Below are 144,179 nucleotides of genomic sequence, written 5' to 3'. Positions count from 1 at the left end.
CTGTGATTAGCCTGAAGTTAATATTACAGCTTATCTTCTTTCTCCTTGCCCCACACTGTGACTCCTTCCTCTTGGAGTTTCTCTACCTGCGCACCGCTGACATCTGGGGCCAGATAATTCTCTGCTGTGGGGACGTGTCCTGTACGATGTGGGATGTTCGGAACATCCCTGGCCTCTGCCCACAAGATGCCGGCGCTGCTCCACCGCTTATCTCCAGACACTGCTAAGTGTCCCCTGGGGCCAAATGGCCCGGGGGAGAGACACCGCTTTTGAAGAACAGGAACCACAAGTCCAGAGGAGGACCAGCAGTGAAGAAGACAGCTCACATTTATTTACCGAATGCTCACCGTGTGGTGGCATGTTTTAAACATTCTCCATCTAGGAAATCATTTATGCCCTAGCGTAACCCTCTGAACCGGGTGCCTCTTACAAAGGAGGGAAGAGACGCAGTGAGGCGAAGGAGCTTGCTCCAGGTCACAGAGCCACCGAGTGGCAGCGAGGGACTCAACCTCACCCACAGGTGGCTGCTCAGGCACCTGCACCCCAATGTGCCACCCCACGCTGCCTTCCAGGCGCGGCAGCCTTTCCTTTCCTGTTTGTGCCAACCCGCATGAGTCGTCTGTGAAAATCAATCCTCCAGCAGGCTCCAGACCTTTCTGGAGAGCACCTAACACAATGCTAGTGCTCCTGGTCCCTCAGAATCACACTCCTCTCCCCTGGGAATCACAAAGTCTGAGTGAGGTGCTGCCCATGCTGGTTCTGAGTAGAAAGGCAGGACTCTCACTGATGACTTGCTTCAATCCTAAAGGAGCGGACCAATCAGTGCAGGAAATCTGCTTACAGCTGTGCCTGGGACACAGCAAGTTAAGCAGAATATCAGTGCTGGCTCTTCTATCCTCACTTGGACATAAGCTGCTTTAAGGGCAGGGATCTTTGAACTACATCTCAAATAGCCCCAGTGCTTGGCATATACTAAGTTCTCAATAAATATTTTGAGTCAATGAGTAAACAAACCAAAGAGTGGCTTCCTTCAAAAACTGAGATCCAACACTTGGCCAATACTACTTAGTTGAGCCACTACTTTTAATTAAGAGTAAGAGATACCTTTGATGGTACATACTTCATTTTTAACAAGAAAAAAAGTTCATATATGAAATTTTAAAAGGTCATATAGGTAAATAGGCATTCTCATATAACGTTGATGATTATTCAAATTGACATAAACTGCTAAACTGTCCTCCAGAAAGAAATTATCTGCCTCAAAAATGTGCAGAAATTTGAACCAACAATTCATCCTAAAATAACCAGTTATGTACACAAAACAGAGTGTAAGGATGTTCACTACAGTCTTTTTTATAACACTGAGAAACTGGAAAATTTTTTCCAGTCTGTTTTAGTTTTGCTTTTCTGTAAAATGCTTTTAAACAGAGGTACCCATAGGTGAAACAAAGGAGCTCCTTTGACAGTCACAGAATTAACATGCAAAGTTTAACTACATGTACTCAACTCCAAAGATACACAGCACCTTATAAAATGTGTGACTTTGCTGTTGCATAAATGTGAACAGCAACCCACACGCCTGGTGGTAGCAAGATGTTTCCTGGTTAGCCAGCAGGGCTGGTCAATCATCCAGCTTCCACATCTTAATTCAGCGTTCATGTCGCCGGGGGAACTTGTCAACTAGAGCTCATCTAAAGTGACCGCCAGAGATGACCGGGAAACTGACCCTTACACTGTGGTTCCAGAGCATGCTGTTCAGAAATGTACTCAGACAAGACTGCAATAGCCTGGAAAGGCTGAGGCTGATGGATGAGCAATGTGTTCATGTCCAGCTATGTAATACACCGTGTAATACAACCACATTTGGGCTTAACTCCAGGGCTGATGAGGGCACCTGGCAGCTGAGGTGGTCCCTACCTAAGAGTTATTTTTTCAAACAACTTCCACTACTTGGAGAAGTTTTATTTATCTTGGAAATGTGACCAATCTCTTTGCCATTATCATGTCTGCACTTCCCTCCACCCCCCTATTCTTTAGATAGGCAAACTATTTGATTTACTCAAATGGTACCTGTGCCTGGTCTTTCTATCAACCACACCTATTACTATCCTTTGTCACTAGAGCACTCATGCAGTTCTCTACTCCACTAAATAAACCATGGTAACATGCAACGCTTTTCAAAGTGTGGTTTGGAACCTTTGGGGCATGATGCGGCTCTCTGGAGGGAGGAATGCAGAGTGCTACAGCTTAGTACATCCCCGCTGGTAGCCTGATCCACCTCTGGAGAGCTGTCCTGGCAGGAGAATATGCAGTGTCTGCCTCTGGAAGCACACCCTCAGGCCGACAGTGGCCTGCACTGGGACCACAGCCTGTACCTCTGGTAAGATGAACTGCTCCACAGGCTTGTACCACAGCTTGTTCACCTGCACACCACAGCTCGGAGGACTGAAGCGAGCAATGAAGAGGGCCTCCTACAGATCAGGGGGAAAAAGACAAGAAGAAATACCCTATGTCAGACACGGCACATGCATCAAGTTTTCAAGTTACATGTTGGTCAGCTAAATTCTCAGTGGCCCCAACCACTGTCACTAACATTGTTCTACTGTGGTTTAGGCACCATTTGGTTTTTCTAGTGCAATCATGGTTATTAAATAAAGCTACTGAAGATAACCAAAGTTGTCATGAAGTTCTAAAACACTAAATATAATCCAGATAACCTTAAAAAAAAAAAAGACACCTTGAAATGAGGAGCATTAGGGGAAGTGTAAGGTGTTAAATTAAGCCGACTTATTAGGCTTAGCCCCAAAGGGTTAAGAATAAACTGAAAGATCACAGATTTCTACACAGAACAAAGGTACTCGGGAATCCCCCTTCAAAAAGAACCTTTAGAAGAACAAACAAAAACAAAAAAGGGAACATAAAAGAGAACTGATTCTCATTATGTCTATTGTTTGCTTTGGGCCCTTCCTTCTTGTTTTGGGCAAGAATACTTCCTTGTTCTCACACCTATTCTAGACACCGATTTGCCACAGGGCGCTTGTGTTAAAGCCACCAAGACCATGCAGAAGTTCAGAATGAAGGGGGTTAATGAATTAGCGTAGTTCTTTCATTAACATCAGCTCTTGGCAATGCTGTGGTAATATTTTTTTACATCTGACACCCTGTGAACCCATTATGATCCACCTGAGATTAGGCCTTCCTTGAGGACAAAGATTAACCTCTCCTTGGGTAAAAATATGGCAACTAAAAGTTAAATCAACATGATCAAAATATTGTACATCTGAATCAAACTACTTGAGTGACAAGTCAAACATTATGAATAGTTCAAAAAAAGACTATATATACTAAGAAAATTAATTAAGTATCAAAAAAATTCAAGATTGATCCTAATTTCTAGATAAGGTTGACAGTGGAATTCAGAGTACTGCTATTCCAGTTACCTATCTGAGCTTCGATATCAATGAAACCTTTAACCACAATAATATATGAACTCCTATACTTGAGTAACATGACAAAGCTTTTCTCACTGGAATCATAATGGCTGGAATCATCACTAAGATTTGTTCCCTCTCTTATATTTATATTTATGTCATTAAGCACATTTACAAACTACATAAATTCTTTAGAGGACAAAGGACTAGGATAAACTTCAAACAAGAAATTTAATCTTCATTTGTGTGTTTATTGGTGACTGTAACATTGTACCCTGTTAGTAACAACCAACATTAACAATAATACAGGGGGACTTCCCTGTGGTCCAGTGGGTAAGAATCCAACTTGCAATGCAGGGGACGCCGGTTCAATCTCTGGTCAGGGAACTAAGATCCCATATGCCATGGGGCAACTAAGCCCGCATGCCGCAACTACTGAGCCCGTGTGCCACAAGTAGAGAGCCTGTGCACCACAACTACAGAGCCCATGTGCTCTGGAGCCTGTTCACAACTACAGAGCCCACACACCCTGGAGCCTGCACACTGCAACTACTGAGCCCACAGGCTCTGGAACCAGCATGCCACAACAAAGAGCCCACATGCTGCAACTAAGACCCCGTGTGCCACAACTAAGACCCGATGCAGACAAGAAATAAATAAATACAATAACATTTTAAAAGATGCCTAAAATAAATGAACAGAGTTCTGCTTCCAGTGATATCAAGACCAATTCTCCTATAGATAACAATTATGAACAGTAAACAAAACATTAAAAAAAAAGAAAGAGGGCTTCCCTGGTGGCGCAGTGGTTGAGAGTCAGCCTGCCGATGCAGGGGACACGGGTTCGTGCCCCTGTCTGGGAAGATCCCACATGCCGCGGAGCGGCTGGGCCCGTGAGCCATGGCTGCTGAGCCTGCGCGTCCGGAGCCTGTGCTTCGCAACGGGAGAGGCCACAACAATGAGAGGCCCACATACCGCAAAAAAAAAAAAAAAAAAAAAAAGAAAGACCTGAAGGCACTGGAATGCACACAAAGCAGGCAGAAACTGGAGGAAAAGCAATACCAAGGAGATGAGAAAGACACTGAGTATGCTTCCCCCACTTTTTTTTTTTTTAATGGCTCTTTGTCTGAGGCATACCTCAGGGGGCAACTAAAATTCTGAAATAAAAACTGCAGTCTTTCTGTTTGCAAATCAGAAGGCAGGGTGGAGACAAACACATCAGCTAACAAGTGAGGAAGAAAACCCCAGAAAGGAAAGGGTCACAGACAGAATCCTCAGTTCTTCACATAAATTCTGTCCTAATCTATGGCTGACTCACGAAGTACATATTCAAAGCAGAATCCAAGCAGCCCGTCTAAGCCCAAAAGAATAGACTAGAGATTTCAGCTGCTGCTCACTACAAGGAAGACAGCGTTTAGAGTCTGTGCCCAGCTAATTTAACTGACTGCTAAAAGAAACAAAAAATCAATACTCCTCAAAGAATGTAATAGGATCCAGAGATCCTATAATGAATTATTCACAATATCTAGGATATAATCCAAAGTTACTCGATGTAAGATAAAACAGGAAAATGTTACCATGTGAAAGAGAAACAATGATAATCAATGAAGACAGGCCAAGATGACTCCAATTTAGAATAGCAAACACAGGATTTTAAAACTCTTTTTACAAGTAAGGTCAAGCCCACAGAGAAAATATGCTCAAAATGAATTTAGAAAAATAGTAAATTTTAGAGAAACATAAATTACAAAAGAGAATTAAATGGAAATTCTAGAACTAGAGAGTACAATATCTAAAAAAAAAATTCACTGGCTAGGCTTAACAGATTTGATATGACAGAGGAGTCAATAAATTTGAATACTGATTAACAGAAATCATCAAATTTGAAAAAGAGAGAAAAAACTGAAAAAAAGAAAAAACAGTTTTGTGATCTGCGGGACAGTACCAAAAGGTCTAACATACATGTAACTGGAATCCCAGAATGAGTAGAGAGAAACGGGGCTGGGAAAAAATTTTTGAAGAAATAAGAGCTGAAAGTTTCCCAAATTTGGTAAAAGACATAAATTTATGGATTGAAAAACTTGGCAAACCTTGAGCAGAACAAAGAAAAACCACACCAAGGTACAACACAGCCAAACTGCTTAAAACCAAATACATATAAAGAGAAAAATCTTAAAATTAGCCAGGAAAAAAACAAAACAAAACCCATATTACATACATCATACATGGGAACAACATGAAGGAAGGTTGACTTCTCATCAGAAAAAATGGAGGCCAGAAAACACTGGAATGACATCTTCAAAATATTGAAAAGAAAAAAAAGTCAACCCAGAATTTCAATATCCAGAAAATATCCCACAAAAATAAAGGAGGGGAAGAATAAAGGCAAATTAAAAACATTTTCAGAAAAATGAAAACTAAGCAAATTCATCACCAGTCAACCTGCACTACAAAAATTGGTAAAGGATTTGATTTGGGCCAAAGGAGACATTCAGGAGGAATGAAGAGCACCAGGAATGGTAAGTAAGTGGGCAAATATAAAAGGCTTTTTCCTCTAAATTACTTTAATACAGTTAGCTGTTTAAAGCAAAAATTGTAACACTGTGTTGTGGGATTTATAGCACATATAGATATAAGGCATATGACAACTAGAGCAAAGAAGACAGGGGATGGTAAATGGAATTACAGTGGCAAGGTTCTTATATTTTACATGAAGGGGTACAATGTTAACTTAAAGAAGACTGTAAAGTTCAGGATATATATTGTAATTCTTATGTCAACCAAGCTCCCACAAAATAATAGTACAAAGAGCTGTAGCTAAAAGAACAACAGAAAAATTAAAATGGAATTGTAAAAAATACTCTATTAACCCAAAAGCAGGCAGGAAATGGAGGAAAAGAGAAACAAATAAAAAAAAGTAGAACAGAAAATAGCAAAATGAAAAACTGAAATCCAACCACTTTAATAAATGCATTAAATATAAATGGAATAACCCTCCATGTAAAAAGCAGAGACTCCCAGACTGGATAAAAAGGAAGACCCAACTACATGCCATGCACAAGAAATACAATTTCCAGCAATATATAAAGAATAATATGTTGTGATCAAGAGGAACAGGAAATTGATTTAACACTGCAAAGTTAATAAATGTAATTCATCACAGTAACAGAATAAAGGAGGAAAAACCCTGGAAACATTCCAGATGCCCATCAACAGAACACATAAACATCATATATTGTTGGAATACAACTTCGCAATTAAAAGAAGGAAAAGGAAAAATTCACTGATACACACAATGACATGGATGAGTTTCAAAACCATTATGTTGGGTGAAAGAAGCCTTACACAGGAGAGTGCTTAGTATATGATTCTATTTATACATGAAATCCTACAACAGGCAAAACTAGTCCATGTTAAAAAAAAAAATAGAACAGTGGTTGCCTCTAGGTAATGGGGTAGGGTAATAGGAGTTTGTATTATACAGGTTTACACAGTTTAAAAAACTGAATGCACCTTATACTCTGTAAATTTTTTTAAACCATAAACAAATATTAAAGTCTAGTTAATTACATGCACACTAAAATGTTTAGGGTTGAAGGGTACTGATGCCTGTAAGTTAATCTAAAATACACTTTTTAAAAAAGATTAAAAAAAAAAAGATAGATCAGTGAATGACTGTAGATGTCATAAAGCAAATATAGCAAAATACTGTAGAATTTAGGTGGTGGATATACGGGTGCTCATTGTATAATTCTTTCAAGATTTCTGCAGTTTAAAACCCAGGGACAGATCTTTTCAAATACAATTCCTTGCTACACTCCTTCAGATACACTCTGTGAACAAATTAGGTTCTCTCAAATATCAGAAACAGTAACTCTAGCTGTTTTAAACTTTTATTCTCTCTACACCCTTATTACAAAAAAGATTTAAAGCAGCTGTTAGCCTGTATTATGGTGATAGACTTTTAGGGTTGGAAGAAAGAGGCAATAAGACTTGCTTATACCTATAAGTACCAAACTTTAAATATTCGTTATCAACTTTTGAAAGTCCTTAGGATTTAGGGGATTTTAGGTTGGAAATTTCTTATCTGGTCCAACTCCTCCTTTCCTAGGTATAACACATTTATTCATTGGAATTCTCTCTTCAAACTAGCACTGTAATACATTACACTATAATGTGTCTAATCAGTCAGGGAAGAAAGGTGGAAGTCTCCCAACCTACTTACTCATTGCCATGAGGAAAAGCTGATGATTTTGAAAGAGAAAAGTGGGGAAAAGCATGTACGAAGCAGTGCATACCTCCTGTTCTGCTTGATAAAGCTTGACAGTGATGTTCCTCTGGAAACCCACATCACTGGCGTCATAAAACACCCCGAGGCTGGTAATAACGATTGGATAGAGAACTCGGAAGCTCACGCTCACAACACGGTCCTCAGAGAGCCCTGATGAAGTGTCTTCCAAAAGACTGAACGCCTCAATTTCCTGATTCAAAACTAAGGAAGTAATGAGAAAAGGAGTTTTACATAATCAAACGAAAACAACCTTTTATTTTACTAATATGAAGTGGGCTTGATAGCAAAATCTAGATAATTATATGTTATATAATTCTTTCACAAATGGCACTAAATTTTTAAAGTGCTTCAGAAATATGGCTGCTTCCAGAAGAAAAAAAGACTCATTTTGAAATTTAAGAATGAAGTTTTCAACCACATCTAAGTAAAATATTTAATTATAAGAACTACTTTAATAAACTTTTTTTATACATGTGTGCGTCTGTATGTATAAATGCTACAGGGGAATATTAAATTTAAAGGCATCTATTAGGAAAGGTTGGATAAATGGGGATAATAAAAACTACTAATTGCAGCCATAAATAATGAGTAAATTTAGTCTTGCTCTGCAAATTCCAAAAGTCCTACGTCTTGTTGAGCAATTTTTGTGATGTCGGGCAATTATCACAATACGAAAGTAACTGAAATCACTTCAAATAACACTGAAAAACTCTTTATAGCGCTATACAGTACTGAAAAAAGATGATAAGCATATCACTTTCTCCTGACTTAAAAAAAAAAAAAAGACAAGCACATCAAACACAGTAAGCATTTCTGACCACCTACTATGTGCCACCTCCCATCATATTTAATCTTTACAACTATTCTATGTGGTTGTGACATTATCTCCAGTTTACAGATTAAGAAAATGAGGCCCAGAGATGCATCTGATTAAGGTCACAGAAAGTGGCAGAGCCAGGAATCAAACCCAGATTTATTGACTTAGAATTCCATGGTTTTTCTATCCCCCCAGAGCTGTCTAATCAAAGCCAAAAAGTCTTTTTTTTTTTAACAGTCCTTTTTTGAAAATTTTCTCAGTTACCATAAATGAATCAGGATAGATTACATGAAGCAGCTAATATGGCTGAGAATATCAGTGTCACCTTGAGAAATAACATAAAAACTTATTTTAAAAGATTATTTTATCAAAGTTCTTTGTATTTTTTAGAGCTGTGGCTTTCCAACTTTACAGATCACACAACCCAATCAGTTAAAAACATTTGTACACATATTAATGTCATATTTATGTACAAAATATACACATATTAATGTCAGTTAATATATTCAATATTAATAAAGATTACATTTTATTTTCAGATAAAAAGAAATCCTGTTTTCTTCCCATACTCCAGCAGATCATTTGGATCCCTACTTTAGAGTTCCTAGAATGCTATTTTACACTTAGTAGATGCTCAATAAAATGTGACTAAATGGAATTGATGGCTCCTTCCCAATTACACACATGAGCAGGAGGGAAAAAAGGAGGATACAGATTTTGTCATGGGCTGGGGCAAGTACTGGCCGGAGAGTCTAGATTCCAAATATAGTGGATAATAACAAAAGTTTTTCGCTTTAATATACTCAGTAAATAGGATATCCAAAGTGAAGCACGTCCATTAAAGGCAGTAGGTTAAGCACATTATAACACAACTATTTTCTATCTAAAACAAATGTACCTTCAACTTCAAGCTACTTGGACACAAGATAGCCTGCTGCTTTGATAATGCTATTAGTCAAACTTCTATACATCCAAGAGTATCATGATGATTCATGTTCACGGCGACCTCAAGGTATTTAAATAGATCTAAATGCCATTTAAATTATCAAAGAGATAAAATTAGGTTCAATGGTAATTTAGTTATGTCTATTTTTAAAAATTGGTAACCTAGGTATTATATATATGAAAATTTTCTATTAGTGAAAAACTTCACTCCTTTACTATTAATGAATAATAGCACTTAAAATAGTAAAAGTCTGGTTAATCTAAAGGTCAGGTTTCTTAAAATTTGGTTTGGCTTGGTTTTGAATTTCAAACATAATTTGTTCTAGGCTACTCTTACATCATCAGTGATACAATATTTTATTAGGTTCATGGTCCCTTTGGGACCCCAGTGAAAGCTAAAGCACCCTCTCCCCCACAAAAAACAATCATACACAAAATTTTGCTTACACTGTTAACTAAATTCATAGACATCCTAAGTAAGAAACCTCTGCTTTACAATGCAGACCTGAAAATATGGTCCAATTTATTTAAAAAGCTGATTGCAACCCAATTTTATAAAAAGGCAGGTCCTTTAAAAATAACAATATTAAATACTGAACATGTCCCAGGAACTATTCTAAATATTTCATATGTATCAATGTATTTCATCCTCAAGTCAGTCCCTATGAGGTAAGTACTGTTTACCCCCAGTTTACGGATGACGAAACTGAGGCACAGAGTAGTAAATAGCTGTTCGAAGGTCATACAGCTAGAAAATGATGCAGCCTAGATTTAAAGCCAGGAGGCCTGACTCCAGAACCCATGCTCTTCACCATTACACTACTGCTGCCTACAAAGGCAAGGTGCACATAATTATAGAGGTGTGACAGATCTTCAAACACCTGAAGTCATAATCAGTGCGTTCAAGATTTGGGAGAGTTTCATCTCCCTTAGAACCACAGCTGACATAATGGGAAGTGCTAATAAAGAAAGATATATAGGTATAGAGTTATCAACTTTCTAAAATTGGTGCCCTGGTAACACGGAGAACCTAATTAGGATCACCTTTCTTCATCCTCATCAGAACTACCACAAATTTTTAACTGTAAGGAATAAAAAAATATTACTTGTATTTTCAATTTTTTTTTACTATTTGTTTCTTTTGCAGAAGCTTAGGCAATAATTCTTAGAGAAAGCTGAGTCACAATATTTGTATCAAGGCTATTATAAATCAGCAGGCTGGTGAAATCAGCAGTTTTCCGTAAGTTTAAACTTCAGTAACTCAGGATTTGTCTATGCTTAAGGAATTTCCAGATGTGTTTGAATCATACTGAAAAATAAACTCTCCTGGATCCTAAAATTACGTATCTATCTATGAAGAGTCTTCACAGATGCCTAGAGTGGTTAGTCTGTCAGGAAGGATGAAAGCTAAATTTTGAGGCAGGTTTGATTTTAGTCCGCTAAAAGCAGACCACGGTACTATTCAGCTCAACAACTCTTCCTCAACATCAAACCTGTGCAGTAATCCCCCCCTCCCTGACCTGCCATCTGTGGTTTTGCTTTTCAGTTACCCACAGTTAACTGTGGTCCAAAAATATTAAATGGAAAATTCCAGAAATAATTCATAAGTTTTAAACTGCATGCTGTCCTGAGCAGCATGATGAAATTTCATGCCATCCATCTCCGCCCTGCCTGGGATGTGACCTATCCCTTTGTCCAGCATATCCCACCCGTGAGTCACTTAGTAGCCACCCCAGTTGTCAGACTGACCCTCAAGGCATCACAGTGCTTGTGTTCACGTAACCCTTATTTTACTCAACTAAGGCCCCAAAGCGCAAGAGTGGTGATGCTGGCAATTCGGATATGCTAAAGAGAAGCCATGAAGTGCTTCCTTCAAGTGAACAGGTAAAAGTTCTCCACTTAATAAGGAAAAAAAAAAATCATATGCTGAGATTGCTAAGATCTACCGCAAGGATATTCTATCTGTGAAGTTGTAAACAAGGAAAAAGAAATGTGTGCTAATTTTGCTGTCACACTTCAAATGGCCAAAGTTATGACTACGTGCGGGAAAAGTGCTTAGTTAAATGGAAAAGGCATTAAGTTTGTACAATAAGGTATTTTGAGAGAGAGAGACCACATTCACATAAATTTTATTATAGTATGTTGTTGTAATTGTCCTATCTTACTATTACTTACTGTTATTAATCTCTTACTGTGCCTAATTTATAAATTAAACTTTATCATCGGTATATATGAACAGGAAAAAACACGGTATACTTGGTTCTAGCAGGATTTCAGACATCCACGGGGGGTCTTGGAATGTATCCCTCGTGGGTAAGGGAAGACCAGTGTATACAGCAGTCATAAGGCTGAGGAAAAAGAAGACTTACCTGGATTCGTGATGTTGAGTAGTTTGCAGGAATAAGGATCTTCCCTGTCTTCCACAGGCACCTCACAGCCATGAGCACCTATTATGAACTTCACAAGCACACTGAGAGATGTGTTGGCATTAACATCAGTTACTGATCTTCACCTTGCACATGCACGTTTCCTCATGCCCATTTCAGAGCTTTTACTTTGAGACACAAGTATTTATTAGGATTAATACTAACTTAATTTTTTTTTTTTTGCGGTACGCGGGCCTCTCACCGTTGTGGCCTCTCCCGTTGCAGAGCACAGGCTCCAGATGCGCAGGCTCAGCGGCCATGGCTCACGGGCCCAGCCGCTCCGCGGCATGTGGGATCTTCCCAGACTGGGGCACGAACCCGTGTCCCCTGCATCGGCAGGCGGACTCTCAACCACTGTGCCACCAGGGAAGCCCCTAACTTAATTCTTCTAGTCTAGCAAAAAGGGGAAACAGGCAAACTAGGAGTTGCTAACTACCAAGTGACTTATGTGTAAGCCCTCTACTGCAGGACTACATTAAAGCAAGCATGAGTACGTTCGGCCTGGCCACCAGCAAATGCTCATGCCATTTAACGGCAAACTACGGTAAAGTCAACTTCTCATGCCCACACGTAAAAACACATCTATACCTGCAATCTCCTTCACTCACTTTCTTCTATTTCACAAAGTGTTCCTTTTGCTTGAGTAGTCTTTCTATCCCAGAAGAGGACCTCTCCTCTCCTAGACCTTGCTTTACTAGCCACCTGTAACCCATGGCTCCTTCCCTACACATTATAAATACGATGAAGTCTGACATTAATTTCTATCCACCTACCACCTGTCCTCATCCCCATCATTTCCTTTACAGTGAAGTCCTACAAAGGAACATCTAAAATTGCAGCCTCTGGTTTCTCATTTCCCACTCATTTTATAAAACAGAAATTTTAGCTTCAGTACCCACCACTTCCACCGAGATGTCTACCACCAATACAACTAGCAATCTGCTGTTCAGTCAACAGACACTCTTCAACCCTTCCCTACTTGGCTTCTCTGGGGCTCAACAATGCAGGTCTCCTTAGAAAGCTCTCTTTCTCCACGTGGCCCTGCTCAGTGGGCTCCCTGGCTCTTCCTGCCCAGCTCATCCATTAGAGTGGATATGCCCCCCCAGGGCTTTGCCCTGGGGTCGCTTCTCATTCGACTCACTCTTTCCACTTGCTCTCCCTGGACAATTTCTATCCCCAAGGCTTCAACCAGCCTGGGAATGATTCCTGAATTAGCATCTCTAGTTCAGACCCAACTTCTAAGGAAAAGATCCATGAATTCATCGTATGTCTTCACCTAGACAGCCCACAGACAGCTGTGTACTACAGCCTGCTCCTACTGGGTCATGAGGGCCAACTGCAAAATTTTCAAGAATTTTGTGAGCTGGTTATTAAGCACAGCTTTTATTAAAAATTAAATTTATAAACTTACAATTAAATACATTATATTAAAAACAAAGGAAATAAATGCTCAAATTCATCATTTCTTATTTATTTCTCTATCATCTCTGACATTATATGTATCCATTATATCTGTATGGTGGGGATATTATAATGGTGTGCCACTGCCTAACTTCCCCAACTCTGTGTTCAGAGACATCACATTAGTTGCTTGAAACTGGCCATGGTGGGAACACTTACCGCATGGAAACTGGCAAGCCCTACAAATAAGGGTTTGATTTATTGTTCTGTTGATTGTCTAGACTTAAAGTGATGGAGAAAATGTTAGTATTGCAGATCAAACTTAAAAATGTGACATGTTTGTGGCCATTCCATTGTGAATAGTACAAAAATTTAAGAAATACTCTTCCATTGTTCAAAACCTATCATCTGATTCAGCAAAGAAGTCACTTCATTGACTAAGAGTAGAGTTCTGTCACATACCTTAGTTGTCACTTTAGTCTTAATCTTTCTTTTTTTTTTTTTGCGGTACGCGGGCCTCTCACTGTTGTGGCCTCTCCCGTTGCGGAGCACAGGCTCCGGACGCACAGGCTCAGCGGCCATGGCTCACAGGCCTAGCCGCTCTGTGGCATGTGGGATCTTCCCAGACCAGGGCACGAACCCGTGTCCCCTGAATCGGCAGGCAGACTCTCAACCACTGCGCCACCAGGGAAGCCCTCAAGCCCCGTTCTTTGAGAAAGATGTGCAACAGATACTCCCAAAGACCCATAACCTCAGCAGTTCTGCAAGCTATTTTGTATCTATTTAATTCACAGCACATATAACATTTTATTACACTATTACATCTACTTCTTTCTACTAAACTCCAAGCCCCCATAAAGACTCAGGCTATAAGGTATTTATCTATGTATTCTACTATACATAGTATACTACCTGTATACTGAGGATACTTAATAAATACTTGTGAAATTCACAAGTTACAGCTTCACTACAAAGGCTTTTAATTAAATAGCGTCCTTGAAATATATGTGGAGTCTGGCTCCTTCAGTGAAATGCAAGACCTGAAAGTAAGCCATAACCACAGAAATGAAAACGGTTTCTTTTACGAACGGCCAATTAAGGCAGAATACCTTTTATAAACAACTAGCATTTAGAAAAAAAGTATAAACAGAAATGAATAAATGTGTTAAATTATTGCAGATATTTACCAAATTTGTTTTTTGAAGCTATCTTCAATAGTTTTACTAGATCCACAAAATTACTCTGCCCCAGGATGAAGTTTCTGGCTAATATCTGCTTTTATATAGGTATCCCATCATTTTTATAAAACAAATCAACAAGCTTACTAAATTTAAAGTAAGAATGCTATGATAACAAATAAATTACTGGTGAATGCCTGACTGTTAATTCTACTCATTATATTTAGCTCTGAGTCATTCCCTCAATAGTTTTTGAATGTCTTACTCTGTGCCAAGTTAGGTTCAAGGTGCTGGAAATACATCAATGAAAAAAGCTGAAGCCCCTATGATCATAAAACATAGTCCAGTGAGGAAAGACAATTTATAAATATACAACTAAATATAATAAACATGCTAGTTGGTGATATGTATTATAAAGAAAAATAAAGTCAAGTAAGGGAAGACAGAGTTGGAATAGTGCTATGATATCTAAACAGAGACCTGAAGAAAGTGAGGAAGTGAGCCATGAGGACATGCAGTGGAGGAATGGTACAGGCAGGGGGAACAGCAAGTGCAAAGGCCCTGAGGCAGAAGCACATTTAGGGTACTGAAGCACAGTGAGGTGGCCAGGGCAGGGAAGTAGATGTAGATAAGGTCAAAGACCACAGTAAAGACCTGGGATTTCACTCTGAGCAAGAAGAGAAGTCAGTGGAGGAGTATGAACAGAAAACTGACATAATTTGACTAATTTCAAAAGGATCACTCTGCCTACTGTATGGAAAATAAAACACAGGGGATCAAAGGTGGAAGCAGGAAATTCAGATACAGAGGCTTCTGCAATAATCTAGGTGAAGGGTAATGGTGGCCTAGACCAGGACGGTGGTTCTGATAGCTGTGGTAAAGGTGTTGAGAAGTTGGATTCTGGATACAATGTAAGGTAGCGCCAAGAAGATATGCTAATGGATCCGATGTGGCATATGAGACAAGGATCAAGATAACACTGTTCTGTAAATTGTAAAAACCTCATATTTTCCTGACGCCTCAATATCCCCACAAACAGGCTGAAGCAACCCGCCCAGATGACCAGGTCCACTTGGGTGACAAGGCTGGTCCCTGCCACAAGTTCCCCTTCTTGCCCTCCCCTGACAGTGACCTTGTGACATTCAAACCCAACAATGAAATCCCTCATGCCTTTTGCATGTACACTCCACCCTGACCCCAAGTAAAGACACCTGCCCACGGGTCCTCACTCTCTCTCCGCTCCCCGCCTGCTTCGGTGAGCCTGCTCCTCGGACCCTCTTCCCATGTGGCCCCCTATGTGGTGTGCTGGGCCTCCCTCTCTAGGACCTGTGAGCATGACAGATCCTTTCACTTCCGATGCCTCTCCCAGTGTAATTCCCGTTGCCGTGCTGGAGCGACCCTTACAGACCCCACAAGGGGGACTCACTCCTCCACTCACAGCTCAGACACCAAAGTTTTCATCTGAGCAACTGCAAGAGATGGGTCATTACTTTCTGAGATGGGAAAGGTTAAAGGAAGTGCAGGTTTTCAAGGTGGTTCTGATGGTAGTGATGACTCCGAAGCCTTTTTTTCACTTGCTGGGTAATAGGTTCTATTATCATTGGGATCCTGAACTAGAGAAACCTGTCTTGAAAAGGAATGAAAGCTGCTATGAGTGGCTCAAGGGGAAGATGGCGGAAGAGTAAGATGCAAAGATCACCTTCCTCCCCATAGATACACCAGAAATACACCTACACGTGGAACAACTCCTACAGAACACCTACTGAACGCTGGCAGAAGACCTCAGACCTCCCGAAAGGCAAGAAACTCCCCACGTACCTGGGTAGGGCAAAAGAAAAAAGAAAAAACAGAGACAAAGAATAGGGACGGGACCTGCACCAGTGGGAGGGAGCCATGAAGGAGGAAAGGTTTCCACACACTAGAAGCCCCTTCGCGGGCGGAGACTGTGGGTGGCGGAGGGGGGAAGCTTCGGAGCCGCGGAGGAGAGCGCAGCGACGGGTGCAGAGGGCAAAGCAGAGAGATGCCCACACAGAGGATCGGTGCCGACCGGCACTCATCAGCCTGAGAGGCTTGTCTGCTTGGCCGCCGGGGCGGGCGGGGCTGGGAGCTGAGGCTCAGGCTTCGGTCAGATCCCAGGGAGAGGACTGGGGTTGGCGGCGAACACAGCCTGCAGGGGGCTAGTGCACCACAGCTAGCCAGGAGGGAGTCCGGGAAAACGTCTGGAGCTGCCGAAGAGACAAGAGACTTTTTCTAAGAGCGCCGCTTAAAGGAGCTCCAGAGATGGCGCGAGATGCGGCTATCAGCGCGGACCCCAGAGACGGGCATGGGACGCTAAGGCTGCTGCTGCCGCCACCAAGAAGCCTGTGTGCAAGCACAGGTCACTCTCCACACCTCCCTTCCGGGGAGCCTGTGCAGCCCACCACTGCCAGCATCCTGGGATCCAGGGACAACTTCCCCGGGAGAATGCACGGCGCGACTCAGGCGGGTGCAACGTCACGCCGGCCTCTGCCACTGTAGGCTAGCCCCGCATCCGTGCCCCTTCCCCACCACCCCGGGCCTGAGTGAGCCAGAGCCCCCGAAGCAGCTGCTCTTTTAACCCCGTCCTGTCTGAGCGAAGAACAGACGCCCTCAGGCGACCTACACAGAGAGGCGGGGCCAAATCCAAAGCTGAGCCCCGGGAGCTGTGCGAACAAAGAAGAGAAAGGAAAATTCTCCCAGCAGCCTCAGAAGCAGCGGATTAAATCTCCACAGTCAACTTGATGTACCCTGCATCTGTGGAATATATGAATAGACAACGAATCATCCCAAATTGAGGAGGTGGACTTAGAGAGCAAGATTTATTATTTTTTCTCCTTTTCCTCTTTTTGTGAGTGTGTATATGTATGCTTCTGTGTGAGATTTTGTCTGTATAGCTTTGCTTCCACCATTTGTCCTAGGGTTCTATACGTCCGTTTTTTTTCCTTAAAAAATTTTTTTTTCTTAATAATTTTTTTAATAACTTTATGTTACTTTATTTTCTTTTATCCTCCCTTCCTTCCTCCCTCCCTCCCTTCTTCCCTTTCTTTCTTTCTTTCTTTCCTTCTAATTTTTCTCCCTTTCATTCTGAACCGTGTGGATGAAAGGCTCCTGGTGCTGCAGCCGGGAGTCAGTGCTGTGCCTCTCAGGTGGGAGAGTCAACTTCAGGACACTGGTCCACAAGAGACCTCCCAGCTCCACATAATACCAATGGCGAAAATCTCCCAGAGATCTCCAGCTCAATGCCAGCACCCAGCTTCACTCAACAACCAGCAAGCTACAGTGCTGGACACCCTATGCCAAACAACTAGCAAGACAGGAAAACAACCCCACCCATTAGCAGAGAGGCTGCCTAAAATCACAATAAGGCCACAGACACCCCAAAACACACCACCAGATGTGGACCTACCCACCATAAAGACAAGATCCAGCCTCATCCACCAGAACACAGGCACTAGTCCCCTCCACCAGGAAGCCTACACAACCCACTGAACCAGCTTTAGCCACTGCGGACAGACACCAAAAACAACGGGAACTACGAACCTGCAGCCTGCGAAAAGGAGACCCCAAACACAGTAAGATAAGCAAAATGAGAAGAAAGAAAAACACACAGCAGATGAAGGAGCAAGATAAAAACCCACCAGACCTAACAAATGAAGAGGAAATAGGCAGTCTACGTGAAAAACAGTTCAGAGTAATGATAGTAAAGATGATCCAAAATCTTGGAAATAGAATAGAGAAAATGCAAGAAACAGTTAACAAGGACCTAGAAGAACTAAAGATGAAACAAGCAATGATGAACAACACAATAAATGAAATTAAAAATACTCTAGAAGGGATCAATAGCAGAGTAACTGAGGCAGAAGAACGGATAAGTGAGGTGGAAGATAAAATAGTGGATATAACTACTGTAGAGCAGAATAAAGAAAAAAGAATGAAAAGAATTGAGGACAGTCTCAGAGACCTCTGGGACAACATTAAACGCACCAACATTCGAATTATAGGGGTTCCAGAAGAAGAAGAGAAAAAGGGGCTGAGAAAATATTTGAAGAGATTATAGTTGAAAACTTCCCTAATATGGGAAAGGAAATAGTTAATCAAGTCCAGGAGGCACAGAGAGTCCCAAACAGGATAAATCCAAGGAGGAATACGCCAAGAAACATGTTAATCAAACTGTCAAAAATTAAATACAAAGAAAACATATTAGAAGCAGCAAGGGAAAAACAACAAATAACGCACAAGGGAATCCCCATAAGGTTAACAGCTGATCTTTCAGCAGAAACTCTGCAAGCCAGAAGGGACTGGCAGGACATATTTAAAGTGATGAAGGAGAAAAACATACAACCAAGATTACTCTACCCAGCAAGGATCTCATTCAAATTCGACAGAGAAATTAAAACCTTTACAGAGAAGCAAAAGCTGAGAGCATTCAGCACCACCAAACCAGTTTTACAACAAATGCTAAAGGAACTTCTCTAGGCAAGAAACACAAGGGAAGGGAAAGACCTACAATAACAAACCCAAAACAATTAAGAAAATGGGAATAGGAACATACATATCAATAATTACCTTAAATGTAAATGGATTACATGCTCCCACCAAAAGACAGACTGGCTGAATGGATACAAAAATAAGACCCATATATATGCTGTCGACTAGAGACCCACTTCAGACCTAGAGACACATACAGACTGAAAGTGAGGGGATGGAAAAAGATATTCCATGCAAATGGAAGCCAAAAGAAAGCTGGAGTAGCAATTCTCATATCAGACAAAATAGACTTTAAAATAAAGACTATTAGAAGAGACAAAGAAGGACACTACATAATGATCAAGGGATCAATCCAAGAAGAAGATATAACAATTGTAAATATTTATGCACCCAACATAGGAGCACCTCAATACATAAGGCAAATATTAACAGCCATAAAAGGGGAAATCGACAGTAACACAATCATAGTAGGGGACTTTAACACCCCACTTTCACCAATGGACAGATCATCCAAAATGAAAATAAATAAGGAAACACAAGCTTTAAATGATACATTAAACAAGATGGACTTAATTGATATTTATAGGACATTCCATCCAAAAACAACAGAATACACATTTTTCTCAAGTGCTCATGGAACATTCTCCAGGATAGATCATATCTTGGGTCACAAATCAAGCCTTGGTAAATTTAAGAAAATTGAAATTGTATCAAGTATCTTTTCCGACCACAATGCTATGAGACTAGATAGCAATTACAGGAAAAGATCTGTAAAAAATACAAACACACAAAGGCTAAACAATACACTACTTAATAACGAAGTGATCACTGAAGAAATCAAAGAGGAAATCAAAAAATACCTAGAAACAAATGACAATGGAGACACGACAACCCAAAACCTATGGGATGCAGCAAAAGCAGTTCTAAGAGGGAAGTTTATAGCAATACAACCCTACCTTAAGAAACAGGAAACATCTCGAATAAACAACCTAACCTTGCACCTAAAGCAATTAGAGAAAGAAGAACAAAAAAAACCCCAAAATTAGCAGAAGGAAAGAAATCATAAAGATCAGATCAGAAATAAATGAAAAAGAAATGAAGAAAACGATAGCAAAGATCAATAAAACTAAAAGCTGGTTCTTTGAGAAGATAAACAAAATTGATAAATCATTAGCAAGACTCATCAGGAAAAAAAGGGAGAAGACTCAAATCAATAGAATTAGAAATGAAAAAGAAGTAACAACTGACACTGCAGAAGTACAAAGGATCATGAGATTACTACAAGCAACTCTATGCCAATAAAATGGACAGTAGGATACAACCAGGAAGAAATGGACAAATTCTTAGAAATGCACAATCTGCCAAGACTGAATCAGGAAGAAACAGAAAATATGAACAGACCAATCACAAGCACTGAAATTGAAACTGTGATTAAAAATCTTCCAACAAACAAAAGCCCAGGACCAGATGGCTTCACAGGTGAATTCTATCAAATATTTAGAGACGAGCTCACACCTATCCTTCTCAAACTCTTCCAAAATATAGCAGAGGGAGGAACACTCCCAAACTCATTCAAGGCCACCATCACCCTGATACCAAAACCAGACAAGGATGTCACAAAGAAAGAAAACTACAGGCCAATATCACTTATGAACACAGATGCAAAAATCCTCAACAAAATACTAGCAAACAGAATCCAACAGCACATTAAAAGGATCATACACCATGATCAAGTGGGGTTTATTCCAGGAATGCAAGGATTCTTCAATATATGCAAATCAATCAATGTGATACACCATATTAACAAATTGAAGGAAAAAAACCATATGGTCATCTCAATACATGCAGAGAAAGCTTTCAACAAAATTCAACACCCATTTATGATAAAAACCCTGCAGAAAGTAGGCATAGAGGGAACTTTCCTCAACATAATAAAGGCCATATATGACAAACCCACAGCCAACATCGTCCTCAATGGTGAAAAACTGAAACCATTTCCACTAAGATCAGGAACAACACAAGGTTGCCCACTCTCACCACTATTATTCAACATAGTTTTGGAAGTTTTAGCCACAGCAATCAGAGAAGAAAAGGAAATAAAAGGAATCAAAATCGGAAAAGAAGAAGTAAAGCTGTCACTGTTTGAAGATGACATGATACTATACAGAGAAACCTAAAGATGCTACCAGAAAACTACTAGAGCTAATCAATGAATTTGGTAAATAGCAGAATACAAAATTAATGCACAGAAATCTCTGACATTCCTATACACTAATGATGAAAAAATCTGAAAGTGAAATCAAAAAAACACTCCCATTTACCATGGCAACAAAAAGAATAAAATATCTAGGAATAAACCTACCTAAGGAGACAAAAGACCTATACCCAGAAAATTATAAGACACTGATGAAAGAAATTAAAGATGATACAAATAGATGGAGAGATATACCATGTTCCTGGATTGGAAGAATCAACATTGTGAAAATGACTCTACTACCCAAAGCAATCTACAGATTCAATGTAATCCCTATCAAACTACCACTGGCATTTTTCACAGAACTAGAACAAAAAATTTCACAATTTGTATGGAAACAGAAAAGACCCCGAATAGCCAAAGCAATCTTGAGAACGAAAAACAGAGCCGGAGGAATCAGACTCCTGGACTTCAGACTATACTACAAAGCTACAGTAATCAAGACAGTATGGTACTGGCACAAAAACAGAAATATAGATCAATGGAACAGGATAGAAAGCCCAGAGATAAACCCACGCACATATGGTCACCTTATCTTTGATAAAGGAGGCAGGAATGTACAGCAGAGAAAGGACAGCCTCTTCAATAAGTGGTGCTGGGAAAACTGGACAGGTACATGTAAAAGTATGAGATTAGCACACTCCCTAACACCATACACAAAAATAAACTCAAAATGGATTAAAGACCTAGATGTAAGGCCAGAAACTATCAAACTCTTAGAGGAAAACATAGGCAGAACACTCTGACATAAATCACAGCAAGATCCTTGTTGACCCACCTCCTAGAGAAATGGAAATAAAAACAAAAATAAACACATGGGACCTAATGAAACTTCAAAGCTTTTGCACAGCAAAGGAAACCATAAACAAGACCAAAAGACAACCCTCAGAATGGGAGAAAATATTTGCAAATGAAGCAACTGACAAAGGATTAATCTCCAAAATTTACAAGCAGCTCATGCAGCTCAGTAACAAAAAAAACAAACAACCCAATCCAAAAATGGGCAGAAGACCTAAATAGACATTTCTCCAAAGAAGATATACAGATTGCCAACAAACACATGAAAGAATGCTCAACATCATTAATCATTAGAGAAATGCAAACCAAAACTACAATGAAATATCATCTCACACTGGAGAATGGCAATCATCAAAAAATCTAGGAACAATAAATGCTGGAGAGGGCGTGGAGAAAAGGGAACACTCTTGCACTGCTGGTGGGAATGTGAATTGGTACAGCCACTATGGAGAACAGTATGGAGGTTCCTTAAAAAACTACAAATAGAACTACCATATGACCCAGCAATCCCACTACTGGGCATATACCCTGAGAAAACCATAAGTCAAAAAGAGTCATGTACCAAAATGTTCATTGCAGCCCTATTTACAATAGCCAGGAGATGGAAACAACCTAAGTGTCCATCATTGGATGAGTGGATGAAGAAGATGTGGCACATATATACAATGGAATATTACTCAGCCATAAAAAGAAACGAAATTGAGTTATTTGTAGTGAGGTGGATGGACCTAGAGTCTGTCATACAGAGTGAAGTAAGTCAGAAAGAGAAAGACAAATACCGTATGGTAACACATATATATGGAATCTAAGAAAAAAAAATGTCATGAAGAACCTAGGGGTAAGACAGGAATAAAGACACAGACTTACTAGAGAATGGACTTGAGGATATGGGGAGGGGGAAGGGTAAGCTGTGACAAAGTGAGAGGGTGGCATGGACAAATATACACTACCAAATGTAAAACAGATAGCTAGTGGGAAGCAGCCACATAGCACAGGGAGATCAGCTCCGTGCTTTGTGACCACCTAGAGGGGTGGGATAGGGAGGGTGGGAGGGAGGGAGACGCAAGAGGGAGGGGATATGGGGATATATGTATGCATGTAGCTGATTCGCTTTGTTATACAGCAGAAACTAACACACCATTGTAAAACAATTATACTCCAATAAAGATCTTTAAAAAAAGGGGCTATGAGTAAGATAGGAAATCTATAAATGTTCACTACTGGTGGCAAGAAAATTCACAATTGTGATTCCCTCGTATAGCTACTCAGTCACAAGCGTGCCAGCTGAATGCAATCCTGAGGGCCTTCTCTGCTTATCAGTGACTTCGCATAAGCAGAGAAGAATCGTCACATAACTAGAAGTCGAAACTTCCATGCTTCGCTTCCACTAGTCCCTCACTATATAATCTTCAGAGGCTGCTTTCCCTGAGAAGACTAAGGCCTTGGGTTCCTAACCAACAACCGAGCCATCTAATGCCAACATGTGACGTGCTACCCAAGCTCAGGCCTGGAAGGGTGGTCGTAAAAAAGAGTATGGCAAACTATACAAACTGCAGATCACACACAACCAAATGATACAGGACTGAAAAAAATTAAGTGTATCTCTTTTGGCTTAAAATCTTGGTTAAATTTACTTTTTGGGCTCAACTACGTGGAGGAAAAGCAAAATGAAATAGTCATTTCTCTGAGGAAAAGAGGTCATACATCTGAATTAACATCTCTGACTCTCCAAGAAGAGATTTTTCAGAACACTTACTCAATACATCACGCAAGGTGTGAACTCAAGAAACCTACCGTTGGGGCTTCCCTGGTGGCGCAGTGGTTAAGAATCTGCCTGCCAATGCAGGGGACACGGGTTCGAGCCCTGGTCCGGGAAGATCCCACACACCACAGAGCAACTGTGCCCGTGCGCCACAACTACTGAGCCTGCGTGCCACAACTACTGAGCCCATGTGCTGCAACTACTGAAGTGTGCACACCTGGAGCCCGTGCTCCTCAACAAGAGAAGCCACTGCAATGAGAAGCCTGTGCACTGCAACGAAGAGTAGCCCCCGCTCGCCGCAACTGGAGAAAGCCCACGTGCAGCAATGAAGACCCAATGCAGCCAAAAAAAAAAAAAAAAAACAACGTACCGTTGACTTAATGCTGGGTGTTGTACTAAATGCTTCAGCCAGGTGCTTCTTATCACATTGCGAAGTTCATGGTTATTGCGGGCTGACAGCACACCAACTACCACATCATAATGACTAGATTTCCACTGGGGAAGTAAGGCCAACTGATCTAGAAGTAAGCAATAGTAAATTAGAAATGTCATTTCTCAATTACTGTTAAGTTCAGTATGTAACATAAAAATGTTTATTACAAGATAATATAAATATATGTTCATATTTGCAGAAAATACAAATAAATACAAAGAATAAAAAACCTAAAGCACTCATAAAACTCACCATCCAGAGATAAGCACTACTAACATTTTGGTGCAGAGGCTTTTTGCTTCCACACCTATGTATGTATTCGTGCTCACCCAAGTATATATGTAAATTCTTCAAAACAAGTAAGATGTTTCTGATAAGAATCAATTTGGAAGGTCAATGTGGCATAAACCATACAATAGTAGGCAGGAAGAGCCAATTATAAAATGCTGGCTTTTTATTTTAGCTGTAAAAGTTATTTAACTCCTTGAGCCTCAGTTTCCTTAAGCAGAAATGGGTGGAATAATACTTCTCATAGAGTTGTTGTAAAAATTAAATGATATAATGTGTATAAAGGTTCTGGTTTGGTAGCAGGCAAAGCGTGGGCATTCAACAGCAACTAACAACAACAAATGTGCTGTCAAAGGTGAAGTCCTACATGAACATTAGTTATTAACTTTGGGAGACGAAGTTGAAGGACTACCATGCTGGAAAGAATCAGAACTCTTATTCATGCCAATAAATACTACAGCCAGCAAATATTTATCACTTCAAGGGACAAGTCATTTTTTACTATCATATTTAATGGACAGGATTACATTTTTAAAATATGTCCTTAGAGGGACTTCCCTGGTGGCCCAGTGGTTAGAATTCCAGGCTTTCACTGCTGTGGCCCCGGTTCAATCCCTGGTCAGGGAACCGAGATCCCACAAGATGCACACCACCCCCACCTCAAAAAACTGTCCTTAGAGAAAGATAGAGGGAAAGATACTTTGTCCCTGTTTTTCATCACCAGTTTCAAAGCTTGAGAGCTTCAAGCTAATATATAGCTCTCATTAGGGATCCCATTTCATCTCTTTCTTCAGCGGCAGAAACTGATCCCACAATGTTTCCAAAAATAAATTACTGCAGGCCAGAGAGCTTTACTGTATTAAATGAAATGTTTTTATATATTATAGAATCTAGGTATTCAAAAGACAACAAAGACATGTTGATATTTCTTCAAGGGAGAATAATTTAAATGCTTATGTAAAATTGGCAATGACAACCTAGTCCCTCCCCCTATTTTTTCACAGAGAAATATTAGCAGTAAGTACACTTTATAGACAGGAGTGAGGAAAATGCAGTGACCAGACATATCTGACATTGATTCTATAGCCAACGTGCTGCACAGCATCAGTAAGAAGTTACTTAAATCCTTGTGCCTCACTTTCCTAATCAGAGAAAGCTGATACCGATAACAGTCTTTAGATACTCTATTTCATCTGTTTCAAAATGTCTTCTCAAAGGATTAAAAAGCTTTAAAAGATTAGAAGAGCAAAAATTATATGCATCCCAAATGCCTCATTTATCTGACTTCATGAGAAAACAAGGTTGCTGCACAAAAGTAAAATTTCAAAATAACTGAAACATCCCTTTAAATGCCAAACATCACTACCTTATTTTTGACGGGTAATCAAAATAAATCTTTTCGAGATGGATTACATGAAACATCATTTAACCTTTTCTTAATGACAAAATCTTCTTAAAATTTTTCTCAAATTTCTCTCTTTATCATTAATTCTAGTCATTAGCTTCAGTTCAAATTCTTACCTTTCACCTGGACCTACAAGGCTATCCTAATAGTTCCTCCCAGACTTCTCCATGAGATTTTTCTAAAAATAAATAGACACGAAGATAACCATGTGGTATGTGAAAACCTCATGGATTATCGCTGAAAAGTACTTCTTGATCTTATTCCACCTCTCTCTGCCACTGCCAATCCTCTCTGCTTCTCATCCACATCTTAGCTGCCTCTACTGAACTGTGTTACTTTTTACATGCACTTCTCTTTTTATTGCAGAAGAGAAGTACATGGCAGATTCTGGCCTTTTAGAGAACTTCTACTTCCAGAAATACTGAAAAATAGGTTTTTAAAGCCTCAACCAAAAAACTGTTAGAACTAATAAACAAATTCAGTAAAGTTACAGGATACATAATCAATATACAAAAATCAGCTGTATTTCTACACAGTAATAAACTATCAGAAAGAGAAATTTCAATCACATCAAAAAGAATAAATACCTAGGAATAAATTTAACGAAGGAGGTAAAAGACCTGTACACTGAAAAGTAAAAGACATTGATGAAATAAATTGAAGAATACAGAAACAAAAGATATTCCATGCTTGCTAATCAGAAGAATTAATATTGTTAAAATGTCCATACTAGCTAAAGCAATCTACAGATACAGTGCAATCTCTACCAAAATTCCAATGGCATTTTTCAGGAATAGAAAAAAAAAAATCCTAAAATTTGTATGGAACCACAAAGACCTCGAAAAGCCAAAGCAATCTAGAGAAAGAAGAACAAAGCTGGAAACACCATGCTTCCTGGTTTCAAACCATATTATGAAGCTACAGTACTGGCATTAAAACAGACACACAGATCAACAGAACAGATTTGAGAGCCCAGAAATAAACCCACGTGTATATGGTCAATCCATTTACAACAAAGGAGTCAAGAATATACAGCAGGGAAAGGACAATCTCTTAAATAAATGACGTTGGGAAAACTGGACAGCCACGTGCAAAAGCATGAAACTGAACCACTAACTTATGCCATACACAAAAATCAACTGAAAATGGATTAAAAACTTGAATGTAAGACCTGACACCATAAAGCTCCTATAAGAAACCACAGGTAGTAAGTTCCTTGACATTGGTCTTGGGAATATTTTTTTTAGATTTGACACTGAAAGCAAAGGCAACAAAAGCAAAAATAAGTAAGTGAGACTACATCAAACTAAAAAGCTTCTGCACAGCAAAGGAAACCATCAACAAAATGAAAAGGCAACCTACCAAATAGGAGAAGATATTTACAAATCATATATCTGATTAATATCCAAGATATACAAAGAACTCATACAACCCAATACCAAAAAACAAAGAATCCCATTTAAAATTGGGCAGAGGATCTGAATAGACATTTTTCCAAAGAAGACATGCAGACTGCCATCAGGCACATGAAAAGGTGCTCAAAATCACTAATCATCAGGGAAATGCAAATCAAAACCACTATGAAACATCACCACACCTCTTAGAATGCCTATTATGAAAAAGATAAGAAATAACAAGTGTTGGCGAGAAGGTGGAGAAAAGGCAACCCTCATGCAATGTTGGTGTGAAAGTAAATTGATGCAGCCAATAAAAAATGAAAAACAGTATGGAGGTTCCTCAAAAAATTAAAAATAGAACTACCATATGATCCAGCAAAACCACTTCTGGGTATTTACCTGAAGGAAATGAAAACATTCACTAGAAAAGACATATGAATGGGGATGATATGCATGATAGTGAACATGGGGATGTTCGTTGCAGCACTATTTACAACAGCCAAGACATGGCAGTAACCTAAGTGTCCACTGATGGATGAATGAACACAGAAAATGTGTTCTTTATACACGGTGGAATATTATTCAGCCATAAAAAAGAAGGAAATCTTGCCATTTGCAACCACGTGGACAGACCCTGAGGGCATTACGCTAAGCGAAATAAGTCCGACAAAGACAGGCTGATACCATATGAACTCATTCATATGTAGAATCTAAAACAAACAAAACACCAAACTCATACAGAGAACAGAGTGGTGTTTGCCAGAGGTGTAGGCATAATGGGTAAAAGGGGTCAAAAGGTACAAACTTCCAGTTATAAAATAAGTCATGGGGATGTAATGTACAGCATGGTGACAATAGTTAACAATACGGTATTGCAGGGAATTCCCTGGCGGTCCAGTGGTTAGGATTCTGGGCTTTCCCTGCCGTGGCCCAAGTTCAATCCCTGTTTGGGGAACTGAGATCCCGCAAGCCGCACAGCATGACTCCCCACCAAAAAAAACAAAACAAAACAAAACAAAAAACTGTACTGTATTTAAATGTTGCTAAAGAGAGTGGGTCTTAAAAGTTCTCATCACAGGAAAAAAAATTTGTAACTGTGTGTGGTGACAGATGTTAACTATACATACTGTGGTGATCATTACAGAATATATACATGTATCAAATCATTATGCTGCACACCTGAAACTAGTGTAATTTGTCGATTATGTCTCAATTTTTAAAAATACTGGTTTTGGGCCTCCCTGGTGGCGCAGTGGTTGAGAGTCCGCCTGCCGATGCAGGGGATACGGGTTCGTGCCCCGGTCTGGGAGGATCCCATATGCCGCGGAGCGGCTGGCCCCGTGAGCCATGGCCGCTGGGCCTGCGCGTCCGGAGCCTGTGCTCCGCAACGGGGGAGGCCACAACAGTGAGAGGCCCGCATACCGCAAAAAAAAAAAAAAAAAAATACTGGTTTCTTCTGCCACATACCATCAATGTAAATCAGTCCAACAGACCTGTGAGTAGTGTGTCACACAGTATAAAACTCAAAGTGAGGAGTTCCCTGGTGGTCTAGTGGTTAGGATTCGCCACTTTCACTGCTGTGGTCCAGGTCCCATCCCTGGTTGGGGAACTGTGATCCCGCAAGCCACGTGGCACAGCCAAGATTAAACAAACCAACAAAAACTCCTCAAAGTGGATGCTGTGTAAGAATGCTGCCCAGCTTTCCAGTCCCCCCCCTACACTTTCATCATCCTCTGCTCAATGTTGCAAGTACAGGGTACCTAGTTTGATTCTGGTGTCTGAAAACAGGAAACAAAAACAACAACAAAAAAACTAAGAAGTGAACATGAGACAAAGAATAAAGATAATTTACAGAAAAAGAAATGCAAATAGCCAACAAACCTATAAAAAACGGTTCAACTTCACTAGAAGTTTGAATTACAGCAATAATAAGACACCAGTTTTCTCCTACATTCAAACTGACAAATATTTTCTTAAATGATAATACCCAAATGACTGACGTTTTGATAGAGGTAGTTATTTCAAGGAAATGGCTACTCTCCTATGTTGCTAATAGGAATGTAAGTTGATATAGTATTCTGCAGGAAATTTTGCCAATATACATCAAATACCTCAGAATTGTATAACTTTTGTCCTTGGCTAAGAATATAGGCTAAGGAAATAATCAGTGATGCACTAAAAGATCTCTTCATCACAGTGTCATTTCTTAATAGTGAAAAACTGCAAAATACATGAATGCACAAATAAGGCATCAGTTACATAAAGTATGGTGTATCTATATGCTAGAATACTATCAGACATTAAAATTGTTTTAAACATTTCATTAAATGCTGTTCTACATCTTATTAAGTAAGATAAGCAGGCTGTAAGAACTATGTACATACTATTTGGTTCCACTTATATAAAGTACAAAGCAGGCAAATCTCTGCCACTAAAGATCAGGATCATGGGTACCACTCCTGACAGTGATAAGAAGGGAGCATAAAGGAAGCTTCTAAGGTGTTGGTAGTTTTCCTGTTTTTAATTTGGGTGCTGATTAGCTGGGTGATTCAGTTTGTGAAACTACATCAAGCTCACATTTACGTGCACTTTTCTGAATGTACATGATATATCAAAAAAAAAATTTTAATACTAAATAATTCTCCCAACCATGTTTTATATGTATGATACAAAAATTGCCTAGCATAGATCATTTTTGTTTCCTTTTTTAAAAATAATTTCAAAATTTTTCTATAAAAAACTTGTTTTACTTTTATAAGAAAAAAATGTAAATCATGGAATGTGAACGATCTATAGGTGACAAACTCATTCATACTTTCCCAGTTTTCTCCTCTTGATTCATTCCTTCAAGTAACTGAGCACCTCCTATGTTCACGGCCTTAGATGGCAAATATATAGCAATAAACAAACCTTCATACTGTCAAGAATAATTAAAACCCCACACAAGCTCCCTGAAGGCAATGACCATTCCTCTTCTTTAATATGTAGTAAATCCTGAGAGTCTGGCAACCTGCTAGACTCTGCACTGAAAGTGGACATCCAAAAGTTTATTAAAGACTCCAAAACTGACTCTTCAAAATAAGCCCAAAGATTCTTAAAAATTAGACTAAAATTTCCACTCTCATGTGCATGTCTCACATGACACCAACCACAAACAGGCAGGAATCTTGAAAATGAAGAAAACATGCAAGTTCACCACATATCTACTGATAAGGACAATCATTATACATGCTACCAGCGTGCTCTCACCAATTTCAGATACCTCCCCAAACACCTCACTAGCAAGGACATCGGCCGCCTCCACACTACCATTCCTCTCTAAAATTCAGAGTGCTCACGAGGAATCAGGCACTGTTCTGGGTGTTTTATTAACTGAATCTTCACAATAACCCTGTGAGGTCATCATTTTATAAATAAGGAAACTGAAGCACAGAGACCAGATTAGCATATAGCGATCATTTTGGACGAGGCAGCCCTAGGCGAAACTGCAAAGCAAGCTCAATTTGTCTTTGACCTTCTGCTTGCCCCATGTCGGTTTCCAGTTAACAAACTGCGAGCACCTTGAGAGCAGGGACTAAATACCTACTGTAAGCATTTGTTGAATGGATCCGTTTCTTTCCTTTCTCTTTGGTTTCCTTCTTTCAAAATATCCTAGAAAGAGAAGCCTCTTTTGGTACATCATTTTTCTAAATTAACTGTTAAATAATTCCTGCTAAGGCATAACCTCAAACCAATACGTTATCACTGAGATATCCTGTATCTTTATTCCCTAGCCCAAATGGCTGTCTCCACCTCCATTTTCCTCTCCTCACCCCCTAGCTGTGCTGGATTTCACAACAGGAGATCTGCTGGCTCTTCACCAGCTGTTCTCCCTGACTGGGTTTCACCTGTTCAAGGTGAGCTACTACATTAGAATAGTACCACGTACTAACACAACTGACACACTTCATTAATGCATTCAGGTTCCTGCCCAACTGTGACCTCTTTAGAGCGGCCTCCCTTGACCTCTCTATTGATTTATTTATAAACTTATTTATTTCTGGCTCCTTTGGGTCTTCGTTGCTGCACGCGGGCTTTCACCAGCTGCAGCGAGGGGGGCTACTCTTTCGTTGCGGTGCACAGGCTTCTCATTGAGGTGGCTTTTCTTGTTGCGGAGCTCGGGCTCTAGGTGTATGGGCTCAGTAGCTGTGGCTCGCGGGCTCTAGACCACAGGCTCAGTAGTCGTGGTGCACGGGCTTAGTTGCTCCGCGGCATGTGGGATCTTCCTGGACCAGGGCTCAAACCTGTGTCCCCTGGATTGGCAGGTGGATTCTTAACCACTGCGTCACCAGGGAAACCCCTGATCTCTCTATTTAAAACAGCAGCACATCATTCTCTATCCTCTTACACTGCTTTATTTTTGTCACCACACTTATCACTCTCCCCTATGATATTTAATAATTATTTTCTTATGTTCTGCCTTCCCTTCTAAACTGTAAACTGCATGAAGGCAGGGACTTTATCTTGATTACTGCTGTAATCCCACACCTACAACAGGAGTTGGCACAGAAGAGGCTCTCAAATATTTGTAGAATCAACTGCAAGTCAGAGGGCCTTTTTTAACATTCAGGGGAGGTAAATCTCCCTGCCACGACTTAATGAGACTGAAGACAGACAAAGAGGCAGGAGGGAAAAGAGAACAAAAACAAAATTTTAAATGTATATTCAAGGGAAGAATACTTAACAAAGTCTTGGGTTTTCTCTCTCACTCTAGGCTTAAGGGATAAGGGCTAAAATGTAAAAATGCTCCAACGTTTTGGTTTGAACTGGTGACAACACAATGAGAAAAGAATTTGTAGGAAATTTCAGCAATCTAGATGCTTCTACTGTTTTTAGTTTTGAAAGTACCAAAGGTGCAAAATGAAATTAGGACTCTGCAAGGCACTTAAGATTAAATACTCTATTTAATTTATTATTTGACTAGATGCACAATATCCATCTAAAGTCAAAGTTAATTTACACAACTAGTACTGATCTCCTCACCGATAGCCCTGCCCTTTCCAAGGTCTACTTCCTAGTTTCCTTAATCTAGCCTGGTCTCACAGGACAGCAGATAAGGTATCACTGAAACACTAACAGAGGGGGAAAAACTTATCTCAAAAAGAAAAAACATTTTTTTACAAAGTTACTTTTAATACTTTTAGGTGAGCCCCACAGGAATAAAAAACACTGGAAAGAGGTAACCCCCTCACCTCCAGGAGTGGCCCAGGGGAAGACTGGCTACCTGAGGGGAAGGAAGCACAAAAGAGACCCAGTGCAGACTCAGGGAAAGGGAATGTCACTGGGGCTGGGAGCTGTGAGCACTACAGGAGAAAATGTGAGCACAGTGGGACTGGCTCAAGGCACACAGACAAAGGGCAAAAGGGCTGGACATGAAGCCACAAAGCTTCCAGAACTAGAACAAATAATTTTAAAATGCGTATGGAAACACAAAAGACCCCAAATAGACAAAACAACCTTGAGAAAGAAGAACAGAGCTGGAGGAATCAGGCCCCCTGACTTTCGACTATATTACAAAGCTACAGTAATCGAAATGGTATGGTACTGGCACAAAAATAGACACATACATCAATGGAACAGAACAGAGAGCCCAGAAATAAACCCACACACTATGGTCCACTAATCTATGACAAAGGAAGCAAGAAGAGACAATGGGGAAGAGACAGTCTCTTCAGTAAGTGCTGCTGGGAAAACTGCACTGCTACACGTAAAAGAATAAAATTAGAACATTCTCTAACACCATATACAAAAATTAACTCAAAATGGATTAAAGACGTAAATGTAAGACTGGATACTATAAAACTCCTTGAGGAAAAAATTAGCAGAACACTCTTTGACATAAATCGCAGCAATATGTTTTTGGATCCATCTCCTAAGATAAAGGAAATAAAAGCAGAAGTAAACAAATGGGACCTAATTAAACTTAAAAGCTTTTCACAGCAAAGGAAACCATTGATAGAAACAGGAAGACAACCTGCCAAATGGGAGATAATATTTGCAAATGATATGACTGATCAGTGATTAACATCCAACATATATAAACTGCTCATACAACTCAACGTCAGAAAAACAAACAACCCAATTTAAAAATGGGCAGAAGAAATGAACTCTTTTCCAAAGAGGAAATGCAGATGGCCAACAGGCACATGAAAAGATGCTCAACATCCCTAGTCATCAGTGAAATGCAAATCAAAACCACAATGAGACGTCACCTCACACCTCAGAATGGCTATCATCAAAAAGAACACAAATACCGGGGAGGATGTGCAGAAAAGGGAACCCTTGTACGCTGTTGGTAAGAATGTAAACTGGTGCAGTCACTGTGGAAAACAGTATGGAGAGTCCTCAAAAAACTACCATATGGCCCAGCAATTCCACTCCCGGGTATATAACTGAAAAAAAACCCAAAACATTAATTCAAAAGATACACGCACCCTAATGTTCACAGCAGCATTATTTACAATTACCAAGATATGGAAACAACCTAAGTGTCCATCAACAGATGAATGGATAAAGAAGATGTGATATACATACACAAGATGAAATACTACTCAGCCTTAAAAAAAGAAAGAAGTTTTGCCATCTGCAGCAACACGGATGGATTTGGAGGGCATTAGGGTAAGTGAAATAAGTCAGAGAAAGACAAATCCTGCATGATATCACTTACACGTGGAATCTAAAAGATATAACAAACCAGTGAATGTAACAAAAAAGCAGCAGGCTCACAGATGTGGAGAACAAATTAGTAGTTACCAGTGGAGGGCGGAGGGGGCAATATAGGGGTGGAGGAGTGAGAGGGACAAACTACTGGGTGTAAGATAGGCTCAAGGATGTGTTGTACAACACAGGGAACAGAGCCAATATTTTGTAATAACTGTAAATGGAAAGTAACCTTTTAAAATTGTATAAAAACATAAAAAACAAATTTAAAAAAACTTAAGAAATTGTCAGGGAGGCCTACTAAGTTTTCAGCTTGAACGTATGGTTTTCGCTTGTTTATGGACCCTAAAAGATATTTAGGTCATAAATATACTAAGTATGCTCTACAAGTAAATTCCAGTAGAGCTCACTCATCACAGAAATTTGTAAAATGCAAAACCCAACAGGTGTTACAGAGTACTATATATCTATAGCACTCTTTCCTCAGCTCCATTTACAAAACCCTAAAAAAACAAAACAGACAAAAACAATCCTAACCTGTTAAGTTAAATGCCCTGTAACACTGCACTTTCATTAAATCATTTAAATACTATCTTAATTCCATTCAGGTCACACAAACAGCCTTCTCAAAGAACTTATGGCTTCTCTAATAGAAAAGGATTTTAAGAGACGGTTACCAGAATAAAGAACTCCAATTATAACAGTGAGATTGCTTTGAGGATTGCCAAATTAGTTTCTGTACTTTCTACTTCTAAGTTAAGGCACAGAGCCATCTCAGAATTGCAGATATTCAACTCTAATTCTTTAAAATATTGCATAAGAAAACAACTGTCTTTGGGGAGAAGTGGTAAGAAAAAAACTCCCAACGTAGTTAAAAACCAAAAACGACAATTACCTCATCTTTAAAACAGCCTTCTAGGCTTCTTTACATGTCCTAGGGCAAGCCCTTAAAAAAGAAGACATGAAAAAAAGGGAAACCTGAAGACGTCTTCAGAGCTGTGGAATTCATTAACAACAGAAAACCCCCTGGGCTGTGGGCACAGCATTCAATTTCTCAGGCTGTGAAGTGAACATGAACAAAGGTTTCTTTCCCACAAGAGAATAACTTTTAGAGCAAATGGGGAAGACCATTAAAGAACTTGATATTTTCGTGTATATTTTTCATTTGCAGGCTTTTGCAAACCAAGTTCCCAGGAACAACTCCACTCGCAGCCATGCCTCGATCTGTTCAACCGACTTACATCACAGTTTTCAAAGGATTCACAAAGTACAGTATACTCTCAAAGCAAAGCTATCCCTTAAAAGCAAAACCCAGCCACCTTTAAAAACACGCACAAACGTGATCCACGGCCCGAAGACCTCAAAAGTCTTGACCGAATAAGACCAACACCTGGGGAGGAAGAAAGCAACCTGGTAGCCCGACCCCGGGCGTGAGCAGCTGCAGCTGAAGGGCTGAAGGACACGCGGGGCTTTGCTCCCCGGGCAGGCGCCGGGAGGCTCGGGCCAGGCCTGGGGACAGCCGGAAGGCTTGCAGTCGCGGGCACCGGCTTTGTGGCCATTAAGAAACGCGGGGAGGTGAGGAGCGGCCGAGACGCGAAACGAGAAAAGCGCCCTCAAGTTTGCCCGATATTAACGCCTCGAGGATGAAAAGGGCCGTTTGTTTTATCCGCGGACCGTCGTGTCGGGCCGCCCCCCGCCCGGGACTCCCGGCGGAGCTCCGCGAAGGAAGCCGCCGGGAGGCTCGGAGCCGGCTTCCCCCCCGCTCGCGGCCGCCCGGCCCGCCCCGCCCGGCCCCAGGACCTCACCTGCCCGGCCGGCCCCCGAGGCGCGGGCGGGCGGCGGGGAGCGCAGCCGCAGCCAGAGGTGCAGCGCGGCCCCGAGCACACACGGGCACAGCAGCACCAGCCAGTTTCGCATTGGCCGCCCCCGCCTGCTCCACCTCGCACCCCCGCCGCGCTCCGGGCTCTCCCGCGTTCCGGGAGGGAACCTGCAAGTAGGGAGGCAGAGTGCCGGCGGCCGACTCCCGCGCTACGACTCCGGGGACGCCAGCCCTCGCGCCCGACGCCGTCCAGGTTCCTCTCGGCTTTCTCAGACCACCAGCGGCAGCAGCTCAGCCGGGCGGAGCCCCGCCCCCTCCGCTTGGCCTCCCCCCGGCCCCGCCCGCCTTTTCTCTCGCTCGCCCCGCCCTCTTCCCTCGCGTCCCCTCCCGCTCTCGTCGGCCAGCCGGGAGCTGAAGTCCCACTCTGGGATCAAGCCGGGAGTGCCCCAGTGATCCAGTGACTGGAAAACCACACTTCCCATAACCCCACGCACTCGCCTCCGTCACTCGGCGGTTCCGGAGGCAGAGCGCAGGGCCCCACACGGTGCATGCGCAACCCTTTTCGACGTCTACCGCCTCCGAAGGGAGGTAGTGCCGGGCGACCCCGCGCTTTGGGGCCGCCCCCACCCGGGAGGGAAACACAGCTGAGGTGGAAGGTGCTGATTGCCCAAGATTGAAAGGGAGATCTAAGGGAAGGCTTTTTAAAATCACGCAGGAGCTTCCTCATGCCGAATGCTAGCCTTGTGTGGGAGATGGGATCTTGCGGACGCCGGAGATCGGGGCGAAGCAGCCCAGTTGCCTTCAGCTGTGAATCGTCGAGTATTAGTTCTGGTGCAGTGTGTACCAGGCTCTTTGCCCGGTCCTGTTCTCTAGGAACTCAGGATGAGTAAGACCGCGCCCAGGGGATCAAGCTGTGGAGTACGACAGCGACGGTCCAATCGAGGGTAAAATTTTCACGTGCCCGTGTGTCCAACTAGCGCTGGAAAGTTGCGAGTAGAATGAGGCGCACGCACACCTGCTACAGGACGTGAGCCGGGAGGGCCGAAAGGACGCGGGCTCCGAAGCACCTGTGGGCAGGACCCCTGCAGCGCTCCTTAAGGATAAAGTACTGCCCACTGGCCCGAGGACTTGACCCCTCGGACCCGCCTGCGGCCAAACTCACGAGTGCCCTGGTTGAGGCCGTGTGGGTGAAGGGGCGAGACGGTCAAGGTCCCGATGTTAAGAAGACAGACGGAGGAGAGGAGGAAAATGAGCGCCTGGCTGGTGGTGCTCCGTTTGTTTTTTAAGTTTTCCCAAATTGTGGAAACAGAAGTTAACTATATCGTTGGGGAAAGTCTTGGTTGAAAGCCACAGAAAATCCACTTCAAACAGGCTTAAGGAAAAAAGGGTAATTGATTCAAAGTCACTGAACAGTCCAGGAGGAGACATCTTAGGCACTGTCGGTACCATGGTCTCCTTGAGTGGCAATTTAATTTCAGCAGAAATTAAAATTACTTTTTATTTGATTGTTTTGTAATATGGCCTGTATTATATTTAATTTTTAAATTTCTTATAATAGTTGTATGAAAGCTATAAACCTAAAGAGTTTATACTGTATGTTTGTACTGTTCAAGTAAAATAATAAAAATAATATGGGGTCAGAAGTAATTTTTTCCCTTTAAAGGGATTTGTATATTCGTTGGTTATCTACTGCTACCTAACAAATTACTCCCAAACTCTTAAAACGACAATAATCATTATGTCTCACAATTTCTGTGGGCCAGGAATTGGAGAGCTAAATTTTTGTTCAGGGTCTCCCATAAAGTTGCAGGCAGATGTCAGCTGGGGCTGTGGTCATCTGAAGTCTTGACTAGTGCTGGAGAATCCACTTCCTAGGTGGCTCACTTCCATGGCCAGCAAGTTGGTACTGCCTTTCCGCCTCTTTAAGTTCCTCTCTAAGTAGGTCTCTCCAGTGAGCTGCTTTATTATTTTTAAAAATAATATTTCTTTATTTTGGCTGCAGCATGCAGGTCTTAGTTGCAGCATGTGGGATCTTTAGTTGTGGCATTCGGGCTTCTTAGTTGCAGCATGTGAACTCTGAGATGCAGCATGCATGCAGGATCTAGTTCCCCGACCAGGGATCGAACCCAGGCCCCCTGCATTGGGAGCTCAGAGTCCTACCCACTGGACCACTAGGGAAGTCCCTCCAATGAGCTGCTTTAGAGTCCCCACACCATGGAGACTTGCTTCCCCAAGAGTTGGAGACCCAAGAGACCGGTGGAGATGGTGCAATGCCTTTTATGATGAATGCTTGGAAGACACACACTGTCACTTCTGCAGTCAACACAGACCAGCCCTGATTCACTGTGGGAGGGACCACAGAAGGTTGTGAATACCAGGAGGCAAGGGTGATTGGGGGTCATCTCATAGGCGGCTGGTACAGTATATTATGCAAATATGAGAAACAATACTGTTTGTAAACAGTTTTGGGAGTCTTCACGGCCCCTAGTATTCTCCATGGCCCCTGAAGACAATGAAGAACAATTTGTCATTCTTGTGGGAAACATGGAATTAGTAGGCTGTGATCTTTGTGGCTCCTGAGCAAATGTCCCCAAGATCTGTGTGCCCCTTTCCCAGAATGTTTACATATTGCAATAAGGAAGGAGAATACGTAATGTCTACATATTCCCTGTTAGAAGTTCTTCTTTGTTTAGAAACTATGCTAACCTGATTTCTACATTTCAAGTAAAGAAATTGTCAAGAAAGTAATAATTGGTTGCCACTAAGGGTGTCCTGTTTTTTATCCTCAAGAAAAGTATTAAAATGCCTCTCTTGAAATCCTAAAATTTTCATTTTGTGCTTAAAGGTTTATAACAAGTTAACCCCAAAAGAGGAATAATCCCCAATTTAGGCAGATCTATTAATTCATCAGATACTTACGGAGCTCCTATTATGTGCCAGGCATTTTTGTAGGTGCTTGGGATAAACTGATGAACAAAACAAAGGTCCTTGTCCTGGGATGGTGGCAGCAGGGGCAGACTATAGACTATAGAGATAATAAATACAAAAAAAAAAAAGAAATACATTTTACTGGCACCTGGAAGATGGTAATTGCTACAGAAAATATGAAAAGTAGAGTAGGGTACGGGAATTGGGAATGTGGGACTGAAATGGGGCAGGTTACAGTATTAAATAGCAGTATTTAAACAACTGTTTAGAATTACCAAGAGCACTAAAGGGAGGAATAAACAAAACCATCCTAATATATTAACTAATCACGATGTTCCTTCCAATTACCAAGATGATTTAACCTACGAAGGAAACTTCACTGGCACCTGACAGGACTTTTTAGCATCTTCATCTCTCACCACAGTGGGAGCTGCCTGTATCAACTGTTGATAGGATCAGCAGTCATCATTCCACCTACTTGTTATCTCTTACCACCTGTAAAACTTTAGTGAGTAAAGATCATAAGAGAGACAATCCGTATCATGGAAAGAATAAAAAATTTAAAACCCAGAGATAAGGTAAACAGTCTGTGGAGTGAACAAGTTAACAGAGAATTAGAATTAGGGAGAGGCAAACCGAGGATGGTTGGTCACTCTGATTGCAATTAAGTGTGGGAAGGGCTATGAGAAAGGAATCATAGAGAATGACGGCAGCACAAAGGAGGAGTTATCTGACCCACCCCACGGAGTGGCTGCTGGATTGAAATAAAAGGGACCAGAGGGGGCTTCCCTGGTGGCGCAGTGGTTGAGAGTCCGCCTGATGATGCAGGGCACACGGGTTCGTGCCCCGGTCCGGGAGGATCTCACCTGCCGCGGAGCGGCTGGGCCCGTGAGCCATGGCCGCTGAGCCTGCGCGTCCGGAGCCTGTGCTCCGCAACGGGAGAAGCCACAACAGTGAGAGGCCCGCGGACCGCAAAAAAAAAAAAGGGGACCAGAGGGTGGGAAGGGCATTCAAGTGCATCCTAGGCAAAAATAAATAAATAATAAAACAACCCTGAGACAGTGATGACATGGCAATTAGGGAAATGCAAGCAATCTGGTAGGACCTTAAGAAAGTTAGGACGGGGGAATGGTGAGAAGGTGATCATCACATGTTATGCTAAGGAATTTAGATTTTATCCTGCAGGCTCTGAGGAGGATTTTTTTTTTCTGACTACAAAAGTAATACATAATTATAAACAGCAATTTGGAAAATTCAGAAGAATATAAAGAAGAAATTAAATCACACCAAATACCAATCATATATTGCTTTTTTCCATTAAAACATATTGGCAATCATACTGTAAATACAGATTTATATCAATTTATTTTCACCTAACATAGAACATAAGCATTTTCGCATTTAATTAGTAGTCTTAGAAAATATAACTTAACTGTACAATCATTTGTTCACACTATAATTTCTTACCCGTTCTCCTCTTATTGGATGTATAGGTTGTTTCCATTTTTCTACTATAATAAATAATACTGGCACTTCTGTGCATAATACCTTACCCCCATTTCAGATGATTTCCTTTTTAAATATTATTCTAAGGCTCTTTGTACATACTGGCATTGTATCAGTGTGTATGTCTGCCTTTAACAAGTACATTTCTATCTCATCTTACCTACCTTAGCATTTAAAAAAAAATAATTTTCTAATTCAAGGGGCGAAACGTTTTTTTATTAGTGAGATTAAATATTTTTATGTTTATTAGGTGCTTCTGTTTCTTCTGTAAATTATCTGTGTTATTTTGCCTCTTACCTATTTGTAAGAGCCCTTTATATATTAAGGATATTAATCCATTATATTTGTGGAAAATATTTTTCTCATTTTTCTTGTCTTTTAATTTTATGACTTTTTGGACATAAAACATTTAAAATTTTTATGAATTCAAATAATCAGTATTTACATTTTTCCCATATTTTAGGACATTTCTAACCATGAGATCTGATCAATACAGGCATACCTCAGAGATGTTGTGGTTTCTGTTCTAGACCACTGCAGCAAATCAAATATCGCAATAAAGCGAGTCCTAATTTTTTTGGTTTCCCAGTGCATATAAAAGTTATGTTTACACTATACTGTAGCCTGTTAAGTGTGTAATAGCATTATCTCTAAAAAAACAATATTCATTCCTTAATTAAAAAATACTTTGTTGCTAAAAAATGCTAACCATCATCTGACAACTCAGGGTTTGGATAAATACCCAGAAGTGGCATTGCTGGATCATATGATAGTTCTATTTTTAATTTTTTGAAGAACCTCTATACTGTTTTCCATAGTGGCTGCATCAATTTACATTCTCATCAATAGTGCACAAGGGTTCCCTTTTCTCCATGTCCTCGCCAACACTTGTTATTCCTTGTCTTTTTGATGAAAGCCATTCTAACAGGTATGAGGTGACATCCCATTGTGGTTTTGATTTGCATTTCCCTTATGATTAGTGATGTTGATCACCTTTCCATGTACCTGTTGGCCATCTATATGCCTTCTTTGGAAAAATGTCTATTCAGATCCTCTGCCCATTTTTTAAAACAGGATCCAATTCTTATTTGCCAACAGCGAAGGAAAAATTACCCTTGAATATCTCTTAAACAGCCAAAAAAGAACAGTATGTGTGAGTTTGTGTATGCAAAAATCTGTGGGTTTTTTCCTCCTAATTCTTTGTCATTAATGGTTCCCTGCAGCTCTTCAATCATTCACTTTCTTCCCCAAGGAAACCATCTTGCTTAGTCACTTAAACAATAAAGTTCACTTCTCTGGGCCAATAGTTAGGAAACCTTTAAAATCAATCACATCCTTTTCAAGGGTTTTAGGACTACTTGGCAGCCTTTGCCTAGGGCACACACTGTCCAAGTAATGTGTACTATTTAAATGATTACTTCTCTTTCTTTTTCAGCCAAGAGTTGAATTCTTTTAAGTTAAGAATTAATTTAAATGATGTGGCAGATAATCTTTGCAGAAGAAAGCCTTTTTTCCACCACCAGATGGAACTCTTTTAACATCTCAGTCTGAGGCATCTTGACTCTTGTATTTTGATTATCCTACTTGTTCGGGGCTTCTCCGAGAAGAAAAGGAGAATAGATACTACCAAATTGTCTTACAAAATGGAGGCTGGTGTAAGGGGAGCAGAATGAATAAGGAGGAGAAGAGGGGATGAGGTTAGAGATGTAGTCTCCAGCAAGAATATGATATAAATCATGAAAAGGATTCTCACTTTCACCCTGAAATGGAGAGTACTAACTTGATGGCTTTGAGTGGAGGAGTAGCATGATCTGCCTTATGTTTTAGCAGGATCACTCACATTGCTGTGTGGAGAATGGACTGGCTGACGGGGTGCTGTATGGAGAACGGACTGGCTGACGGGGAGGGGTATCTACCAGGAACAGGAGAGGAAGAAGAGGAGCGTCATCTACACTCTGAGACAAGCTACGGAAGCAAGGGCCAACCAGAAAGTGGAAGAATGCATCCAGACGGGAACTAAATGGACCAGGTCTAGCTGAGGGGTTCAAAGGGTAGACGGAGGGGATGCAGTGGTGTACCACCCAGATCCCCCTTTCTGGACGGAGAGCGGACTGCCGATGACTCTCAGTTGAATCTCCTTTTGGGAACTGCTCTTAGCTGAAGGGTGCTGCCTTACCCAAGGGTACAGCTCTCTCCCCTGAGGCAACCTGCGTCTGATGACGAGTTAAATAGGGGTGAAAAGATTCGGGGTAACTAAAGAACCATACCATGGCCTCTGTTGTAACTGCTTCCCAGTTCAACTTCTTCCTCTGCCCAATCCTGCTTCCCTCACTCCCTTATACGTGTCTCCAAGAGCAGTTCCCAGTAAACCTCCTGCCCACTACCTGAGTTTGAGTCTGTTTCCCAGGAAACCTGACCTAAGACCGTGATTCTGTTAAAATGTAAATAAGACCACCCCATTTCTCAACCTAAAATCTTGCAAAGGGTTATCAGTTCACTCACAGGGAAACCAAAGTTCTCAAAATAGACTACAGGTCCTCTAACATCATCCCCTATTGCCCTCCACCTCATTGCCTTTGTTCCAGAGCCATATTGGCCTCTTTGCCATCCCCTGAATATGACAGGTACGTTCCTGCCTCAAGACCTTTGCACTGTTTGCTCCTTTGGCTCTTTCTCCAGATATCTTCATGACTCACTCTTTCTCCTCCTTCAAGTCAGCTAAATTGCTACCTTCTCAAGGAACCCTTCCCCATCCTTTCCACTGAAAATTACAACCTCCCCCCCACCACTCCTAACCTCCATTATTCTATTCTACATCACTATCACCCTCTAACATACTGTCCAATCTACTTATTTTTTTTAATTGTCCCACATAGAGCAGGAGTTTTTCCCCCTCCATTTTGTTCACTGCCATATCCCAAAACATGGTACTTTGTAGGTGTTGCATAAATATTTCTGAATGAATGACTGAGTGAATGAATGTAGAAATCCTTACCAAATTAATTGTAGTAATCCATGGCATGTGGTTACCCAGGGATAGCGTAGCAGAGACACAAGCTTATAGGTGCAAGCAGAGGAAGAGGAAATTACAAAGGACACTGAGAGGAAGTCAGAATACAGGAGGAAAATGGGAAAGCGTCACAGGAGACAAGGGTGAGGTGGGGAGGGAGGACAAGCAAATGTGAACAGTGCTGTCACTGTATGAAGTGAGGTAAACACTTATAGACTGAATGTGTCCCCCACATTCATATACTGAAATCTAACCCCCAACAGTGATGGTATTTGGAGGTGGGGCTTTTGGGGGTAGTAAGGTCATGAGGGTGGAGCCCTCATGATAAGATTAGTGCCCTTATAAGAGGCCAGAGAGCTAGGTCATTCCCTTTTACCAGTTTCTACAACAAGAAGTTGGCAATCTGCAACCGGGAAGACAGTTCTCACCAGAGCCCAACCATGCTGGCACCTTGATCTCAGACTTCCAGCCTTCAGAACCATGAAAAATGAATTCCTATTGTTTATAAGCCACCCCATCTATGGTACTTTGTTATAGCAGCCCGAACTAACTAAGACAAAGACAGAAAGGTGTCTACTAATTTGATGTTGCTAGGTAACTCGCAGTTTTAAGCTAGTTAGGGTACTGTGAGCTGAGGGAAGAATAATAAGTAATGAAGTGGAAATGGTATATGGATTACTTTTTCACGAAGCTTGGTTGTGAAGACAGGAAAGAGGAAGATCAGAGCTGGGAGAAGGGCTCAGAATGAAGAAGTGTATGTGCATTTAGGTGGGAGCCTGAGACTAACTTGAGTATTTTATATGATGTATGGAAAGAGTCAGTAATAGCCATATAATTTATCATCCACATCAGAGTTTTGAGAGAAAAAGGGGACAGAACAAGTGCTAAATTGGATAGATGCCAGGACACTGGGGAATTTCTGTAAATGTGGACATAGGGTCATCCTATCCAAAGCTCAGGTTCTCCCTCCAATTCTTTCCCTCCTTGAACTTGGCAGGCGATTGTATTTTCTACCGGTAGGTGGCAGTAAAAAGCTTGCCTCTGGGCTTCCCTGGTGGCACAGTGGTTAAGAATCTGCTTGCCAATGCAGGGCACATGGGTTCGTGCCCCGGTCCGGGAGGATCCCACATGCCGCGGAGTGGCTGGGCCCGTGCGCCATGGCCACTGAGCCTGTGCTTCCGGAGCCTGTGCTCCACAACGGGAAAGGCCACAACAGTGAGAGGCCCGCGTACCGCAAAAAAAAAAAAAAAAAGCTTGCCTCTTTTTTTTTTTTTTTTTTTTGAAAAGGCAGCTAAGTATTGATAAAGGTTAGTTTAGCCCCAGGCGTATGCTGAAAACAGATTTCAATTTAGATTTTACTTTGGGAAAATTCATTTTGTACCTTTTTATGAAAAGAAACATCTCTATCAGTTTTCAAAGAGGAAGTAATATTTGAGCAATTATAAAATGTTAGTTGTGTTGTATTTTCTGAGTCATTCTACCTTTGAAAGATGAACGTCTCTCTTCCTCCTAATACAGAATAACTTCTATCAATGTCAGCAGTTCAGTTTCAGTACGTGCATTGCTCTATGAACACACTTCTTATGTGTATACATAAATTTTTAGCCAAGTCCAATTTTGATAGATCTTGGGGGACCTTGCTATGGAGAGATTATAAATATTTTTAAATGATTACATATGATACCAAAATTCTTGTTGTCAGAGATAAGACTAGAGGGGCTTCCCTGGTGGCGCAGTGGTTGAGAGTCCGCCTGCCGATGCAGGGGACACGGGTTCGTGCTCCGGTCCGGGAAGATCCCACATGCCCGGGAAGATCCCACATGCCGCGGAGCGGCTAGGCCCGTGAGCCATGGCCGCTGAGCCTGCGCGTCCGGAGCCTGTGCTCCGCAACGGGAGAGGCCACAACAGTGAGAGGCCCACGTACCGAAAAAACAAACAAAACAAAACAAAAAATGCCCCAAGGACCTTTGATAGTCTGTCTCAATAAATACTTCATTCTTTCACTTCTTCCTTTAAAAAAAAAAAATAAGACTAGAGATGTCCAAAGAGAAAAACTTTTAGAAGTTGAGAATGGTAAAGTGGAAGAGCACACATTATTCAGGCCATCCTGGCAGAACCTACTTATCAAAAGACTTAAAATTCAGAAAACTTCGTAAGAAAAAAAAAAACAATTAGAATAATTCTTTGCAGGCCCATTAGACAAAGCTGAGTTCAAAACCCAGATTTGCATTTATGAATTATGTGACCTTGAGCAAGGAAAATACTTAACCTCTTTGTCTCAAATTCCTAATCTGTGAAATGAGACTCAGAGGGCATACTTCAGTGAGTTGTTTTGAACATTAAATAAGAAGACATATGGGTAAAGTCGATAAATGTGTTTCCTGCTCTCCTCTAAACATGAATATGAAGACAGCTAGACTAAAATGAGGTTAATGCAACCTTAACCCTTGGAAAATATATCACAAAGTTAAGAAAATGAAATTAATTCTAACAGTTGCTTTAAAACAAGCAAACAAACAACAACAAAACCCCCCAAAGGACTGGCCATACATTAATTCAGTATTTTTTCAACTTTACAACTTGATCCCAATTATTCAGGTACATCTTGACCCAGGGACAAGTTTCCCTACAAGGGAATTTGGGGACAAAAAAATTGCAACGTTTGGACTAGGGCCAGAATTCAAACTTCGAGGGCTGAGTCTTCTGCCTTTTTTTAATTTAATGAGCTGCATTACTCTGTCACTTCCTCCATTTCCTCTTCAGCTTAATGGAAATGCTAAAAGCCATCCACAATATCAACCATAGCAAATTTCATGGCTAGCGGTCTCAGTCCTGGAGGATCTACCCCAGACCAATGCCCTGATACATTAGAGGTCACAGTTGTTGAGACGGATCCTTCGGCCAGCCTGGAATTGGCAAAGCTAGAGTCACTAATGGCTTTGACAACAAACAAGAAGGTCCGTTGTCTCTGTAAGACTCCCTAAAATGCCCTTATTCTAGGAAATTCTACTGGCTCACTTCATTCATCTCATGATGCAGGCATTTTATCATCTGACATCATCACAAGCAGAAGAATGGTGAAGACAGTACAGTAAGATATTGAGAGAGAGAGAGAGAGAGACCACATTCCCACAACTTTTATGACAGTATTTTGGTATAACTGTTCTATTTTATATTTTCTATCTCTCTTACTGTACCTAATTTATAAATTGAATTTTATCATAAGTATGTATGGATAGGAATAAACATAGTGTATATAGGGTTTGGTACTAGCTGAATGCTAGTACAATGCAATTTCAGGCTGCTGAAATTGGGGGTCTTGGAACATAATCCCCTGTGTATAAGGGGGGACTAGTGTACACATTTCTCAAATTACAAAATTCCATAACTTAATACTCTTAGAGTGACTTGGGTTTACGCACACAGGAAGAGATTCATTTGTACTCTTCTCTGCACTGATTTTTTCACCTTGTTTCTCCTTGTTCACTTGGTACCTTGAGATATGTTAGGAATCTTGCTTTTAGGAGATAAAAGAAAAAGAAAAACAAGTTTTTCTCCCACACTTCTGTGTTTTGTTTAGGTTAAAAATCAACATTGTTTTTAAATTTGCCCAAGATACATCATTAAAATTACTTCAAAGCTTTCTGACCAAAATTTGTACAGAGGAGCCTTGTGGTGAACTGCAGAGTGATAATTTTATAAGAAATGAATTTCAAATGCTAGCAGGGAGGATGGTACTAGGTTTCCAAAATGACACTACATTAATTCAGCAAGCATATCTTAGAGCCATTCTGAGTCAGAGGACAGGATGATATTTTGATTTTAAAAGATAAAAGGGTAATTCCAGGATTTCCCTGGTGGCACAGCGGTTAAGAATCTGCCTGCCAATGCAGGGGACATGGGTTTGAGCCCTGGTCCGGGAAGATCCCACATGCCGCGGAGCAACTAAGCCCGTGTGCCACAACTACTGAGCCTGCATTCTAGAGCCCATGAGCCACAACTACTGAGCCCACGAGCCACAACTACTGAAGCCCACGTGCCTAGAGCCCATGCTCCGCAACAAGAGAAGCCACTGCAGTGAGAAGCCTGCGCACCACAACAAAGAGTAACCCCCGCTCACCGCAACTGGAGAAAGCCTGTGCACAGCAACAAAGGCCCAATGGAGCCAAAAATAAATTAAATAAATAAATTTATTTTTAAAAATCTAAAAAAAAAAGAAAAGGTAATTCCAAATAGCTAATTATGCATGGGGATCATTATTCGTACTGACATACGTATTAGGGTGAGTTTCCTCTGTGACAGCGGTGCCAGATCCCATCTTACACAATGCTAAAACAGTTTTTCCTTCTGGTTTATACACAATGAGGTGACTATCTCTTTCCCCTGATGAATTCATGTTGGGATACAAAACCTATAATTACCTGCCATGGAGACAGCAATCAGATGCTCCAGTGACCTCGTCTGATTTCTATAAAGGATTCGGCAGTGCAAGTGGTGTTTCTCATGAAGTGTGAAAACCTGGTTTGGAATCCTAATTCTGTCACTTGCTAAAAGTATAACTTCGGATAAGTTACTTAATTTCTCTGAGCCTCAGGTGCCTTGTCTGTAGAACGTGAAAAAGAATGCCTACCTCATAGGACATTTGAAAAATTAAATATAATACTGTATGTGAAAACACTTGGCAGGTGCTTAGAAAATGTTAGTTTCCTTTCTTCTAGGAGGCTAGAGGAACACAGAGGGTAGAGAGCTGTATTAGTTAGCAATGGCTGCGTAAGAAACCACACCAAAGCTCAATGTTCCCTCTTGTTCATGTACCTGCAAGTCAGCAGGGGTGACAGCTGCAGATTGTGAGTTGGTTGGGTAGCTCTGCCTTGCTTGTCTTGCTCTGGGGCCCATGCTGAAGGGACAGCCACTACCTGTCCCTGTTATGGAAGAGTCAGAAGCACAGGAGGGTTGAGCAAAAACATGCGAGCTCTCTTAAGGTCAGAACTGGTGTGACGTCACTTCCTCCCACAGGCCACGCCCAGTCAGTGTGCGGTGAAATACATGCCACCTCCAGCAGGGGGAGCTGTGAAAGCCACAGGCTAAGGGCATGGATGCAGGGAGGGTGAGAATGGAAAAAACAAGTAACCTCTTAGAGAAGCAAGAACAGCCCCCAGACCTCATGGGAAGGGGACTGGGCCAGTCAAGGTCAGGCTAGTAAAATGCCCTTGTACCCTCTGAGTGAAGGGATCAGGAAGGAGGTCCGTGTGGTCTAAAGGGACAAGGTGGCATGAAAGTGTCAGCCACTCCACATTTGCAAAGCTGTAAACAGTGGGACAGTGAGACTGACACAGTACAGAGGCCCCTGCAATGTCAGATGAGCTCCTTGGTCTAAAAATAGACAAATGATGATGATGAAAATCACTTCTCTGCTATAACACCCATTTATCAAATGACATTCACAAAGAGGTTGATTGTGAATATCTGCTTCCTGAATTAAGGGACACACACAGATTCTCTTCTTTTTGATCTGGCCTCAGGGAGGACATAAAGGCTTCCCTCTGACCCCTCATTTTACTCTCCAGGAGGACCTCTGATATGATTCAAGGAAAAACATGAGCTTCTGGAGGACACGTGCCACAATACTTTTGGGGGTGGCAGAGTCTTGGGCGGGAGGAGGGAAAGGGCCACTGTTCTCCTCTTCAACTTGGGCTTCTCTTGAGCTGCCCATGAGTTTGGAGGGACAAGGCTGGGCTGGGTGTCTTTTTTTTTTTTTTTTTTATTTTATTTTATTTTATTTTATTTTTTTTTTGTGGTATGCGGGCCTCTCACTGTTGTGGCCTCCCCCGCCGCGGAGCACAGGCTCCGGACGCGCAGGCTCCGCGGCCATGGCTCACGGGCCCAGCCGCTCCGCGGCATATGGGATCCTCCCAGACCGGGGCACGAACCCGTATCCCCTGCATCGGCAGGCGGACTCTCAACCACTGCGCCACCAGGGAGGCCCTCTTTTTTTTTTTTAATATAAAATTTTTTTAAAGTTATTTATTTATTTAGGCTGTGCCAGGTCTTAATTGCAGCATGCGGGATCTAGTCCCCCAACCAGGGATCGAACCAGGGCCCCCTGCACCGGGAGTGCAGAGTTTTACCCACTGGACCACCAGGGAAGTCCCTGGCCTAGGGTGTCTTCAGCTCAGGAGAGCTTGGATCTCTGAAGGCAAACAGGATCATGGGGAAGCCCAAGAGAAAGGAGGATTGATGCCTAGGCCTGCCTCTGCACACTCCTCCGTAAATGCTGAGCCGAGCATCTGCCGTGTAGCAAGCACTGAGTGGAAACGCTAGCAAGGCAAAGACTAGTAGATAGATGGGCTAATAAACAATCAAAAAATGTTATCAGCACTACAGGGAAAAGGAAACCCAGGTGCTGTTGGACTACACCAAGCTTGGGGAGGTTAAGGAAGACTTCGGAGAGGAGGTACGACTCCTAGGGTCAGTATGAGAGTTGAGTACAAGTTCTAGGTCATAAGAAAGGGTGAAATGTTTTAGGAGTTTTCAAGCACAGCCCACGCACACCAGAAATGAGAAAGTGATAGAACATAAACTCTAACAGGGAACGAGAACAGGGACTTACTTGTAATACCTCCTGTGGATATGCCTGGCCACTTCTCATAGGTTTAACTCCTTTTCAATCATTTCACAATTACTATGTGCCTGAATCCAGCAAAGTGGAAGACAGACATGGTTCCTGCCCTCAAGGAGCTCGGCCAGTCCAGGAAAGGACGATCAGTGTCACCACGGAGGAAGGACGAGGTGTTTGTGAGCCTCTAGCAAGGGGGCATGACCATGTGTAAAGCATGAGGAAAGGCTGGCAGAGGAAGACGGAGCGAGCTCGGTGAAGCAAGGGCAAGGGAAGAGCATCCCAGAAATATAGATGCTTCAAGTATTATATAAGAAAATTCAATTCTGCTGTATAGCAAACAGGAAAAGCAACTGGGATAGATAACAAGCAATTAGCTTGTGAGGCAGAGGCAGAAAGTATAAAATGTTTTAAGGACTCAACTGTAAGACATGTTAAAGATAGAATAAATGAAGCACATGGGTGCTAAATATAGATAAAAAGGATGAAGCAACTGAGAGTGTCAGTGATACACTGAAGGGCTGGGAGCACCAAAACAGACCTTACATATTCATAAGGCACGAGTCCTGCCACCTCTAAGTTGACGGTGATGCCATTCCTACACTGGCCATACCTGTTGTCACCTACCCTGCCCCATGTATGCTCTGCCCCCCAAATGCAGCTAAAAGGCCTGGCGGATGATCAGGCTATTGGGAAGCTCCACGGGCTGGGTGTACTTCCCGAGTCTCTCTGACAGGGGAGGTTATATTGGTTCCAGGCACCTTTCGCCTGCTGACTCCTCCTGTCCAACCCCTACTCTGGCCCTCGTAACCACATCATCAGCGAAGAAGGATGGTGTGGCAGAGGGAGAAACAAGACAACCAAATGTGGGGGGGATGTCCCTGGAGGTCCAGTGGTTAAGGCTTCGCCTTCCGATGCAAGGGGTTCGGGTTCGATCCCTGGTCGGGGAGCTAAGATCCCACATGCCTCGAGGCCAAAAAGACCAAAACATAAAACAGAAGCAATACTGTAACAAATTCAATAAAGACTTTAAAAATGGTTAAAAAAAAAAAAAAAAAAAAAGACAACCAAGTGTGCAGAACACAGGGCTCTGGTGGTGTGCTCCTTCCGCCCTGCCTGCAACCCATGCTCAGGGTGCTAACCTACCCTCTGTCTTTCCCCTTGCTTCTTCCTGTGTCTTTTAAGTGGATCTGCTAACCCACGCAAGCTCCTTCACGTGGTATGTGAGGCTTTCTGTTCTGTGGCCCCTGGGAGGGTCTGCATGGCAGTGAGCTGGAGGCCACCACTGCATCAGAGTTATTTCCTGCATCACATCGTGCTTCGTGAGTTTCTTCCACAGGTCAGCAGCCTGAGGGTGAAGGGCACCGAAAAGATTATCGTGGGGTTTATCCAGGGTTGGGATTCTGCCTGATGGGCTCAAAGAAGGCAGGGTCAGGGAATCTAGGAAATCGGCAAGAGGGAGGTTGAAGTGATGGATCGCAGACTCTAATTTGATGAGGCAGAGAAATGAGGAAAAGAAAGGATTGTGTGACTGCGAGGAAGTAAGGGATCTGTGTGCTGGAGACCTCCCCTCCGAGGGGATGAAGAAGAGGGATGAATGTGGCTGTGAGTGAGTGTCAAGCCAGAAGGATGAGCTAGTGGAATGTGGGCCTTATGTTTATCATATAGACATAAGGTAATCTGTGCCTTCTGTTTATTGTACAACCTTGAAGTGATGACGCATTTGCGGTTTGGAATCGCCTTAATGGCACGTCCATCATCTTGGCGCTTAGTTCTCAGCACTTCATTCCATGTCTCTGCAATGGCTGGAAATCCATTGTGCTAAGACATCCTTCATTGTTTTGAATCCACCACCCCCTCCTTTGTGATTAAACCATCACACAACTAGCTCACAGCTTTTAGCATGGGTTTTCGTATCTTTCTACTTCATTATACTACACATTTATAAATGTCTTGACATTCAAATTGTTTCAACATTTTACTAAAATGTCCTGTTTTATACATATATATATACACACACACACACACACACACACACACACACACATATATATATTTATATATGGAGAGAGAGAGAAAGAGGATGGATAAACAACAAGGTCCTACTGTATAGCACAGGCAATTATACTCAATATCCTGTGATAAACCATGATGGAAAAGAATATTAAAAGAAAGTATATACATATGTAAAACTGAATCACTTTGTACAGCAGAAATTAATACAACATTGTAAATCAACTATACTTCAATAAAGAAAATTAAAAAAAACATAAAATGTCCTGCTTTGATCCCCGAGCTACGGACCACCTGGCCTGAGAATCATAAACTAGAGACACCCTGACTCCTGAAACTATGACTAAGAAACGTCACAGAAATGTCACAAGATGGGCTTCCCTGGTGGCGCAGTGGTTAAGAATCCGCCTGCCAATGCAGGGGACATGGGTTTGAGCCCTGGTTCCGGGAAGATCCCACATGCCTCAGAGCAACTAAGCCCATGTGCCACAACTACTGGGCCCGTGTGCCACAACTACTGAAGCCCACATGCCTAGAGCCTGTGCTCTGCAACAAGAGAAGCCACCGCAATGAGAAGCCCGCGCACCTCAATGAGGAGTAGCCCCCGCTCGCCGCAAATAGAGGAAGCCTGCGCACAGCAACGAAGACCCAACACAGCCAAAAATAATAAAAATAAATAAAAAATTAATTAATTAAAGGAATTATCTAGATGATGATTAATCCCAGCCTATTTGTTTTTCCCCTTTAAAAAAAAACCCTAACACAAAGACCAAATTGGAGTGGCTCTGAGATTTGTCTCCCACTCCCTTGCTTGGTGCCCTGCAAACAAATTCTTACTTTGCCGCAAAAAAATATTAAAATATCCTGTTTTAGGGGCTTCCCTGGTGGCGCAGTGGTTGAGAGTCCGCCTGCCGATGCAGGGGACACGGGTTCGTGCCCCGATCCCGGAAGATCCCACATGCCGCGGAGCGGCTGGGCCCGCGAGCCATGGCCGCGGAGCCTGTGTGTCCGGAGCCTGTGCTCCGCAACGGGACAGGCCACAGCAGTGAGAGGCCCGCGTACAGCTAAAAAAAAAAAAAAAAAAAATAAAATAAAATAAAATATCCTGTTTTAAAATTAAACTCAACAAGTAATTAAGGAGCTGCTGAGAGTCAGACACTGAAGAAGGCCCTGGGTCTAACGGTGAAAAGAGAAACACAATGCAGGGTGCTAAGGCAGCGCTCTTGGGGGTGGGGACCGTAAGTGGCATGCAAATACGTACAGCAGATAAAGGCAGAGCCACTCTGATTCAGGACCACCTCCAAAGCAGCCCATCTACCTGCACACATTTGAAACCCTCTGTCCCAGGGGATGCTAACTTTGTCGCAGGTAGAGCTGAAGCTTTATTCCCTTCTCAGAGTTATCCAACATAGTGAATTTGGGGGATAGCCTCTGGCTCATGTTTTTACACTTTATGTCTCTGTGTGTGTCCATCAAAATATGTAATATTGTTTTGCTTTTCAAATTTACCAAAACAGCATATTTTAATTATTGTTCTATAACTTGCTCGTTCTATTTTTCTTTTTCTTTTTTTTTTTTTTTGTGGTACGCGGGCCTCTCACTGTTGTGGCCTCTCCCGTTGCGGAGCACAGGCTCCGGACGTGCAGGCTCAGCAGCCATGGCTCAAGGGCCCAGCCACTCCGCAGCATGTGGGATCTTCCCGGACCGGGGCACGAACTCGTGTCCCCTGCATCGGCAGGCGGACTCTCAACCACTGCGCCACCAGGGAAGCCCTTGCTCGTTCTATTTTTAATACCTGTCTTATGTGATATGTGTGGACCTAATTTGTTCATTTTGGCTGCTGTTTACTATGAGATTGCATCATTGGATGACTATGTCACAGTTTATTTTGGCATTTTCCCAAGGGATGGACATATGTACAATATTTACAATCTGCTAGGCACAGTTCTAAGGGCTCTACAAATTCTCGTTCATGTGTCCTCATAGCAGGTACTATTATTACCATTCTTATTTTACAGATGAGGAAACTGAGACACAGAGAGGCTAAGTAACCCATTCAAGGTCACACAGCAGATAAGTGGTAGAACTAGGATTCAAACCCAGATTATCTGTCACATCAGGGTCTTCATCCTAATGGCTGAGCTGTGCTGCCTCTTTAAGGTGTTTCCCTATTAAAGTCTTATTGTACTTACTGTTATGCCTACTGTCTTATGCACATGAGCGGAGGTTCTTTCCTAGAACTGAGATTGCTGAGTCCAGATGAGATCTCTCCTCGTGATGAGTTTTTACAGCGTTAACTAGACTGAGGAATAAAGCATCAGAGGAACAATTCTGAGGCTTTGACAGAATTCAGAGCAGTTAAATAGTTCTTCAATGTTTTATCCAGCTCTTAACTACAGGCTCTGTTCTGTCACTGTAATCATCCAAGAGGAGGTTAACAGACTACGAAAATACTTTGAGAGAAGACAGAGTGGCCCACGTCATATCAGTGGCCCATGTCAAAACTTCTGAATTCCCTCCTTCTCATCACAAATGCACTGTCACACAACTGTATGTTGCTGCGCACCCTATCCAGGAATTGGACATTTCCTCTGTATAATTTCAGCTGGTAAATTTCACTTATTAGCCTGCTAAACCACTTAGGGGATTCTGTATTACTCTATATGTCACTCTATACATTGGCCTAAACCAACAACGTCCAACACATTTTTGCAATATTGTTACCATAAGAACAGAATAGCTTTTGGTTTTATAAATGTCCAGTACAACTGGTGTAAATCTTTGAGAATATTTGTGTAGGTACTATCTTTCCATTTTCTTCTTCTCATCCTGGAACAAACTATTGCACCCTTAGACATCAAATGGAAATAGAATTGGGAGCTTTTTGTTAACCCCTTTGAAGGCTTTTTGCTTTGGCTGCGTCTGAAATAGCAAACACACAGACCATAACATGCACCTCAGAAATGGTGAGGTCCATGCTTGCTCTTTCTCCCTCTTTGGTCCATTTCCAGGCCGCTTCAGGAGGACATGGGAAAGAACTGATTTGTGTGTCTGATTCAGGTACATCCTGCCTTCATGGGCTTGTGTTTGAAGGCTGGCTCTCAGCTCACCAGTACAGTGGTCCTGAGACAGGCTGGGACCTAAAACCTGGGAACTGCGACCCTTCGCTACAGTGCTTGCACCTGGACAAACGTCTCCTTGAGCAACAAAATACAAAGAAACGATAAGGGACTAAAAATAACTGCACATATGCACAGTTGGAGCAAATTTTGAAAAACAAGATACAAAAAGACCAAAAACTCACTGCCACTTCTGAGGAGTTGGGAGCAAAAGCAGGGCACTGGGTGTGATCCCTGCACACAGCACCACCAAGGGACTGGGCAAAACACCTAAGCCGCCCCTCCAGCCCGAGCCCTGGACCCGCTCCCACCCTCACCCCATATAAGGGACCAGACTGCCCCCCTCCAAGCACAAGCAAAGGCACCTGTTACTTGTTTTCACTCCCTTGTGCTGCAGCGCAAGTCCCAACAAGTCCTCGCCTGAATTCCCCTACTGGCCTCTTATCAATTTCTGTTGATTAAAGAGTCCAAGAACCCAGGTCGGTAACAATCCTAGTCTCTTAATCTCTGCAAATTGTCATTTCCTAATTTGTAAAATAGGGATAATACCACCATTTCATTGACTAACTAGTAAAGTCATGTATCAATTCAGCAATTACTGAGTTCGCAAAGTTCCTATTCTCAAGTTGCTCACCGTAAGGGAAATAAATGTGTGTACTTGTGTACATGTAATGCTAGAGAGGAAATCTTAATTTCTTAGTAGGTTACAAGAGGTACAATCCTATCGGGTGAATACTTGGATATTCCCTTTCTGAAGGGAGGACCCCAGCACTTGTAGGTGAACTGGTGCCCACAGTATAATGTTCTGATTCTAATAGTAATCTTGACAGCTCACTCCACTGACAGATGCCTAGAGTCTTTATAAGAGGAGTCTTGACACCCTTGTCATTGCAGCACTATTCACAATTGCCAGGGGACAGAAGTAACCTCATGTCCATGGAGGGATGAATGGATAAACAAACTGAGATATGTCCATATAACGGAATATTATCCACCCTTAAAACAGAAGTAAGGGGCTTCCCTGGTGGCGCAGTGGTTAAGAATCCACCTGCCAACGCAGGGGCACAGGTTCGAGCCCTGGTCCAGGAAGATCTCACATGCCGCGGACCAACTAAGCCCATGCACCACAACTACTGAGCCTGTGCTCTAGAGCCCGCGAGCCACAACTACTGAAGCCCATGCTCCACAACAAGAGAAGCCACCACAATGAGAAGCCTGCGCACCACAATGAAGAGTAGCCCCGACTCGCGCAACTAGAGAAAGCCCGCATGCAGCAACGAAGACTCAACGCAGCCAAAAATAAAATTTAAAAAAACAAAAACAAAAAACAAGTAAATCCTGTCTTATACTACAACGTGGATGAACTTTGAGGACACGATGCTAAGTGAAATAATCCAGGCACAGTAGGACAATACTCTATGATTCCACTTCTGTGATGCATCTAAACTAATCAAAGTCATGGAAACAAAGCAAAATGGTGGTTGCCAGGGGCTGGGGCCAGGGAAAAACCGGAGTATAGCATTTTAGTCTTGCAAGATGAATAAGTTTTAGAGATCTGTTGTACAACAATGTGCATATAGCATACTGCAGTGAATACTTAAAAACTGTGAAGAGGATAAATATACATTATTTTTTTAATTAATTAATTTATTTATTTTGGGCTGCGTTGGGTCTTTGTTGCTGCGCGTGGGCTTTCTCTAGTTGCAGGGAGTGGGGGCTACTCTTCGTTGCGGTGCGCGGGCTTCTCATTGCAGTGGCTTCTCTTGTTGCGGAGCACGGGCTCTAGAGCACAGGCTCAGTAGCTGTGGTGCATGGGCTTAGTTGCTCCGCGGGGCATGTGGGATCTCCCTGGTCCAGGTATTGAACCCATGTCCCCTGCAATGGCAGGCGGATTCTTAACCACTGCACCACCAGGGAAGCCCACGTTATGTGTTTTTTAACACACACACACACACACACACACACACACACACACACACAAAGGGAATCTCGGCTCTAAACTTCCCCATGTTGGGTACGACTAGTTCCTACCTTCCAATTTCTTCCGCTTGTGTGCTTTCAAGGTCCTTTGGATCTTTTTTGGCATCTCCGCTGAGCCCCTTGAGACAACCCTCATTGTCCATTTTGCTCCGGGGTTTGTCTTTGACTTGCAAGAACTCGACTCCATCCGGAAACCACCTCGGCCTCTGACGCCCGGAAGAAGGTCGCACGCCAGGCAGGTAGGAAACTGCATTACGGAGACCCTGCGCATGCGCATCCCCTACCGAGCATCCTGGCTGCAGCCCTCCTCCCGCACCCCTCCCCAAACATGGGAAACACCTGGAGAAGGTCCTGGGCACTTTGCTTCTTTCTCTCTCCACTTTCCATCCACCTGCTTCCTCCAGGTAAGAGTATTCTCAGCTCCTTGAGGACGTGTGAGCACAGGGCCACCTGGAGGGTCACATGGTCCAGCATGGGTCCCTGTGCCCGGCTCCGAGGGTACTCAGCTCCTGTGTTAACAAAGATCAACTTCGGAGGAGGATAGAGAAAATGGAGGTCAGGTCAGGGGGGGAATAATCACATGATTTTCAATCCTCTCCCCTTACTGTGGTGGCCGTGAGGGTCCAAAATGCAAATCAGACCTTGTCACACCCCTTCCCCAAACTCTCTGTGGCTCTCTGTTGCTCTCCGCGAAAAGTTCACACTCCCTGCCTCGGTTTACCTGACCCCTCATCACCACCCTCTCTCATGTCCCCGTTGGCCACTTCTAACTCCTCGTCCAGGGCTCCAAAACTGCCTGGAGCTCCCAGACCGCCCTCCCACCCCGGACTTTTGTTTCTGCGTTTGTCGGGTCCTCGGCCAGCTCTCTGTTCCTACAGCTCTTTCTCCTGGCTAATTCCTACTTATTTTTCAAGTCTTAGCAGAAATGGAGCATTGACCATGAAGCTAATGAAGCTGAAGCTTCAAGGTCTGTGCCAAGCCCTTGTACCTAATTTGTAAGCTGGTATAACTTTTCTTAAAGTGGGTCTGCCGAGGTGTATAAGCCTTAGTTAGGCGTCACAAAACCTGAGTCTCTTTCTGGATCTCAGAGTATATAATCCCACCTTCCTAACTCCTTAAAATGGGGATCTTGATCTTGATCTCCTACATGAGTCCACTGATCCCACCCCACCCCTCCCCTCCCCCATCAACAGCCCTGCCCATGACAGCCTATAAACCATTTTGGCCTGAAACTCGTAAAGAAAAAGGAATCTCACCTGTCTTTGCCGTTTGCGTGCCAAGCTACAAAGTGCATAGTAGATAGAAAATAAAAATGTGGCGAATATAGGCATACCTCAGTTATTGTGTTTCGCATTATTACGCTTTGCAGACATTGCCTTTTTTTTTTTTTTTTACAAATTGAAGGTTTAGGGCAATCTTGCGTCGAGCAAGTCTATCCGTGCTATTTTTCCAACAGCGTTATTTTTTTACTAAGGTATGTACACATTTTTTAGACATAACGCTATTGCACACTTAATAGACTACAGTATAGTGCAAACATAACTTTTATTTGTACTGAGAAACCAAAAAATTCGTGTGAGTCGCTTTATTGCAGTGGTCTGGGACCCAACCCACAATATCCCTGAGGTGTGCCTGTATATGCCCTTCATAAGCTGATTTGGGGAAACAATGCCTTTTATGCTTTCCAAGGTATTCCATAAAACCTCTGACAGGAATGAAGAGTGGGGACTAGCAGGAAGAAAGCTCCAGAACATTGCCCTGGGAGGTGTCTGCTGAGCGCTGCTGATTGTGTTCCATTTCTTAGAGGTTAAAGGAATTTGTGGCAACTCCACAAATAAAGGCAGATTCATTGTCTGCCCTACCATCTAAGGATCTCTCTGGAACAGGGCATTTTTTATGAAAAAATAGAAACAAAAGATACAGCATCTCTTCACACTTAAGGGCTGTCCAATTTGCCAATTTTTCTTCCTCTGAGAGGTCGTTACATTATACCATCTTTTTCTTACTGAAGTCTCCAGTTAGAGCCGTTAGACACTTATTTACTCCTGCTTGTGCCTGTGGCTCAGGTGCAGCTCTGGGGACAATGGGGTTCTTTTCACCCTTGTGAGTTATTCTTTCTAAAAAAAAGCTAACATAGTGGTTGAGAACATAGTCTGAAGTCAGACTTCCTGGGTTCAAATCACAGCTCTTCCATTTACTGATTGTGTCTTGTGAACTTGAGCAAGTGACTTGATTGGCTAATGACAGCCAATTGTTAAATTTTCAGGAACATTGCAAGCCTGTTGATGTCATGTTGTTAACTTGACATCAGCCTTGAGGGAAGTATTTACACCATGGAAATTGGCAAATGCTGCAAATCGGTACCTGCCCCCTTCCCTAACCTGCTTATCGCCATTTACCAGCTCACCCCTGCTCAGTTTCCGCATCTGTAACATAGGAGTAGTAACAGTGAATACATCATGGAGAATTCTGGGAGAGTTGAGTTAAATATGCTTACTTGTGCTGGCAAATACTCAATAATTGTGAGCTGCTCTGGGTGTTTCTCCCATTTTACATGGTCCAGAGCTTTTTTGCCATTACTTCAAACACTGTACCAGCCAGATCCAGCACATACATTGGTACATTTTTAAAAAATCACTTAGATTAATTAGTGCCTTAAAACAACTAGCTCATAATTGATAGAAAATGCGTGGTCTAATGTTTATGAGGCAGACACTGATGATTATAAAATTAGAATTTTTCTAAGTCTAGCATTGATTACTTTTGTTATATACATTTCCTTTGGCTAGCTGTTAGAAAGGATTTCTTCTTTGGAATTTCTATTCTTCTCCCAATTAAAGCAAAGGCTCTAAAGATAGTTTATTACAGCATTTGGTAGTTCAGTAAACAAAGGTGTTCTAAAAAATGGAAATAGCTGTGTTGAAGTAAAACATGTGCTGATAATTCACATTAATTATATACAAGTTAGTCAAGACTGGTGAGCAAATAAACTCTTGGTAATGTATTGCTGTTATCTGAGGGCTAAATATATATATATTATAAATATCTGACTGATCACTAATGAATTAATCACATATGTGTATTTAAATATAAATATTCTACTAGCAAAGCTTAAGTTCAATGATTTCTTAAATGAGTCTTTCATTTATCCTCAGTAGATTTGGGGGAACTTATTTTCTCTTAGTTTTCATGATTAGTGGAATATGTTTATCTTAATTTAACTTTATCAGCATCTGCATTATAGGAAGAAAGTGTTTTTTGCTTGTTTGTTTTTTTGCGGTACGCGGGCCTCTCACTGTTGTGGCCTCTCCCGTTGCGGAGCACAGGCTCCGGACGCGCAGGCTCAGCGGCCATGGCTCACGGGCCTAGCTCCGCGGCATGTGGGATCTTCCCAGACCGGGGCACGAACCCGTGTCCCCTGCATCGGCAGGCAGACTCTGAACCACTGCGCCACCAGGGAAACCCAAGAAAGTGTTATTAATGCAGAGTCGATCATCACAATATCATTATAGATTCTGCACCCAGGATACTTTGTATTGGAGAACTCTTCAACCAAGATGCTTAGAAGTTCATCTCTTCAAACAGTGCCCCTCTTCAGAAAAAAAAATATAGCCTGCTTGTATGATGTTTACAAAATGCCAGATGTCAACATGGAGAAAGATAATGGCATTTGGAGGACATGGAATCCTGTTTCCTTCTCTTTCAAGATACTCTGGTGTCAACCTTGCTTGCTTCTGGGAATCCTTTTTCTTGCAGCAGTAAACCTTTTCCAAGCCTTTCTCTGTTAGTGGAGTCGAGTCCGGCTTCAGCAATGAGTTTCAGGATAATTAATATAAATAGGTGTCTCCTTCTCCATAGGCAGGAAAGGACATTCCCAGAGGATGTTGGCCGCCCCCGGAAAAGTTTTCCTCCTACTTTTCCCTCCTCCTGCTTTTTCTGGTCCCCAGAGTTGGGCTTCCTGAGTCCCATACAGTCAGTTCCAATCTGTGCTCAAGTAGCCTTGCCCTCATGTGTAGACTTTTATCCCCATTCCGTCCTGATGAGGCTGACTTGGAAAACAGTACCTGTCACCTGGCTGAAATCTGTGACGTTCTTCTGAACATGTCCACCACCTCTTCTGCTCATGATGCTTCTGCCCTGGGGTCCCCCGGCCTGAGTTCTCTTGCCTCTGATGTGTCCCAGTTTGCAGGACTGGGCTTCTACTGTGGTCTCTACCCCATATTCTTTTCTGGCAAATTTTAGTTCTCCAGACATTACATGAATCCGGATCTTACACTAACCAGGCCCATAACAACTGGGGCTTGGCCCTGTAATCTGCCCTGTGGCTTCCTCCCAGCTATCTGAAGGCATATGTGTCCCCTGCCCCCATGTCTCCTGTCCCCCATGACGACTGACCACCTGCTGGGATTCTTCAGCATCACTTGCATCCTGTGACCCCTGTTCAGCTGCCCACTATTTTCATTTGAACCCTTGGGTATCGACTATCAATATTTCCCACTTACTCTAAAGGGCAGTATAGCAAAGTGGTTAAAGCATGTACTCTGGCACTAAACTTCCTGGGTTCCAGCTTTGCCTGTTCCTAGTCAGGTGACAAGACAGTCACTCCACTTCTTTGTACCTCATTTTGCCATCTTTAAAATGGGCGTAATCATAGTACTCTAAGGATTGTTAAGAGGAGCTAGAAAGTGATACTTGCAAAGTGCTTAAAAGGTGGATTGGCACCTGGTAAGCTCTATATAAAAATTTGAAAATGGTAAAAAATTTTTAAATAAATAAAACATTTTGCAAGCCGAAAAATAAAAATTGAAGATGGTATTAGTCATGGGACTTCCCAGGCAATCCAGTGGCTAAGACTTTGAGTTCCAATGCATCCATCCACAGACTGGATGGCTTAAACAACAGACATTTATTTTCTCACAGTTCTGCAGGATAGAAGTCCAAGATCAAGGTGTTGGCAGGAATGGTTCCTTCTAAGGTGTCTCCGCTTGGCTTGCACGTGGCTGTCTCCTTGTGTCCTCACACGGTCTTCCCTCTGTGTGTGTCTGTGTCCTAATCTCTTCTTATAAGGACACCACTCATATTGTATCAGGTCCCACCCTAAAGGCCTCATTTTGATTTGATTTACCTCTATAAAGACCTTGTCTTCAAATATAGTCACATTCTGAGTTACTGGGGGTTAGGACATCAACATACGAATTTTAGGGAGACACAATTCAGTCTGTAACAATAATTAAATAATTTGTGCCTGGACAATGACAAGTCCCTGACTCTCCCTGGCAGAACCCCTGGTTTCTTTCTCCAGCCATCTCTCCTCCAGCATCCAGCTGGGACAGCAGGGGGACCTTCCTCACCAGCCCAGCCTGGCCTACAAGAGCCCTTCCTCCATGCCCTGTGTGACCTGGCATCATACAGCAGGAGTCCAGCCTCTGCTATCTCGGTCCAGTGTGTATTCATTCAAAATTATCAGAGGTAAAAACCAGGAGAAGATAACACAGAAAAATCAGCTCACCACACAAAGACAGCACTACCTGGTCGTAGTTAGAAAGTTCTAGCCATCATAGAGACCCTTAGTGGTTTACTTCCTTGGGTGAATACTGTGGTCCCTCAGAGACCCTGAATGTTTTACCAAGCAAAGATTTTGACCTCCTTCAGATGAATATTATTATTGCCTTTTTAAATACCAGTTCTGAAGTTTGCAAACTTACAGCTATAGGCTTGACCACCTGCTCCATTGGTCATTAGCACAAGGTCCACCTTCCCTGTCTGCCATGAGGCCCCTTCTCCACAAAGCTGTTCCTGGAATGTGAGCCTCCTACATTGTATTTATGTATAAATAAGCCTGGAATTTTGATGTATCAAGGTACTGGAGTATGATGGGTGCTCAGCTACTGGCTGGTAAGTTTTACCTTCTCTCCTTCCTTTGGTGCATCTTTGGTAAATGACAAAGTCTTATTTTAAATACTGAAACTGGTCTTGTTTCCACAATAGATGACAAAGCCTTATTTTAAGTTCTGAAGCCGGTTTTGTTTCCACAATAATAAAAGATATATACAGTCAGTCCCTATTTATTGAGCATGTGTTATGTCCCAGGTAATGCTAAATACTTACGTTATTCCATTGAATTCCTCTGAAATAGGTGTTGCTCGCTCATTTTACTAGATGAGGAAATAAAAGCTCAGAGCAGTGGCAGAGCTAGTTAGTGGCAGATCCAGGATCTGAACCTGAGTTCCTCTGACTCCATGACCCAGGCTCCTTGGCACTCTGTTTGTGTGTGTGTGTGTTTGGTTTTTTTGTTTGTCTCCCAAATACCTCCTGGCTCAATCATTATTTGTTGACCAAGTGGGGCCTCTCCTTTCTTCTTGCATTTTCTTGTCCCCATGTAATTTTCACTGCAGCAAGATGTGCTGATGCCGATCTGTACTTCTGAGTATAAGAGACCAGGCAGGGCTAAGATGAAACAATAACTTATTTGATCAGAAAACAGGTTTTATACAAGTGGCATCAATTACAAGGCACTGACTTCATCAGGGGCAATGGTTTCTTATATTCTGCCTGGAGATTGGTTTCTACGTAAAATCGAGTTAAATGAAGTTTAATTTAACTTAAAAACAAAAAGAGAGAATATAACAAATGTAAAAGCTCCAAGTAAATGATAAGAATTTTCCAAATGCTTTGGAAGGAAAAGTCAGAGACCTAGTACTTATGCACACACCTGGCCATGGTAATAATAGGTCACTTTTGTCACAGGAACACTTCAATACCCGCTAACTCCAAACAATGGGCATTAGGCATGAACTAAGCTGACTAATGTTCCCTTCATGCTTCACGGGACAATGTTTCTTTCCTCTTCAAGCTGTTCTTTCATCACTTACCCAGGAGCTGCCCTCCCCTGGCCTGAATTACTACAATTAAACCAGCGTTCAGCTGCACAGCATGAAGGTGGGTTTATAGCGTGCAGGTGCTTTATGGTTTTTAAATGGCCTGAAAACATAATCATACTATAAAGTCAAAAGCATTCTCCCTGGCTTCCAAGTAGCTTTTTTTAAAAAAATGTGGGGTGGAGGATATGAAAACCTTTTGGCTCTTAGACTCCTTGATTTAACTACAGGCGCTATAGCAGTGGTCAGTCAGAAGGACTGATTGGGATTCAAATCCAGTCACTTAGTACCTGTCTGATCTTGAGCAAGTTACTTAATTTGAACTTAGCTTCCTCATTTACATTTGAGGAATATACATCTCCAGAATGAAGATAATTAATCTTACAACACAATTGTTGTGAGGGTTAGAACGTGAACTCCTTGGCTGGGTACGTTTTTTTCTTTGCAATAAATGATCCACGTGTAAGCACTCAACAAATAACGGTTTCCCTTGCTCCTTCCCTTAGTTACTATTTCAGTGTTTACTGAGGGCTCATCTGCACTGGTTTGCAGCTTATGAGAACCTCTAAGGAGAAGCGCTCAGGGTCACAAAGGGGATTGGTAGTGACTTGCACTCATTCATTGGGATAATACTTATCGGGTGCCCGTCATGTGCCAGGTGATATGTTAGGTGCCGGGGATAAAACCTCTGCCTTCATGGTGTTGACAGCATAGTCAGGGAGGCAGATGGGCACTGAGCGATCACTTGTACAAATGTAAAACTGCAGCAATGACAGATGGCTTCACAGCACAGGAAGAACATATAAACAGATTTGACTTGGTCAGAGAGTTCAGGGAAGGCTTGCACCTTCAGAGTTGAGATCTGAAAAGTAAGTCGACCTGGCCAAGAGAGGAATGAGGAACGTGCTAGGCCAAGGAAGCAGCAGATGCAAAGATCCTGTGGCGGCAGGGAACAGGGCTAGTGAGATACGCTTGAATAACGGCCAGTGTGGATGCAGCACAGGGTTTTGTGGGGAGTGAGATGTGAAAGTGACTCTGGTGAGAAGTAGGGCCAGAGCTGGCGGGGCCTCGGAGGCCGCTCTGTGTCACTGGGGAAATCTCTTTTTTCTTTAAATTTATTTTATTGAAGTATATTTGATTTGCAATGTTGTGTTACTTTCTGCTGTACAGCAAAGTGACTCAGTTATACATATATGTACCTTCTTTTTCATATTCTTATCCATTATGGTTTATCATAGGCTATTGAAGTACAGTTCCCTGTGCTATCCAGTAGGACCTTGTTGTTTATCCATTTTAGAGGTAAGTGGTCACAATAACTCCAGCATTTGGTTAACTACCATGCACGGGCCTGAACATCTTACAAGTCAGTAACTTATTTACAACTAATGCAGAATCAAGTGTTAAGGGTTTTATTAGAAACTGGATGGGCTGTCAGGTATTGACCAGTGGGAGTTATCACCGGCTCATCCACACATACCTCCAGAAACACTGAAACTGGGCAGACAGCCAGCTTGTCCTCCACCCTTGCTGCTCTGGCTGTGTGTCCCAGGGAGGGCAGAGTGGCGTGCCCCCGAGAGATGGAGCTGAAGCATGGGGCAGGGTGGAGAGCTTCGTTTGGGTCCTCCATAAAACCTGGTGTCTTCTTGCCACCCTGAAGGGCTGAAGGAGATGGAGGTGTAGGTCAGTTCTGTCTAATCTATGACAACCATGTTCTTCTCAGGTCAAAACACTAGTTGTTTTGTGGTTTTGTTTTTGTTGTTGTTTGGGCCTTGTTGCTCATCTTGTGGGATCTTAGTTCCCTGATCGGGGATTGAACCAGGGCCCCACCAGTGAGAGTGCTGAGTCCTGACCACTGGACCTCCAGGGAATTCCCCAAACACTAGTTGTTATCATTAGTTTCATGTCAAATTGGAACAGTCATCAGAACAAAATTCCTTCTGACCTTTGCTTTGCTCCCCTCCCTCGGAGGGAGGCTGCTGACAATTCAGACTCACTGTTGAGTTCCGTGGGCCTGGCACTCAGAATCAAAGGTAAGACCTGTGGATTCATGTAGCAGGAGTCCCAGCATGAAGCCACTCTGTGATCACCCTGGGATTCAACGTTTCAGAGCTGCAAGAAGGAGAATGCTGAGGCCACCTGGGAGCTGAGAGCCAAGGAGACAGCCCTGGGGGACCTCAGACTCAGTCAGAGGTTTGGAAGGGGGCCCAGTGCCCCCGTAGGTGGGAGCAGAGTTGAGGGAGCCATGTTTGCTTCAGTGTATTTGGGAGACCGGGTTGCATTCAGAAGATGCATCATCACAAAGCCAGCTGGTGCCTGTGGCAGCTCCTTTCCCCAGAGGTGGTGTCTGATAATAGGTTTTTGTGGCCGGCCATTCATTCCAGTGCTCGGAAGGAAGGAGAGGCTCAGGGTAGGTCACCGGCCTCATTGACAGAGGCTGAGCCGAGTGGGAAATCCCAGGAGGATTTCTCACTGTTCTCCCCAAAGACACAGATTCCACGCATGGCACTCACATGCCCCATTCATGGGCAACCGTCTGCGTTGTGCTGAGAGCTATTCTCTGTCCAGAGAGCTGTGGATTACAAGTATTTCGTATTTCAGAATGTTGTTAAATACACTTAAATGCCCCACTAATGATATTATACCTAAACAGGAGTAAAAAGTTGAGCAAAGTGCCCCCCCAAAAAAGGAAAAAAAATAACCGTAGGATTCTCCATTGCTAGGCACAAAACCAACTTTTTATTGAAGTACAACATCCATACAGAAAAGGGCACAAACCCCAAGTGTACAGCTTGAAGAATTTTCACAAACTAGATACACCCAGGTGACCAGCAACCCGATCAAGGAACAGAAGGTCCGAGAATTTCCCTTGTGCCCTTCTCGTTACCATCCCCCCAATATCCCTACTTGCAACAGCAGAGGCGAACTTTGCCGGGTTTCACACTTGATATAAGTGGAACCATACAGTACGAACTTGCCTCCTCTCATGAGACTTACATGGTGCCATGTGGGTGGCTGCAGGAGGACCCCTTCTCTTTGCTGTGTGGGACTTCACTGTGCAAATATACCATAATTTATCCATTCAACACGGGCATCTGGGTACTTTCCAGTTCAGGGATTATGAACAGTGCTTCTGTGAACATTCTAGTACATTTCTTTTGGTGAATATACGTACACATTTCTGTTGGGTAGAGGAGTGGTTTTTAGGTCATATGATATGTACATTCAACCCAAGCTATTTCACAGAAGAATGAGGAATTTATTGGACGGAGCTTGGCAGCTCACAGAATTGACAGAAAGCTAGAAAGGAGACCTGGGAAGATGGGTGGGGGCCAAGAAACGAAGCAGAAACGGTCTGCTCAGCACTCTGCCATCCCTGGACATTACTACTAGTGGACACACCACCCCTGCAGCCTGCCAATCCTAGACACTTCCCCTGCTGGATCCCTGCCACCCCTGGACCACCAAAGCTCCCATGAAACGAATCTCAACATCCCTTAATTTCTGTGTCACTTGCACCAAGCTCACAATCCCAAGCATGGGAGTCCAAGGAGTTCACCCTGGGTCACTGGCCAGTCTGGTGCTGGAAAAGGGGGTGCACCTGAGAGACAGAGACCTCCCCACTTCAGCATCCACGGTGCTGGGGGCACTGCATCCCTACATTTATACATAGGGGTGATTTCATGATTTCCCCCTTTAGGAAAGGGGTCAGGTGCTGGACAGCCAAGCTAGAAACACCATATGACAACTGCCCGCTACAGGCAGCTTCATCAGCTCCCGGCGATTGCTAGGGGGGGAGGGGCTCATCCACATGTTTGCGTGTCTCACAGTGGATGTTCACGAACTTGCCTTTTAAGGGCAGCGATGAGTTCAGGGAAACGTTAAAAGGGGCAAGCCACACAAAACGCCATAGGTTTGGAAGGAAAAGGTGTAGTAAAAGGACAAAAAGCATCTCATGGAGGGATGCAAGGAAGAGAGGAGGAGAAGGAAAAAGAGGGGAAAAGTGGAGGCAGAATATGGAGGGATGTTGGAAGTGAAAACAAAGGGGAGAAAGTTTGGTGAAGACTGTGGACCACAGAATAAAGAGATCCTGGTCATAAACCAAAATAGAGGAGGACTGGAAGTCCTATTATCACAGACAGCATACAATTCTGCTATAGTTTGAGCACACAGCTTCCTAACAACAGTGCTATTATCAGGGAGCTTTCATGAAACAAAGAATGGGTTTCGACAAAAGAGACAAAGAATAAAAATGTACTAAAACCATTTATGAGGGTAGCAAGTCATTAACTGATCTGAAAATTACATTTGCCTCTTTGTAGGCGGTTTTACATGATTCCTCCAACTGAACCATGGATCTTTGAAGTCATGCGTTCTTCCCTATACTATAGCCTGGCATTTAGCACATTTGTTTTAAATGATAATCAAAGCTTTCATCTATGTAGCACCTCCCTCTGTCCTAGACAGAAAGGCAGGAGGAGTGACTACCCTTATCCCCAATTTGCAGGTTCCAGGCACACAATGGCTTGCCCTACAGTGAAGCCACTGCCAGAGCCAGGAAGGGAGACAGTTTCCAAACAAATGGAACAGGACATACTTGGACAGAGTGCTCTCTGCCCCCTGTGGTTTATATTCCCTTCCTTCATCCGGGGTGGTAGGAGTTTGTCTGAGGTGGGGCTTGCAAGTTTGTCTCAGAAAAATCGAGAGCCACCTAGCCTTCCACGGCAGCAGCCACGTTTCATCTTCCATAAGCTGCCAGAATACGGGCCCAACGTGCCTGCTCCTGGTGAAGATGGGAAGAGAAGTGTGCTGCTGAGCGGACCCCAGCAACGGTGCTTTGTGGCATGTGGAGCTCAGGGGCTCAGGTCCCAGTCTTCCGGCTCACGATCTATAACCTCGGGGAAACTACGTGGTCTTTTTGTGCCTCAGTTTCCCTCTCTTTAGAACAGACATACTCTCACGGCATTTATTTATTGTTGGAGGATTAAATAAATGAATACGTGTGAATGCTCTGGTCAGTGGATGCTACGTGGTGAGCTGCTGCCCCTCACTCACTCCTCTGGGGCAGGGGCCACCCTGGTGAAACCCCACAGGACCCAGTGCTGTGCCCAGAACAGGCCCTTATTTTTTTTTTTCATTTAAGCCTCTTATTATTATTTTTTACAACTTTATTGGAGTATAATTGCTTCACAATGGTGTGTTAGTTTCTGCTTTATAACAAAGTGAATCAGTTATACATATACATATGTTCCCATATCTCTTCCCTCTTGCGTCTCCCTCCCTCCCACCCTCCCTATCCCACCCCTCTAGGTGGTCACAAAGCACCGAGCTGGTCTCCCTGTGCTATGCAGCTGCTTCCCACTAGCTATCTACCTTACGTTTGGTAGTGTATATATGTCCATGCCTCTCTCTCGCTTTGTCACAGCTTACCCTTACCCCTCCCCATATCCTCAAGTCCATTCTCAAGTAGGTCTGTGTCTTTATTCCTGTTTTACCCCTAGGTTCTTCATGACATTTTTTTTCCCTCAAATTCCATATATATGTGTTACAGGCCCTTATTATTATTATTATTATTTGGCCATGCCACACAACTTGTGGGATCTTAGTTCCCCAACCAGGGATTGAACCCGGGCCCCCTGCAGTGGAAACACAGAGTCCTAACCTCTGGACTGCCAGGGAAGTCCCCAGAACAGGCCCTTATTAATGCAGCCCATGCAGAGCAGGAGCCAGAATAGGAGGGAGCGGGATAAGGTGGCATTTGGAGAGAAGATGTGCCCCTGGCCCGCCTGGCTGGCGCACATAAACAGATGTAATGGTGTGACGTTTAGTTAAGCTCACTCCAGTATCCACCCAACACCTACATTTGTAGGACCACCTCCAAAGGGATCAATGACAATCAGTGGGAAACAGGGGTCTGGACCCTCCATCAGGGGCTGGGCCACAAGGCCCCAGGATGACCCACGTTTAGAAAACCATCCGATGATGTAGGTTATTTCTTCTTTAAATAGGATGACAGAAAAGCAGGAAATAGAGAACTTCCAGAACTGCTCTCTCCAGGAAGAGAGATGGAAACTTTACCCATGTACTTCAGTTGGTCAAAATGATCTAATTTGACGCTGAATGATCACGAATGGGGGACTGTTTTCTCTTCTCAATAAATTATCCACTTCTCAATAAATTATCCACTGAAATGTATACACTTGACCTATGTAAACTTGGGAATTGATGTTAAAAAAATTTAAGCCTTTAAACCCATACTTATTTTTACTTGGCACATTTGTTATTTGGCTACAAAAATGTCTATTTCCTTTTCTAATAATGAAAATAACATGAAAATGAAAAGAAAAAGTGAAATAGAATGCAGTGAAGAAAACCAATGAAAAGAGGAGACAGGCCTGGGCAATCCTGGTTGGGCGGGGGTGGGTGTGGGCAGAGCTCCCTAAAGCTATGAGCATGCGCGGTCTCTACAAGGGATTTTACGGACAGAAAAGGAGACGTTTTCATAGCAAACGGAGTCAGAGGATGGTACAAAAGAACTTCTTCTCTCGGAAGGGGTTTTCTGACGCAGGCACTGGAATGATGAGAGGGTCCTCCCGCACGTGAGCTTCACAGTATGCCAGGAGGTCCGCTGCTGCCTGGGAGACCTGGTTGGGGGGGGGGAACACAGCACAGGTGCAGGGTTAGAGGCTGGTTCACAGTGGGTCCGAGGCAGAGGTGTCCATCTGGAGAGTGGACAAGCCCAAGGACAGGCTGTGTCGTGTGCACCACCAACGACAAGGCCATTCCATGGCCTAGAGAGTGGACTTGTGCAAACCCAGAGGAGACAGGTTTTGAAACATGCTTCCAAGGAAATGTGATAGAGAAGAACAAACATGACTCCATATTGGATCTGTTCCTTTAGCTCTAACCCTTGTGCTCTGTTGCCTGTGCTTAGTCATGCTGGCTCTGCACCTTCTGTAAAAGAATGTTGCCTGTAGCCTGAAATATACAGGAGAGCCTATTCTCAAAGCTCTGACCTTTAAAGGTAAAACACCTTTCCATTCATATAGAGAGAAAAAGTTGCAGAACAGAGGGAACAGTTGTCTTGTTGGAGGTTTATAGGAACACCGTGACCTGCCCTATGGGGACAGGTGCAAAAACAAAAGATTCCTACATGAAAAGTCTGCAACAACCAGCCACACCCCCTGCCCCTTTAGTATAAAAGAAGCCTGAATTCTCACTCCAGGGAAGATGGTTCTTTGGGACAGTACACCATCTTCTTGGTCTGCTGGCTTTCTGAATAAAGTCACCTTCCATGCCCCAACACCTCATCTCTCGATTTATTGGCCTGTTGTGCATCGAGCAGTACAAGCGTAGGCTAGGTAACACAAAGAGATGTCTCCTGGGGCTTCCCTGGTGGCGCAGTGGTTGAGAGTCCGCCTGCTGACGCAGCGGATGCGGGTTCGTGCCCCGGTCCAGGAAGATCCCACGTGTCGTGGAGCAGCTGGGCCCGTGAGCCATGGCCGCTGAGCCTGCGTGTCCGGAGCCTGTGCTCCGCAACGGGAGAGGCCACAACAGTGAGAGGCCCGCGTACCACAAAAAAAAAAAAAAAAAAAAAAAAGAGATGTCGCCTGTTGGTAGAGTAGATCAATACCGAGAGAGGAATGAGGGGCCAGCAGGAAGGTCCAGACAGCCTCGTCCTCCTCTCAACTGAGGGATATGTGGAAGCTCCAGGCCAGTAGCCTCACCATTACTCTGAGAAATCATTTCTAGACAGATAAAGCCGAGTGCTGGCTCAAGCCAAGCCAGTGCGACTGTAGTTATTATTGTCATTGTTTTATTGCAATCCACTCTCGCGACCAACCCAGCCACTTACTCCTCCTCGACAGAACACAGATCATAAGCACATGTTGAACTTGGAACGGCCACTCCCCTGAGGAGACAGCTGCTCCTGACCACAACACCCTTTCCATTTTCCTCCCAGGCTTCTCTGAAGCCTCCTGACACCTGGCAACTGTGGACCAAACTATCCCCCAGCTCAACTCCAGGAGTTCCAGGGGAGGAGTTGCTGGGAGAAGGCCAGGTGCCGAGAAGGATTCTCCAAGAGGAAGCTCATCTTGCCCGTGGTCTGTGTCACGTGTCTGGCAAACGAGTGGACTGTGAATTAACATCCTGCCCATTAGCTTGTGCTTATTAGAGGCTATAGGCCAGGGTAAGGATACAGCAGGCAAAGTTAATCCTTTTTGTACATTCAATGTCTAAATCTTCTCCAGAATGAAAAAACACTCCACAAGTGAATGAAAAATGTTTGAAAGCCCGAGTACGTACAAGCCATACACCTTCCATCAGGTTTTAAAAACTGGCCCATCTTCCAAAATTTTACAGAAATTCTTCTTCTGATTTCCAGCCCAGACCTACCTATTTTAGCAGTGCCTGGAATCCTACAAATAATTCCAGTAGAGATATGTAATGAATTTTTCCTTTGAATGAAACAACTAGAAGTTGAGCCGACGAGTCAACCTAAATCCTGACAAAGTCTACATCTGTTGGGAGTGTGGAATGGAGCATCAGGCTTCCCCATTCATCTCTGCCCCCAAGATGGCTGTGTGACCTTGGGTAAGTAACTCAAACTCTCTGAGCTTTTAGTTTCTTCATTTGTAAAACTGGGTGAGTTAGAAATCTCCAAGATCCTGTTTACTCTAAACAGTCTATAATTCGAGCTCTAATAGCACCACAGCAATATTTTAGATCCTAAATAAATGGATGTTGGGGGGTTGAATGAGAGTGAAGTTTGCAGTGATTTACAGGACACACATACAGGAATCTCCCACGTGAGGCCACAAATATAGGCCTGCAGGGGGCCTGTGAAGCCATCTCAAGGGACTAGAGCACATGAGCAGGGAAGCTGACTCTGAAGCCCACAAAGCTGTGATGGACACACAAGAGAACCAGAATCACAGAGTGAGCGCGTGGGCATGGAGCCGAGAGATGGTGCTCGGCACACAGCACGCTTACTTCCACCTTCTGATCCAAAGCCAAATGCTCTCCCCGACTGCCTTAGTCACGATCCCCTACTCTCCATTCCAGTTTTCTCCCAGGGCCCAGAGAGGCATGGGGTCTTCTCTGTGGCCACCATGTTAGGGTGACCACGGAAGTCATCCAGTGGCTTCTCTGGCAACCACTGCAAACTGGTCTGCACTGCTGCCCAGGCCAGCACACACAAGAGGGCGGCAGTCTTGGGACTTTCTTCCCCTAACAGCCACCTGTCCTCTTAGCTCTGACTTCAGTGAGCTCTTCCAGATGGTTCATTTAAGAATGTCTTAACATCCCCTCTCTAGTTTTCTAGTTTTCATTTTCCCCATCTATTTCGTTTTTGGGAACATGCTTCCATTTGTTCTGAATTCTCTATAAACCTTATCATCTCATCTGGGAAGTATTTACTGAGTGTCCATCTTTTAGCTAGTTGAGAGGGCATAGGGGGAAAAATAAGGCAGGATTTCTGTCCTCTAAAGATCTAACTGAGAAGACTAAAAAATTATAAAGTCACTAGAATAATCAGTATGTGCTAAAACATCACAGGAGAATAGCTGCACACCACTGCAGGGCCATGAACAAGGGCAGGGAGACAGGGGTGTCTGAGTACCCCATCCACGTCCACATAGGGGCGATTACCTTGGTCAACCTGCCTCCTTTATCCAGAGGCTGGTCCCAGCCATCTGAACCCAGAAACACGATTTTCTGGCATGCCAAGAATGGCTCATCTCCTGTGGCAGATCCATATTAAACAAGTTCAAGAGACAGCTGTATAAAACCATTAATAAACACAATAGCTAACATTTACTGAGTGTTTATTATGTGCCAGGCCCTGTGCTAAATGCACCATCCTATGTATGACCTCATTTAATTCTTCTAAGTACTATTCTTAAAGCCACTTTACAGATGAGGAAACTGATGCAGGAAAGTTAAGAAATTTGCCCAAGGTCATACAACTAGTAAGAGAGAGGACCAGAACTTGAAGCTAAGCAGTCTGGCCCCAGAAGCTAAATGCTGCAGCAGCTGCCTGATCAACTGCTCAAGAAAACTTTAACTGTAAGGTGGCCTAGAAAGTTCTCGTCTGCTGGGCCAGCACACTCTCCTTGTAGACCAGCTACCTGGGAACTCACGTGACCAGTAGGAGAAGAGTCTTGCAACTAAAGTTTCTTAGGTCATTTGTTTAATCCAAGGACAGTCTTGCCAAGGAAACCCTAACAGGTGAGTGTCCTCAGCTGGGACTGGCTTTCTCTCCCCGTGCCCTAGGGAGTGACTGGATGGACGCTGCCAATGTCACCCTGAGACTCCTCCCTCTAGGCTGTGACCTACGTTACATGCTGTTAGAGAATTAAACAAGGATGCTATTACACTGAGTTGTCTCTAATTCCTTAGTAGACTTCGTAAACTAACCAAAACCAAGAAGCCTGAGAATTTGAGAAAGTGAAACTTAAGACCAATCACAAACAGCCAGCTAGGTCTTCCCACCTAAGACAACCGCTTAAGCTATACCTAACAGCTGCTTTGCTTCAGCATCTTCTCTATAAACGCCTTGCCCTATGCCTGTCGGTGGGCGGCTAACTACCTTTGGTTTGGCGTTGCCGGATTCGACTCCACGTATGCCTAAATAAACTCTTCAAAAATTTTAGTGCGTCTCAGTTTACCTATTAACAACACGATCCATCTGGTCCGAAGGTGGCTTGCTAACAACCAATCCCAACATTACAGCTTCCTTCCCCTTGATCAGTTTACATGTTCAGATGCTTGTCAACATCCATCCATCGTGGGTGGATTTGACGAGTATAATTTCCCGGGAGAAACCGCAAGGGGGCGCTGCATCGCCAACCATCAGGCCAGGACATGGGAGGAGAGGGTTCAAAAAAATGCGGCGTTGGGGGCCGCCCGCGGAGGCGAGATGGGGCTGGGTCTCCTTCCGGTCTCACAGCTGTGTATTTGCTCCCCTTCCAGCCCCGTGTCTACGACACCCTGAAAACCGTGTTGTTAATGTCTGCCCTCGCTAGCTCCAAGCAGGTCTAATTTAGGGATTTTTCTGTCACCTCCAAAGGTGACACTGCACTTGGTGCCACAATTTTTCTTTCAAGAAAACAAGCTGTTCTTAGATTGCCTCCTTTTGTTGTTGTTGTTATTTTAGGATCACAGATGTGTTTGCTTAGTTATAACTGCACGCCTCTGGATTGCAGAGTTCCATCCGTGCACCTGTACAACAGGAATGAAATTGGAATCAAGTCAGTATTAGTGCCCAGTAATTGGCGCCCAGTTTAAGACCAAATGTGTGGGTCTGGGTTGGCTCCACGCAATATTAGCTTCCTAGATGCACTCAGATTATTGAGAACACTGTACAGTACGGTATACGAGCATGTAAGTCATCTTACAACAAAAGAGAGTTTTCCACCTTTTTCTACCTTCGCTATCAGCTTTATTTCATGCAGTGTCTAAGGTCCCTTTCTTCCTGTATAGCCAAAGTATCTTGGATAACCCCTGAAGTTTGTTGTAATGGGATCTGAAAAGATACATACGTGTAATGAACACCTTTACAGGGTTTTAAAAAAATATTTATTTATATAGGTTTAAAAAAATTATTTATTTATTTATTTATTTTTGAGTGCATCGGGTCTTCGTTGCTGTGCGCGGGCTTTCTCTAGTTGCGGCGAGCAGGGGCTACTCTTCATTGTGGTGCGTGGGCTTCTCCTTGCAGTGGCTACTTTTGATGTGCAGCACAGGCTCTAGGCTCACGGGCTTCAGTAGTTGTGGCCCGCGGGCTCAGTAGTTGTGGCTTGCGGGCCCTAGAGCGCAGGCTCAGTAGTTGTGGCTCACGGGGGGGGGGGTTGCTCTGCGGGATGTGGGATCTTCCCGGACCAGGGTTCGAACCCATGTCCCCTGCATTGGTAGGCTGATTCTTAACCCCTGAGCCACCAGGGAAGTCCCATAATGAACATCTTAATGAGCCTTCCACATGAAAGGTGACATCCTAACACACAGTTTAGTATCCAGGCATTAATTAACCTAAATCTGCTCCTTAGATTGAAAGAGAGGGTTTCCTTAATCAGCCCTAGATTGATTTTTATGGTTGAAAGTTTCCTTCAGTGCATATAAAATATGGCTTGCAGACTTCACCATATCCCAGAAACATCTGCCATCTTTGAAACATAAAATAGACGATTCACTTTCAAAAGGAAAATTTTATTCTGGTTGGAAATGTGAAACTCCCTTACTGTTTATGCTTTCTCATCAAGCCTGAAGTCTGCTCTGCCTAAAGGCCTCTGTTATGAAATGCCCAGAGAATTTTTGCCTCCTCTCCTTATACTGAAGTTACAAGATAACAGATGTTGAAAAGAATCAGCAGCCTGGGAACAACTGTGGAATTTTACCATTACATTGCAGAATAAAAGAGGTGATTGAAACAGCCCAAGTTAGCACATAATCCCGTTAGTTGCACTATAATTACAAGCTTCAATGATGGGGAGAAAATGTTGCAATTACTAAATCACATTCCTGGACAAGGCAGATGACATAATTACTATTCTGGCTGTGACACCCACTGCATTTATCCTTTGCATCTAAAGGGGAGCAACTCACACCTATTTCTCAGCAGTCCTGGTCCATTTAACAATACTACTTGGAATCAACTACAATCATCCTTGATGGCTCTACCTGTTCCTCCCTCCACCCCAAGAAAACAAAGCAGGATTACAGTCAAGGGCACAGCCAGGTTGCAGTCCCCATTGTGCAATGGTATCTTTCACAAGGTCAAACTTGGTACACACTCCAACAGAAGAAATCATACGCCGTTTATCCCTAGTAGAATCCTGAGGACATCACAGGTTTATGCCTCACCTCTAAGTCCTGAGCTAACACTACAGGGTGAATCCTTGTGAATTTTTTCTCTCTTCTAATGCTGGAGAGTATTTGAGATCAACATACCAGTTTTCAAGGGCATTCTCAAGATACTTCCAAATTATTATGCTATGGGCTGAATGTGTCTGTCCTCCCACCATCCCCCAAATTCACATGTTGAAGCCTAAGTCTCCAATGTGGTGATATTTGGAGGTGGGGCTTTTGGTAGGTAATTAGGTCATGAGGGTTGAACCCTCATGAATGGGACTGAGACAGGCCTGGGACCTGGGACCCTTTGCTGAATGTTTGCACCTGGACAAACGTCTCCCCAAGCAACAGAGAAACTATAAGGGACTAAAAATAACTGTACAAAGTACAGTTAGGGAAAATTATGGACTAAAAGATACAAAAAGACCAAAAACCCAACTGCCACTTCTGCAGAGCCGGGAGCAGAAAAAAGGGTGTCAGGAGCAAAAGCAGGGTACTTGCACATGCCCCCTGCACACAGCACTACCAAGGGGTGGGGCAAACCACCTAAGCGCCCCTCCAGCCCGACCCCTGGACCTGCCCCTACCCTCACCCCATATAAGTAACAAGCTCGCCCCCTGCCTCAGGGAGCAAGCAAGCAAGCAAGGGAACCTGTTACTTGCTCTCACCCCCATCCCCCAGTTGCAGCAGGGCCCCCAATAAAGCCTTGCCTGAATTTCTTGTCTGGCCTCTGATCAATTTCTATTGATTAAGGAGGCCAAGAACCCTGGTCGGTAACAGGATTAGTGCCCTTATGAGAGACATGAGAGAGAATCTCTCTCTCTCTCCCTTCCATGTGAGGTCATAGCAAGAAGGTGGCCATCTGTAAGTCAGGAAGAGAGCCCTCACCAGAATCTGACCATGCTGGCACCCTGGTCTCAGACTTCCCAGCCTACAGAGCTGTGCAAAATGAATTTCTGCTGTTTAAGCTACCTAGTCTATGGTATTGTTGTAGCAGACATTTGGCTTCCAGTGGTTCCCAGCAACTATTTTGTATTGACCCAGATCAATAAAGATAATTCTCAATCATTGGGTTCTAGGCCACAAATAGCATCTAGTTGGGAGTAAGGTTATTCCCAGAGGAAACCAGAGGCAGTGGGAGATACGTGTGAATAAATGAATAATATAACAGAGAGTCCCTCTCTGAATTCTAAAGTCAAATGTCCAGAATAGAGGATTAGCTGCTGTTTCCTATCACCAGCATAAAGGTTTTTTTCCACATCAAAAGTTGACTGCACATTAAAAGGTAATTCTAAGATGCTTGAAAGAGAGTTTAATATCTCCAAGTTAATCTAAGTGTAAAAGCTTGTCATTATATGGTCTTCACCACCAGAACCGCAAAGCTCTCAGTTTGTTTAGAATGACTGACCCAGGTCTACCCTGGACCTTGACTTAACCAAACACTGCCAACAGGTTGCTATGTGTCCTGTATGACTCTGACCACCTCTTAGCTTTGATATATCTCAATTTCCCACAAAGGAAGCCATAATTCAGTCATTTTGCAAGTTCGCCAAAAGAGTAATTTATTTGGTGACAGAAACTAGTGAGTCACTCAAGAGGTTTCTGGGGCTGATGTAGGGGTGAAAGATGAACATAACAAGCGGGTTCTAGCTCTAGGGATTCTAGAAAGCAGCAGCATCTCTTAGAGAGGAAGCATGGGGTTGTGAGTCAAAAAGCAATGTCCCTGACAGAGCTGCGCTCAGCACTGCTGAGCTGTGTCATCCGGGCACTCAGTTTCCACTCCTGTAAACGGGAATAGCAATACCTGGTGGTTTGTGGCTAAATGATATAACAGATGCTATTATACATACAGTGTGTTATTATTTCATTATTCACTTGGCTACTTTCTGGTAGGGTGGGAAGGGTGTCTGAGCCATAGACATGAAGTCATTTCTCAGAAATGATCAGGGCAATTTGATGCCTGTGGTGCCTCCACCCAAAATGTCCTCTTGAAGTGGGATGCACTCTTCACGTTTTTTTTTTTTTAATAACTTTATTTTTGGTTGCATTGCATCTTCGTTGCTGCACGTAGGCTTTTCTCTAGTTGTGTCGCGCGGGGGCTACTCTTCGTTACTGCACGTGGGCTTCTCATTGCAGTGGCTTCTCTTGTTGCGGAGCACGGGCTCTAGGCACGCGGGCTTCAGTAGCTGTGGCACGTGGGCTCAGTAGTTGTGGCGCACGGGCTTAGTTGCTCCACAGCATGTGGGATCCTCCCGGATCAGGGCTTGAACCCGTGTTCCCTGCATTGGCAGGCAGATTCTTAACCACTGCGCCACCAGGGAAGTCCTTCATGTTCTTGTTCTACTCTCACATTCTACTCTCTGATTTAATTCAAAGATTCCTTTCCTTTTATCTGATACCTGTTCTAGAAGTGCTCATTCGTATCCCCCTTTTAAAATTTTATTTCTAAATTTGATCGTAGAAAGCTATCATCTGAATCATTTAATTTCTAAAGGTCTGGGTGAGGATTATAAATGCTTCTGGCAGAGGAAGGGAAAATGAACAAAAGGGTTAAACCTAAATTGTTAAACTAGCAGAAGCTGGAGCGAGAAAGGTTTGCTACAGAGTTCAGACGAGACCTATCGAAAAGGCAAAATCTATTAGCACTGCCTCTAGACTTTTGGCAGGTCATGTGACATAATTTATATTTATTTTCTTTTAGAAATGCCATTCTTTCCACCTTAATATCATCTATCATCTTAATTACATCCCTTTCCTGGATTTCGCCAGACCCTTTTAATCATCCATCTATGACCTATCAGAACATAATGATCTCCCCAATTTTGCTCTTTCTCACTTGCTCACAGGGAATACCATGATATTTGAGCCTCATTCTTCTCTTGTTTGAACAACTACTGACTTTGGCTTCAGAATTTTGTGCTTTGGCTTCAGAAACTTAATCGTGCATGTTTTATCTTCTGGAAAAATAAAACCATAAAAAACACATTTTGTTCTTTCCAAAGAATTCACAAACTGGCAGCACAGCCACACCTCTTAGGAAGTGCTAGAAAAACATAAGAATAATATGCATTAAAGACATATCTGTTAGAAGAATTATGAGGAAAGAGCCCTGGTTCAAATACTAATGTGAGGGACTTCCCTGGTGGCGCAGTGGTTAAGAATCCACCTGCCAACACAGGGGACACGGGTTCGAGCCCTGGCCCGGGAAGATCCCACATGCCGCAGAGCAACTAAGCCCATCCGCCACAACTACTGAGCCTGCGCTCTAGAGCCCGCGAGCCACAACTACTGAAGCCTGCACACCACAACTACTGAGCCTGCGTGCCACAATTACTGAAGCCCGTGTGCCTAGAGCCCGTGCTCCGCAACAAGAGAAGCCACAGCAATGAGAAGCCTGCGCACCGCAACGAAGGGTAGTCGCCGCAGCTAGAGAAAGCTCACGTGCAGCAACGAAGACCCAACGCAGCCAAAAATAAATAAATAAATAAATGTATTTTAAAAATAAACAAACAAATGTGAAGCAAGAGTCACTGATGCCGAAAGGGCTGTGTCGGCAAATTTCCGGACACTTACCATTTGACTTCACCAAACAGCTCTGGGTTATCCAGGCTGTTGGAGAGAACCATTAGTAGTACAAAGACAATCCCAAGCGAATTCACACTAAAATTTGGAATATCATTTATGATTTCTATGCCGTGTGTTTACTTAAAAGTATGGTCAGATTTTGCATTTGGCTGTTAATACCTAAGGAATAGGGAGGAAGACAGAGACTGTACACGAAATGAACAATGCACGTGAAGATAACTGAATTTGTTTAACAACTGACAGTAGTTAAAAAAAAAAAAAAGAAAGAAAACACTCCTGGGTTCGAAATACAAGTGGCTTAGGCTGATGGTGCGGTGGTGAGATCCTGCGTGGAAAGAACAGGAGTCCCTGTTTCTGTTTCCTGCACTGTGTGGTCACCTCACGTGGCACCCCCCGCCCCCTTCAGAGGAGGGAGTAATTGAGTCCTCGAGGGGGGTGGTGGTGACACTTTGTTGCCTTTATTACAATAATAATCCTTATTTGTTGGTAAAATTACTCCAAAAGTAGAAAGACAGAAATAAAAATCAATGGAAACCCTGCCATTGGAGGGAACATTTTGGTGAACATCTTTGCAGACATCTTTCTTTCCGTCTTTGTACATACAATCTCACATGCTGCTCTGCAATATGCTTTTCACTCAGTACACACAGATGTACATCATTTAATGATGCTATAGTATAACACTGTCTATATATAACTTATGTGAAATAAAATTCATATTTTATGGCAAGACAAGAAAAACTTAGACATAAAAAATTTTCTCTGCCATTTGGCCGCCTCTCTCCCCACACTGTGCACTGTGTATGTGCATTTTGCATCACACAGACCTCCCCTTCCACAGAAATACCTCGCAACCATAAAGTGCAACATTCTCCTAGCATCAACAAGACAACACCTTAAAAGATTACGTACCTTCTTGATCTTGTAAGGGGTCACATGACCCACCACTTTGTACCTGCAGATCCGTATTATGCAAACTGTCAATAATCCATCATTTGACGTACAGCCCTCTGTCTCAAAAAACATATAACTCTGCTTTGACTTGTAAAGGGTGGGACAGTTCTCAGAGCTTTCTGAGATGCTCTTCCCGGGTTATAATCCTCAATTTGGTTCCAATAAAAATGTCCATTTCTTTCTTAGATCGACTGATTAATTTTTCATCGACACTATTTAACCAATCCCTATTGATGGACAAAAATACAATTTTTGACCTTATAACAGTGCTCTGATGAAATTCTTACTGTCCTTTATTATTTATGAGATTCTCCTTTGGGTATATTCCTAGAAGTGAGAATGCTGGGTCAGAGTGTGAACAATGAATATTTTGACACATATTCCAAACTACCCTTTGGGAAGATGGTACCAGTTTCCACTCCAGCTATCAAAACAACTGCTCACTTCCTTTAACAGTTGATGGATGACATTGGATTTCAGCAAAAATTAAAAACATCAATAGCCTGGATCCCAGTTGTTGTTGTTGTTTTTCAAGTGGATCTCAGTGTTTTTTGGAGGCACAATTCTTATATTATTTTTGAAGGTAAATGTCTCTTCATATATTTGACCCTTTACATCTCTCCTTTTAAAATTGCCTATTCATGCTGTTTGTGCTTTTTTTTTAAGAAAAGGGGGCTCTTTTTTATCTTATTGATTTTTCAGAGAAATGAAATTTAAAGAAATTAACCTTTGGTTATTCAGGTGGCAAATACTTTTCTTAATTTGTTAATTGGGAGATTTTTACCATATAGAATTTTTTTTTTAATCCAGCCAAAACTTTTACTTAATGAACTGTGGATTTTGTAACATGGTTGGCCTTCCCAAACTCACATTATAAAAATACTTGCTCCTATTTTCCTAGTATTTTTATGCTTCTATTTGTTATATTTAAATCTCTGACTGAAGTTATGAACTGAAATGTGTTTCCCCAAACTCAAGAGGTTGAAGCCATACCCCCGTAAAAATTAATAAAGGGAAGCCTCATTAAAATGGAGCGAGGAGGCCAGCAGGGGGAGCTCTCATGAAGTCACGAAGTACCACTCAAGTCAATTACTGGAAGCATTGTCAATTTCAAACCCCAACAGAAGAACCAGCAACAGGAAAAGACTCCTCAATTACAAGCCCCAACAGGACATCTCCTACAAGAAATCAACTACGTCAGCAAACTCGGCCAATGAGAAACTGTTGGCACCCTGAACTCTCACTTTTCTCCAAAGGACTTCCATTCAAAACAACCCTCCCAGCGTCTTCCTTTTTCTCTATAAAATAACATTCCTCTCCTTTGTTTGTTGGACTTGCCTATAGTTTTTGCTGTAGCATGACTGTCCTGAATTTCAAGTCTATTAAGTACTATTCCCAAATAAACCCATCTTTGCTGGTAAAATAGCTGACTTTTCTTTTTAAGGGCAACACCCCCGATGTAACTGTATTTGGAAGGTTTTCACAGAGATACAGTCGGTCCTCTGTATTCATGGGTTCTGTGTCAGTGGATTCAACCAAACACGGATGGAAAATGTTCAAAAAAAAAATCCAGAAAGTTCCAACAAGCAAAACTTGAATTTACTGCACACCAGCAACTATTTACACAGCATTTATGTTGTATTTACAACTGTTTACATAGCATTTCCATTGTATTAAGTATTATAAGTAATCTAGAGATGATTTAAAGTATATGGGAGGATGTGTGTAGGTTATATGCAAATACTACACCATTTTATATAAGGGACTTGAGCATCCTTGGATTTTGGTATCTGAGGAGGGTCCTGGAACCAGTACCTTACTGGGGATACCAAAGGATGACTGTAATTCAGGCTAGCTGAGGTCATAAGGGTGGGACCCCAATCCAGTAGGATTGAGTGTGTTTATAAGAAGAGGAAGAGAATCTAGAAGCCTCTCTCTTGACATGAGCACAGAGGAAAGGCCGTGTGAGGACACAGTGTGAAGGCAGCTGTCTGCAACCGAAGGAGAGAGGCCTCACCAGACAACCCTGCTGGCACCTTAACCTTGGACTTGGAGCCTCCACAATTGCGAGAACACAAATTTCTATCATTTAAGCCACACAGTCTGTGGTATTCTGTTATGGCAGCCCTAGCAGATGAATACAATCCATCTGATATTTATCTGGATAAAATTAGTGGTGTATGCAGCTTTATTTTCCAAAGTGCTAGCCATTTCCAGCAACACTTATTAATACTGTTCTCTACTGCTTTGAGATGCCATCTGGATTGTATTTCAAATTTCCAATACACTTAGGTCTATTTAGGGACTTCCTATTCTTTTCCATTGATTTGTCTATTCCTAAAGGAGTATCATAAATCTTTAAGTACTATGATTTTATAATAAACTTTAATACCTAGGAGGAATATTCTACATATCTTCCTCCTCAAATATATACACTTTTTTAAAAACTTCCTGGATACCCTTACATTTATTTATCTAATTAAAATTTACAATAATTTTAAGTTTGCTTTCTTCAAAAACAGTGACAGAATTACTCCCTTTTTCAAGCTGAATAATATTCTGCTGTGTGGATATACAGACATATCTTGTTTATTGTGCTTCACTTTATTGCATTTCATAGATATTCCATTTTTTTATGAATTGAAGATTTATGACAACCATGCATTGTCAGATGATGGTTAGCAATTTTTAGCAATAAAGTATTTTTAAATTAAGATATGTGACATTTCTTTTAGACAGTGATATATTGCACACTTAATAGACTACAGTATAGTGTAACCATAACTTTTATATGCACTGGGAAACCAAAAAATTTGTGTGACTCACTTTGTTGCGATATGGGCTTTATTGTGGTGACCTGAATCAAACCCGCAGTGTCTCCAAGGTATGCCTGTATACAGTTTGTTTATCCATTAATCTGCTGATGGATACTTAGGTTGCTTCTGCCTTTTAGCGTTTCTGAATAATGCTGCTATGAACTGGGTGTACAAATCTGTCTCAAAGAGCCTGATTTCAGTTATTTGGGATGTATACTCAGAAGTGGAGTCGATAGATCCTATAAGTAATTCTTTGAAAAATTTTTTTTGAGGAACTGCCATACTGCTTTTCACAGTGGCTGCACCATTTACATTGCTGGCAATAGTGCACGAAGGTTCCAATTTCTCCACGTCCTCATCAACACTTGTTTTTTTCTGTTTTGGTGATAGTAGCCATCCTGATGGGTGTGAGGTGATGAAAAAGGTTTTTAACACCAAATGCTGATATTTTAGTCCCATCTCTCCTGTGGTAGGTCTTGTTGCTACTGTCAGAACCCATAAAATGCAAGCGGGAGCCCAAAGATACAGCTGGAAGGACTCCACCAAAGGCTTACATGGAGAATACTCTGAAGCTTGGTGGAAAAAGGCTTCTGTATCTTGAAGAAACAAATGACCAGACATTTGGGCGTCCAGTAGCAGTGACCAGTGCAGTCAAAAGGGATACTGAGGCCGAGTGGACCTTAGCTGTTGCCTCACCAATGAACATGGGGCTTTTGATGTCCTGAAGAGCTCTTCACTGGGCTAGGCACAGGCTCTTCAGAGGGCCCACCCTGCAAGTCCAGTTCCTTTAAGAGGCTGAGCTTTCAGTTGAAGGATCCTTGTCCAGAAGATCTGTAGGGCAGATGACACTGAAGCAGTCCTAGCAGCTCAGCACAAAGTTAGAGACCTCACAAGGCAAGAGTGGACACCCGCCCCAAAGCAGGGCCTTTGTTTCATAGCCCTGATCAAAAAGTATGCCTGCAGGTGTTGTGTTGTTTCTTTGTGATATCTGAGCCAGTGTAGTTGCAGATTTCCTACCCCTTTTTGGTAGGAATGAAGCCTATGATACACAGATGGCCTCACCTGACCCTGATTCTCTGCTATTGATTTAGGCTGTTCTAAGCCAGTCCACCCTTCAGTGTGACCCGCTATGACCCAAGTAGTGTGTGGGATCCCAAGACAAGATGACAGCCCCCACTCGAAGGAATTCCTGATCTAGTGGGAACTTCACCAGAAACTTTCTTACATAATATAATAATAAATATCACCACATGTAAATGATCACAAAATATGCACATCTGTTTTCTCCTTTTGTGAAATGCAACTGTACAAAATGAAATAATTTTGCTAAAGAAAAGAAGCATGTGTTTGCATTATATTTAACTTTCTGCCTAATTGAGAATATATTTGTTCCTAGGACACATGTGACCGCTTGGTTGGGTGGCAAATTCTTTGCAGAATTTTACAATTTTTACAGAATTTTAGGCTGCCATCTTCTGAACTGAGGTGCAATGTTGTCCAGACTGATATTTCCACCCTTTGTGGGGGGGTGGGCAATGTAGTGTAATGATAATCAAGGATCTGGCTTGGTATCCTCAGTTCATCACATAACAACTGTGAGCCTCGGTTTTCCTGTCTGAGGACTGGGGTACCAGTAGCACCAACATCTGAGGTCTGGCGTGAGGATTCAAGCATCTGACACGTGTTAGGTCAGGTGCACTTGTCCTAAATGATCGCTTCCCCTGCCTGTATACCTGATGTGCTCTTTCTTTTGAGGTTAAGTAACCTCAGCTGTATATGTGTTTCATGGTTGATCATTTTCTATTGCATTCTTTCCTGGACTATGACGAGCTGTTTGGATCTGCAGGTTCAAATCTTCCTTTGTTTAATGAAACCTTTTAATATTCTACCCTTAGGAGTATTTTCTATTCCATTTCTTCTCTCTGCTGAGAACATTAGTATCCAAATGTTGGAATGCTGTTGTCAGTCTTCATTTCTGTCATCCTCTCTCTAGCTGTTTTGATCTGACTCTTTGTCTTTTTCTTTTGCTTACTGTGCGAGTTTCTTAAGCCTGTCCTCCATGTCATTAATTTGGTTTTCTGTAGCATGTGTTATACTCTTTGCTCCTTCTTTTTATTTTATTTTTAATTGAAGTATAGTTGATTTATAATGTTGTGTTAGTTTCAGGTGTACAGCAATGTAATTCAGTTATACATACATTTATATCTGTTTTTTTTCAGATTCTTTTCCCTTATAGGTTATTACAAAATATTGAGTATAGTTCCCTGTACTATACAGTAAGTAGGTCCTTGTTGGTTATCTATTTTATATACAGTAGTGTGTATCTGTTCATCCCAAACCCCTAATTTATCCCTCCCCTGCTCCTTTCCCCTTTGGTAAACATAAGTTTGTTTTCTACGTCTGTGGGCCTATTTCTGTTTTGTATATAAGTTTATCTGTATCTTTTTTTTTTTTTTTTTTTTTTTGTGGTACGCGGGCCTCTCACTGCTGTGGCCTCTACCGTTGCGGAGCACAGGCTCGGGAGCGCAGGCTCAGCAGCCACGGCTCACGGGCCCAGCCGCTCTGCAGCATGTGGGATCTTCCTGGACCGGGGCACGAACCCGCGTTCCCTGAATTGGCAGGTGGACTCCCAACCACTGCACCACCAGGGAAGCCCTGTATCATTTTTTTAAGATTCCACAAATAAGCAATATCGTAATTTGAAAAGATACATGTACCCCAATGTTCATCGCAGCACTGCTTATGATAGCCAAGAAATGGAAGCAACCTAAATGTCCATCGACAGATGAATGGCTAAAGATGTGGCACATATATACAATGGACTACTACTCAGCCATAAAAAAGAATGAAATAATGCCATTTGCAGCAAGATGGATGGACCCAGATATTACCATACTAAGTGGAGTAAGCCAGACAAAAAAAGACTCTTTGCTCCTTCTAATGGTGTTCCCCACCCCCTCTCAAATCCTTTCCTTAGCTTTTCTACCTCCCTTTCAACTCATTATTTTATCTCTCCCTTGAGCTCTTGCTTCATAGATTCTATGTTTGCTTTACATTTTTTGGAGACTATAAAGCAGTCACCTAAAATGTTCTTTGGTTTTTCGGAAGAAGACTTCTTCCTAAGTGAGTGCTCCATTAGCCTTTCATACGCTAGAGTCTGGTCCTTGATACCTTGGCAGAATATTTGCATAGGTCCAATGTTTTTTGGGGTTTTTTCTTTTATACTTAGAAAGAGGGCAGTTCTAATCCAAGTCTGCTATTTGTGCAAGAACAGTATGGGGAGGTTCTCTTTGACCCCCTCCATTGTTTGCTGAAGCAATATTTGAATATTTTCTTTACAGTGTGGCTGGAACATCCTCATTCAGTTCTTTGAGTGGGTGATGAGACCGGAGGCAGTGGGAAGTCCTAGTTCAGGTAAGTTATTCTTTAGAGCTTTCCCTCTAAAGATGTTTCAAACTTTCCCCAGTTTGTCCAACCCCACGGTGGAAATCTTCGGTTTTTGGCTAATTCCCACTTTAGGGCAAGCAGACCACCTTTGTGAAAAGCCAGGCAGGTGGAATGCCAAGGCTCACAGGCCAGTGTCTGTTTTTCCCCTCTAAACTGGCAATATGATTAATGAATAGATATCTTCCAGGCAGAGGTGAAAGAAATCTTCCAGATGAAGAGACTATCATGTGAAAAGGCAAAAGAGCGTGTTACAGCAGGGCATATTTAAGAAATTGCTGGAGAAAGTGTGAGTGTAGACATGTGGAAGGGAGTACAAAGAGATGAGCCTGGAGGGGTAGTAATAGTTCCTCAGACACCATGAGTGGACTGAATCAAGAGTCTTGTAGGTCATGCTAAGGAGCTCCTATTTTATCCAGTTTTAACTAGAGGGATTCAAAGTCAGATTTTTATACTAGACTAATTTAGAGAAAGGGGAAGGACAGATCTGAAGGGGCAAGACTAGAGGCAGATCAACCACCTACAGCTTCTGCAGTTGGTCAGACAATAAATGTGACCATGAGGATGGAGGTGACGGGAGAGATCTGAGAAATGTTCAGGGAGCTAAACTGGTGGGATATGGAAATACATTAGCTACATGGGATGAAAGAGAGTTTCTTGTTTGAGAGGCCAGGCAGATGGTGGTATAAAGAAATGAGGGAGAGAATACACAAAAAGAACAGGATGAAATAAAAAAAGGTCAGTTTTGGATGTGCTGATTTTAAGGCTTTGGGGGACTGACCAGTAGGCACCTAGATTATACAGAATAAAAGTTCAGGGGGTTGGGCTGGAGACACGTATATTAAAAAGTCACAGGAGTAGATGAGTTTACGCAAGAAGACCCTGAAGGTTTAAGAGCAAAGCGGGCTAGGGATAAAACGAGAGACCACTAGCATGAATATGGCAGATAGAGATCCAGTAATGGGAAAAGGGATGAGTGACCAGAAGTAGGAACAGAAATACTCTGAAGAGTCAGTATCTGCTCAAAAGTGGGAGAGCAGAATCAGTTACCACATTTCAGATCAAGAGGGGGAATTATGGGTTGTTAATTATGAACTGGTTTAAATTTTTAAAAAACTTTGAAAAAATTCTTAGATTGATTCTTAAGTAAATGACAGATTTTGATGGATTAGACAGTTAAATGTAAAAACTGAAATAATAACAGATATAGAAAAAATATAGGTGAGTGTTGATCTAATTTCATCATGGAAAGGCTTATGTATAAAGCAAAGGAGTCCACAGGAAATACTGATAGTTTTCATATTAAAATTTTTAAACACTGGTACATCAAAAATAATCAAAGACTAAATTAAAACACAAACAACAAACTGGGAAAACTATTTGTAATATATAATATGCAAGAACCTCTTACTAATCAATACAAAAAAGATAAGTACAACAGAAAGCTGGGCCAGGGGTAGGAACAAGGCAATCAATGTGATACACCACATTAACAAAAGGAAAGACAAAAACCACATGATCATCTCAACAGACTCAGAAAAAGCATTTGATGAAATTCAGCATCCATTCATAATAAAAACGTTCACCAAAGTGGGTACAGAGGGAACATATCTCAACATAATAAAAACCATTTATGACAAACACACAACCAATGTAATACTCAATAGTAAAAAGCTGAAAGCCTTCCCATTAAATTCTCACTTCTATTCAGCATAGTACTGGAAGTCCCAGCCACAGCAATCAGACAAGAAAAAGAAATTAAAGGTATCCACATTGGAAGGGAAGAAGTAAAGCTACCACTATTTGCAGATGACATGATACTCTATATAGAGAACCTTAAAGTCTCCACACAAAATTATTAGAACTAATAAATGAATTCAGCAAGGTAGCATGATACAAGATCAATATTCAGAAATCTGCTGCATTTCTTGACACTAACAATGAAATATTAGAAAGAGAAAGTAAAAAACAGTCCCATTTAAAATCACATAAAAAAATACCTAGGAATAAACTTAAATGAGGAGGTGAAAGATCTATATGCTGAAAACTATAAAACATTGATAAAGGAAATTGAAGATGATTTAAAGAAATGGAAAGATACCCCATGCTCGTGGATTGGAAGAATTAATATTGTTAAAATGGTCATACTATCTGAAGCAATCTATAGATTTAATGCAATCCCTATCAAAATACCCAAGACATTTTTCACAGAACTAGAACAAATAATTCTAAAATTTATATGCAACCACAAAAGGCCCAGAAATGCCAAAGCAATCCTCAGGAAAAAGAAGAAAGCTGGAGTCATAACCCTTCCAGACTTCAGAAACTACTACAAAGCTACAGTAATCAAAACAGCATGGTACTGGTGCAAAAACATACAGACAAACTAAGGGAACAGAATAGAGAGCTCAGAAATAAGCGCACACACCTATGGTCAATTAATTTATGACAAAGTGGGCAAGAATATACAATGGAGAAAAGAGTCTCTTCAACAAGTGGTATTGGGAAATCTGGACAGCTACATGTAAATCAATGAAATTAGAACACTCCCTCACACCATATACAAAAATAAACTCAAAATGGTTTAAAGACCTAAATATAAGACATGACACCATAAAACTCCTAGAAGAGAACATTCTTAGACATCTCCCAAGGCAAAAGAAATAAAAGCAAAAATGAGCAAATGCGACCTAATAAAATTTAAAAGCTTTCCCACAGCAAAGAAAACCATCAAGAAAACGAAAAGACAACCTACAGAATGGGAGAAAATATTTGCAAACAATGCAACCAACTAGGGGCTAATATCCAAAATATATAAAGGGCTCATACAACTCAATATGGAAAAAATGAACAACCCAATCAAAAAATGGGCAGAAGACCTAAATAGATATTTCTTCAAAGAAGAAAACAGATGGCCAGGAGGCACATGAAAAGATGCTCAACATTGCTAATTATTAGAGAAATGCAAATCGAAACCACAATGAGGCATCACCTCACACCAGTCAGAATGGCCATCATCAAAAAGTTCACAAACAATAAATGCTAGAGAGAGTGTGGATAAATGGGAACCCTCCTACACTGTTGGTGGGAATGTAAATTGGTGCAGCCACTACGGAAAACAGTATGGAGGTTCTTTAAAAAACTAAAAATAGAGTTACCATATGATCTAGCAATCCCACTCCTAGGCGTGTATCCAGAAAAGATGAAAACTCTGATTAGAAAAGATACATGCACCCCAATATTCATAGCAGCACTATTTACAATAGCCAAGACATGGAAACAACCCAAGTGCCTGTGAATAGATGACTGGTTTAAGAAGATGTGGTATATATATACAATGGAATGTTATTCAGCCATTAAAAAGAATGAAATAATGTCATTTGCAGCAACATGGATGCACTTAAGAGATTATCACACCTAGTAAGTCAGAGAGAGAAAGACAAATATTATATGATATCACTTATATGTGGAATCTAAAAAATAACACATATGACTATGTGCAAAAACAGAAACAGACTCACAGACATATAAAACAAACTTATGGTTACCAAAGGGTAAAGGGATAGGGAGGGATAAATTAGGAGTATGGGATTAACAAATACACACTACTGTACATAAAATAGATAAGCAACAAGGATTTACTGTATAGCACAGGGAACTATATTAGATATCTTGTAATAACCTGTAATGGAAAATAATCTGAAATATATATAAATATAATTATATATATTTAAATATATATAAACTGAATCACTTTGCTGTACATCTGAAATTAACACAATATTATAACTCAATTATACTTCAATTAAAAATAGGAAATTAGGGCTTCCCTGGTGGCGCAGTGGTTGAGAGTCCGCCTGCCGATGCAGAGGACACGGGTTCGTGCCCCGGTTGGGGAAGATCCCACGTGCCGCGGAGCGGCTGGGCCCGTGAGCCATGGCCGCTGAGCCTGCGCGTCCGGAGCCTGTGCTCCACAACGGGAGAGGCCACAGCAGTGAGAGGCCCACGTACCACCAAAAAAAAAAAAAAAAAAAAAAAGAAAAATAGGAAATTATACTGAAGATATTGGAAAGAATGGAAATACCCAAGGATAGGAGACCAGTTAAATAACTGCACATCAGATGAAGATATTAAAATGACATTTTAGGAGAGTATTTACTGATCTGGATATATAATCACAATACATCATTCAGTGAGAAGACAGATTGCAAAAAGTAATAAACTGATGAAATAAAATTTATATTTTAAGGCAGGACAAGAGAAATTAAACACGAAATCCTCTCTCTCTGTCCGTTTATGCCTCCTCCCTCCCTCCCTAATGTGCAGTGTGCATTTTCATTACACGTTTAAGCAAAGGTCCTCAAAGGTGGGAATGCCTGCTCAATCGTAAAGATCAATTTTTTCCCCTTTCTTCTGATGTTAGCAATGTAATTTCTTAAAAGAAGAGAGTTCTTTCCCAGGGCTGTAGGGGGTCATGGTGACTTGCTGCTCCCTTTCTACCTGTTTACCTGGACTACGTATCCTTGGTGAACTTAATGTAAAATATCAGTATGTCATTTTGACGTATGATACTTTGTCTCAAAAATGTATGACTGTACCTTTAACTTCTAACAGGTGAAAGAGTTTTCAGAGCTTCTGAGAGTCTGTCTCCCTGGTTACAACCCTCAGTTTGGCTCAAATAAAATTCCTCTTTTTTCCTTCTTAACTTGGTTGTTAATTGAACTTTCATCAACAAAATGTATATTACAACCATAATTTTATAAAAAGAAAAATAGATAAACAGCTGGATGGAAAAACATGAAAATGTAGTGGTTATAGATTATTTAAATTTTCTTCTTCATACTTTTCTATATTTTCCAAAACTTCCTAAAATAAATGAGTATTTTTTTATTTTAAATTTTATATTTTTTTAAAAAAATTTTTTATTGGAGGGCTTCCCTGGTGGCGCAGTGGTTGAGACTCTGCCTGCCGATGCAGGGAACACGGGTTCGTGCCCCGGTCCGGGAAGATCCCATGTGCCGCAGAGCCGCTGGGCCCGTGGGCCATGGCTGCTGAGCCTGCGCGTCTGGAGCCTGTGCTCCGCGGCGGGAGAGGCCACAGCGGTGAGGGGCCCGCGTACCGAAAAAAAAAAAAAAAAAAAAATTTATTGGAGTATAGTTGATTTACAACATTATGTTAGTTTCAGGCATACAGCAAAGTGATTCGGTTATACATATACATGTATCCACTCTTTTTTAGATTCTTTTCCCATATAAGCTATTACAGAGTGTTGAGTAGAGTTCCCTGTGCTATACAGTAGGTCCTTATTCATTATCTATTTTATATATAATAGTACTATTTTTTTTTTTTTTTTTTTTTTCCTTTTTTTTGCTGTATGCGGGCCTCTCACTGTTGTGGCCTCTCCCATTGCGGAGCACAGGCTCCGGATGCGCAGGCCCAGCGGCCACGGCTCACGGGCCCAGCCGCTCCGCGGCATATGGGATCCCCCCAGACCGGGGCACGAACCCGTATCCCCTGCATCGGCAGGCGGACTCTCAACCACTGCGCCACCAGGGAGGCCCAATAGTACTATTTTTATAAACAGAAAAATTGCATTATTTTCAAGACAAGATTTAAAGCCCCCAGATAAAGATGTCTACTTTCTCACATTCTCACTTTAAGGTCTCCCTTTCTCTTTGAAGAGCCTTAAGTATGCTACATGCTTTGGGATATGTCTAGTTCACTCTCACATATTTATGGTTTGAAAAAAAGTTCTAAGCGGAATAAGTAGAGCATATGTAACCTCTATCTTGAACACTTGTAAATTCAGTTTTTGTGTCCTTGTATTTCCTAACTAAAATATTTTTTGATCATGTATTCGCTTTTCTTTTAAGCACCAAATGAGAAAATCTGCAAGACCAAAAGTAAGTAGGAATATTCCTTTCTCTAAAGCTATTCCCCTTTTCCAAACTGTTTTCTCCGAATTTTTCATACCTTTTATGGAGAAGGATTGTGAACAACTGTCATTATTTCTCATGATAGAATCTCTCTTCTTTTATGGCAGTTCCTTCTTTCAGCACTAGTTTCACTACTGCCGCCATCTCTTTGGGTGACTTTATGCACATTTGTCATCTGCCATTCTTCTTTTCCTGCCCTCATTTTTTCAGCAGTCTACAGAAGGGAGGCTGACATAGAACAGGGCGATCTGTCTGTCAACAATCAGCAAATCAAGCTTGTGCTGTTTTTTTTTTTTAATTTTTATTTTGTATTGGAGTATAGTTGATCTACAATGTTGTGTTAGTTTCAGGTGCACCACAAAGTGATTCAGTTATACATATACATATATCTATTCTTTTTCAGATTCTTTTCCCATTTAGGTTATTACAGAATATTGAGTTCCCTGTGCTATACAGTAGGTCCTTGTTGATTATCTATTTTACATATAATAGTGTGTGTATGTTAATCCCAAACTCCTAATTTATCCCACCCCCTGCCCCCCCCAGCAACTTTCCCCTTTGGTAACTATAAGTTTATTTTCAAAGTCTGTGAGTCTGTTTCTGTTCATCTGTATCATTTTTTTAGATTCCACATATAAGTGATATCATATGATATTTGCCTTTGTCTGACTTACTTCACTTAGTATCATCATCTCTAGGTCCATCCATGTTGCTACAAATGGCATTATGTCATTCTTTTTCATGGCTGAGTAATATTCCATTGTATATATGTACCGCATCTTCTTTATCCATTCATCTGTAAGCTTGTGGTGACAAGATTAATTTCATCCCAAGGGCAGCACTTCTTGGGGTTGTTAGCACAACCACAGCTGTTTAAGTTATCTACTGAAGGCAAGTGAGAGAGATGGGCCTAATGCTGCTTGGCAAGTCTGTCAGCTTCCTGGTCCCTGGCTGAGAGTTACTGGTTTGCTCAAGGTGTGCATTCATCCCCAGAGCCTAACAGGCTACAGCCCATGGGGTTGGCCCAGTGTCAGGAGTATCAGGACACCCTGAGGGGTACCCAGTGGAGAGGCAGCTCCCAGAAGCCCTCCTGGGAGCCTGGGACCTGGCCTGCTCAGGGCCTCTGTATCTCCCCCAGGGGGCGATGCCTTTTCTGCAGCTGAAGTCTTCTCTTGGGCTGGACAGTCAGGCTCCAGAAACCACTTTCTCCACTTAAGAATCTTATACTTTGCTCAGCTCGTATCTGCCACAATTTCTCAACAAATTTTCCCTATTTGATGATCCATGTCATATATGTGCTTTCCCAATAGAACTTTATATTGCTTGAACCTCTAAAGGATGAGAGTAAGAATAAGGTTATGGGTGCCCTTTTCCAAGGGACCAAAACAGTTTCCAAGTCATCTTTTATGTGCTCGCTATTTATTCATTCATTCATTCATTCATTCATTCATTTTTGGCCACGTTGGGTCTTCATTGCTGCACGTGGGCTTTCTCTAGTTGTGGCAAGTGGGGGCTACTCTTCGTTGCAGTGCGCAGGCTTCTCATTTCAGTGGCTTCTCTTGTTGTGGAACACGGGCTCTAGGTGCGTGGGCTTCAGTAGTTGTGGCACGCAGGCTCAGTAGCTGCGGCACGCAGGCTCAGTAGTTGCAGCTCGCGGGCTCCAGAGCGCAGGCTTAGTAGTTGTGGCGCACAGGCTTAGTTGCTCTGCGGCATGTGGGATCCTCCCGGACCAGGGCTCGAACCCGTGTCCCCTGCACTGGCAGGCAGATTCTTAACTACTGTGCCAGCAGGGAAGTCCCTGTGCTCTTTATTTATTTTTTAGGATCCTGAGTATTATTTGCTAAGCTTCTGCTTTTGGGGAGGCCATATAGGTTTTATGCTGAATCCTCCCTGTGTTTACGATGCATGGAACACGTTTACATTTTTTTTTAAGCAGCTGATACAGGTTCGCAAAGAGGAACACCCAGCTTTGTTGAGAAATGCCCCGGTGAGCTTTGAGGTAGGATGGAGAAGAGGATGCTGGGGGAGAGGGCTGAGTTGGGGAAGGCAGTCAATAAACATTAAAGGAATGAACGTAGTATAAGCAGCTTTTGGCAGGAAAGAGCTCTCTACAGTGGCCCCCTTTGTCTTGTCACTAACCTTACACCAGGTGCCCCCCACGCTCTACTCATCTCCGGCCCTAGCACCCCTTTCACATCGTTTGACCACACAGTACCTTGCCTAATCCGTTGGTTCTTTCCATAGATCAAAGAAGTAGAAATGAAGAATAAGTAATTAACAGATGACCAGATCTCTTCCCTAGCTTCCCCTTCAGTAATCTCGCCAACGAACGGTGTGAACAAGACAGCATCCAAAGAAAGATCACGAGGAATCAACAAGCCTGCACACACGCCTGCACGCAGTGGGGGTTGGCGAGGACTCTGACCCCCTATCTCAATGATTCACTGAGATTATTATTTCCCTTTAAAACCTTTCATGGCTGAGCAGAATCTCTGGAGGTAGTTTTGGGGGGACACTGAATCCACGGTGTCCCCAGACTGCCGGCATTCTGATTAAAAGCAACTTTCCTTTCTACCAGCGTCTCTCTCTCTCTCTCTCTCTCTCTCTCCAGTATTAATTTATGAGCAGCAAGCAGCTGGACCGATTTGGTAACAGTAAAGAGAGGCAGAGGATGCTGAGGGTGTGTGGGGGGAGGGTCTCTTAACGCAGCGGTGTGTGGGTTTGAGGGCTGGCTGTGGGCTATATGGTGCAGCGTCTCTTCTACGTCCTGCAAAATCTGGAACAAAGTCTATGTTGACACTAGTGCTTTTATGCAGACGATGTTTGAGGGGGACAGACAGGAGGGTAGTGGATATTTCTACATTTTTCCTCCATGACCTGCCCATACCTCTCTGAGTTCACACGAATACTTTTTCTTATATTTGCAACCCAAACAACTGCTTAATGCGGTAGTTGTTCCCTTCTCTCCCCTTAACAGACCTCTCCTTTATTCCCCTGAGCTGCAAACGCCATCGTTTCCCTCCTTCCTTCCCCATGAGATGCTCTTCCAAGCAGAGCAAACTACGCAGCCCGGAGGTGGGCTCTGCAGTCGGCGACGCACCGTACAAGCCATGGGGCTCCTCTCTGGTTTCATGCCCGATACGTGTCCTGCCCAGGCTGTCCTCTGGGTCCCCCTCTGTCATGCTTCCACCTGGGAGCCGGCTCTGTGGGACCTGTCACTGCAATGATTTCTTCCACGGGGCCTCCAGCTGTTTCCCCTTGTTCTTCCCTCTCTCCGGGCCCCATGGAAGGCACGGCACACTCACTTTTTCCACATCCTCACCATGCAGTCAGCCTGCCCTTTTCCCCCTTCACGTGGACCTGGTGTTGTCCTCACTGTTTGTATGACATCAGTGAATTCTAGGCACTGTTCCTCTCCTCCTTCCACACAGCCTCCCTCCGTCATTTTCCCCCAGGCTCCCTTTTTCCTTTTTCCCCTCCTGCAGTAAACTCTCACCCACCCTAGAAAGGCCACTTCTTCCCCCTGGTGATGCTGTTCCTATTTCCACCCTCCTCAAGGTCCTTATCAAGGTCAATCTGGAGTATCCTTGATGGAGTCTCTTTCTTTCCACATTCTGTTTTTATTGTCTGGCTAATTGATATCAATACACACTTTTTTTTTTTTTTCCACCAAAGAGTTGCATCAAGTAGGTTTTTCCCCAAAGCCATCCTGTGCCCTGAAGCAAGGGGCGTCTAGTGATTAAAATCAAGTGTGAGAAGGGCCTCCCTGGTGGCGCAAGTGGTTGAGAGTCCGCCTGCCGATGCAGGGGATACGGGTTCGTGCCCCGGTCTGGGAGGATCCCATATGCCGCGGAGCGGCTGGGCCCGTGAGCCATGGCCGCTGGGCCTGCGCATCCGGAGCCTGTGCTCCGCAACGGGGGAGGCCACAACAGTGAGAGGCCCGCATACCGCAAAAAGAAAAAAAAAAAAAAAAAAAAATCAAGTGTGAGGGACTCCCAGTGGCTGTCCAGTGGTTACGACTTTGCCTTCCAATGCAGGGGGTGAGAATTAGATCCCTGGCGGGGGAGCTAATAGGATCCCACATGCCTTGCAGCCGAAAAACCGAAACACAAAACAGAAGCCATATTGTAACAACTTCAATAAAGACTTTAAAAATGGTCCACATCAAAAAAAAAAATCTTAAAAACAACAATATCAAATAAAGTGTGAGCTTAACACCCATGAGGATGGCTATAATTTTTAAAAAGGGAAAATAACAAGCATTGGCGAGGACATGGAGTAACTGGAACTCTTGTGCATTGCTTGGGGGGTGGGGAGGATGTGAAAAGGTATGGCTACCATGGAAACCGGTATGGTGGTTCCTCAAAAAAGTTGAACACAGGGCCTCCCTGGTGGCGCAGTGGTTGAGAGTCCGCCTGCCGATGCAGGGGATACGGGTTCGTGCCCCGGTCTGGGAGGATCCCATGTGCCGCGGAGCGGCTGGGCCCGTGAGCCGTGGCCGCTGGGCCTGCGCATCCGGAGCCTGTGCTCCGCAACGGGAGAGGCCACAACAGTGAGAGGCCCGCATACCGCAAAAAAAAAAAAGAAAAAAAAAAAAAAAAAAAAAGTTGAACACAGAATTACCATATGATCCAGCAATGCCACTTCTGGGCATATACCCCAAAGAACTGAAAGCAGGGACCCAAACACTTGCACACTCATGTTCACAGCAGCGTTCTTCACAATAGCCGAAAGGTGGAAACAATCCAAAAGTCCATCAACAGATGAATGGGTAAATAAAACGTGGTACATGCACATAATGAAATACTATTCAGCCTTGCAAAGGAATGAAATCCTGACACATGCTACACTGGACAAACCCTGAAAGCATATGCCAAGTGAAATAAGCCATACACAAAATTCAGACAAATATTGCATGATTCCATGTCCATCAATGAGGTACCTCGAACAGTCAAATTCATAGAGACAGAAAGTAGAAGAGAGGTTGCTGGGGCTAAGGAAGGTGGGGGGACGGGGAGTTAGAGCTTAATGGGTAGAGTTTCTGTTTGGGGGGATAAGGAAAAAGCTCTGGAAATGGGTGGCTGCACAATAGCGTGGATGTACACAATGCTAGTTAACTGTACACTTAAAAATGGCTAAACTGGTAAATTACATGTTATATGTATCTTACCACAATTTAGAACAAACAAACAAAAAGTTCAAGGTTGTGTGAGCAAAACCAAAGCCAAAAAACAACACATGACTGTGAAGCTACGGCCGGCATGTGGTTCCTCAGGGCCACCTCTGTCCTCAGGCAGCCCTGGATCATCTCTGCTGTGACGACACTCTGCCAGCTCTGAACCAAATCTGACACGGCTGTCACTGGCCCTGGAATTACCACAGAGGCCTCAGATCCCCCCGGGCGGCTTCTCCCAGGATCAAGGAGCCGCATTTCCATAACCCACTCACCGCAAGAACAGGACTGCCCATCCCTTGATGCCACCTGAGTAACAAACTGGACTCTGAGTTGCCTTATGATCTCCCCTGCCTCTTTTGGAGACTGTGCATGTGCCTTTAGTGACTCCTGAAGGGCCCTTCCTTGTGGGGACATGTGGTCCGCACCATGACTCCTGGGTGGTGATGGTCACAGGTGAGGATCTGTTATCACCGAGTGTATCTTCCTTGCCCAAGTAAAACTCCCCAGCATGGTGACTGTCCTATCGCCAAAACCGGTGCCCACCATCTTTCCAGTCCTCAGGCCATGGGCTTGACAGTTGGGGTCTAGCTTCTCTCTTCCCGGCGGCTCCCACACTTACCCTCTAAGTTCTGCTGAGTTTCTTGCGCGCTGGCCTCTCCATCCTGCCTCTGCTCTCTTCCCCTCGAGGCCTCTCCCGGGTACCTCTACAGCTTCCGCTGCCCTCGGCCTCTGACAACTTTATCGACTGTTGTTAGTCATCCCGTATGTAGCCTCGGCGCACACCCAGTCGTTTTCATGAACCGTACATGTGCACACAGCATCCCCCAGCTGCCCCCCCAGCACAACTACCAGCTTTTCCGTCAACTCCAAGTGCTTCTCAATGAGCCACAGTCAGCTCACACTGGCCTTCCCTCTCCCCCGTGTCACCTCCCACCCCGCTCCCAGCTCACGACTCCTGGGAGTCTTCTCTGAGCAACATGACGGAAAATTCCATTCGTGTTTATATCCCAGGACGGCGCTGAGGCCAGAGCACGTGCTCAGGCATCTTTGTCCAAAGAGCAAATCTCACCGTATTCTCGTCCTCTCAGCAAGGTCTGTTCTACCCTTGAACCAGTAGCCTGCTGACTGTCTGCAGTGCTCATCCTTAGACCCATTTCTACACCACTGGGGCTCCCCCTCTTTAAAAATTGTTTCTTTTCTTGCTTCCTCTTCTAGCCTAGGGATCAAGGACTGATGTCTATTTTGTAGCTGGTATCAGTACGTGCAGATATAGCTGGTCCACTTAGACCGATGTGTATCATCCTGCATCCCCTTCTCGCGTGGTACATACACTGTGTCGCTTACTGTGCTTGCTTACTGCCTCCTTGGACAGCTCGTACCTGGACGTCCCCAGGGAAGGGGGATAACTATCCTGACGGAAGCAGAAGCTGGTGTTATCTGGCCACAGCTCTCGGGGGTGGGAGCCTGGGGAAGGGATTGCTTGCTCTGCCAACAGGAGGCTTTAGGAGTCCCCCAGTGCCCCATGGATTCTGTCTTATTTGAATCCCAGTGTCTGGGTGAGAGCCCTGTGTTGTGTCCCAAAAGGCCACAGACACACTGGACTCATGTCTCCTGCTGTCAGATTCCCAACGGGCTTCCAGGTGTATTACAGTCAATGAACCTAACTAAGCGGCACCTCAGAGCCACTCGCTCCGCCTGGCCTCCTGCTCGCTTCAAAGTGGCACCTGGAGAAGAGCTGACTTCATCTCACTTCAGCTCTCCCAGCGTGAAGACAACTATACTCCTCAGAGAAATGAACATGGTGGGAGGCGGCTGGCACCTTTCTTCCCTTTCCTCCCCAAAGGAGCGGTGCGTGGTTCAATGCCGCACTCCCGACAGCGCCCCTGTCAACATACCTGATGTTGTCTAACCTCAAAGTCACTGGATCAGGCAGGAAAACTATGATGGATCTCACGGTTCAGCTCTCTCTCGCTTACTGGCATGACGACGCAGCTAAAGAGAGCTGAGATGAATATGGGTCTATTTTTGGCGACTCCTCGCGGAATTCACACACTGTGTATTCTGCATCCCTTGGATGCTCAGGCACGCTCAGAACTCTGCAGCAAACGCTCGTTTGTAAATGTTATAGCCGCCAGTGTTGGCTGGATGCTCTATGGGGCGACGCCTTTGCTCTCATGAGGCTGCTTTGAGCGTGGGGGGGGCACTGTTTGGAGGTGAGCGTTGGTCAGAGGGCCAGGCCGGCGCGTGCGTGCTTACCTTCACCCTGTCCATGCAGGCCTCCATCTTCAGCTGCTCCACAGCCTTCCTGGCTTGGGAGATGTTGGCAGTGCTGTTATTGGACATGCCTTCTTTCATTCTGCCGCCCCTGAAACAACCAAAGTTAAGGGGTTGAAAGAGCTGCTTTTCCAAACGTAAGGCCGAACCCCCCTCAGCTTTCTCGCTTCCTAACCCCTGCAGCTTCTCTTTCCAGGCCAGGGAGCCATGGGAGCAGACCCTCCTGGGCTAAGAGGAAGGAGTGCTTCATCCGAGTGATGGGAGCAAGCCATCAGGCTCCTGTTTGTCAGACTTTCTCAGCCCCAGCGAGAGGAAGCAGAAGATAACAGATGGTCCCAGAGTCACCTTACCACCCCCATGGCCATAAGTAATACCCTGACATTTGTACGGTGCTTTGTTGGTAATAAATCATTTTCATACACATTTGTTCACTCACTCCTCTAGCAGCCCTGAAAGTTGGCAAAATAGGCTGAGTTTTGTTTTACAAGTAAAGAAAGTGCAAAACTCAGAGAAATGAAGCCAAGAGTCAAAGGTCCCACAGCCCAAATCTGTGGACCCAGAACGCAAACACAAAGCGTTGAAGCCTAGCTGAGGGTTCTTTCCACTGTCTCACATGGTGTTCTCTAGCCGCCTACACTGCAAAGTGCAAGTTTCCCCTGAATGAGCTTGCTTTATTATTCTTTTTTTAAATTAATTAATTTATTTGGCCACGCCATGCAGCATGTTGGATCTTAGTTCCCTGACCAGGGATCCAACCCGCACCCCCTGCAGCGGAAGCAGGGAGTCTTAACCACTGGACTGCCAGGGAAGTCCCGCTTTATTATTCATTTTAATTTGCTGTCGTTCCAAAACGTTTACAGACTTTACGTTGGGAGTTCGTTTTTAAACAAGAACACATACACACACATACACACCTATCCCAAGCATAGATTTGTTTTTCTAGAAGGGGGAAGAAATTCTTCCTGACCCAACATGTCATTCTGCCAGAAGACTCCTGTGATGCTAACTGCTCCACAGCAAAGGACATGCCGTAGGTTACCGTTACCGCATCTAACGAGAAAGTACCCAGAGGAGGTCTACTCGGAGTAGCCCGAGAGCTGGAGGTGGGTCTCCCAGGAGCCAGCGGTTTTCAGCAGCGCACAGCAAGGTGGCAGGAGGCTTGGCCAGTCCCGTGGTGGGCAGGCCACACTCTGCCTTTTCTCATTCACACTGACTCTCTGGCCCAGATGAGGCAACTGATGGCAACTTCATCTATCCACAGGCAATGTTCGAAAAATAAAACTTTCTTCTTCTAAGACAGAGCAGCCACCAAAACCACAGTGTAACAGGTGTGCGTTCCTATCTTGGTTGGGAACTTTTATTTCCCAGGAAGGGAAGGAGAAGCATGAGTACTTGAGGATTTTGAAACCCGGGGGAGCAGCCACCTACCCCCGCACTCTACAGAGATGCGTGTGCAATTCTGCATGTGTGTTCAGGGCTGTGTCCCTGTGTGCCCACGTGCCTGATGGGCATGCCCTCTGCCAGCCTGTGTGTGCAGGGCGGCCCCTCTGTGCACGTGTGTGTTTACGTGTCCCTGTGTCCACACAAAAGGAGGGAGAAGATGCAGTCTAATTCCCAAGCCTCCTCAGCCTGACCGACAAGTGAAAAAGGACCCTGAGATCACTGTCCTCAGATTCTGATTGTCCAGCCCCGTTCCTGAATCCACCCCTCTCTTCCCTCATCACTGACTTGGGGGGTTCAGGAGTTGGGGAAGTGGAGGGGTGGCAGGGACCAGCGGGGCTTCATGAGAGGAAGCTGAGCCCGGGGTCAGCAGAAGTGAAGAAAGGAAGATGCGGGGGAAGGGCAGAGGGAGAAGGACTCTGAATTGCATATGTGTGTGTGCGGGTGTGTGTGTGACTGAGGGTGGGTGTTAGTGTATGTGTGAGTGTGTGAGTGAGGGTGGATGTTAGTGTGTGTGTGAGGGTGGGTGTGAGTGTGTGTGTGTGTGAGAGGGTGGGTGTGAGTGTGTGTGTGCGAGGGTGTGTGTGTGTGAGTGAGGGTGTGTGTGTGAGGGTGGGTGTTAGTGTGTGTGAGTGTGTGAGTGTGAGTGAGGGTGGATGTTAGTGTGTGTGTGAGGGTGGGTGTGAGTGTGTGTGAGGGTGGGTGTTAGTGTGTGTGTGCGAGGGTGTGTGTGTGAGTAAGGGTGTGTGTGTGAGGGTGGGTGTTAGTGTGTGTGTGGGGGTGTGTGTGTGAGTGAGGGTGGGTATTAGTGTGTCTGAGTGTGTGTGAGGGTGGGTGTTAGTGTGTGCGTGCGCGTGTGTGTGTGTCGGTGGGTGTAAGTGTGTCTGAGTGTGTGAGGGTGAGTGTGTGTGTGAGGGTGTGTGTGCGTGTGAGTGTGTGAGTGAGGGTGGGTGTGAGTGTATAGAAAATGTTACCGGCAGAACCGGATCCCCGTCCGACCCACTGGAACCGCCCTCTCCCTCCCCGCTGCCCCGGGACTGGCCCTGACCCCGCTACGCCGCTTTCTCATCCTTCCCCGGGTCACAGAGAAAGGGCACATTTTCAACCCTCTCCTCAACACAGAGCGAGAAGTCTGGCCAAATGCTTAATATTGGACAAAGAGCCTTTTCCGTTTCGTGTCCGAGAGAGAAAATAAGCAGGTGGGGTGGACCCAGCACCCGGGCCGCGTGGCTTCTCCCTCCTGTGTCCCCTCCGTGGGCCCCTCCGCCTCCCCGCTCTCCCCACCGGGTCCCCCTTCAGACCACGTCCGCCCACAGCCAGGAGGGCTCTGCTCCCGGGCCCCGGTGTCCTCACCCCCTTCCTCCTCCTCAGTCTCAAAGCCCCGGGGCCTCCACAGTGTCTGCCAGACCACAGCCCCGCACTGTCATCACTCTCCCAAGACTTGCCTTCTTCCCTCTGTCCCCAAAACCCAGCACTTTCAATCTAACTCCTTCCCCTCCCAGCCCCCTCAGAAGGGCTGCTGGAGAAACGCCCCCAAAAGCTGGGGACTGGTGCCCACAGACTTGACAGGCCAGCCTGAGAAGGTCCTCAAGGCAGCCTGGCGACCTCAGCCCGTTCCCATCACCCCTCCCTCTGCCCTCCTGACCACTTCAATCTCCATCACCTCCCCACCACCTCTGTCCTCTCTCATCCTTGGAAGGCGACCTCAGCTTCCACGGAATAGAGGAAAAGCCGTTAGGGCAGAACCTCCTTGACTCCAGCTCCACCTCTTACGGTTGCTCGGTGTCCACACGCATCCTGCCCTCCATCCGTGCCTCTGCATCAGGACCCGCTGCTGGCCCTCCCCATGGCTGCCCACTTCCCTGCTGCCCCTGAGAGCAGAGCCCACCTTCTGCTTCAGGGGCCCATGGTGCCACACGCCCATTTCCCACCTCCCTTGCAGAAGGACCAGAGCGCATGAGCCCGTCCTAATCAAGGCTACATGCGGGGAAATCTGCAGGGGACTTGTAGGAAAGGTTTTTCTTCCTAGTCAAGGCCCACCAGGAGAAGCCCCAGTCTTTGGCTGGCTTCACTGAGAGTTGCCATAGTGACATTGGGGAATGGACCCAGGGCAAAGGCAGGAGACTCATGGAAAAACAGATCCAGAGCCCTGAGATGCATGGATCCCGGACACTCTACTTCGGACCCTTGATACTGACAGAATATATTCCTCACAGTCTAGGCCATATTTCTTGGGTCATCTGTCACTTGCAGCTGAAAGCATCTCCTTACCCAAGCCTGATACCTCACCTGTGGTGGACCTGTCCCCTTCTTGGGGCTCTGCCCTGCCAGCCACTCCACTTTCTCCTGTAACGTCAGTGTCTCTGGGTGCCTTCTTTCTCAGCACATAAAAATACATTTATTTCTTTTTCATCATCTCAAAACAAACAACAACACAACATAAAACCCTCCCTTCCCCCCCATTTCCACTCTCGCTCAGGAAGGAGGTGGAGAGGTAACTACAGATGCACATAGAAGGGCCCCCTAAGTAACTAAACGTGGAGATGCTAAAAATAAGGATGCAAAGCACTGTCCCCAGTACAGGGATGACAAGCCTGCCCACCTCACCCCCCTGCTCTGCTGCCCCTGGGCTCACTGACCCCATTTATAGGATGTCACTCTTGTTGCCGTCAGTGACTTATAAACCACTTCACACACATGCATGTTTCTGTTCTTTCTCCAAGTGGCCAGTAAGGTTTCTCAAGCATGCATACCCAGAACCCAGACTGTGGCACCACAGACCAGAAGCTGTATTTCACAACCTCCCAAGGTGACTCTGGCACGTCCCAGAGGTGGAGAACCACGGCTGGCTGTAAATCGTTTCCACTCCGTTGTTCCCGTATGTCCATCAGATCACCTTGGAAGGTGGGTGTTCGTGTACCTTCAGGACTCTTTAATCAGTCCTTTACAAATTTTAATGGGCATATGAATCCCTGGGGATCTGGATAAAATGCAGATTTTTTGATTAAATGAGTTGGGGTTTGGTCCAAGATTTTGCATTTCTAACAAGCCCCCAGTTGCTGCTGGTCTGGGGACCACACTTTGAGTAGCAAGGCTCTGAATCACCAAACGTTAATACTGGAAGGGACCTCAGAAGTCCAGGTCCTACCCCTTTTTTTTCAAATTTTCAAGGAGGTTAAAGAACTTAATTTTGCAGAGATCTTTAATGGAAGTAGAAGGAAGCATTTCCCCGATGCTGCCTGGGCTGGTCACCCCTCCTCAGCCTGGTGGAGCCTTCAGGACACTAAGAGGCCTTTACCCATGCACTTGGGCTAGCCTGCTCTCCCAGGACTCACCCCTCAAGTGATCCTAACCCAGCCTAACTTGGGCATGCAATGGCAGGGAGGATTCCCTCACCCCCTGTGGTGTCAAGGTAACCCAGGAACATAGTTAGCCATGGAGAAGGAAATGGCTTTTGTCAAATGGAGCTAAAGGCAACTGAGCCTTTTATTTATTTTATTTTTTATTTTTTTTGCAGTACGCGGGCCTCTCACTGCTGTGGCCTCTCCTGTTGCGGAGCACAGGCTCGGACGTTCAGGCTCAGCGGCCATGGCTCACGGGCCCAGCCGCTCTGCGGCATGTGGGATCCTCCCGGACCAGGGCACGAACCCATGTCCCCTGCATCAGCAGGTGGACTCTCAACCACTGCGCCACCAGGGAAGCCCCGGCAACTGAGCCTTTTAAAGTTATGACCTCATGGGAAGGTCTCTGAGGGCCTCCCTCCCCTACCTGGTCAGGCACCTCTTAGGTTCCACATCTCTGCCCTTTCAAGACTGTAACTGAGAAGGACCCTATGGGGCCTTCCCGGGACAGACCCCTCCCCCATACCCTCCACTTTAGCTCCTCTCTGAAGCACCTAGATAACAGTATCTGATGCACATTTCCTGAGTTGTTTTGTAGATCCTAAAACCCCCACCAAATGGAAGAAATTAACTACCTGACGACCACGAGCATGAAGCCCCCAGACCTACTGGGGCCTGAGGATTGATAATATGACACCGTCTGTGACCTCACCATCAGTCAATCAGAGAACTGTGCATGAGCTGATCACATACCCTGGGACTGCCCTCTCTCACTCAGCCTTTAAAATGCTTTCCTGAAACCCATCAGGGAGTTCAGGTGTTTCAAGCACTAGCTGCCCTGGACTCCTTGGTTGACGCCCTGCAAAAAACGCTGCACTTTCCTTCACCACCACCCGGTGTCAGCAGATTGGCTTTACTGTGGGCGGGAGAGTGGACCTAAGTCTGGTTTGGTAACAAGACTACCCAGACACCATACCTCTACGTGAACAGATGGATGTCTCTCTCCATATACGTCTGTGTGCATGTACACCCGCCTTAACCCAAGAAGGAACGTGGAAGTAGGGAAGAATGGAGATGCAATGAAGCTGAACATGAATACTGGCCACCGGTGGACCACTAACTTGACCCTTGGCTTTTTAGAAGACAAGGCAGAAGGAAGGGAAAACGAGCCAACTTCTCAGGAGACTGGCTCTGCCACCTCGGTGGTCAGACACCTTTCTCCTCGGGCACACGGGATACACTCACACAGACAGCTTCCCCAGGGAGGTTCTAACGGGCTGCATCCTGTGGTGTATAACTGGGTAAACTCAGAGTCGGGGGCGGGGCAGTGCAAGGTGGTTCAATCCCCAGTGCTGCCGATCTGACCTGACTCAGGATACAGTGTTTAGAATTTCTGGATGAGTGGATGTCATCGTGCCTTTTCAGCCATCCTCCCTAACATGACTTATCTCCACAAGCCCTTGATATGTGTCGGCTGGCAGAGTGCTGCAGTCTGTCTCTCTGGGAAATGCCTGAAAAACAGCTGTTGCCAGTGAGCATAGCCCTCTAGGCCTAAAGGGACCAAGCAGCTTAGACTGCAAGGTGGGCTGGGTGGGAGTGTTGGTTGACCTTCACCCCACTTTGTCACAGCGAGTTGCTGAACAAGGGTGCTTGCCTGAGTAACATCTCTGTTCCTAGTGGGGACAGCACACAGCTTGATTTCCCAGCCAAGGCCAGCAACCCATGGACATGGCTTGGTTCTCCTCCTGATGCTCCCCCAGGAGGGGGCACATCCACTAGCCTGAGGGATAATGTGAGGAGGGGGGTAAAATAGGCTTCATGAGGGCCCTACATCTGGGATGATGACAACTGCTAGAAGAAGAAAGTGATGGTGTGAGGACCTGGCCACCCATCAAGGAGCCTGTCAGCCCAGCCTCACCCCAGGCCCACACACGTACTGCTGGCAGAGACACCCACTCTCCAGAGACAACCTGCTCCTGGACAGGGTACGTTACCTCCTCACCTGCTGAGAGATGGCACAGTGACAGGCCTGGGCAGGGGACGGGCTGGTGGCAGTGGCAGCTGACAGTTGTCAGACGAGAGGCTGAGTCAGGGCTCCTGCTTTGAGGCTCACCTGGAAGCACAACCAGAGATGAGTCACCAGGTGCAGCAGAAGCCAGGCGTCTCCCAGACAGTCCCAGCTCCCTCCGTGCCCTGCCCTCGAGCTCAGCAGCTGTCTCTCCTGTATCAGGTCGCAGGGGAGATGGTGAGCTAAAGGCAGAAAGAGAAGGCCCCGATCTGACAAAGAGCACAGGGGAACATCTGGAGACCACAGGCCACCTGGGGCCTCCCGTACCTGCACGCTGCCCTCCCCCACCCCCGCTCGCCCTCCCCAATCCAGCCAGACCTCTGCCAAACAGGAATAGTTTAGATGTTTTCTTTCTTCTTATGAAAAGATATGTCCATTGTAGAAAAATATGAGCATAGAGAAAATTACAGCAAAGAAAATAAAGACAGATTATAATGCATTTTTTAAAAATTTATTTATTTTATTTATTTATTTTTGGCTGCTTGGGTCTTCGCTGCTGCGCGTGGGCTTTCTCTAGTTGCGGTGAGGGGGGGGCTACTCTTCGTTGCGGTGCATGGGTTTCTCATTGCGGTGGCTTCTCTTGTTGCGGAGCACGTGCTCTAGGCACCCGGGCTTCAGGAGTTGTGGCTCTCGGGCTCTGGAGCGCAGGCTCAGTAGTTGTGGCGCATGGGCTTAGTTGCTCTGTGGCATGTGGGATCTTCCCGGACCAGGGCTCGAACCCGTGTCCCCTGCATTGGCAGGCGGATTCTTAACCACTGCGCCACCAGGGAAGCCCTACAATGCATTTTGCCAGAGACAATTTTGGTTAACATGTTGATGCTTATTATTCTCACACATACTAGGAATAACCTGATTCCAACCAGAGGACATTTAGAAGAGATGATTTGATTAGATGTCTTTAAAGCAGGGGACTCTCCATGGACAGACAATTAGCCCCGCCGACTCCCTCCCCCAGAAAGGCTGACTCTGGGACAATGGGCTCCCTCCCCCGGGGCTCCCAGCATCCTGCCCTAGAGCATCCATCTCCCAGGATCCCAGTGAACTTGGACCAAAAACAAAGGCCAGAAAGGAATGGACTGACAGTGCTGTTTATTCCCCCAGCTAGAGAGGCATCCAAATGCGCTTTGGTTTGAGGTCGTTTGGGCCCGTTGTACAGCTTCACAAACACCCATGCCTGCTGTTTCCAAAGTGATTGTTTCTTCCTGTCACAGTAATTGGTTGCATCTGGATGCTTCCCATCCCCCCAAATTGTTAGACTTTTATGGAGTTTTATTCTCATCTCCTTCCCTTCTTTGTTTTCTCATCCTCTGCTATTAGAAAACCCTTTTTGGACTGTTAATTTGAAAAGATACACACACCCCAATGTTCACTGCAGCACTATTTACAATAGCCAAGACATGGAAACAATCTAAATGGCCATCGACAGATGAATGGATAAAGATGTGGTAGGACTTGCCTGGCCGTCCAGTGGTTAAGACTCCGAGCTTCCAATGCCAGGGGTGCATGTTCGATCCCTGGTTGGGGAGCTAAGATCCCACATGCTGCACAGCGTGGCCAAAAAAACAAAACAAAACAAAAAAGATGTGGTACATATACAATGGAACACTTCTCAGCCACAAAAAAAGAATGAAATAATGCCACGTGCAGCAACATGGATGGACCTAGAGATTACCATACTAAGTGAAATAAGTCAGAAAGAGAAAGACAAATCCCATGAGATCACTTACATGCGGTATTTAAAATATGACACAAATGAACTTTTCTACGAAGCAGAAACAGACTCACAGACATGCAGAACAGACTTGTGGTTGCCAAGGGGGAGGGTTGGGGGAGGGATAGACTGGGAGGTTGGGACAGATACAAACTATTATATATAGGATGGATAAACAACAAGGTCCTACTGTATAGCACAGGGAACTATGTTCAATATTCTGTGATAAACCATAATGAAAAGAATATGTATACGTAAATCACTTTGCTGTACAGCAGAAATTAACACAACATTGTAAATCAACTATACTTCACTAAAATAAATTTAAAAAAAAAGAAAACCCTTTTTGGCCTATTCCCTTGTTTTTCACTTTCCTATTAATGCTCTCAAAACCCACTTCATTCTCTGTTTTCAAGTATCTGGCTTTCCAACTGGCATAGGATCTCGACTGCTGGTTGGTCTTAGCCAACTGAGGGGGCCCATTGGGGTCCTAACTGGAGAAGCCAAGGGGGGTCCAGCAGGTCCTCCACCAGGAGTCCCCATGCGTTAACTTCAATTTTATATTAACTGAAACAGCCTGTTTCTGGCCTATCAAACCTACACTGCCCATCTGCTTTAAAGAAAAGGGCACATTGACCAGAAGTAAAGAATGCCCATGTTAAAAATAAAGATTAAATGCCTTCCTTCCTGGGACACCAATGCTGGGACTGCTTCAATGATAAGACTGCCTTCCCAGATGCCAAGGCCATGCTGACTCACTGTGTATGTGCTGGTCTGTTTTTTCTGAAAGCTTGAAGGAATGCATCCCCGACTTGCTTAATGTTCTTTGTTCTGACAAGATATAAAACTGTGCTGAAAACCATGCTTCTCTGGAGCAGTTCCTCAGAATTATCTAAGATGCTGTCTTCCGGGCTATAGTCTTCAGTTTGGCTCCAATCAAACTCTTTTCTATTCCTATTATAGACTGTTTATTGATTATTTTCATTGACATGGCCAATGAACTAGACTTGCCCCAGCATCCCTTGCAGGTAGGTGGGGCCTCGTGAGTCTTCTCACCAGTGGAAACTGAGTGGAAATGCAGAGCACCACTTCCTGCCCGGCCTGAACACACTGGGTGTGTGTGCCTCCACACTCAGTCCCCACCCCATGATCTGGACCGTGGACATGTCTGCAATCAGCCAGGGCAGGCAAGCACAGGGCCTCCGGCAGTTGTTCCCCAAGCGCCGTACCTGGACCAGCAGCACCAGCATCACCTGGGAGCTTGTCGGGGACGCAAATTCTCAAGCCCCACTTGGACCTGCTGAGTAAAGACGCTGGGAGTAGGAGCTGGTCTCATCAGTCCTTCAGGGGGCTGGGATGCTCAGGAGAGACTAAGAACTACAGTCCCGGGGCAGGACAGAGAAACAAAGTGTAAGGAGCCTGTACCTCTGAAATGCACTTACAGCTGAGCTCCCCTGTCCACCTGCACTGCTTGCCTCTGGGCTCGGAGGTGACGGGAGAGAAATATTTCTGTGCATTTTATGTCACTGTCTTTCTGGGGCTCTCTGTCACAGCAGCTGTGCATCTCCCTAACCAATACAGTGTTTCAACAGAGGTCTGTAGACGCCTAGGGAAACACTGTGGCCTTGAAAATACTTTTAAGCCTTGAGACAAAAGTACTAATTTAATGCTGAGAACTATAAAACATTAATAAAGGAAATTGACGATGATTCAAAGAAATGGAAAGATATCCCATGCTCTTGGATTGGAAGAATTCATGTTGCTAAAATGGCCATACTACCCAGACCAATCTACAGATTTAATGCTATCCCTATTAAACTACCCATGACATTTTTTCACAGAACTAGAACAAATAATCTTAAAATTTATATGGAACCATAAAAGACCCAGAATTGCCAAAGCAATACTGAGGAAAAAGAACAAAGCAGGATGGGACTTCCCTGGCAGTCAAGTGGTTAAGACTCAGCACTTCTAATGCAGGGGGCAGGAGGCATAACCCTCCCAGACTTCAGACAATACTACAAAGCTACAGTAATCAAAACAGCATGGTATTGGCACAAAAACAGACATATGGATCAACGGAACAGAATACAGAGACCAGAAATGAACTTACACACCTACAGTCAATTAATCTTTAACAAAGAAGGCAAGAATATACAGTGGGGAAAAGACAGTCTCTTCAGCAAGTGGTGCTGGAAAAGTTGGACAGCTGCATGTAAATCAATGAAGTTAGAACACACCCTCACACCATGCACAGAAATAAACTCAAAATGGCTTAAAGACTTAAATATGTGACATGATACCATAAAATTCCTAGAAGAGAACATAGGCAAAACACTCTCTGACATAAATCGTACCAATGTTTTCTTAGGTCAGTCTCCCAAGGCAATAGAAATAAAAGCAAAAATAAACAAATGGGACCTAATCAAACTTACAAGCTTTTGCACGGCAAAGGAAACCATAAACAAAATGTAAAGACAACCTACGGAATGAGAGAAAATATTTGCAAATGATGCAACTGACAAGGGCTTAGTTTCCAAAATACACAAACAGCTCATACAACTCAATAACAAAAAAGCCAAACAACCTAATCAAAAAATGGGCAGAAGACCCAAACAGACATTTCTCTAAACTAGACATACAGATGGCCAAGAGGCACATGAAAAGCTGCTCAACATCACTAATCATTAGAGAAATGCAAATCAAAACTACAATGAGGTACTACCTCGCACCAGTCAGAATGGCCAGCATTAAAAAGTCTACAAATGATAAATGTTGGAGAGGGTGTGGAGAAAAGAGAACCCTCTTGCACTGTTGGTGGGAATGTAAACTGGTGCAGCCACTGTGGAAAACAGTATGGAGGTTCCTCAAAAAACTAAAAATAGAGTTGCCATATGATCCAGCAATCCCACTCCTGGGAATATATCCAGACAAAACTACAATTCAAAAAGATACATGCACCCCTACGTTCATAGCAGCACTATTCACAGTAGCCAAGACATGGAAACAACCTAAATGTCCATCGACAGATGAATGGATAAAGATGTGGTACATATATGAAATGGAATACTACTCAGACATAAAAAAGAATGACATACCATTTGCAGCAACATGGATGAACCTAGAGATTATCATACTAAGCAAAGTAAGTCAGAAAGAGAAAGACAAATACCATATGATATCACTTATATGTGGAATCTAAAATATGACACAAATGAACTTATCTACAAAACAAAAACAGACTCACAGACATAGAGAACAGACTTGTGGTTGCCAAGGGGGAGGGGGGAGGGAAGGATTGGGAGTCTGGGATTAGCAGATGCAAACTGTTATATATAGAACGGATAAAGAACAAGGTCCTCCTGTATAGCACAGGGAATTATATTCAATATCCTGTGATAAACCATAATGGAAATAATATGAAAAAGAATATGTATCTGTATAACTGAGTCACTTTGCTGTACAGTGGAAGTTAACACAACCTTGTAAATCAACTATACTTTGATAAAAATTTCTTTTAAAGAGTACTAACATAAATTCTATTTGGTAAACCCAATACAATACAATCCTTGCATCAATTATAGCAAGGATTCCACCCTGGGAAGCTGTGTTCACGTTTGGGTTTAACATTTCTGGGCACAGACGGGTGGGGTGGGCCTGCTGAGCCCCACGTGTCCCCAGGAAAAAATCACCTCATTGGAGAGCAAGCCCAACAATAACCCTGAATTAATAGCCATGCCTTGGGCTGAAGCCACAATTTCTGGTCCTGCATGGTGTCTTCACATAGATTTCCTCTCTGGTCCAATCCCCATAGGTGAAAGGAGCTACATGTAGAACGTAAGGAAGCCACTTTGTCACCCTAAAATCCCCAAAGTGACACTGCTTCTGGCAGGAAAACTGGGGACAGGTTCTCCTGGCATTCAGAGTGGTCATCTAGGGTCCCTCTTCCCCAGCTTTAGGACAAAGATTTCACACACTGAGTTCACATTTTGGAGTGTCCCCCTCCACCCCACCCAGTAATGCAGGTCACATTCGCTTCGAAACAAAGGCTCTAAAAGGGAGGGAGATACTAATTCACCCAAAGAGTCATAACTTCTGCAGCAGCACAGGGTACAGACTTCCTTTATGTGCATATGGAAGCACAAAGTGGTGTTTTAACCTCACTTGACAAACTTTCCTCTTTCTCAGTCATCCTGGGATGGAGTTGAAAGTCCCAACCCCTGAGGGGAGTGGCAGAGAATCATGTGCTGTCACACATACAGACCGCTCTGGCTCTGTGTCTGTGGTGGGAACACGGTCCCCTTGGTCCCCTAGTCAGGGGAGCCATCCCCGCTCCTGTTTGAGCCACTTTGCAAATTAAATACAGTGATAGTCAAGCTTGATGCATTTTACAAACTGAGTCTCAATTACTCAGTTTACATCTTGATTGCCTGATAGCATCTGCCTGATCTAATAACATCTCATCACACTGACGCTAACCGGTACAGGGGTAAGAAGCATTCAGCATGGCATGTACTGGAGTGGACCTGAGAGACAAAGGATCCTTAGGAAGAGCACACTGAGTCTGAACAATGCTGGAGCCTGCTGGTCGACAGTCACCCAGTGACTGCCCTCATCTGGTCCCTACTAAGGTCAAGAAAATTAGAGAAGGTTGGCAGACCAGCTGTGATATTAAAGGGCATTTGACAAGTTGGTGCAGAATAAAAAAGAGATCCATCTTCCTGTGATCCTCCACCCCAGACACTCCCTAAGTATTTCCTTGGCACTGCAAATGGAGTCCAAAGTCTTAATCGAGAGGAACAAGCATTAAAAAACCTAATAGTGCTCCGCTGCTTTTACATCGGCCCTCACAGAGTATGAAGCCAACTTTTTTCTGCCTGCTGGGTTACATATTCAAGTTAGTCAAGCTGGACCATGGTGCTGAAGGAAGCTGAGCTGATGCAGAAGAGTTGGTGTCACAGCCAGAGATCTGAAGATGCTACACTGCTGGCTTTGAAGATGGGAGGGGGACATGCCTCAAGGAATGCGTGCAGCCTCTAGAGGCTGGAAAAGGCGAGAAAATGGGTTTTCGCTTAGAGCCTCCTGGCAGGGTTGGTTTCTTCTGAAGACTCTCTTCTTGCTGTGTTCTCAAATGGTCCTCCCTCTGTGTGTGACACTGCCCTCATTTCTTCTTTTTATAAAAACGCCACATGACCTGATTAATTACCTCTTTAAAGGTCTATCTCCAAATAAAGTCATTCCGAATTTGGTGGGAGACACAATTCAGCCCATAACATTCCACCCCCTGGATCCTCCAAAATTGATGTCCTTCTTATATGAAAGATAAATTCACCCCATCTCAACAGGCCAAAAGTCTTAATCTATTCCAGCATCAACCTGAAGTCCAAAATCTCATCTAAATATCGTCTACATCAGGTATGGGTAATACTTATGATTCATCTGGAGGCAAAAATTCATCTCCAGCTGTGAACCTGTGAAAGCAGACAAGTTATCTGCTTCCAAAATACCACAGTGACAGGTATAGGATAGACATTCCCACTCTAAAAGGGAGAAATCAGAAAGAAGAGCGGGGTCATGGGGCCCAGGCAAGTCCTTTGAAAGAGAGCGTGGTATACGTCAGACTACGTCGAATCTCATTTTGACATGACATTATTTCAACAGAAAAGCTACTTTTCCAAAGTGGGAAGTGACTGACAGAAAAGGTGATACTTTTGAGTTTTCCATGTAATTTCTGATTGAGAAAAGGATAACTGCTGTCATATGTCCGCTCCTAGCATTATTCAAGAACGAATTTTCTATTAGCATTCTTAGGGCAAACCATTAATTTTCACATTCCTGGAGAATTCATCTTTTTTAAAAAAATAAGATGACTTTGTTACAAAGCATCCGGATTTTACTTTACATTGTGTGGGCATGCGCACATGTGACGTGTGTCAATTACTTCTCAGATTTTTACTTCCTATGAGATTTTAGGAGTAAAACAGATCAAATAAGATTTCTTTGTTGTCTTTGGCTCCATCACAGTTTTCCTCTCACCTTTAGCAACCTGTTACTTGTCTTGGTCAAGGGTGCTATTTACAAACAGGCTCCTGGACACCAAAAGAGGAGGACTGTTAGTAAATTGCAGCGTTTGGGAAAAACCTGTAAAACATTGCTGACTTTCTTGAACCTGGGGAAGAACTGACCTTGAAAGTAGCTCCCGGGAGGGGTTTGGACAAATGTATAATGACATGTATCCCCCATCACAGTATCATATAGAATAGTCTCACTGCCCTAAAAATCTTCTGAGGATTTGTCCAAACCCATAGAATGTACACCACCAAGAATAAACCCAAATGTCAACTGTGGGCTTTGGGTGATGATGATGTGTCAATGTATGTGCATCACTTGTAACAACTGTGCCTCACTTGTGGAGGATGCTGATTAGTGGGGAGGCTGTATGTATGTCGGGGTACATGGGAATTCTGTACCTTGCGCTCAATTCTGCTGTGAACCTAAAACTGCTCTAAAAAAGTCTATTAAAAAAAAATCCTCAGTCCTCTACCTAATCCCTGGCAACCACTTATCTTTTTACTGTCTCCATAACTTTGCCTTTTTCAGAATGTTATATAGTTGGAATCCTACAGTATATGAACTTTTCACATTGGCTTCTTTTACTTAGTAAAATGCATTTAAGATTCCTCCACGTCTTACAGATGGCCAACAGGCACATGAAAAGATGCTCAAGATTGATGATTATTAGAGAAATGCAAATCAAAACTACAATGAAGTACCACCTCACATCGGTCAAAATGGCCATCATTAAAGTCTACAAATAACAAATGCTGGAGAGGGTGTGGAGGAAAGGGAACCCTCCTACACTGCTGGTGGGAATGTAAACTGGTGCAGCCACTGTGGAAAACAGTATGGAGCTTCCTTAAAAAACTAAAAATAGAGTTGCCATATGATCCTGCAATCCCACTCCTGGGCGTATACCCAGACAAAACTGTAATTCGAAAAGATACATGCATCCCTATGTTCACAGCAGCACTATTTACAATAGCCAAGACATGGAAACAATCTACGTGTCCATTGACAGATGAATGGATAAAGAAGATGTGATATATATATACAATGGAATACTACTCAGCCACAAAAAAGAATGAAATAATGCCATTTGCCGCAACATGGATGCAACTAGAGATTATCATATTAAGCGAAGTTAAGTCAGAGAGAAAGACAAATATTGATACCATATGATATCACTTATATGTGGAATCTAAAATATGACACCGATGAACCTATCTACAAAACAAACTCACAGAGAGAGCAGACTTGTTGCCATGGGGTGGGGAGGGATGGACTGGGAGTTTGCGATTAGCAGATGCAAACTATTATATTATATATAGGATGGATAAACAACAAGGTCCTCCTGTAGAGCACAGGGAACTATATTCAATATCCTGTGATAAACCATAACAGAAAAGAATACGAAAAAGAATGTGTGTGTATATATATACATGAAAAACGGAATCACTTTGCTGTAGAGCAGAAATTAACACATTGTAAATCCACTATACTTGAATAAAATAAGCTAAAAAAAGATTCTTCCATGTTTTTTCATGGCTTGATAGTTCATTTCTTTTTAGTGCTTAATAATATACCATTGTATGGATGTATCCCAGTTTATCCATTTACCTACTGAAGGACATCTTGGTTGCTCCCAAGTTTTGGGAGTTGTAAATAAAGCTGTTATAAAAATTAGTGTGCAGGTTTTTGTGTGGTTATATGTTTTTAACTTCTTTGGGTAAATACCAAGGAGCACTATTGCTAACTTGTATGGTAAGAGTAAGTTTAGTTTGGTCAGAAACTGCTGAACTGTTTTCCAAAGTGTCTCTTCATTTTGTGCTTCCACCAGCAGTGATGAGAGTTCCTGTTGTTCCACATCCTCACCAGCATTTGGTGTTTTCAGTATTTTGGATTTTAGCCACTCCAAGAGGCGTGTGTATCTCGTTATTGTTGTTTTTTTTTTTTTAACATCTTTATTGGAGTATAATTGCTTTACAATGGTGTGTTAGTTTCTGCTTTATAACAAAGTGAATCAGTTATACATATACATGTGTTCCCATATCTCTTCCCTCTTGCGTCTTATCTCGTTTTAATTTGCATTTCCCTGATGACATATGTTGGGGAGCATCTTCTCACGTGCTTATTTGTCACCTGTGTATCTTTTTTTGGTGAGATGCCTGTTCAGAACTCTTACCCATTTTTTTTTTTCTTTTTTTGCGGTTTGCGGGCCTCTCACTGTTGTGGCCTCTCCCGTTGCGGAGCACAGGCTCCGGATGCGCAGGCCCAGCGGCCATGGCTCACGGGCCCAGCCGCTCCGCGGCATATGGGATCCTCCCAGACCGGGGCACGAACCCGTATCTCCTGCATCGGCAGGCGGACTCTCAACCACTGCGCCACCAGGGAGGCCCCTCTTACCCATTTTTAATAGGGTTGTTTGTTTTCTTATTGTTGAGTTTTAAAAGTTCTTCATGTATTTTGGATACCAGTCCTTTATCAGATATATTTTGCAAATATTTTCTCCCAGTCTGTGGCTTGTCTTCTCATTCTTTTGACCTTCCCACCCTTTCCGATGCTTGGGTGCAGGGCCTGGACTCTCAGGAGACTAGTAAGGCACCCCAGAGCGCAGAATTTAAGGAGGCACTTGATCTCAGGATCCTGCAAGAGTGACACTGCACTTATACACCCCTGAGATCCAGGGTCTCCTTAAATTTTCACTGCAAGCCTTCTATGTGTTAATATCCTTAGGGAGGAAAGCTAGATCACCCATAGTAGAGTGAAGTCTGAAAGAAAACCCAAATCTCTTACCTTCAAACACGTGTAATTGGAAGACATTCTGAGACATTAATCTACACCTGCCCTTTCACGGCGGGATGGGTATGATCGGTTAAAAAGCAGACACAGGGCTTCCCTGGTGGCGCAGTGGTTGACAGTCCGCCTGCCAGTGCAGGGGACACGGGTTCGTGCCCCGGTCCAGGAAGATCCCACATGCTGTGGAGCGGCTGGGCCCGTGAGCCATGGCCGCTGAGCCTGCGCGTCCGGAGCCTGTGCTCCCCAACGGGAGAGGCCACAGCAGTGAGAGGCCCGCGTACTGCAAAAAAAAACCCCCAAAAACAAAAAAAAAACAAGCAGACACAGCTGCTGAAAGTCCTTCTGCCTTTTGCTTCCAAAAGCCTACGCCTCGGAGGTGGGAAATAAAGAACTCAGCACACAGGGGGGAAAAATGTCTTGGCCAGAGCAGGAGGAAGAGTGGAGTTGCCCCCGGGACTAGGGTTGCTGGGTGGTAGGGGGGCTGCAAAGCCTTCTTAGGGGGAGCATGAAGGGTTGGTAAGACCCCAGCACAGAACGGCCACCTGATGCCCTGCAGCAGAGAGGGTCACAGGCAGCCCTGAGGAGTGTGGGACCCAAGACCACCAAAAGCCACCGGTCTCAAGGGCTCATCCCAGCTACCGTGTCTCATTGATCACCTGGTGGACAGATGCCTTGAGGACCAGAGAGGCACCTCTCCCAACACCCTGGCTCTACATAAATTCTGGGGGAGCCCTGAGGCAACCCCAGGGTCCAGGCTGGGACAAAAGTTCCTTGCTGGCTATGGGACACACACTTCAGAGTAAGTTGAGTTCTAGGAAAATTAGAAGAAGCACCTTTTCCCCCTACAGTCGAGTTTGTGAATTGAGAGTCACCCCAGCTCCCTTCATCCTGACTCCTGGCACTAGACGGGGCCCCGGTTAATGATGGCTCCCCCACTGCAAGCCCAGCCTCCCCTTCCGCTGTTTCCATTCACTTTTGTGTTCTGTATCCTCAGGCTCCTTTGATTCTGGGGATTCCACACGAGCCCCAGCTGGTTAAGGGCACCTGGCCTCAGCACTTCAGCCAGCTCTCTGTAGCTCATGAGCCATTTATTACCAGGCTGCCTCTCTGAAGGCTTACTTCCTTGGAAGCTTTGTGCCAGACCCTCCAGCAGCCAGAGGTCCCTTGAGGTAATGACTCCATGGAACAGACAGAACCGAGCAGGACCAGAGGCTGCCGTGCAATCCCTTTTTGAACACAACCAGCACTTACTTTATGGAGAGGTGATGAAGTCAAACACCTGCTTGGTTTTTCAAGCAGGGAGTTAATGAGAAACCAGGTGAGGCAGATGTTGATGTGAGGCAAGAAAAAGCAGAGACCCAGATAAAGCCATTACGTTTATATATATATATATATATATATATATATATATATATATATATATATATATATAAAATCTTATTTTTTAATTTTTGGCTGCGTTGGGTCTTCATTGCTGTGAGTGGGCTTTCTCTAGTTGCGGTGAGCGGGGGCTACTCTTCGCTGCGGTGCGCAGGCTTCTCATTGCAGTGGCTTCTCTTGTTGTGGAGCACAGGCTCTAGGCACACGGGCTTCAGTAGTTGTGGCTCGCGGGCTCTAGAGCGCAGGCTCAGTAGTTGTGGCGCACGGGTCTTAGTTGCTCCGCTGCATGTGGGATCTCCGCGGACCAGGGCTCGAACCTGTGTCCCCTGCATTGGCAGGTGGATTCTTAACCACTGCGCTACCAGGTAAGCCCACATTTATTTTTTTAACCACATTTAATGTCACGGCTGGGTTGAGTCTTCCGAACTGTCAAATACAAGAGACTTCAAAAAAATTGGTACCAAACTTCCTCCATATAATATTCAAAATTAAATAATTCCAATCCAACCTTAGAGTTGGCTGCCTGAGTTTAGTCTTAGGTACCTAGAAATTTTCCAGTCATGCTTTTGCCTCCGGTGTTTTATTTATTCACCATCCCAACTCCTCCTGTTACAAGGTGCTGCTACCCATCTTTAAGGTACCATTCAGATGCTACCACCCTCTCAAAAAAAGCTCCTTGAGCTGGCTTGTCATCTCAGCCCCTGGGGCCAAGCTCTCCCCTCTGTTACTGTGACACTTCTAGCCTTCCACATTAGTCCGTGTAATCTTGTATTCAAATAATTTCTTCCTTTCTAGACTGCCAGCTTTCTTGAGGGCAGGGAGTGTGTTAGGTTCATTTTTATACCCTCAGGACACCGAGCAAAGGGATTACCACCGAGTAGCTATTTACTTAATTGAATCGAATGCAAAACCAAAAACCAACCAAACTAAAATACCAAGCGTCAGCTCTTTTCTCTGAGTCAATACCATAGGAGCCGAAATGATGGTGGCCTAGGTTGAAATAACATCAACTGCAAAGGTTCCAGGCCTCAATAATTCTTTTGAAGGGTAGATTTGTTTCCAAATGGAATGAACCTATTTTTTTTCCTAATTATGTGCTCATTACAAAAATATCCAAACTCCACAGGAAAATATAAAGTTAAAATCACCTGTAAGTTAATTAAGTTATTTCAGTAAGATAATTAAGATTTTTGTTTATATTCTTTGAATTAATTCCATGAAAAACATGTATATATTTGCTCCAGTATTATGACTCCTTTAAAAAACAATATTTAGGGAATTCCCTGGCGGTCCAGCGGTTGGGACTCTGCGCTTCCACTGCTGAGGGTGCGGGTTCAACCCCTGGTCGGGGAACTAAGATCCCACAAGCCACAGGGCATGGCCAAAAAAAAAAAAAAAATCAATATTTGGTGGAGGAATTTTAGACTGCTAGAAGGCTAGAGTGGAATGAGATAATGGGAATATTTGTTTAGCTTCTTTAAGATTGTGGCAACCACATCTGCAAAAATCCATGGAATCGTAAGGACGGAATGAATCCCTAAGCTCTGTGTTGGAGCAGGTTTCAGTGCCCCTGCAACAGCTTGGCCAAATGACCATCCTGGCCCCAGCACGCTCCTAACAAGGCCTGTGGACAAAAGGGTGCTGAGATGCTCTTCACAGGGGTGGTGACCGCCGGCAGTGGTGGCTTGTTCACAGGTCGTGGAGAACTTGCCAATGGTTCCCCAGTCCTGGCCTCCAAGCCAGCTCATTCCTGTTGATTCTGTGTACTTGTCCATAACTTTACAATAAACTTCCTTTAGCTTAAGACTCCAGAGCTGCTTTCTGTTGTCTGGAACAGACCCGGAGTTTTCTTTTTTTTTTTCTTTTTTGGCAGTATGCGGGCCTCTCACTGTTGTGGCCTCTCCCGTTGCGGAGCACAGGCTCCAGACGCGCAGGCTCAGCGGCCATGGCTCACGGGCCCAGCCGCTCCGCGGCATGTGGGATCTTCCGGGACCAGGACACGAACCCGTGTCCCCTGCATCAGCAGGCAAACTCTCAACCACTGTGCCACCAGGGAAGCTTCTACCTCCTTTTTATTATGGAATATTCCAGACATATAATACAATTTAGAGAATCATACAACGGATACTCTGGACTATTTCCCACTCAGCCTATGAAATAAATCAAAAATATACGGTCGAAATTCCCTGGGTACTTCTCCCTAATTGTGTGCCCATTCTTCTGAATTTGGTTTTTTATTCCTACACGTCTTTATAATTAAAAAAAAACATATGTATGTGTCTCTAAACAATACAATTATTTTCCTATTTAAAAATAGTTATGTATCCTCTTGAACTATTTTTCTGAGATTTATCCAGTTTACTGCCATATATATATACACATATACATATATATACACACACATATATATATACATATATATGTATATTTACCTTCTCTTTACTCTTCCTCCTGTAGATGTAGAGCTGGTGATTTACAATATTTTGTTATTTTTGTACCATATTGTACAAATATTGTAATACTGGTACCATAATGTCATAAATATATCTCTTGAGAGAGACTTTCGCTAGGGTACATACCAAGAAGAAACTTGGTATAGATTATATACATTCTTCATGTTCACTCTTTCTTTTTTTTTTTTTTTTTTTTTTTTTTTTTTTTTTTTTTTTGCTGTACGCGGGCCTCTCACTGCTGTGGCCTCTCCCGTTGCGGAGCACAGGCTCTGGACGCACAGGCTCAGCGGCCATGGCTCACGGGCCCAGCCGCTCCGCGGCATATGGGATCCTCCCAGACCGGGGCACGAACCCGTATCCCCTGCATCGGCAGGCGGACTCTCAACCACTGCGCCACCAGGGAGGCCCCACTCTTTCTTTTTATTATTTTATTTAAAAGAATTTTTTTTGGCCGCATGGCACGGCACGTGGGATCTTAGTTCCCTGACGAGGGATTGAACCCATGCCCCCTGCAGTGGAAGCGTGGAGTCTTAACCACTGGACCGCCAGGGAATTCCCTCTTCCCTTTCTTTTTATTTTATTTTTTATTTTTTTATTTTTATTTTTTTTACCATTTAAAAAAAATTTTTATTGGGGTATTCTTGATTTACAATATCGTGTTAGTTTCAGGTATATAGCAAAGTGAAATCAGCTATACATATATCCACTCTCTTTGTTAAATTCTTTTCCCATATAGGCCATTACAGAGTATTCAGTAGAGTCCCCTGTGCTATACAATAGCTCCTTATTAGTTACCTTTTTTATATGTAGTACCATGTATGTGTCAATCCTAATCTTCCAATTTATCCCCCTCCCCATCTTTACCACTTTTAAGCATACAGTTCAATGGTAATAAACACATTCCTCACATTGAGCAACCATCACCACCATCCATCCCCGTGAACTCTTTTCATCTTCTAAGATGGAAACTCTATACCCATTAAACAGTAACTTCATTTCCTCATTCCCTGCCCCTGGCAACCACCAGTATATTCTTTTAAAATCTATCTGGACAACCTATGTTTTCACCAATGGATCAACAGGCAAATTGGATGTCTGTGTTAATGGCGTCATAAAAACCTCAAATATTAGAATACTATCACAATCAATCTAGAAATCCTTAACATTGGTGTCAATATGTGGCAAATCTACTTTTTGTATGTGGCTGCAAAGAGGTACAGCTAGATGTCAACTGTGGTGCTCATTCACTGGTGGTTAACCTTTCATGTCCCTAAACCTTTCTTACCATCTTGTTTTCACTGAGACCAATCTGTTTTTTATTTGCTTTAAAATATTTTATTGGAATCCTCTGGGTAGGACCAAGTAAAGGCCACCTAATTGATTTTGGTCCCCACATTTCTAGGCAGTCCCCTCCCTCCACCCCAGGAGGTTGACAGCTGCTCACGCGGGTTAATGCAGGAAAGACGTGAAGTTCCGAGGATCTGTCCAACCCCAGGTAGAGAACATCCTTTGTGTCAGCAAAATTCACAGTACCCACGTAGAAGGCACGCTACTCTCCACTTCTTGTCACACTTGGTGATGAAGTGGCAGGAACCATTACCTGGGCATCCCAGCTATCCCAGCAGCACTTCTCCAGGAGGAGGATTCCAAACTTCAGGCCTTCAGCCGCCAGGCTATCCCTGAACCTCTGTGAAGGGGCACTGCCCCTGCTGGGCTTCCAATGCTCTCAAGCTTTATTCAAAGATAACACACCGGTGAACGTCTTAAACCCCATCGAGGCGCTGCGGACCCTCCTTCGAGAATCAGGGACCTGTACGCCGGCAGCTGTGCAAAGATGGCGCAGGCGGTCGCCTTCTTCTTGGAAGGTTGCACAGCGGCCGCCAGGCGGATCCCAAAGCCACCATCTTCACCATCCACGAGTTCACTGCACAAAAAGCTTCCCTTTCTTTTTAAATAGGACGACAATAACATACTATCAAATATATTATCAATCTAATATACTATCAAAAATAGTAAGATAGGGCCTCCCTGGTGGCGCAGTGGTTGAGAGCCCGCCTGCCGATGCAGGGGATACGGGTTCGTGCCCCGGTCTGGGAGGATCCCATATGCCGCGGAGCGGCTGGGCCCGTGAGCCATGGCCGCTGGGCCTGCGCATCCGGAGCCTGTGCTCCGCAACGGGAGAGGCCACAACAGTGAGAGGCCCGCATACCGCAAAAAGAAAAGAAAAAAAAAAAATAGTAAGATATTGGAAGCCTCCATGTGTTGTAACTTCACATACACCAAACACAAGCTCATGAAAGAGGCTGTTACTCTTTACTGAAGACATTTAAGAATTCTCCTGTGACGTTTCAGAAGGATCCTCGAATCATCAGCATCTTCAAGCTGTCAGAAACACACCTTCAAAGTATCGTAAGTACTTAGTTTTGCTGTTGAGGACAGCAGCCTATGGTCAGTCAAGACCAGCAGAGACCCCTGCAGTGCAATCACACAACGGCAGCCCCGTCAAGGCAGAGCAGCCAAAGTCGGGTGTTTTGTTCATCCTTGTAATTCGAGCAAGAGCCAGGGGTTTGTAAATTGCCGGTCAACACAGCCCGGGACGGCAGTTCAAGGGCAGGTCTGCATGCCACAGACAAGGGCTGTGTGATGGCCACACTGTGGGGTGTAGGTGTAGCTCAGAACCACTTAGGAAGTGTGGCCCAGGACCCTAGGGGAGAGGAACTCTGAAACAGTGTCGCAGCCGCTTATCCACTGCTCTGTCCACTGGAAGCCTCTAGGAACCAACACCCCCGGGGGGGACAGATGCTCACGCACCCAGGAGGCGCTGCTGGGCTCTCAAGTGACTTCTGACGACTGTTGACACATCCGGCGTAATTTACTTTTTTCTAATTCTTCTAAGAGTGGTGATGTGTGGATGAATTCTCTGCTAACCCCAAGAAGGCACTTTACTGACAAGAAAACTTCCTTCTTGTGAACACATCACGTAAGAATTTAACATAAACCCTGAGAGGGCGCAGAAGACCACGTGAAGAGGGTCGGCAGGCTGTGCTGATGAAGAGCATCCTGTGCAGGGGCGGGGCCGAGTTCATACACTTTGCATCTTTGTGTGAACACCTGGGCTGCAGAACAAGCTGCCAGAACCAAATTAGAGAATTCCCCCTTCAAGGGAAGTAGTTAGAATGCTCCCGATTAGTTAGTTAGAATGATTAGTTAGTTAGAATTAGTAGTTAGAATGCTCCCTTCTTCTTATTCTGGAGAAGAAGCTTAAACAATCAGAAAAAGAGTGTTTTTTCAGACAGGAAGGGTAGCCTATCCTATTCTCATCCTGCTATTTGTGACTTGTATGACTTCAAGCAAGTCTCTGTCTCTCTGCATTTGTCTCCCCCTTTGTAAGATGATGCTCTTACCCCCAAAAGATGAGAATCAAGTAAAATGCCTCAGGTGGGAACAAAACCCATAGGACAACTCAGCACATTCGTAGAATATTAGACCTTGTCTAGTTAGATTTTTTTGAGATTAGGTTAACAACTTAATGGCTTGATCTTGGAAAAAAAAAAAAGAAAGAAAAACACAGTAATGTAGTTTTCCTTGTAAAGGAGAAGAATCTGTAAGACCAAATGATGACTCAAAGGCAGTTGTCTTTAAAAGAAGAAGGAAGAACTGACGTTGAAGGCTGCTACCCACTAACATGGCTGATCCTTTGTTACGCGAATTAACGGGATTTCTCCAAGGTGGTTATTCATACTTTGCAGACAGAAAGATTTGTGTAGCTCAAGTGAACTATGCATGGAGGAACATATGTTAGCAGCAGTGGAGGAAAAAAACAAACTAACAACAAAAAAAACAGGACTCATTAAATAAGCCTAAAAATAATCTGGGTATTTTCCAAGAAAAAATGATGCAGAGTCTGACATCAGTTTTTCGTTAACGTGTCAACAGGCCACTGATGATCCCAGGAAAGTAGCTGTTCATGGTGAATTGTCCCTAAGTAGGAGAGGTGGCCGTGGTGATAGGCGGAGCTGGGGCTGGAAGCAAGCAGGGATATATTCCACCTCTTCCTGGCAGCCAAAGAAGCCACAGCCCACAGGAGATGCTGGGCTGATCTGACCTGTGCCAGCACCCCTATGGAGAAAAAGCTCTTCCTGTACCATACGGCTGGACCATGCTGGGAAAGGTCTAAGCCATCTCTGAGCAAGACAGTTTGCCAGGGAGGCTGGCTCTGGCTGTTTCTCCTTTTGACCAGCAGTCAACTAGCTGTTGTGAAGAGGCACCTGAGATGGGAAAAGTCGAATGAGAAAAGGCTATAAAAAGCAAGAAAAAGGTACACGTGGTCTGGCTCACACCCAAAGTCTCTATAAGTAAATAGAAAAGGTTGCAAAGACCAGTATCCAAGTCTGAGAAGCAGATAAAATGGAGCTCTGGTCCAAGAAGAGGATCACCTGGGGGTGGAAGGAGACTCCAAACCTGAGAGGGCTGCCGGGGACGGAGTTGTCCTATGATGGCACAGTTAGTCTCACCGGCCACTAACTAGTCTCCACTTTACCAGGGAGGGTGAGGGACCAACAGCCAGTCTCAGAATGGCCCTCCACACCTACACAGGGAAGACCCATCCCCTGGAAAGTCTCCACTCAATGCCCTGTGGAAGGAGTACGGCTGCTTACGGAGGCTTCCTGCTCTGAAGCCGGCGAGCAATGTGGAAGAAGTCGACAGCAACTACATTTCTGGTATATTTAGAGAATTTACCATAACATGACATTGTTCATGAACCACAGAGTATTAGAAATGAAAGGGATTTCGCAGACCATGGTTCCAATGGTTTCAAGCATAAGGTCCCTTCTAAAATAATAATAATAATAAAAATGCAGCTTCCCTTATGGCAGTACTTTTGATATCTATTGACTTGGAAGATATAAAATGATCTAAAGAACTCAGCAGTACACTTCAATTCATTTTTGTCTTATTGATCCCAGAGGCGTCTATGTACATTTGCAAATTAGCTTTATACAAAAGCACAGCACCCTGCATGCAGCCTACACAGGGTTCCTGGTGCAGACCTGGGTTCAGAGACCCCTTGCAGTAATTCTGGGTTCCACCTCAAGGAAGCTGAAGGCCGGCAGAGGGCAAGTAACTTAACCTCCTCAACTTCCTTTAACCAGCCGGTCAGTGGTGCGCACCCGGCATCACCACAGAGCCCAGGCAGCAAGCCAGGGACCTCTTCTTTCACCTCCATTTGGGGGACACTGAGGGCCCTTCCTTTCCCTGAACAGGTGAGTCCAGACTTCGGTGTAGAGAGAATATCCTGCCACTTCGGTCTGTGTTTTTTCTCCGCGCTTCCCTGTACCTAGCCCTTCTCAGCCAGCCAGAGGCATCCATGTTGCCTCCAGGGGAACTAGGATTGTTAAAGCAGAAAGGGAAAGACAGGTATTCTGCTTTTCACTTCCAAAGTAAGGTCTGAGAGCCCTCCTCAGGAAGAAGTTTTGGGTGTCAAACTCTTGATTTGTATGAAGGGGTCTCTCATCTATGGGAGGCCCCCAAAGTCACCTAGAAAGAGAACAGAGAAAGGCCAGGACTGACCTGTTCCTGGGACCCCTGTGTTGGCAGAGGGGCGGTGAGCAGGACAGGACCACCGAGGGGCCTGGGGGGCCCATGTGTAAGGAGAGCAGTGAGTACTGAGAAGCAGACCTGAGGCCTTTGTCCTCGTCCCACTGGGAGCCCAGGCCTGCAGCAACCTGCATGTCACTGTGGGTCCTTATCAGGACTCCCGCCTGTGCCCTGAGATACTAGTGAGTCTCAACTAAACTATCCCACATGACACTCTCATGGCAAAGGTCCAGGGATCTGATGCATCCCCTCCAGCAGGGGGCGGGGTCCCCAAAACACCGAGAGGAGATGATGTGGATACCCCAGCACCTTACTTCTACACTTGAAGGAGGCATATTTGACCTGGAATCTGGCATCCTATTTCCTTGTAAGGATGTTTTGGGTCAACTTTTTTTCCTTTAAGAGGCAAAAGAACACAATAGAGAAAGTGTGGAGGCCCAGAGCTTCCATCCTGGCTCCGCTGTGTGCCTTGGCCACACTGAACTTTTTTTTTTTTTTTTTTTTAGTTTGGCTGCGCCGCACAGCTTATGGGATCTTAGTTCCCTGACCAGGTATTGAACCTGCACCCTCAGCAGTGAAAGTGTGGAGTGCTAACCACTGGACTGCCAGGGAATTCCCCACACTGAACTTCTTTAAGCCTTAGTTTCCTCATTGAAACATGGGGATAAACATCCCCCCAGAATTTCTGAAACGATCAAGTGGACAGGGGACACGAATGCTTTTAGTAAATTCCAAAATGTTAGCTATTGCTCCTCTGGAAATCTAAGCACAGCCTGTAAAATACCTGGAATATAAGTGAAGCAGATGTATCTGGAGTTGTGGTTTCAAGTAATGCTTACCGTGCTTAATATTAAAAAAAAACAAAAACCTATAACCCTGCCTTAAAATTCCTCTCACCACTTATTTCAGTCAAAGACAGAGGGATAGGGGATGCTTTACATGAGAGAGAAAATGAGTTAGAATGAATGAATAAAGGAATTACGAGGTAGGAACAGATGTTTGAAGATAGGAGAATTTTAAATGCATAAGGATGCTGAGCTTAACCCGAGTCTGTCCTTAACCACTCAGCCAAGGAGGAGTGTAAAAACCATCAGATAGCGGAGAAAAGCTATCTCCTGACAACCTCCAGGGGCCATGATGCCTTTTTTTTTTTTTTTTTTTTTTTGCGGCACGCGGGCCTCTCACTGTTGTGGCCTCTCCGTTGCGGAGCACTGGCTCCGGACGTGCAGGCTCAGCGGCCATGGCTCACGGGCCCAGCCGCTCCGCGGCACGTGGGATCCTCCCGGACCGGGGCACAAACCCGTGTCCCCTGCATTGGCAGGCCGACTCTCAACCACTGCGCCACCAGGGAAGCCCAAGGGGCCATGATGCTTTTTAACCTCTGCCAGGCAGAAGAGAAATGAAAGTGGACAAGTAACCACAGGATCTGAGGCCAGACAGATGAATTTTGGATCCTGGATTTACTTCTTACTTACTATGCAATTTTGGGCGGGTTACTTAACCTCTTGGTTTCTCCAGTGGCAAGATGGAAAAAGTAATGGCTGTATTCGTTTCCTATCGCTGCTGCAGTGAATTACCACAAACTCATGGCTTAAAGCAACACAAATTTATGATTTTATAGTGCTGGAGTTTGGAACTCCACAGCATGAGGAGGGCTGGAGGGGGAGGCTCTGGGGGAGAATGTTTCTATAAGCAGCTCTTTTGTCCCTTTCCTGTTTGCCCATTTCTGTTCCCCTCAAACCTTATAGAAATGAGTTAACTAGGTAACATTTAACCTGCCTCCTGAGTTCTGCTCTACTGAACATACACAATGCCTTACCTAACCTGTTGATTCCTTTCCTGGATTAAAAGGTGTGAGGGGCTTCCCTGGTGGCGCAGTGGTTGAGAGTCCGCCTGCCAATGCAGGGGACACGGGTTCGTGCCCCAGTCTGGGAAGATCCCATATGCCGTGGAGTGGCTGGGTCCATGAGCCATGGCTGCTGAGCCTGAGCGTCCAGAGCCTGTGCTCCTCAACGGGAGAGGCCACAACAGTGAGAGGCCCGCGTACCGCCAAAAAAAAAAAAAAAAGGTGTGAGAATGAAGAATTAAGTAGTTAAAGAATGACTGACTCTGTACCCCCAGCTTCCCCCTTAGCAAATGTGCAGGTGAACCAGGCAGGTAAGACAGCATCCAAAGGAAGATCAGGAGAAGTCAGCAGTCTGCTAGCAATGGAAAAATAACGAGGGGACTTCCCTGATGGCGCAGTGGATAAGAATCTGCCTGCCAATGCAGGGGACACGGATTCGAGCCCTGGTCCAGGAAGCTCCCACATGCTGCAGAGCAACTAAGCCCCTGTGCCACAACTACTGAGCCTGCACTCTAGAGCCCGTGAGCCATAAGTACTGAGCCCGCATGCTGCAACTGCTGAAGCCCACGTGCCTAGAGTCTGTGCTCCGCAACGAGAAGCCATTGCAATGAGAAGCCCATGCACCACAACGAAGAGTAGCTCCCTGCTTGCCGCAACTAGAAAAAGCCTGCACACAGCAACGAAGCCCCAACACAGCCAAATATAAATAAAATTAAACCTAAAAAAAAAAACCCGATGAAGAATCTGACCTCCTACCTTAATGATTAACTGAGATTGTTTCCCCTTTCCAAGAATTATCATGCTGAGCAGAACCTTCGGAGTTGGTCTCGGACATGAGTCCACCTTCTCCCCAGATCGCTGGCTTTTCTGATTAAAACAACTTCCCTTTCCGCCAACACTTGCCTCTCAATTATTTGTTTTTGAGTGGTGAGCAGCTGAACTGAGTTTGGTAACATTTCCTGGCCTTTTCCAGCTTCCAGAGGCCACCTCCATTACCTGCTTGTGGCCTTCCTCTACCTTCAAAGCCAGCACCATGACACCTTCAGTCTCTCAGACACTCCTACCCTCGTCTTATAAAGATACTTGTGATTACATTGGGCCCACCAAATAATCCACGCTAATTCCCCCACCTCAAGATTCTTACTCATATCTGCAAAATCTCTTCTACCCTTAAGCTAACAGATTCTTAGGTTCTAGGTATTTGAGTGTGGCCATCTTTGGGGGGGGGTATTATTTTTCCTAACACAGCAGTTATCAAGGAATAAATACTTAGTATAATAGAAGGCACTTAGAGTCTGCCATGTATAATAGTAAGCACTCAATAAATGTTTGCTACTATTATTTGCTCAAGCAGAAAGTCTCAGCCTGGAAAGCCTCCACCACTCACTGGCTCTGCCCCAACCCTTTCACCTGGCCAAATCCTGAGACCCTTCTGGAAGCCTTCCATGACCTAGGCTAGATTTGTGATGGGGGGACCTGTTCTTAGTTCCCTGTGGTGTTATAATCATCTGCCTGTCTCACTAGATCGTAAATTCCTCAAGAGCTGGGATGCCTTCTCCTCATCTCTGCGACCCGACCCCCAGCACATGGCACGCAGCAGCCTTCACATGTCTCATCAACAGCCAAGGGTCCCTCTTGACCCCACAGCAAACAAGGGTGCAACCTGCACGGTGCTCCAGATCACGGGGTGCTGCTCCCTACGGGAGGGGAGCTGTGGAGGGAATGTCTGTGTCCCAAGGTCACCGTGCTCTGCGTGGGGGCAGTTATTCAGGGAGAGTAGCTGGTTTCCCCATCAAGGAGGCTCTCGCATGAAATGCAGGGACGACAGATGCATGCGTTCATCCTGGAAGGGAGACCTGGGCTCCAGCACGCGTGGCAGCCAGGTGGCATTTGCTGGGAGTCACGGCTCAGGGCTGCAGGTGGGCGGGAGGAACCAGCATGGGAAACAGGCTCCATGACGCTTGGGCAGGTTGGGGGTGACCAGACACAAGGAAGAAAGACCCACAGAAGTCACCTGGTTCCGTGGTTTGTAAAACTCAAAACACAGCCCCAGGCTCTAGCCCAGACCTGCTGAATCAGAACGTCCAGGGGTGAGCCAAGAAAGCAGTATTTCTGAAAACTACCCAAAGCAATTCTGTTATGCAGCCAGGTTTGGAAACCACGGATGGATCTACCCTGAATTTTACAGACAGACTGTGCTACAGATAAATGGTTCCCTAAACAAGTGTGTTAAAATGGAAGGAACAGCCAGGGCAGCTCATCATTAAGCAAACTTACTGTGAACGAGGCAGGCCACGCATCCAGAACATATGAAACCCTTCTTACAGAGCTGTGTCCCCTAACCCATCCAGGACTGCAGAAGACTGGACCTGCGGGTGGTCTCTCTACTCTAGCGAGCCCCCAGATCTTCAAGACGGGCAGGTCTCTGATCCAGCCTCTCAGGGCACCCTCTGGAGGGCTCTGGGATGGGTCAAACCCCCCAGTACCAGGCTCTATCTGGAGCCTGGTACATCAGGAGCTGCTTGGCCCATTGGTCCAGTCCCTGGATGGGTGGGGTGTCCACAAAACAGGCTGTTCTGGGGTGAGAGACATCTTTGTGCTGTGTGTTATTTTGCTGAGAGTCTCTGCCTCTGCCCCGAGTTATACTGCTGGGGATGAAGAATGTCACCTGCCGTACCAGTAAACAAAGGATGCTGCGACCATCAAACCAGCAGCGGCTGCAGTCACCCCCAGCTGTGCACCCTGAAGGGTTTCAGGATGGAGAAAAGCAGGGTACTGACCCTAGAGAGTTGCGGCGCATATCAAAGGAATAACTTCAATGAGCCCAGACTCTTGCATCTGCCCAAAAGAAGAAAAGTGCTAAACTCATTAACCTGAGATGTCTAGTTTTCTTTAATTCACAGTAATCTTTTGATGTTTCAACTACCTGGTCTTTGTTGCAGAAACTCCTGTATAGCCTTGGTCCTCCCTTTTTTTTTTTTTTTTTTTTTTTTTGCGGTACGCGGGCCTCTCACTGTTGTGGCCTCTCCCGTTGCAGAGCACAGGCTCCGGACGCGCAGGCTCAGCGGCCATGGCTCACGGGCCCAGCCGCTCCGCGGCATGTGGGATCTTCCCGGACCGGCGCACGAACCTGCGTCCCCTGAATCGGCAGGCGGACTCTCAACCACTGCACCACCAGGGAAGGCCCTCCCTTACCTTTTCAGAGCAGTTCCTCAGAGCGATCTGAGAGGCTGTGTCCTCGGCTTAAGTCCTCAGTAAATCCACTAAATAAAACATAATTCTCAACTCTCACGTTGTGCATTTTTTTTCAGTCGACACTACCAAACGCTCCTTTTGGGAAATGCAGCTTCCTTGTACGGTGGGAGTGTGGAAGGCGGGGAACGAAGCCCTGTTCTGTCAAGGAAGGCCGCTGAGCATCAATAACCCGTGGGTCTACCACGTTTCCAGCTGCTTCCATTTTCACTGGCACCACACAGATCAGGTAAGTTCGTTTACCTCCTGACCTTCATCTTGGATCAACATAGTAATCCTTCCATGAGCAGCGCATTTTAAATTCATAACGCCCTTCCCTGGCATTCCCTATCTCCCTTCCTCGTTTTATTTTTCTCCCAAGCACTGATTATACTGTTAAATGCTTATTTATTTGCTTATTTAAATTAGTTTCGATTTTCTGACTTATTATGGTGTGATGCCTCTACTAAAACATATACGAGGGCAGGGATTTTTTTGTTTCCCCGTCCACTGCCTGCCTTTTCCACTGCTGTATCCCTCCCACGTAGAAGGTGCAGTGAGGAAAAACAGCAGGATAGAGTGAGGACTGTTAAAAAAAAAAAAAAAGAAAGAAAGGAAGAAAGAAAGAGAGCAAACGCCACCACGGGGCCTGTTTCACAGCTAACACCTAACAACCAGAGGGAGCCCGAGCTAGCCTGGGGCCCTGGGCCAATCTGTGGGTGGTTTAGGTGAGTTGCCATGGTTACCGTGAAGCTGGGCCAGGGCCCAGAGCTCCTGCCTCGGGCCACCAGACCTTGGGGGTGGGTAGAGGGGGACTAGGAGGTTCGGGAAAAACATAAAACAGAGACTCACCCTTGGATAGAGACACTTCTCACGGAAGGCTAAGAAACCGTAATCCCCGACGTCAGCGACTGGTGAGAGCATCGGATCGAGTGCGCAACGTTAGGGGGACAAAGGAATCATAAACAAGAAGCAGAGCTGCAACTGCTTGAACGCAGAAAGAATGAGTCATCCAGGGAAGCGGGGTGGCGGCGGTTTGCTGTTGCTTCGCAGAGACTGGCGGGCTGAGCAGCCTCAGGGACTGCTAGGCACGGGGTCCCTTTTAAGGGACTTCAAAACATGAGAACTTGCAGTAGAAAGAGGATGCATTCTACAGAATCATTTTTGTTTTGCCCCAAACTTCCTATCTGCTCTCTGAAGCCTCCCTACTTGGTTTCCCTCGGACCCCCCCGACCCAGTGGGCAGTGTCACCCACCCCCTGGCTTCACCTGGGTACTAGCAGCTCTGGCTCTGTCTCCAGCCAGATTTCTGCTCACCTGGATGCACCTCCCAGCTCCCCCTGCCCTCCATCTCCCGCTCGCCGCTCTGACTCACCCTGCACAGCAGGCACAGGGCGCCAAGGCTGGGACCTGCTAAATCCTGCATCTGCTCAACACCTGCCCCGGATCCCCGTTCCTCCTACAAAAGACTCTTCCACATGCCACTCATGCGCCTTCACAACCGGGCTCCCATCCGCCCTCTCCACTCTCCTCACTGCACTTTCCTAACTCTGGGCCTTCACACAGGCTGGTCACTCTGGCTTAGAGAGCCCTTTCTCATTTGTCTGGATTCAAAAATGGGACTCGGGGTTTCCCTGGTGGTGCAGTGGTTGAGAGGGGACACGATGCAGGGGACACGAGTTCGTGCCCTGGTCCAGGAAGATCCCACATGCCGCGGAGCGGCTGGGCCCGTGAGCCATGGCCGCTGAGCCTGCGCGTCCGGCCACAACAGTGAGAGGCCCGCGTACCGCAAAAAAAAAAAAAAGAAAACACGCCGGAGTCCAGGCCAATGATCAACTTATTTCAGACGCTATTTACTAAAACAGATTCTAGCACAAGGAGAGGGTTTGGAGAGAAACTGGGGAGTTCAGAGGACTTTGACCCATTAGAGTATGTAGTGGGCGGGGGGTGTCACGGCTGATCACCCTCCACCCCGCCCCGTGCGGGACACACTGTGCTTTTCTCTAACCTCCTCTTAGCATTTCTGAGGACATGGAGACATGGCAGAGTGGTGGCAGTGGTCACGCTCGCGGCGATGTGGACAGACGGACGGAGCGCAGAAAGGTCTGTGGGAAACAGCCAGAAGAAGACACGATTCTACAAGATGGACCGAGTGGAGCTGAAACATCAAACCCCGCCTGCAAGGGAGATGAGGCAAAGCCACTCAGAGACAGGGACAGGGTAGTGGGGTCACCCAGGCACCCAAAGGTCTAAGTCAGCAGAAGACTCCGGTGACCCTGTCCCCGTTAGTTAAAATTCAACTGAAGAAGAGAATACGGGATGCCGATGAAAGCCGACTTATGTATCTACGCCTCACCTTGCTCCAGTAAGAATTTGGTGACTGCTATCACCGTCAGCTTCCCTGTGTCACTTCCCTTGAGGTTCAGCGCTTTGGAAATCTCAAGTTCCATCATCCCTTCCTGGCCACACAGCCCTTAAAACTTCAGAAGCCTGACTGTGTCTCTACATCCCTGCAACATTTGCTTCCCCCATATATACCATCAAACATACACTTACACACTTAAGTAATCTGTCTCCTTAACCAAGATGAGACCCTCCCTTGTCCGTGTAGTCCCACAGGTGTCAGGGGCTAAAGAAGCACCTGCAGACCAGTTGGAGACCCTGGGTTGTAAGTGAAGTCAACTGGGGCACAGAGAAAACAGATTTTTCCCAAGATTGAGGAACAGAGACTAAAAGCAAAGAGGGATTACTCACACTGGTTTAGCAGGCCGCCAGTTTTGGGCTCTAGACTTTGCTGGAAATTCTGAAGGGAATCAGAATATACCACCCCAAAATATGCCACCTTGGCATAAGGATTATTTTGAGCTGAAGGCAATTAGAAAACATCAGACACAGGAGGAATTCTCTGGCCTCCCCCTTTCTACCTAAAAGCAGGATATAAATTTCCCTTTGTGAATGTGTTTTCCCCTCCCATCACCCAGGAGGAGGAAAACAACCAGTATCCCTGGAGAAAGACACCACCGAGATGGGCCTGCACAAATAAACCTACACAAATAAAATAACCCTTATCTGCCATTAGTTTTCGCCACATACTTACCTTCCCCAAATTTACCACCCCTGGAAGCTCAAAGCCCTTTTTCTTTGTCTTGTCACTTTCCCACAACTCATGTCCCTTTGTTAAAATGGTACACACGCTCTCAAGCCTCACCGATTCTTTGGGTTTGCTCTTCTTTCCTGCGAAGGTCCTGTGCACATGCATAATAAACCTTTTCCCCTGTTAATCTGGCTCTTTTCTCTTGTTATTCTTGCCTGTCTTCAGTTTAATTCCTAGGCCCCAGGCACAGAACCTAAGAAGGTAGAGGAGAAATTTTTTTCCTCTCCTACAGTTTCCATAAAGGGTATGCATAGCAGGTACTACAGAGCAACAGGACAGATGCCTGCCCAAATTAGGCTGGAAAAACACGCCAGAGGAGGATTCCAATTCTTGGATATGCCTGGACCCTCCTACAGGTAAGGAAAGATGGGAAGGTGGAGGCCACTGTGATAGTGGGTCCCACAGATAAAAAGGGGGTCCCTCCAGGACGTGAGGGTCCTGACACCACCCACGGTCTGCCATCCCTGTCTTTGCCTCTCCAACAGCGTCCAGAACCTGAGCTACAGAGTCCAAGGGGCCATGATGGAAAATAACCTACTTGTAACAGACTGTCCTCAGCAATCCCCTACCTTGCTCTGCTTTCTACCCCCCTCAATATTCCCTTGCTCTTTCCTTCCTGTTTTCTAATTCCGTTTCTCCTACTTGGACCTTTATACTCATGTACTGTTTTGGCGAAAATCTCTCAATTTTACATATTTGTGTGATAAAACACCGGAAGGAGTAATTACAGCTGAATTCGGGTGGTGGGGCTATGGGGGCACGTGTATTTTTCACGGTAACCCTTTTAAGCTGCAGTTGTAAAAGTGTTCTAATAAGAATTTTGGAAACACTTTTAAATGTTTTCCTTCTTCCTATTGCTATCGTCCTGCCCCTCTTCCTTTGGTGGCAACCTTGGGGAGGGAGTGGCAGAGAAGGCCCCAGAGCTGCAAGTTACACAGGAGCACCAGGAGGAAGCATAGGGACGAATGAGAAAAGCAGGAAGCGCAGCTCGCACCAGTTACTGGGTGGAGGGCTACTGCTCTGTGTCGTCATTGAGTTTGATGGGGCAGAGAGGGTGCCTTGGGCCCCAGAGGGATGTTTTTTGGTTTTTGGTTTTTTTTATTAAAAAAATTTTTTTGTGTTTGTTTTTCTTAACATCTTTATTGGAGTCTAATTGCTTTACAACAGTGTGTTAGTTTCTGCTTTATAACAAAGTGAATCAGCTATACATATACATATACCCCCATATCTCCTCCCTCTTGCGTCTCCCTCCCTCCCACCCGCCCTATCCCACCCCTCTAGGTGGTCACAAAGCACCATTTCTTCTATATTCTGTCTCCTCTATCTACTTCCTCAGCCTCACAGCAGATGTCCCACTAAAGAGTCAACCCAGCTGCCCAGGGAGAAATGATTTGAGAACTCTTAGAAGTGAGAGGAATAAGTCTTCTTTGGGAAGGGAGCACAGGTGCAGTCCCTGGGGGTGGGTCTCTTCCACGCATCTCAATCGCTCGCCTCCCATTGGTATATGCGTTTCCTTGGTTAGTTAAAAAAGTCACCACCCACCACAAGCACCCTGCCAGAATACCCCTGGATAAAAAAGACACTGCGGACACTGTTGGGTTTTTTTGTTTTGCTGAAGAGAAACCTTCCAGGTACACCGGGAGGATTAAATGAGCTCATCCACGAAGGGCATCCAGGTGAAGCCTGGTCCTCCCTCCACGCCATTGCCTGCTGCTCCCTCTGCTGTCTGGTCCTCCTAGGCTGGGCCACTGGTGACTCACTTGCAGATACCTGGGAACCTCAGGGCTTCAGGGACAGAGTAGCTTCTCCACACCCAGGGCCTGTTCCAGAAGCACCATATCCTCAACACACCCCGCACTCCCCAATCTGCACAGGACCTCACTTTTTTTTAAATTAATTAATTAATTTACATTTTAATTTTGGCTGTGTTGGGTCTTTGTTGCTGCGTGCGGGCTTTCTCTAGTTGCGGCGAGCGGGGGCTACTCTTTGTTGTGGTGCGTGGGCTTCTCATTGGGTGGCTTCTCTTGTTGCGGAGCACAGGCTCTAGGTGTGCAGGCTTCAGTAGTTGTGGCACACGGGCTCAGTAGTTGTGGCTCGCGGGCTCTAGGGCGCAGGCTCAGTAGCTGTGGCGCACAGGCTTAGTTGCTCTGCAGCATGTGGGATCTTCCCGGACCAGGGCTCGAACCTGTGTCCCTGCATTGGCAGGCATATTCTTAACCACTGAGTCACCAGGGAAGTCCCAGGACCTGCCATTTCATTTGCCAAGTTCCACCAGAAAAACTGATTGCACACCAACTGCCATTTGACCTAACAAAAGCTCCTTGACAATTAAAGTGATTTGGAATGCTCCAGCTAGCTTGTTGCATGGAGCTCTTTTTAAGTACCCATTGTTTTCTCTGCAGTAATCTGTCTTCTTCCAGCAGTACTTCTTGCCTCTACTTCCTTCCCTAAATGGAAATTTCATTTGCATGTTTTCACTTCTGATCATTTTTTAAAAGATATTTGGTTTATTCTTCATGTGGCTTCAACCAGCTAGTTAAAACCTTTCAGTAGTATTATGTTAATTTCTATACTATAATTGATCTGTTTTTCTTTTCTGACACTCATTCAGCTTCTCCGATTTTCAATTAAAATTCCTTTGCTGGCTACTGTTGAAAGCATATTTGGTAGTATTTTTGGTGCATGAAAGAAGTTAAATTTCAGTTTCTGGCTTAAGAAAACTGATGAACAATTTCTCTACCTGAATAATAGTCCTCTGGAAGCCTGAATATGTCTAGAGTGGAAAAAAAAAACAAACAGGAATAATCTGCAAGATTAGATAATATTGATAGTAAGTTCTCATAAAGGTGTTCTGAGAACAAATCAGGTAATATCTTAAAGACACTGTTTCAAAATTCCATGAAGAAAAAAGGTCAATCTACTAACATGAATTGCATTATTAGGCATTCTCCCTTCTTCAACTAGCACAAAAAAACAGACAAGGTAAGAAAAATGTGACAGTGATATGTGGCTATAAATAAATGAGAGGGATTCGTCTAGTAGACTTCAGTCTTTTCTCAGTCATTTGTCTGCTTTCCTCAGCAAGGAGTAGTTATGTGGTGAGTCAGTGTGTGCGTGTGCGTGTGTGAGAGAGATGGCATTATTCACAATCACTCGTAAGCTCAACCCCATCCTCCTGAGACAGCTGCCAGGCACTAGCTTCCCTGGGAACCAGGGGGACAAGAGGACAGTGTCCAGTTCCCACCTGATGTTCCACCAATTCGAAGAACATACTGAGATTTGGAGGGCTTCAGGGACTGTCATTTTGGCTATAAAAACTGTAAGATGAATACAGGAAAAGCTTTTTCCTCGTTTCTCCACCATCAACTTGCATGAGAAACGGCAAAGGCAATTGCCCGGCCAATCATAGCACCACTGGAAATGACTCTTTTGCACTGCTTTTTTTCTCAGCTGCCCAAACATCTTCCAGAGGCTTCCTCTGAACAATTTTATGTTAAAGAGGCTGAAGGATAGGAGTCACGTGTGGGCGGAGGAGAAAACAGGAAGCCCATGGTCCTAAATAGTCATTTCAGCCTAATAACCCCATGGTGCGGCTACTCATTAACTAGCAAAGCATCACAATACACCTTACATTAACGCCTACTAGTTATGCCCAGCTATATCCAAGTCTCATCACGACTGATAATGCAGCCAACCCCACACTTCAAAAATAATCCACAGTTTACAGTGTACCGTGTCTTGTTTCTCAGGATTGAAAAAGGCTTTCCATTTATCACCTCGGCTATTCCCACAGTAGGGAACTGGGCCAGATCAGATGGCGGGTGCCTCCTTCCCCCGCAGCATGCAGAAACCAGGAAAAGGATTTCCCCAAAGGATCAAGAAGCCAGCCAAAGGGCCCGGGTCCCCTCCCTGCCTCTCTGAGGCATTTGCCACTGAATTTTCCTGTCGCACCATGAGAAGGAAGCACCACAGTGAGGACTCATGAGCAGATGATGAGACTGACACGGTTTAATGGGAAACACCAGCGCAGCCCAGCCGGCCCTGTGCCAGCCTTTTACAGTCCTGGGAGGCAACAGAGAGAGAAGAAAACAGGCGCCGGTGGGGAGCTGGGAAGAGGGTGGGAGAACCCGTGTCCAGGATCCACTTTAACACTCGATCAAACTTTACCATTTCTGCATTTCCTAACACCCTAGCTCAAGATACACAGAAATAAGTCCTCCTTGTTTTTAAATTAGGAAATATTCTCCAATCACACCTCTGTCCACCGCCCCATCCCATCCTCTTGTTTTTATTTCTAAGGTAATTTAAAAAATTAAACCTAAGCTCCCCGAATGCCGTTGGGTGCGCACGCTGCGAGCGCAGCCCATTTCAGCACCAGACTCGGGGACAGACGCCATCAGGGGGGCACAAACCGTCGCCCCTCCGTCCACTGTCGCCGCCCGAACTGTTCCCGAGGCAGGTGTCCCGGGTGCTGGGGAATAAAAAGGGCTTCTTCAGGCCCAAAGCATTTCTCCAAATAAAATGAACAACTAGCCACTCCGTCCCTCCCGTTACGGCGCTCCTCAACGGGGGACGCCCCTGCCGAGACAAGAGCGAACTGCCGTGACCTACATACGAAAAAGGGGTCTCCAGAAGCCTCCCCCGCCTCGAGCCGGAGAGATCGGGCGACCCCGACCCCCAGGAGACCCCTCAGACGTTCCGAGCTGTCTGTCCAAACCTGCGCTCGGGTTTCCCAAGGGCTCGGCGGAGGGTCCTGGCTTCGAGGAGCCCCCGCCCGCGCCGGCGCCGGGCCGCCGATGATGCCCACCTGTGCGGGCGCCGCGCAGGCCGGGTTCGCCGCGGGCGGCCAAGATGATCACAGGTATTCGTTTCGCGAGCTTCCGCTGACAGCTGCAGGAAGACGCAGGCACCAGAACCGTCTCTCCAGTTCCAGAGACCGTCCCGCCCGAGTTTCCCTTTTGTCTCTGGCTCGCCCCGAGCTCGCCGGAGCAAGGACGGTGCCTCTCGTTCCCCACCGACACGCCCCAGCCGGCACTTACCCGGGCCGAGGGCGCCGCTCACGCGCTGGCTTTGTCTCCGGAGCGGTGCTCGCGGGGGGTGGCCAAACCGAACGGCATCGCCCCTCTATCCGGGCGCAGGGCTGGGTGGGCTCCGGCTCCGGCTCGGCGCTCGGGCTCCCGCGCCTGGGCGCGGACGGGCTGGCGGTGGAAACGCGCGCTTCGCGCAGCGCGCCGCCCCCGAGGTCTCCGCGCCGCGTCACCAGCCCCGCCCCGCCCCGCCCCGTCCCGCCCCGCCCCGTGCCTCCAGGCCCGGGCAGGGGAAAGACCACGTGAGGCCGAGCGCCGGGTGCAGGTGGGCGAGCCCGTGCCCCGCTGGCGAGTGCGGTCACCCAGCTGCCGAGTACTTTGTTTGCTCGGCACCCCCCATGCCGGGCTCCAGGCGTGCGTCCGGGTCGGGCGGGTGCAGAGCGCGTGTCGCCGGCCCCCGCCTTCTCGCGTCCACTCTGGTCGCGCCCACTGCGGAGCAGGGTCTCGCTGGGCGCCCGGGAGGGGCCGGGAAATCCCGCCCGCCGCCATTGACGTCACTGGTGCGTCACCGGGGCTCCCGCACCGGGGCTCCGCGCACTCCCCGCGCCCCTAGTCTCTCATCCGCGACCCCGCGCCTCCGCCCGGCCCAGCTCTCCGCCTGGGACGCGCATCGCCCAGGGGCTGGAGGAGGGGAGATGAGGGGGGACGGTGGGGTGTTGGGGCCGTGGTCCTCGCAGGCTTCGGGGACCTCGGCCTCTGGCAACTTCATCCTTGCCAGCGGGTTAGCTACGTGGACCAACCCGGCTAGGCGCGGCCGGTTGCCATCCATCACCAAAGAATACACAGTATACCCCACCCCACCCCCAAGGGGGGCAGTGAAAGGAGAAATGCTTAATACCCGTAAAGATTCACAGGGCATTGTCTCCATTTACCGGGACGTTGCTAAGTAACGGGAAATGTAGGGATGGCCACGCCAGCCCAAGGCGTTGGGAGTGGGAGTGGGAGCGAGCCGCGAGCTCTCCTCCCGGGCTGCGACCGGGAAGGCGGGAGCACATTCCTAGTGTTCGTGGAGAGCAGAAGCTGTTTCTACGGGGAAATCCTTGGCGACTCCTCATTCCTTCTGAACCGTAAGCGTTTTGCGATGGAGATACTAAAAACCTCTCCGTTATTATAATCCTTTACCTTTAGGGAAAAACAGCTTACGCGCCGTCCATGTTACAACTCCTGGTAAAATAATACAAAATCTTTGGAATAGGGAAGCTACGTTACACTTACAGCAGTGTTAGCAAGATAGGTAGGAAAAGGAGGCCAATGTTAATTCCTTTATAGGAAAAGCAGAAAATCGTGGTTGACAATTAGGAAATATTTCTTGAAAACCTGCGTTCGCCGTCCTCATCCACCATCAGCAGCCATTCCTTGCAGTAAAGGGTACGAGGATCACTTGTTTCTGAGATCTCTGATCCCCGTTGTCTTGACATTTGCCCCAGACAAACGTGCACCTTCCGAGACTCCAAGTGTCTGATAGAATGAATGCAAATGTGGAGTTCAGAAAGCCTCACCTGGGGCTAGCAAACGTCTCACACAGGTTTTTGTCACAGCTTGGAAGTGCCCGTCTAAAACACAGAGTTCAACTATGGTAAAGTGGCTCAGCCAGTAAATACCCACTACACTGACCTTTTTTTAAAAAGTGAGATAGATATATGAGAACTGCGTTTAAAATTCAACAAATCCAAAATTGGGCTCATTATTTCCACCCCCAAATCTATTTCTCCTGTACTTCCTGACTCAGAGGCACCACTCCCCAGCTGGTTGGCTGAGTTATCCCAACTCCCATCTCAATCCCAATCAGGCAATTGTAAGGGAAATCAGTTTCCACCCTTTCAGATTCCTCACTCACTTATTTTATCTTTCTAATTCATTACAATACCCCTTAAAGTAGGATTATGTCCATTTTAAAGAGAAAGAAGAGGGTCAGTTTGAGCCCGTGGCTCCAGAGTGAATCCCTAGACCAGCAGCATCAGCTGGGAACTTGCTAGAAATGCACATTCTCAGGACCCATCCCAGCCCTACTGAATCAGAAACTCTGGGGCTGGGGCCCAGCAATTGGTGTTTTAAGCCCTCTAGGTGATTCTGATTCTGTCTATCTCTGTCCATCACCCAAGACTGCTGTGTTGACGAAAATTCAATCAACAGTCAAACTAAAGAGAAAAAAAGGGAATTTTATTCGAGCCAAACTGAGGATTATAACCCAGGAGACACACTCTCAGAAAGCTCTGAGAACTGTTCCACCTGTTAGAAGTCAGAGGCACAGTCATACACATTTTCGAGACAAAAGATTGTATATCAAAATGACATATTGATATTTTACGTAAAGTTCCCCAAGGATAATACAGTCCAGGTAAGCCCATACAAAGCAGCAAGTCACCATGACCCCCTAGCGTTGGGAAAGAAGGCTATTCTTTTACATTGATAAAATTAGAAGAAAGAGGGGGAAAAAAATGACCTGTGGCCCAGCAGGCACTCTCATCTTTGAGAAGGTCTGGTTAATGTGTAGCAAAAATGCACTCTGCACATTAGGGAGGGAGGAGGCATAAAGGGACAGAACGAGACAATTCCGTGTTTAAATTTTCTTGTCCTGCCTTAAAATGTAAATTTTATTTCATTAGCTGCAATCACCTGACACAGCTGCAGACCCTGGACACCCATTTTCCTTCCTGTGCCCCACCCCCGCCCCGGTTCTGATACCTTTGTCTGATACCGATATCACCTCTGCAGATTTCTTAGATAGGTGTTTGCATGATGTATCCTTTTCCATCCTTTTACATTTAACTTATCTGTATCTTTATTCTTAAAGTGGGGATTCTCTATTCTTGCAGACAGCATAGAGTTGGATCTTGCTTTTTTATCTTCAGCCTGCCAAACTGGGCCTTTTAATTGGAGTGTTTGGATCATTTACTTCTTATGTAATTATCATGTGGTTGGGTTTAAATCTACAGTCTTGCTCTTTGTTTTCTGTTTGTCCTATTATCGTGCGTTCCTTTTATCCCATCTCTCTCTTTTTTTAATTGAGGTATAGTTCATTTACAATATTATATTAGTTTCAGGTGTACAACATAGTGATTCAAAATTTTTATAGATTACACT

At 44.5% G+C, this 144,179-nt stretch overlaps 2 protein-coding genes across 4 annotated transcripts in view; both read right to left on the bottom strand.

Annotated features, from left to right (window-relative positions):
- The window catches only part of B3GALNT2 (beta-1,3-N-acetylgalactosaminyltransferase 2), a 58,625-nt gene extending 22,467 nt beyond the window's left edge, over window positions 1–36,158 (bottom strand). For both annotated transcript variants that reach the window (XM_082635056.1, XM_082635055.1), the window contains exons 1-5: window positions 35,837–36,158; window positions 24,180–24,327; window positions 11,854–11,954; window positions 7,730–7,923; window positions 2,376–2,471 (exon numbers count right to left, since the gene is read on the bottom strand). In XM_082635056.1, coding sequence (XP_082491182.1) covers window positions 2,376–2,471; window positions 7,730–7,923; window positions 11,854–11,954; window positions 24,180–24,327; window positions 35,837–35,948 — 651 coding nt within the window. In that variant the 5' untranslated portion in view covers window positions 35,949–36,158. The remainder of the gene's footprint in view (window positions 1–2,375; window positions 2,472–7,729; window positions 7,924–11,853; window positions 11,955–24,179; window positions 24,328–35,836) is intronic.
- Window positions 36,159–70,327: 34,169 nt separating this feature from the next.
- On the bottom strand, window positions 70,328–141,207 carry GNG4 (G protein subunit gamma 4). Of its 2 annotated transcripts, XM_082630954.1 has the most exons (4): window positions 141,048–141,207; window positions 107,715–107,825; window positions 100,914–101,022; window positions 70,328–70,541 (listed from the first exon to the last, which is right to left on the bottom strand). In XM_082630954.1, exons 3-4 carry the CDS (start codon window positions 101,010–101,012, stop codon window positions 70,413–70,415), a joined length of 228 nt encoding a protein of 75 aa, XP_082487080.1. In that variant the 5' UTR covers window positions 101,013–101,022; window positions 107,715–107,825; window positions 141,048–141,207; the 3' UTR covers window positions 70,328–70,412. The 2 variants fall into 2 exon arrangements, with proteins under 2 accessions (XP_082487080.1, XP_082487081.1); XM_082630955.1 differs by lacking the exon at window positions 107,715–107,825.
- Window positions 141,208–144,179: the final 2,972 nt, after the last annotated feature.

Source organism: Mesoplodon mirus (genome assembly GCF_964341445.2).
Source record: "Mesoplodon mirus genome assembly, chromosome: 2".
Classification (NCBI taxonomy): Eukaryota; Metazoa; Chordata; class Mammalia; order Artiodactyla; family Ziphiidae; genus Mesoplodon; species Mesoplodon mirus.
The sequence above is the reverse complement of the archived record's forward strand: the minus strand, read 5'-3'. Positions and strand labels throughout refer to the sequence as shown.

What these genes read in the sequence shown, in the direction of transcription:
- GNG4 (XM_082630954.1), bottom strand. Translation starts at nt 101,012, where the DNA reads ATGAAAGAAGGCATGTCCAATAACAGCACTGCCAACATCTCCCAAGCC. An exon ending in CCTGCATGGACAGGGTGAAG is followed by an intron (nt 70,542 to 100,913) that starts GTAAGCACGCAC and finishes CCCCCCAACCAG; the next exon opens with GTCTCCCAGGCAGCAGCGGA.